This window comes from Tetrao urogallus, assembly GCF_951394365.1.
Source record: "Tetrao urogallus genome assembly, chromosome: 1".
Classification (NCBI taxonomy): Eukaryota; Metazoa; Chordata; class Aves; order Galliformes; family Phasianidae; genus Tetrao; species Tetrao urogallus.
Window position 1 is genome coordinate 20196209 of NC_136813.1, and position 121896 is coordinate 20318104.

The 121896-nt window shown below is 40.1% G+C and overlaps 3 protein-coding genes across 3 annotated transcripts in view; 1 reads left to right on the forward strand and 2 right to left on the reverse strand.

Annotated features, from left to right (window-relative positions):
- CDX2 (caudal type homeobox 2) overlaps positions 1–598 on the reverse strand; it is a gene marked incomplete at both ends in the record, with an annotated part of 2788 nt that extends 2190 nt beyond the window's left edge. Inside the window, one exon of the mRNA XM_079537398.1 lies at positions 64–598. Coding sequence (XP_079393524.1) covers positions 64–598 — 535 coding nt within the window. The remainder of the gene's footprint in view (positions 1–63) is intronic.
- A 6796-nt stretch (positions 599–7394) lies between these two features.
- Positions 7395–39437, reverse strand: FLT3 (fms related receptor tyrosine kinase 3; the record flags this gene model as incomplete). The annotated part of the gene is made up of 24 exons (XM_079549285.1): positions 7395–7526; positions 7929–8034; positions 8616–8715; positions 8840–8951; positions 9256–9378; positions 9747–9871; positions 10233–10363; positions 10702–10855; positions 11661–11771; positions 12627–12731; positions 12818–12950; positions 13044–13156; positions 14386–14564; positions 15893–16004; positions 17960–18066; positions 21485–21650; positions 25923–26076; positions 26156–26295; positions 27093–27244; positions 28157–28274; positions 30205–30320; positions 30818–31020; positions 32335–32459; positions 39410–39437. The coding sequence occupies 24 exons, from the start codon at positions 39435–39437 to the stop codon at positions 7395–7397; spliced, it is 3045 nt and encodes a 1014-aa protein (XP_079405411.1).
- Positions 39438–46683: 7246 nt separating this feature from the next.
- On the forward strand, positions 46684–121490 carry PAN3 (poly(A) specific ribonuclease subunit PAN3; the record flags this gene model as incomplete). The annotated part of the gene is made up of 19 exons (XM_079548858.1): positions 46684–47137; positions 59226–59347; positions 69372–69438; positions 71134–71204; positions 82633–82794; positions 90965–91115; positions 96468–96715; positions 97293–97397; positions 97919–97976; positions 99110–99271; positions 99581–99697; positions 99798–99899; positions 106729–106894; positions 107333–107420; positions 113078–113217; positions 114123–114252; positions 117179–117243; positions 117974–118112; positions 121350–121490. The coding sequence occupies 19 exons, from the start codon at positions 46684–46686 to the stop codon at positions 121488–121490; spliced, it is 2688 nt and encodes an 895-aa protein (XP_079404984.1).
- Between the last annotated feature and the right edge of the window lie 406 nt (positions 121491–121896).

Genomic DNA, 121896 nt, shown 5'->3' on the forward strand with positions numbered 1-121896 from the left:
CCCCCGAGCGGGTCGGTTTCGGACCGCCGCCCCCGCCGCCCCCGTCCCGTACCCCCCGCTTACCTTGGCTACCGAGCGTTGCCTGCGCCGGTTTTCTCACCCATTCGCACAGGCCGCGGCGCTGCCCGCCGGGGGACAGCGGCTCGGGGGCGGCGGAGGCGGCGGCGACGGCGGCGGCGGCGGGGGCGGCGCCGAGCGGCTGCATCCCCCCGGCAGAGCAGTGCGGCGCGGGGCCGGCGTGATGGTGGGCGTGCGGGTGGTGGTGGTGGTGGTGGTGATGGAAGTCGGCGGGGCTGTAGGCCATCGCCGCGGCCGGGGAGCCGCCGTTGAGGCCGTGCACGGCGGCGGCGGCGGCGGCGGCGGGCGGCGGGGCTCCCTGCCCGTAGGCCCCCCAGTCGTCGCGGAGCGGAGCGGCGTAGGGCGCGGGCCAGGCCGGCCCGGGGGACTGCGCGCCGTCGAGGTTCACATGGTAGCCGCCGTAGTCCGCGTATTGCGCGGCGCCCACGAAGTTCTGCGCCGCCAGGTTGAGCCCCCCCGAGTGGCGAACGGGGCCGGGGTACATGGGCCCGTCCTTGTCCAGGAGGTAGCTCACGTACATGCTGGCGGGGCCCCGGCGGCCGCTCTCGGCATGCTGCTGGGGCCGTCGGAGAGCCGCTGCCGGGGCCGTCGGAGCGCCGCCGCCCGGGGCCGGGCTCCCGCGGCGGGGAGGGGGCAGGCGGAGGGGCCGCGGCCCCGCGCAGTTCGCCGCCGCCGAGCGCTCCCGGTCCGAAGGCGATGGCCGGCAGCGCTTACATGATTAACGATTGTTTACAAGGCTCTATTAGTAATGGCCCAGACACACCAAAGGCAGGTGACGTGGAGAGGCGCTGGGTATATAGCTACTACCCCTAAAAGACGATTTGCATTTAAAAAGATAAGGAGAGGGCAGCGACCTGATCACAGCTAAATATTCAAGCCTTTATTGTTTAAGAGCTTCCTCCTTCCATTGCAACCTGGTGCACTTTAACCTCCAATCACAGGTTCAAAGGATGAAATCGAGAGACTTGCAAAAGACAGAGAAGGAGATCTAAGGGCGAGGGTGGGAAGATGGGAACCGCGGATCGGGCAGCGCCTTCGTCGCCCCTTCTCCTTGTTGGCGTTGGGGGCGAGGAGGGAGGTTTTGATTAAAAATCCCCAAAGCCGTTTTGTCGTCGTCGTTGTTTTAAGCCGCAAACCTCACGCTTGTCTTTCTTGCGCGCTTCCCACCCGCTCCCACTCCATGAACGAGAGGTAAGAGGAGAAACCCCTCCGAGGGCACGGCGCTGTACGCCCGTCCGAGCCTCGACGGCCTCGACGTGAGCCTTCACCGGCAGCACCCGCAGCCCTTGCCCAGAAAGGACACTGCGGGGATGAGTGCGGGCCGCGGGACCCACGCGAGTCCCACGTCGTCCTCGCTCCTCTCCCAACAGCCTCTGTCCATCCGGGGGCCGAGTCCTGCCCTCCCGGCACCCCCGGATTTTCCCACCCCGACGCCTCGGGAACCCGCCCCGGGGAGCATGCGGGCGGCAGCCAGCTCCCCCCGGCCGGGAGCCCCTTTGAAGAGTCGTCCCCCCCACCTCAGCTCCCCTCGCCGCTTTTATGCTTTAACTTTTCACCCTGAGCGGGGACAATGCCAGAAAACGTTTGCATATTTGCATCTTTTCCCATGGCACAGCGAGGAAACCTTTCACCCGCCGAGAGAGGTGGATGCGGACGGCAGCGTTTCTCAGTTTTCCCAGCTCAGCCTCGGCCCACTTCGATGACTCTCCCGGGCGCTACGGTGCCGTCAGACGGAAGCGGTCCTACCAGAGGTGGCCCACGGACCCTACACGCACGTCCGTGGCCTCCGTGTATCTCTCTTTCCTCTGAGTACGTGACCGTTTCGCAGCTTTCCTCCCGTTTCGACGGGCGGTTCTCATCTCCAAATCCTTAAGTCCCTCAAAATTATCTTCTTATCCCTCTTCCGACGGCAGCTCCTGTGTCGAAAGCGGGGCTGCCCCAGAGCTACGGGAATAACTCCGCGACGCCTCCCGAAGTGTCCCCCGACGTCCCCTGTCCCTGCCCGCGGGAATCGGGGCTCTCGGGGAAGGACGGAACCCTGCTCCCGGCCCATCTCCGTTGGGACGCTTTCGCTGCGTGCGTCGTTCAGTGCCAGCACAGCAAACCCCATTGCCCACGCGATCTCATGGCCGCGGTTGCGACCGTGCAATAACAACAGCACACCGGGACGAGGGGTGCCGGGCGGCCGCCTCCTCCCTATGGGATTTCTCTATCCCCTCGTGCGGTGCTGCCCCGGAGAAGCAGTGCCGCGTCCCCCCGCGGTGTCACGGCCGGGCTGCGCCGACAGAGTTTGATGGTGCCATAAACGAGGAAGGGGCCATTAAAACGACACAACTCGGAACACAGAGCATCAAAACGCACCGAAGTCCGCACGGACCCTCAGCCCGGCGGGACGCGGCGCTCTCCGGCCGGGTCGGATTGAAGGTGCCCCTCCCGATCCCGGGCCCTATGCGGGATCTCCGCCCGATCCGGTTCAGGGTGCCTTCCCCTGTCCCACTGCGTTCTGATCCAGGAAGGAGCTTTGTGTCCCCCCTACAAACCGATTGAGGCCTCTTTGTTTCCCACGCGGTTTTCCCGTCTTCTCTCTCCTCGAGGTTCTGGGGAGGGTGCGTGGGGCACGGCCAAGGCAGCAGCTTTGGGTGGCGGGTGGGGGGGTTCCTTCCTTTCGTTTCTTTCATTATAAAAGTATGATTATTATTTTGTTTATCTTTTTATTTCCCTAGATCCTGAACGAGGAAAAGCGACTTTAAGGTGACAAGTGCCAAACCACGGCTGTTGGGAGCGAAATATCACCTGGGGATTTGGGGTTTTGTTTATATTTTATTTTATATTTTATATGTTATTTTATTTTATTTTATTTTGTTTTGTTTTGTTTTGTTTTATTTATGTTGACCCCGTGTTTCCCTGCAGGGCCGTTTGCTTCTCCCCTCTTTCTCTACATGCAGATCCCCTCTTTCCCCGCTCGGTTCCACCGGCGGCTCTGCCTCAGCCGCACCCGTGGCTGCGGTCCCTTCGGGCTGCGGCGCTTTGCAGCGCCCGCTCCTTTCTACCAGCCCTGGCGCTGCTTGGAGCAGAACATCACCAGTTCCGAGGGAATCCGCCTGAGCACTGTCAGACAGAAACGCCGCCGGCGGTGACTCCCCACGTCTCTCCCGCTGCCTTCTGGAACGGGGTCTCCTTCGGGGCGCGGCCCTGGAGCCGGATCCCGGGACAGCGCGGCACGGGGACCCCGTCCGAACCGCCCGTAGGAGCCCCGGGAAAGGCCGAGCGCAGCCACCGCCGTCGAGGGACAGCGGGCGCCTTCTTGTTGGGCTCCGACTGCATTCAGGTTTTCACGGAGCGATTTTTCTGTCTCCCAAGAGAAGATCAGGGTGAAGTGGGTGGGTCTTCCCATCTCCCCCACCGTAACGGCGCGGCACCGGGAGCTTTGTTTGCGAGGGAGAAGAAAAAAAAACCTTCTTGAAAGCTCTTTGGTGGCCGAGGAGAGGGAAGGAGGAACCGAGGGTTGGTGCGTCCGAGCTGTGGAATTTATGGCTCCCCCTAAGCACAGACATGATAAGGACTTAGAAAACATCTTGGATCTTTTCAAGCCGGCAGCCCCCGAGGCTTTGATGTAGATTACGTTGCAGAATAACCCAATACTTTTATCGTGGGGTTGATACCCGGCTTGTTTAAGCACATGCCTGCAGGAGCGGGCTGGATGCAGAACGCTGCTCCGAGCTGCTGGAAAGGAGTGGGGCCGGGGGAGGGGGCACGGAACAGCACGATTCAGCTCCGCACGGCTCTGCCCCTCGGACAGGTGCCATCGAGCCTGAGCTTGGATGGCTGCTGTCATCCCCAGACAAGAAAACACTGCTCATAGAGTGGCCACCACTGCCCACATTCATATTGAGCCCCGAGGAAGGTGCCCAATAGTGGCTGCAGTATGATCAGCACGTCTGCCAGCAGTGAGCCCTGTGGCTATCCCTGGTCCTCGGACCAATGGCCCCTTCATCCTCATAACCATCTAATTCCCTACATCTTGCTTTGAGATGTGCTCTTTGCGAGGCAGCCCAAGGTCGTGTCTCCCACTGTGTGCTGCCCACCTCTCCCCCCCAGGGCCCCATCTCCTCACCCCACAGCAGCCATGTGCTGCAGGGCTGTACACTCAGCACAGGCATTGTGGGGACACTTCGTTGTTTGCAAGGTCAAAGGTTTCAGAGGCGTTGACTGCACACCTCCTTGCAGGGCCCTGGAGCTCTGGGGGTGATGTTTCATGCAGGTGGCAAAGGCTGCTCTGAGGGGGTGGATGGGGCTCCCGCAAGCATTGCACAGCTCAGGGGGGTTCCCCCAACCACTGCCTCAAAAGCCTTCCCCAGGACTAGAGGTTCCCATTCCCCCACCCCACTGCTCGCTCTGAGAACTGGGGCTGTAAAGAAGGGAGGAGACAGCGCTTCTGCCAGGGACAAACCCATTCCCTCCAAAGCAAACAAAGCCCAGGCCTCTGGCTCTGAGGAGGAGCTGAGTCTGACTGTTCCCCACACCGCCCATTCACTCCCAGATCTTTCCCCTGGAGAAGAGTGGGGCCTCGCCCCACGTTTCAGATCACAAAGGTCCCAGGAGCAGGGCCTTACCCTGGGCCACACCACCCTCTGACGACTCCCACCTGGCTGAGCCCTGGGGCAGTGGGACACTTCGGGCACTGAGGGTTGGTCCTGGTGTCACACAGGGTTTGGTTCTCTTCCAGATCTCCCATCCCTCTCTTTCAAACACAGTAGTTTGGCTTAGAGAAGTACATCCAGAACCAGGAGAAAGGTCTCCTAGGCAAGCTCAAGAGACCTGTGTGAGGTTCAGCAAATCCAAGTGCAAGATCTTGCACCTGGCTCACAGCCACCCTCATTATCAATACAAGCTGGGGAGCAAAGGAAAGAGCACAGCCCTGCTGAAAAAGACATCGGGGTAGTGCTGGAGGGCAGTTGGATGTGAGCAGCAGTGTGCCCTCATAGCCCAGAAAGCGACTCTATCCTGAGCTGCGTCCAAAGCAGCGTGGCCAGCAGGCCAAGGGAGTGATCCTGCCTCTCTGCTCTGTGCTGGCAAGGCCTCACCTGGAGTACTGCATGCAGATGTGGAGTCCTCAGTACAGGGGAGACATGGAGCTGTTGGAGTGCATCCAGAGGAGGGGCACAAAAAAGATCCAAGGGATAGAACACCTGCCTATGAGGACAGAGGAGAGAGCTGGGGCTGTTCAGCCTGGAGAAGAGAAGGCTGTGGGGAGACCTGAGAGTGGCCTTGTGATATATGAGGGGGCTGCAAGAAAGAAAGGGATGGACTCTTTAGGGGAAACGGTTTCAAACTGAAAAAAGAGAGATTTAGACTGGGAGGAAAACTCTCTAACTAGAACATAAGGAAAGAAGTTTTTTGTAATAAAAGCAGTGAGGCACTGGCACAGTGAGGTGGTGGATGCCCCATCCCTGGGATCACTCACTCAAGATCAGGCTGGACGGGGCTCTGAGTACCTGATGGAGCTGTAGGTGTCCCTGTTCATCACAGGCAGTTGGACTAGGTGGCCCTTAAAGGTCACTTGCAGCTCAAATGATTCTACGATTCTTTATTTTGGTGAGTGCTATTGGCGACACAGGGTGACCGATTTGGCGGAGAACTCACTGCGGGAGGAGCTGCCCTCTCGGCATCTCACCAACTCGCTGCGCCCGCAGCTCCCCGCACCCCGCGGTGCCGTCGCAGCGATCCCCGAGCTCCCCCTAGTGCCGCCGCCCGTCGCCGGGGACGAGAGAAGAAACTCCGGGCCGCTTCCCAGCGTCAGCCTCCTCATTTCTTTTTACAACAAAGGTAGTGAAGCGCCGGTAGGGGTTGCTCGGAGAGGTGGTGGATGCTCCGTCCACGGAGACTTTCAAGGCAGGCTGGATTGGGACCAGGGAGACCCGATCAAGCTGTGGTGTCCCTGCTCATTGCAGGGGAGTTGGGCTAGATGGCCTTTAAATGTCCCTCCCAACTCTAAGGACTCTATGATTCCATAAATATACAACTCACAAGTGCTGCATTAAAACATGAATTATTTTCAGGCAGTGTTAGTAAATAGCAGCTTGGTTTACACGATAGCATGTTCTATCCAAACACTCATTAATTTGTAACACTGGAAATACTATTTGCAGTTGAGACTTTGTAAGATATTAATGAGAACAAAATTATTAACCAGTATATTCTGACCTCAGCTCCCTGAGGTACAGACAAATGCATCCAATTAGACGTTGTGAAAGGCATGTTTACAAATCCCCAAACCCCACCATGACAATAATGTTTATTTTTAGCTGTATTAAAAAAATACTGAGGCTCTGATTATTGTCCTGGGAATCTGAAAGCAAGTTAGAGATGTGCTCTCATCTTGTGGCAGCCAAGTTTATGCAGTCAGGCTGACCACTGGGAGCTGGGTGTGGTACCACACTCCTAACTTGCTACAGTGGACAAATTCTATAAAACTGTTATTTTTTTACTTGATATTAAAACACACCAAGCTTGAAGAGCAGGATTAGCTGTAGTTCAGTTTGCGTGAGACTTCCAGTTGGAGGCAGTCATCCAAGTTTTCTAGACTAGGGAGTACGAGGGTCGTGTCCTGCCCTCCTCTGCCTGTTGTAGGTGCTTATTTAGGTGAGAGAATCACTTGCTGTGAGTGCACGACTCTCACCAGCAAGTGCAGAGCTGGGTGGCTGGAGCCCACCTAAGTACCTAAAGCTCAATGACATGAACTCACCTGAACTGGGCATCTATTGGGAAATCACAGCAATTGAGACAATCAGGACAGGACAGTCAAACACACTCAGCTTTATAGTTCCCTGTAAACTAAGGCTGGTATTCTAAAACTCAGGCTTCTAAAGTTCGCAGTTTTAAGTGGCCTTATTTCCAGCACTCACTGACATCCAGGGATCAAGGTGTTCTGGACCTCACACAATTTCCCTTTAGATGCACAGTCTGAGCTTGTGCTCAGACAAAAAACCCACAGTTTTTTTGTGTTTGTTTGAATTATGTTGAGAGCAGCCTCAGTTCCAATGCATGGATTAGATTCTGTTTACATAAAACCAGCAAAGAGATTTCTGGTCACAGAGGGATGGCTAAAAGACAGCTGCACCTGTCTTGTTACAGACATGCTTGTTGAAGGCAAAGAAATGAATTGCTGTGTCTTCTCCTCAAAGTAACAAGAACATGGATTGTCTCACCAAAAATGTGAACAGTGCAGGAGGTGATAACATCTTCTTAGTGGTGAAGTGAAGCATTTGTACTACATGGAGCTTAGGAAAATACTGAGGTCAAACCCCATTCATTTCTCAACATGAAATGAGCTCTTCGTGTTGGAGCAGAGCTGGGAACAGAAGAAATTCCTCATCCTTACATACACCTGGGTTAGTTTTGTTGTTGGATTTGGGTGGAGAAACAGTTTTCTTCATGTTCTGGTAAATCTAGAGATTGGAAAGAGGAAAGAAAGGATACCTTCTGTTAGAATGTATTGTTCTCAGAGAACTGCTTTTCTCATGCTGAAGCAGGCGCTGGAAGGGTGCAGACCTCCTCCTAGAAGAGATATTCCTGTGCACCATGGGAGAGCCATGCTCAGGTCTGTAACGTCTCACTAAATCATAGAATCATTACTGTTGGAAAAGACCTCTAAGATCATCTAGTCCAACCATCACCACCATGCCCACTAACTATGTCCTTCAGTGCCACATCTACATGTTTCTTGAACACCTCTAGGACTCCACTGCTTCCCTGGGCAGCCTGTTCCACTACAAAAAGAGAAACCAGATCATTGTAATCTATGGGTCCCCTCCAAAAATAAGGTTTTTCTCCTTTCTGTGTTTACTTACTGCTCCCTCTGCCTCCACCAGCTGACAGGCAAGAGAGGAAACCAGCTGGGAAAATGAGGGTCTTCTTCTGGAGTCCAGTGCCCAGCAGGACTGCATCACATAATAGCTATGGGAGCAAGGAGGTGATAGAAAATATGTGAGCTGTTGGAGTCTGGTAAGGGCCTTCATGGAAATGCAGATGTTGGATGGGAATGCAGGGCACCAGGATGACTTTCCAAAGAGAGGGCAGATTTGAACATAGTGCATCAGAGGAAAGCACAAAGAAAGGATGAGGAAAAAGGGTAAAATAAGTACATGGCTGTACTGGTGTCCTTAGCAAAATCTTCATCATAGGACTGAGGCCAGGATTTCACACTGGCTGGAATGTACTGGTGTGTTAACCTTGTCTTCCAGCTTCCACACAGAAAAAGGTAGGCAAAATGCATTCAGGACTATCGAGCCCACAAGAACAGATTCAGCTTGAGTCTGACAAGAATTGTCTTTCTAACGGTTTCTGCTTCAGGATAAAACTTACACGATCAAGATGCATTTTTCAGAGTTAGAGAAAGATCCCACCTTCTTCGACTTTTATGAACAAGATACAGTGTAAAATAAATATGAGGTCATACAAGCAGTGACACAGCAAACGTAAATCTTCACTCTGTGCATAATCCAGAAAAAGAAAAAACAACCAAAAAGCCCACTTACACCTGTTTTGTAGCATAATAAGGTCTGTCCATTTTAAATCCACTTTTAATTAATTTGTAGAAGTTCGCATCAACTTGAATGCCAGGGTAAGGATTTACACCTGGGAAAATATGGTAGGAAAACTGCACTCAGGACTATGGACTCCACAAGAGCAGATACAGCTTGAGTCTGATGAACTGCCAAAGGCAAGCAGTGTTCTTTTGCCACGTTACCACCCAACGCACCCAAAGAGAATATTTCCCATAGCAGTATTCCATAAGACCAAACATCACTCTTCATGGTGTACATCCCCTCAAATAAACTTTCAGGAGCCATCCATTTAACGGGTAAACGAACCTGTGCAGGTGGGGAAAAGAAGGCAGGTCATGCCATGATACAGGCTCACTGTGTGCATTGTTGTAGCTCTCACTGCTCAGCTAGAAACAAGTTAAAAGCTTGACCTCTCTCTGAATCACTGCCTTAATTTAGCTAATTATGAACTAAGAATCTGCATTTCTCAAGGGCAGATAAAGTGAGACTTCTGCACTGTTTATACAGTTGTCTACAGCTCTAAAGAGAATTTGAAAATGTAAGGCTTCCCTTTTCTTGGTTCCTTATAATTCTTAAAATATCATGAAAAACAGAGCACTCATAAACTCACATTGCCCTGGATGATGTAGTTGGAGTCATTCATGACATCTCTGGCAAGGCCAAAGTCACATATTTTCATGACTTTCCCACGGGTCACCAGTATATTGCGGGCAGCGAGGTCTCTGTGAATGCACTAAGAGGGACAGGATGGGTTAACACTCTGCAGCATTTGGTATCAGAGGGAAAAAATTACCTGGTTTGTGGCTTCGCACAGGGCTCTGTGAATCACTGCCCCTTTCCTCTGAAACTCTGCAAGTTGGGCAGTCCCTGGTTCCTCCTGGCTGAGCACAGTGCCAGAGTAGGCAGAAGCGTGTGGTGTAGCCACTGCTTCTTACTCAGGGCTGTGCTTACAAGTGCAAGCCAGTCTTTGCTACAGAGCTGGGGAAGGAGGTTTAATTCAAGTCTGCCACTGTGTGGCTCTCTTCCTCTGTCTGCATTTTAACAGGCTGATGCGTTTTTGCTGTCTTTTCTGTCTTAACATTATGCTACCCTTCATCTTACCGATTTGGACTCAAGAAACTCCATTCCTTTGGCAACTTGATAAGAGAAGCATAAAAGGTCTTCAAAAGTGAGCACATTCAAATCCTCGTCTTCATCCATCTGTCTGCTTGCACACTTTATTTCATCTGTAAAAAATAACCAGAACAATATTTTCCATACCCTCCCTTAGTCCCTGATTAATTCTATCGGCTGTTATAGGATTTTCACTTCTCCTACCAAGAACAACAATAAGAAGAGCATTCACCTTTTGCATTCTTTGCTCAGACAAAATATTTTTGTACTCAAATACCATGTATAGTATGACCAGAAACATAACCCTGAGGTATTAATTGTTAAATCCTTCCCCAGCAAAATACATTTCTGACAGGAAGGAAGAGAGACAACAGAATGGGACCTCCTGTGTTGTTGAGTAGCCAAGCTAGATCAATAATATAATAAATACAATAATAACAGAATTGCTAGAGATAGGAGCAATTAATCTATTACCTTCCTCAGAGCAGAGTGCAATCTCATTTGGTCCAGAGGTCATATTTATGTTTTGGCTTGTTTGTGTAACTGTAAGTTCATCCTCTCTGTACAGATCCATGTTCACATCATATTTCAGGTGAGCTCCCTTCCTGGTAAGAGTGACAGATTTTCCAAGGTTATACAATGGCAAAAATAATCTACTAAATGTAAACTGTTTTACAGGGAAATAGCATGATCCATTATAACTAACAAAAACCTGAGCATAGACATGGTTTGCTCAAAACTTACAAGAGAAACAAGAGATTCCTGGTTCTTTGATAAGTGATAGGAACATTTTAAGAAGAATCAAATCTCAGTTCTTTTCAAAGCCTTGCTTCTTAAAGCGTGCAGACTCTCAAGAACTCAGTAGTTACACCTGTTCACAGTACAGCTAAGAATGCAGCTGAAAAGCTCTTTGCAAAGTGTTAAACTTTGCTGAATTTCTTACCTGGAATTTTGATCCAAACAGATATTGTGATAGAAACTGAAGTTGTGCTGTTTAAAAATATCAGTCAGAGTCCAGTGAAATTTTTCTCTCTTGCTCCTTAAGTAGTTCAGAAGGTCACCATAGCAACAGTACTCAAAAATCAAGTAGATTGGTCCTGAAATATTTGAAAAGGAAACATCTTCTGCTATCTATAGCAGCGTCTCCATTCAAGTCTTAAGGATGGCCCAGCTTCCTCCAGGATTGATTTGTATTAAATATCCCAATCATCTCTCCTACTGAACTGCAGATACACCAGTGGAAATCCCTTTGGAAAGTGTATGCAACTGAACTTCCCTTGTGGTCCATCTCTCAAGGTGGACTTCAACTCCCGATGAAGGCATGAAGACCTTTTCCTATGCCAACAGCACTGGGCAGGAGGCACAAGCTATAAAGGTACAACGGTTCTCAACAACAAAAGGTGACCCCTGCTAATTGTCTTGTTAGTAAGAATGATTATCATGACTTATGGCCTTTCATTTATATACAAAGGAAGGAAAAATATTTCCAATCCCCAGAGGAAGGCCCTTACAAGACTACAGGAGCAGAATGAACAGCCCAGGGATGCTTGGAGTGGCCTCACTTCACCCCTGAAGTCTAACACTTGCTCAGAAAGAATGACTAAGAATTTATGGACATCCAGACTGGTAAAATCCTGCTCTTTCTCCTGAAGTGACCTGTCTTCAGCCCCAGTCCATCTGCTCCTATCCACTGCTGGGTTGGCCACAGCTGAACTTCCTGGCAATATCCTCAATGATATCACTAGCCACTCATTAATTAATTAGTGATAATATAGCTGATTAAATAAGTCTTGGATTTCTTAACACTGCTGCCAGTTATCGAATTTTAATATTTCTTTTCTGTTCAGGAGTCTTCTTTAGTCTAAGGGTTTTAATTGATACCTTTCCCCAAGAGCAAGTTACCTGACACAGTGCAGGCTCCCAGCAGGTTCACAATATTTTCATGGCTTCCAATGTGAGTCATCATTTTCAGTTCAGACATCAGAGCATCTTTTTCTGAAGTGTCAGACTTTTCTGAGAGAATAATTACACAGACTTGTAAACCTCCAGCCAAGAATTATAAATGCAAATGGTTGTGATGCTTTGTCACATTCAAATCTTCATTTTAAATGAATTGTATTCACAGTTAATTTGGGGACATCCTAAAAAAGTGTGCCCTGATGACCTAAGCAGGCCATAGTGTATTTCAACAATACCTTCAGGTTTGTTTTTCAGCAAGTATTCAGTCCTTGTGGGCTCAGTGAATTGGAGACATGAGCTGGAATAATCAAGACAGATTCCAATAAAGACATCAATCAAGCAGTAGATGGAGGAAGCAAAGCAGGTACAAGGATGTGAGCAATCCTTGTACTTGGGCTGGAAGGCTGTACTGGCTGTGCAGGCCAACAGGTGAATTCTGCTGGCTGGCAGGGATGCTCACTTCTGGACATTGCTTTTATAGGAGGGGAGGATAGCCAGAGCAAAGCAGCAAGGAGAACCTGAAGTTTAAGATACTTGTCTTACAAAGAAGGACGGAAATAAGTGGTTTTGTGCCCTCAAGAATGGGTTATAGGAAGATTTGCTGGAGGCTCTGCAAACAAGCTTGCTCAGATACAGGAGGCAAAGCATATGCAACAGATCCATTCTTTCCCACACACTACAGATCTTCTCTGCTTAGAACTAAATGCAACATGCTGCAGGAAGAAAGCTTTGCAGCAACACCTTCTGAATCTGAAACATGCTTTTAAAAGCATTATAAAAAGGTTTAGGAACCAAGCATTTGTGAGGCCTAGCTGCTGAAAGTGTATTTAAAGAGATTCCTCACTGCTTCTGCTCTGGAGTCAATAGAGTGTATTACTGCTTGCAAAAGTCTCCCACAATTTAGAGTACCTTTTAGCATTTTGACTGCAACCTGCACTGAGTCTCCTGCCTTGCTAATTCCATAAGCTGTAGCATTCACCACTTTCCCAAAAGCCCCAGAACCAAGAACCTGTCCTGCAAGACACAATAAACCAGTGTTATGAGTCGATACAGCACGGGCTGCCACTCCAATGCTGTGGTTTGCCTTGAGGACTGCTCACCAAATTCCAGATTTTCCCTGGGAAATTCCCATTTGAGATCATATTCATATTCACGGAAGTCAATGTAGATGTACTCATTATCCAATGGTCCAATCACCTGAATCATTTGCAGCTGGCTTTCATATCTAAATTGCTTGGGAAGGAAAAAATGCAGAGAAAGTCTTAGAGAAGGAACAGCCTGTTAGGAACAAAAGATGAAGGGACAGGTATTGATGCTTGTTTTTACCTTTTTGTATTTATGACAAATGAGAACACACAAAAAAATGATCAACAGGAAGATAAATCCAGCAAAAACGCAGAGTGCAGCATTGTCTGGCAGGGAAGAAACAGTTCCTGCAACTTTAAAAGAGAAATGTTACTACCCACTGACCAGAGACTGTGACTAGGGCACAAGGAGAGCTGGTAGCAGCTTAGCTGCTTTTACTTTTGCAGCCACTTCACATCTGAGCTTCCTCTGTGCTGGGAGTGCAACGGAGACACAAGCAGAGCAAAGAGCTGGGCAGGGAACACTCAGCTGTGGGTAGTTCTGACATTTGCTTTCATTTAAAGAAACATGCTACATGAATCAATGCATCTCAGGGGCTGGATTTTGTGAGCATAAGCAGAAGTAAAAAATTCCTCTTCTCGTCCTCCCTTTTCTCTCTTTGCATCTTCCCCCAGGCAATGAAGTCAGATACCAAAGCACCGGCATCAGTGGATAGACTGCACAAAACCTGCTTTGCAAACTGTTCTGCTGCTCAGAAAGGAAATCTCTTACCTAGCCAAGGTCATACAAAAAGGCACTGTTTGGTGAGGAAATGCTACATGAGGTCTGCCTTCATATTCTGGTAATTTCTAAGAGCGTAAGGATTTGGCTTACTTTCTATTGCCATTTCAACATAAATGCTCAAATTCTATCAGTGGTCACAGCTTATGTCAACTGTGATCAAAAGCAGCAAACAGCTTGGTTGTCCATGACAAGGGAAAGCTCTGTGCTTTCAAATGCTTCAAAGCATTTCTCAAGTGCCAGAGCGTGCTTCGTGGAACTGAAGTATTTTGCCCTATGGGATGTACGTAGAGTAACAAATGTCAAGCGGATGGGCAAATAATCATGTTGATTTTCTTGGACAACAAGCAAGCAACCTCGGATAGGCTTTACAAGAAGAGAGATGGCACAGCAAATCCCAAACCAGGGATCTGTTCCCCATGTGCCTCCTCCAGGGTAGGAGCAAGAGCCAGCACTTGCCACCAGCTACCAGCATGGCTTCAGCTCTTCCCAAAACTGATGCCTCCCGTTTCCAGGTGGAGATTACTAAGAGGAAACAAAAAAAGCAGATTCCAGCATTGTCATGATTCCATCCTGCACTTCTGACTCTTGTGGGATTTCTGCTCATTGTAATGAAGGGGTTCTATGCTTTGGGATTAGACAAGATCTCACTTTCACCCAACACTCCCCACACCGCGTGCACACAGTGCTTGTGTTTTCCCCTTAGGGCCAGCTATTTCGCCAGATAAAAATATTGCAGGTTCTACCATGACATCTTTAATGAAGTTGTGAAAATCTGCACTAAAACACTGAGTTCTGGTACCTGACATGTTAATGAAGCTCTTCCTGCAGTTGGAGCCGACCAAATTGCTTGCACAGCATTCAACAGAGAACGTTGTTGCTGTCTCCTTTACATCTAAAATACTGTTTGAAATCCATGACCCCAGAGATCTCCTTTCTGGCAAGAAGTTCTGGATCCCTTCCTTGATTTCTTCAGTACAGCTGGAAAACAAAGGAGTCCAGTTCTGATTTTTGGCTTGCACTCACTTTTCCCAGAGAAGGTAGGATGTTTCAAAACAAGTCTTACATCTGCATTGGATGGGAGGAAGATAAGGACAGATGAACTGTTTTGTTCTGTCACTGCTAGAGAGAGGTTTCAGAGTAGTTTCTAGTGCCACGTATTTGTGATAGATGTGGCAGGGTAAGCAGGGGATTAAATGGGCTTTCTACTGCCACACTGGGTTCACACTCTCCTTCCATTCCTACTGCTTTTACCTTTACCTTGCCACTTGAGCTGCTACTAAAGCAGCCAATATAGCATGAACTCAGAGCAAAAGTTCTGACTCCTTCCATAAAAGAGACGCAATTTCAGCCACAAGTTTCTCTCACTCAAGGCCTAAAATGAAAAGCATCTATCCTACACAAATGGCTTATTTAAGATGTGATATGTAGATATACAGAAACTTATACCTGAGTGAAAGGACAGTTTCCACTTTTTACTTTTCTATCACTCAGTAACTTACTGCTTAACTTCCTGTCCACATAAAAAAAAAAAGTGAGTTAATAAATAAAGCTCTGCATATAGGATTATTTTCTACTTGTGGAAGTTCTCAAGAAAATAAAAAACTGCAGCATTTTCTTTTTCCAGAAAGCTGTTTTAAGGAAAATTTGAAACCTTCTAGCTGGATGTTTTCTTTCTTCTTCAGTTTCTACACAAACAGATTGATGTTTGGAAGCCTTTGCAATTATACGGATGAGAAAGTTGTCTACGTAATTCTTTCATATCTAGTTGAAATGCTTGGAGTTTTATACATAATCTTCCAAAAGATGATTTGACCTGTTGCTCTTCTACAACGGTGGGATTATTAGTTTTTGGCACATCTGAAATAAAAGCTACAGAATTCATAAAACAGCTCAATGCTGTCTCAGCTTCTCGTGAAATTTTAGGGCCTGACTCATTGCCCTGAATAAATAAAGGAAATGGAAACACTCTCACTGACTTTAGCAACTGCAGGTCATTGCAACAGCTGTATTAACCAAAGCTTAACCAATTAATCAAACCCATACTAACTAGCACATTCCCTGAATGCCCCTCAGCTTTGATTGTAGATATATGTCTGAGGAGGTGATAGGATATATTTCAGTATGAAGAGCCTGGGATACACATCCTTACAGATTTTACTCAGTGCCAAAAAAAGTACTGAAAAATCTCCCTAATTTTGGTGATAGTAATTCCCCTGGAGTGGGCCACAGTATTTCATTTTCTTCATTTAATTAAGGATCACTCAGATACGCTCCTTACAACAAATTGAACAGAGAAGACTATTTACTTGGATGAGTTCAGGTCAGGACAGTTCCTCCAAACCCAGGACGAGGCTGGATAGCTGTCAGCAATGCAAGAGATCTGCTTGAACAATAACTGCATTGTTACTTCAGGTTTTCCTGCAACCAGATGACACAAGACAACTTCTGTCAGTTCTCTGCTAACCACAACCTTTGTGTTTATGTGATAACACTACATCTGCCAGGGCCCCAGTCTGCTTCTGTGGTTGCAAAATAACCCACCTGGATGCCATCATGGGAGCTCGCTGCAGCCCTCAGCTCTCCCCCTTGCTCTAGCCCCTGTGCCTTGTGCCTTGTGCTGTGGGCAAGGGCAGTAGCCACTTCTCTACATGCACACAGACAAACCAAAACAGCAGCAGAGCCAAAACTGGAAATCTTAACTTCTGCTTTTCTGACTGAGAGCAAGCATTCAGCCTCAGCATTGCCCTGACAGCCCACTTCTGGTAGTCTGGCTCACATAAAATGTGCATGGAGGTGGCTGCTCTGCAGCTTTCCAGCATGGAACAATGTTTGAAGCTACAGCCATGGTTCACAGTGGAGACAACCAAGCACACCAACCAAGACTGTGCACGCCTTTCAGCTGCAGGTGGGCATGTCTGAGGTGGTGCAGCTTTCATGGAGCCTCTACAAGACAAGTGGTCCCCAGACTGACTGCTCTAACTCACAAATGTCTTCAGTAAACAACAAAAAAAAAGACATAAACTGATCACAAAGTGCTACCACCTAATGGGTGTGCTTCCTTTCACTATATGTCTCTCCAGCAGTCACGTATGTTCTGTCTCTGTAGGGTTAAAATACAGCCACTGTATTTCAAAGGGCTCCTAGGCTTTGTGGTTTTCTTTAGAAATGTTATTTTTTTTTTTAGTATATGACTAATTTCTCTTATTTTGTCCCCTCTGTTGACAGTAAACTAAGGGGAGGAGAAAAAAAGAAAATGACTTCCCCCTCTGATTTGATAAGTGGACTCTTCCTTGGTATTTACCATTTCATTTCCACAGCTTTATTGCTAAAAATGGAAGAACACAAAGTAAAACCATGATTCTCTTCACACAACGCTGCACTAATGAAATCCAGGCACTGAGTATGGAGAATGGTGCTGAGTGCTTATGGGTCACATTGCTTGTGTTGGTCAGAGAAAGGACATGTCTCCTCTGCGAGCTTGGATGACCCCAGCAGGGTGCTCATGGCTAAGAGGGCATGTAATGGAGAATTTGTCCACCCCTGATATGGAGGTATTTAACAGCACAAAGTATGATCTCTTGGACTAAGGCTGGGACAAAGCTATCCCCATGCTGGATGTTCTTTCACCAGCCCTGCATAACAACTGAACCTTGACCTTTCCTGTTGGTAGTCACCTCATGCTATGTTGATAGTAGGGACATTCCCAGTGGTTTACTTCTACCCATTAAATTAGGGCACAGGTTATCTTGCATTCTGCCATGAAGTAAATGAGGTCAAAAACTCTCCCAGATAGAACCTGGCTATCCAGATCCTTCTGTAAGACCTTTCTACCCCCAGGCAGATTGTCAGATCCTGCCAACCTGGTGTCATCTGTAAATGTACTGGGAGTGCATTCAATGCCCTCATCAGGTCATCAGTAAAGAGATTGAACAGAACAGGCCCCAGTACCGACCCCTTGAGGACACCACTCATGACTGGTCACCAGCTGGATTTAACTCCATTCACTCTTTCGGCCTGGCCCTCCAGCCAGTTGTTTACACAGCAAAGAGTGTACCTATCCAAGCTGTGGGCTGCCAGCTCTCCAGAAGAATACTGTGGGAGTCAGTGTCAACAGTCTTTCCCTCATTCACCAGGCAGGTCATTAGATCATAGAATTCAGTCTCTACTCAGAGATCACTCTGAGATTTAAGCCACCTAAGCTCAAAATGGATGGAGGTAATGAACATTTAATTGTCTCTCTTCTATTGTATGACACAGCAGCAGGGTAAAGCAACATCTAACCTCCATTTACATCAGTGATAAAACCTAATTGAGAGATCAAATTTCCCTCCCAGATTTGGCCATGTCTTTACAGGGATTTTTTTCTCACTTACTTCTCACATACAGAGTGAATTTTTTCGTCATGACAGTATCATCATTTTCAGCATAAAATACATATATCCCAGAACGGTGTTGATGATTGCAGAACTTTGATGAAATGCTGTGGAGCAAAGAAAAGAACAAAAGATTGTCTTGAAAAAAGATTCTAGATGCAGTCAATATTCATATACATATTTGAAACAATTCAATGCCTTCTAATGATGAATCCAGACTAAATTATTAACAATAATCCAGAAAGAATGTAAATATCTTGGAGGATTTCTTTCTCCCTGCAGTACAAATTTCCCTTGCAATTTTTTTCATATTTCTTTGAGTGCATCTGGGATGTAGGGTTGTGAATTTGTGACCAGTCCTTTGGAAGACAAGGTGTATAACACATTCTGGTGCAGATGCTAAGATCAGCAAAGATTCAAGTTCTCTACTCTCTGGAGGATTTCTATGTGAGTTTCTAGCTGATAATAAGAACTATTACAAAATAGCAGTGAGATAGTTAGGATCATGCAAGATAAACCTCTCCAGATCAGAAGGTCTAATGTAAACTCAAAAATGAGTTCATCATCTGAAGGTCAGTTTCAGTGAGAGAAAATATCGAGATATTTCTGCAAGAGGCAGACTTCTGCTAACCACTATGGCCCATGGTCCAATGGATGGTAAGAAACCAAGACTGAAACCTGAAGGAAGATGCTTGTGACAGTGGAAACAGTGAGGGAGAGCTCTAAGAAGTCCCTGAGCAGAAACTATTATCAGAGGACTACAATGAAATAAAGATTGAGCATGACTGACCTACTGAGTGAGGAAGAGGTGGGGAGAGAGAACTATATCACCTTACAGTGTTGGCATCCCATTTTTGTCCTTTTGGTTAGGTTATTTTTGTCAGAATAATTGTCAGATTTAAATGGCAGCTTTTGCAGTTCATCAACTTCTGGACAGGGCCCTCAGAGATAGGGTTTGGATTTAGGGTGGTGCTGTGTGCAGTCAGGGGTTCGTCTCAGTGATCCTTGTGGGTTTCTTCCAACTCAGGATACTCTATGATTCTATGACTCTATTTTCATGGAGAATTAGAAGTAGATATTTAAAGACCATACTGGCAATAGAAAAAGTAAGAGAAAGCAAGATCTTGCTCATTAAGCATGATACCAAGCAAGAACTAAGACACCAAGTATTACCACACAATTCTAATGAAGAAAACTTGCACATAAACAACTGGGAATTTTGCCTTCTGATGAATGCAACACGTCCATATTGAGTTACTGGCTTTTGAATGTGTTAATCTGAAAAGGCCTCAAAGATGTCCCTGAAACTCAAGGGATTGTTCTGAGGTCCGATCCCTTTTAAGATGTCTCAAAGACAGGGCAAACCACAAACCGTTCGCTGCTTTTGAAATCCTAGGTCTGAAGGATTAAATCCTAATGAAGTAATGAGAAAATCATTAGAAAAGAATGTCTTAGTTATCTGAGCATCTTTGGGGATGTGAGATAGACAATATAAATCCAACAGAAGTCATTATGTATATGAAAACTCATTTGCTCTTAGGAGGGAAGTGAAAATCATCAGTGTGATAGAACACAGAGGCAACAAAAGCAGATAAAAAATGGGAATTTTGAAACAATCAGTGAAAACATAAGGGCATTGATAGAGAAATGAATCACTGAGACTCGAAATCAAAAGCTAAAGAAGGGGTCAGAGTTAATTAATAAAATTCAATGTGGTCTGTAATCAGAAAGAATAGCTTGATAAGGAAATGACAGAAATCAGAAAAGGGAAAAACAGGAAATGAAAAAGGATATGAAAGGAGTAAAGTAGAAGTGTTAAAAGATGGAATTACACAGAAGACAACTAAAATGAGCAAAGTTAGACTCAGAGTATGTTAAGGTATGCGTTGATATTTTTCATGCTGTTTTGAGAAGTCTTCTGCTTTAAAATTATGTCCAGACCTACAGTGCTACAACTTATAGGCAGAATTCCCTCCATTTGTTCCTCTTGCTGCTTCTAGAGACACCAAGGTGAACAAAACCACCATCTCTCACTGGGCAAGCTCCAGTGGTGTGGGGCCACAGGTGGGAGCAGTCCCCCAGCCTCATTGAGCCACAGAAGTTGTCTGAGGTGACGCAAGCATGGAGGCCACCAGAAGCTGCACTTTTCTGATTAATGGATTACCTAAGCTATGTCATATCTTTCCAAGTTGTTATTGTTGGCTCATGCTATAGCACCTTCTTATCTGGATTGAATTACATTAGCTGCCAAGAGTCTAAGAAAAAATGACTCCTACTCTTAACAAGTCCATGAGAGCCACTAAGCAAGTAAATTTGGTATTATCAGGCAAGGATGAGCAAATTCTCATGGCTGCCCCACAAGACCTCACTTCCAAAATCAGTCCTGACCACAAAGAACAGACCTGCCTAGCCCACATCAGGCATACAGATTAGTCACCGACATTATCCAAGTTTGATGACAGCCCTCACTTTATCAGCAGGGACAGAGTTCCTGTGGTCACTGCCAGGAGATGACAGTTTACTGATCTCCACTGAACTGTCTCTGAAACATGCAGAGGTCTGACTCCAATACCCTTCTGATGCAACAAATAGGCAAGTCTGTTGTGAAGACAACTTGAGAAGCTAGTAGATATGATCGGATGTATCAAAAATATTTTGGAAATAAAGCAAAAAAAGTGAAATCAAGGCTGTGACACAGTTTAAAGGAGATGTTAAGAATATGTAAAGAAATTAGTGTGGGTAGATTAACATCTGCCTACATCTTGCTTTTTTTAAAGCTAAAACTTCACAAGAGCAGCGTGGCTTTATTTTCACTAAGGTGAATAAGAGCTGCTACCTTGAAAGTGTGGGACTACTCTGAAAGAAACTCTGAAGGAAATTAGATAATCTTATCAAGAGATTAGAAAGCCTGGGGAATTGAGAAAACATTAGCCTTAAACAGGACTTGTGCCAGAACTTTGTTTTAGGAAATAACAGAAAAGGTAGATAAATAACAGGTTTATTCACAACATGTTTTTCAACAATGGAAGAATACCATGACCTAGGTAATTAGCAGAACGGTATGTTTCTGTGGCACAGGCAGAGCTGCACAGATCTAAAGGCAGCTTGGGAAACTACAGGGCCCTGGGCTTGATTTGAGCAACAGCAAAGATACCGGGAACATCATCAAGAACAGGATGACAAAAGGGGAACATACAGAACTTGAGGTCCAGTGTGATCTCAAAAGAGATCGCAAAAGAGCTGTAACTGAAAAATCATATCAGAGAGGAGGATGGCAAAATATATATAATCTGAAAAGTTGCATAATTTACCAATGGGTTTATTATCTCATGGAGAATAAAGAGATTCTATAGATCATTTAACAAATTGCTGTTGAAAGCCAAACTACCATTGGACTACCATTAGTTAACATGGCTTTATCACCTGACCCATCCACGTATAAAAAATACAAAGAGGGTGTGAAATATGGATGATAATAAGACATAAAATGAAAACATTTGAAATTATATCAAAATATTCCAGTACCTGTGTCCATCCTCACTGTAACTTTGCTTACATGGAAATGTTTTCTGGGAAAACAGCCACATGCATTCAACTGGTGGATACGCTGTAAAGTTAACTTCAAAGCAAAACTCTTCATCACCAATTTCAAAATCTTCTCTAGAGTCAGTTATATTTATAAATCCCTTTTCTGAAAAAGAGATAATATTGATACTGCGTTAAAAAGGCTGACCTGCTTAACGAATGGGTTCTGACATCTGTCTGTTTTTTGTTTTAGTTGTCACAAGTGAAAAAAGGCGCCGTTACATCACAAAAGGCATCCTGTTAATCAAAAGAAGATAATCCTTCAAAAGTGGCATTGCAGTGATGTCACTGTGCTCTGGCCTGAGTCTGTGTGATATCTGCTGGAGCTGTAGATATGATCAGACGAGAGCCCTTCCAAAATGCTCCAACATTTCTGCTCTACCCACCCTACAGAACCTCAGGTCCAGTAACTCCATTATTTTTCTTTGTTTGCTTTAGTTGTGTGTTCCAGGTGTTAGCAGCTGCATCTAACGGAACAAAACCACGCGGCACCACCAGCATGACCAGATGTTAATAGTCTCTGTTTCTGTGAAATGAGCTAAAGATTTTGTAAATAAGTCCTATAACTGTTCACTTATTTCTTCATCTAAATTAAAATTATTTTATGAAAGGCAAAAAGAACATGAGAAAGCATTTTGAAGGTGTGCATTGAATATGTACAGCTGGTTTTTCCTTGCTTGGGTGGGATTGGTTTCACCAAATAGAGCTGTCTGAAGTTCAGTGACTCACCTAAGCTGTTTTGTTTGGACCTCTCATACATTCAGTGGAAGGGGGTGGGCATGTCTGGATATATCCCATCCTTGAACAGAAGATAACAAAGATATAATGAAATGTTCTCTGGAAATACTCATGCCGCTGACTGCTGGAGGAACCAGGTCACTGCTGCAGCTAGATGTCTCATAAGCTGCAATGAATCCAACCCAAAGAGAGTGAACAGCAGGCATATGTGGGAGGCAACAGTCCTAATTGCATCAGCAGATCTAGGATCAGCTCTGTGAAGATCACAGAATCATATATGCTAGTGAGCTCTGGAGATGCTCAGAGGAGGTCCAACTAGACAAGGCTGCCTAGACCTCTGTCCAGTTCAGTTCGGACTTAGGGGAAACTTGTGTCAGTGTTAAATCAGCCACATGGTGAAAAAACTGCACTGTAGAAGTATTAACAGAGTGGGATTTCTCTTTAGTGTGCTTTTCTTTCAGTTGTAACCCTATATTGATTTTGGCATGTTTTGTCTGTCTAACTGACTGGTTTAAAAAATACTATCTGGAAACTCCCATACAAACCACAAAAATTTCAGTATTTTAAAACAAGAAGCAATCCTATTCATGACCATTATCCTCCTTTTTATGCTAAAGTTTTATTGGTTTAATAAATTAGACCTTCACCTTTTGATTACTCCCTTGGAACTCATCTTTCCAGGTCCAAGGTTGTCTGTTTACAAGTGTTAACAATACAGCTTGTCAAGAGTGAAGGCTTTCTCCAGAGTGCACACAGGGACTTTGGAGTAGGAGGAAAACACTCAGAAAGAGTAGTTCCTTTCTTGAAGCAGAAAGAAAATAGCACTTTCATTTTTTCCTTGGCTTACTTTTTTTTTTTTTTTTTTTTTTTCTTGGCACATTTGAAAGTATTCGTGCCAGAGAAATAGTGAGCATGATTTTTAATGATAAAGAAGTGAGCTGAAATTTTTGAAGCTGGAATCAAAGTTTTTGTGCCACTGCCTTTATTGCGTTTGTTTAATGCGACTTGAAACTTAATATATGTTACAAAGTATCTTGCATATTCCCAAATTCAGATTGCATGCTGCTAAAAATTCTTTATTCAGCACTGGTTGAAACTGAAGATAAGACCTGCAGGAACACAGAGCCTTGCAGCTGCAGTTGTTGGCACGATCTCTGTTTAGCTTTCAGTGTCTAAGCACCCTGCCTGATTTGACCAACTAAGGAGGATGAGATAAGCTGCTGAAGTATCGAGTAGCAAAGAGCAGGCAAGATGTGTCTGGCTAGGAGGTGTTAGAGATCATCTATCAGTGTAGCTGTATTATGCAAACTCCCTAGGCAATGCAGAGTGCCCCAACTTCTTGGTAAAGTTACATCACCACCAATTCCAGTGTAGCTATAGATGCAGATTCATGAACAGTGACGGTCTGAAAGGAGGACGCCAAACATTTCAGAGGTTGCTACCCTGTAACACAGACATCTGAATGAAATTTCTGTACATATCACTGTTGAAATTGACGTGGTGTGCTAGCACAGATTCACTCTGGCAATGGCTGTAATTAATAAATCAGGCTAAAAGCTGTGACACATAGAAGTGTTGCACATGATGTCCCTGTATAACCTTGGAAAGGGAAGTGTGAGGTAAGTAACATCTCTTCTCATTAATCCACCATGTAAGCAAACGGATCTTTTCAAAGCAAAGCCAAGGAGTCCACAGAGGTTTCACAAGCATGAAGTGGTATTAAGGAAGGTACAACTCCCATAGTTTGGAATAATGAGGTCAAAAACGTAATGAAAACAAAATTTACATTACAAACGTACAACCTTCCGTGGAGAGTGACTCACATGTCTCCTGTCAATGTGATGCTTAGACATGAGAGTTCAGGGATCCAAGAAGCTGGTATTTCTGAAACAAGCACTGGTACTAGAGAAAGAAGAGGATTTTGCCCCAACCAGGTATCACACTCAGTTATTGTAAATCATTGCAGAACTTCCTGCTCAGAAGTAGACAGAAGCTGAAAAGGGGATGTTGCACTGGAAAAGTCATTTCTGAAGACACCAAGGGAAGTATTCTCACTTCCTATCACCCCTAGCTTAGGCATTGCAAACTCTGACAGTAGCTACATCTAAGATCAGATGGGTGCTTCACAGAGCCTGGTTCTTGGGGAGAATAGCCCAACTCCACACATTGCTGTCACAAAATGGCTCCCAACATTGACTTCAGCAGCACCACCCAGGCTACAGCTTTCCTTTTTACGCCTTATTTCCAGATCTCTGCCTAGTTAGCATATTATCTGCACCTGAGAAATCAGGTTTGCTTCTGAGGCTGTAATGGGATAATTTCAAGACTGTTGGCTTTTAGATTAACATGTTGCCTAAGTAGAATGAAGTTTCTTTTGGTATGTTTGAATTTGCAGGCCTTGTGTAGCTCAGTGCTAGGAGAATGGTTCGTTTCAGTGCCTGAGAAGCAGAAGACAAATAGACCAGCCAGTAACACAGCAGCAGTTGTCTCTGGAGCTTCAGGTTTCCCTTCCTACCATCACAGCTGCAGCATCTCTCTTGTTAGGCAGTTTGCCAGCTCTGTGGTTATGGGCTGTTCATGATCTCTTTGTGCACTGTTCACACTTCATGCAAAAGTTTTCATTCTGCTACTAGTTCCACAGGTAACTGAACTAGAATTCTTTCACAGATTTTCTTTTCCCTAAATAGTTTGGCAAACTCAAATGGCCGTCTGTCAGTCATTCCCTTGCCATAAGAGGAAATAGACCTTTCTCTTTTTTTCTGTGTCTTGGGTGAGAAACCCACCTCCAAGAGACTTGCAATTGCTTGATTGCTTCCTGGTAGACCCAAATCAGGCCCGATGCAAACTTTCTATCTGCTTTTTTGCTGTGTTGCAGCAATGAGTCCCTGAAGGGACCATGCTTGCAGGTGGAGTGGAGATTCCCTACCAGGCAGATGGAGGACGTGGTGAGGAGACTGAGATCATGGCTACAACTTTCCAAAACTCAGGGTGGAGTCATAGCAGAACAATTCTGTATCACGGTAGTTGAGACCAGCTGGTGGTCTCCAGACTGTGGCCAAACTAATATATGGAGCACTAATAGCTGAATACAAGGACAAGTCATGCTCATCATACTCTTGGCCAGCTCCAGAAATGGTGTGTTCTGAAAGGACTTTCTCCTAGATATTTGTATGCTCTGCAGCTGCCAAAATCTGACTTGGTAGCATAGAGGTTCCTCTCCCCAGAAGCCCCAGGGCAAAGCTGCCAGTAGCTTAGTGTCCCCACAAAAAGCTGCCGTGGCTTTCTGTCACACAGGTTGGGAGTATTCTACAACAACATGACCTGACTCCCAGCCTGTGCTTCAAGAAATAACCATGAAGCCTCCCAGCACTGCCTGTTCATTTCACCTCTAAAAGCACTGTCTGTTAATGAGAATTATTTGGAAAGCAGTTTGGAAAGGAAAAGTTTGTTATCGTCAGGAACCTGAATGACTCAGTTCAGATTAATCTCTTGGCTTTCCTAGTCTGTCACTATGTGCAAACAGGACTTTTTCTTAGAAACTGCCAGGAACACGTGTTGCACACCTGCAAGCAACTACTATACTGAAAACAAAGCAAAGCAACCAGTCCAGGGACAAAATTAACACTGGGGTTGGAATTACCTAAAACAGTAACTAGAGCAGTTTGATTTGGATGAGCTGTAGAAGAGCAGGTATAATGTCCGCTGTCACCTTTTCTTGCTGCTGAAGTAAACACGTACTGGACCCGAGTGGCTGAGTGGTCTGTTTGGTACTCCAACCCATCGAATTGGCGATTCTAGACGTCAACAGAAATTTCCTTTTAATCAGCTGATGGTGCCTAGTGTTGCTCGTTTTAAAACATACTGCTTTCTTACCTGCGGCACTTCTTTGTTTTCAAAAGATAAATTAATTCTGAATTTGTAATTACGATAAACAGCTCTGCATCTGATCAGCAATGGTTCTCCGACTTTGAGAAGTAACTCAGCTGAAGGTGTCGCTCGTCTTTCACTTAAATCTACAAAATGAAACATAGTCACAAAACAACAGCTATGATTCTGTCTAGAGAAATACTCATTTAAATCAATGTTTGTTCTTCTAATTCTGTACAGATATCCATTATTACCTTGTAATGATAATTAGAATTTGAGAAAATTACTCATTAACCATGAAATGAGGAAATATGGTGGATTTAGGGGAAAGTTCTTTATTATGAGATTGGTGAGTTGCTGGAACAGGCTGCCCAGAGAGGTTGTTGATGCCCCATCCCTAGAGGTGTTCAGAGCCAGATCGGATGGGCCCTTGGGCAGCCTGGTCTAGTATTAAATGTGGAGGTTGGTGGCCCTGCGTGTGGCAGGGGAGTTGGAGATTCATGATCTTGAGATCCCTTCCAACCTGGACCATTCTGCAATTCTGTGATTCTGTGATTTAGATGCCTCAAACCAAATGCTTGTCATAACTTACAATGTTTAGCTCCAGTCAAGCTTACTTAAAAAAAAAAAGGAAAAAAAAAATACAAACAAAAACTTTACATTTTAAGGATATTCTGAAGCACATTCGCTGCAACGGAGCTCTAAAAGCATGCAGAAATGGATGACAGCTCTTTAGAAAAGGCAAGATGCTATTTACAGAGACCACAAATAGCTATAACAATTTAGGATATAAAATACAAGACAGAGCAATTGCATTCACTGTGAGATTTGTTCCAGTGGTTACAAACAACTTAATCCATAAAGGGTATTCAGGCAAGCAGTGCAACAAACTCCAGCAGCAGGATCCAGCTCACACATATAAAAACCCTAAATGGGAAGTTACCTATAGTAAAGAGGTTGGTGCATTCTCTGCCCAGGTCATTAGCTGCACAGCACCATATATAAGTTTCAAACAATTCACTCTGGTATACTTCATATTGTACCTTCTGTAAGCCATCTATTTCTCCATTTTCTTCATGCATTTTATTAAGGCAGCTGTAATTGCAAGCACAATTATTCATTGACTCATTTGGGTAACCTCCAGTGAATAAATCTGATAAATCTCCAAGCCATGAGAATATGCAAACAATAGTGGGAAAATTGGATCTTACACTGCAGAATAAAGAGGAACTCGGAAAGGCAAAGATAAGAAAATAAAAATGTCACAGCCTAGCCATAAGAATGATCTGAAATGACCTGAATATACTCAAAATGATGCATGAATGGGTAATTCTATAACTAAACAGAGAAATCATATAGGTTGGCCTTTCACATCATGTCCCTGAATTCATGATGATGGGAGTTGCTCCAAATCCAGCAGAAATGAAATCCCAGATCCCAAACTGCCACACAGCGGAGAAAGGCATTCCCTATGGCCAGGGTACGAAACACACTGCAGTCTGTTTTCTTTGAGCTGATGTGCTGCTAACTTGAGCACATTCACACAGTTGAAGAATCAATCAAATATGATAATAGAATGATAAAAAATCATTTAGATAGGAAAAATATGATCCCTTGTGACATCTCCCCAGCTTTAATGCAAGCGTATTTCTTTTTAAAGTGAAAAACTAGAGAAAAAGGAAACACTTTTGATTTGTTCTGGTGACATTACAATGCCAAAATCTGGAACAACACTTCCAAGCCAAGAGCTGGAGGTTTCCAAAAGAGTGCAACAGCCAACATTTCTAAGAAAACTGTGCTCCCACGTTCCAACAGTGAGTCATGCATACACATGTGTGTGCAGCCCAGCAGAGCCCACTGCGTCCTGCAAACATGCTGACCCAAAGCTCTTTATTATACAGCCAACTCACCAGGCAGACCCAACACTACAAAGCCTCTCCTTTCCTCATCAGAAAATGGTAAACTTTCAGTCTAGAAGTTCACAATGCATAAAAACCTGTGCCGTACCTCTTTTCATGTGTTTTGCAAAACGTCCACTTCACAGAGGGCTGGGGGTAGCTCTGTGATATGCACTTTATTATATCCAGTTTCTCAGGTATCATGAAATAGGGTTTGCCCGGTTTACCTGTTAAAAATCATGCAACTGTTTAAAAATGCTGAAATAATAATTATTGAGCTAACAGTGCCTTGCTTATTTCACAGTACATGAAGTCACAGAGATGGAACTTACTTTCATGAGTTTTCACTGCTGGGGTCAATGAAATAATTCAGCCCTGAGCATACTGAGGGTTGGTCTCAGCAGCTTTTCTGTCTTGATTTGCTAAATGAATACATTTCCCACTATCAGTGACCTGCACCAGATAATGATCCTGGGGCTAACACCTTGCTGTTATGCTGGTGTTAATGTGCTGGTGTTAACCAGATGTGGCTGCCAGTCACATGGGAAGGAGCACAGACACCTTTGGAAACCACATCCCAAGCCCCTGGCCTTTGGTGGAGCATCCCCAGATAAGATTGTCACGTCCAAGTCAGACACAATGGAGGAACAGCGGGGAACAACGGCTTCTGATCAGCAGCAGGCTTCTCCATGTAGGTCATCTTACATTAGGACTTCCACTCGAGAGGCTGACATTTTCTTTAGAGCCATGCTTTCATTTCCAGTAAAGTGACACATTAAGGTGAAACTAATACTTGTGGCTTTTTAATTTCTTGTTCATTCCCCTCTTATAAGCTTGGCCCAGAGGGCTTTTTTTACCTACAGAGATTCACATCTCAGTTGAAGGGTTCACATCTAGCCTGAAGGATTTTATGAGATGTAATTATGGCATTAGATTCACAGGAGCAGATAATGCAACCCAAGCAATTGATATGAAAAAGATCTTTACTGAGACTATCTTGAACTGCTCTCACTTGTGCATGTAATAACATTTTTTACCTCTAAAGCCTAATTGATGTGGTAGTGAAAGTAAATTTTAATCAAAGTTTAATACCCTGTCCTTTCAATGAAGCTCTTAAAATTGTAATTAGTACACCCAAGAAGTCTTCAGATAAAAAAGGAGAAACTGGAGGTGACAAATAAGGCATCTGAGAGTGAAAAAATGTCCATTAGAAGAAATATTTTAATAGCAAATAAAGAAGGCATAAAAATGTTGATTAAATGTTGATTAGACACAGTATATTAGAAACAAGGCAAGTAATAATGCTTGTTATTAAATCTATCTCTAAAGGGGCTTAGTCCTAGCAACTCTGTCAGAATTTTAGCTCTTTGGATTGATTTTTTGCTTTCTTTTCCTTAACACATTTAAAATTTCCGAATTTTATATTTAAATTTGGGCCTTTACAGACAAAACAATATGTTATTTCCTGTCTGTTAAAAAAAAAAAATCATTTCAAGTCTTGAAAAAAATGTTCTTGGACAACTCTAGTAGGAAATGGGAAACTGAATTTTGTTACAGCAGTTGCCTTTGCATGGGGGATGTCCCTGTGTGGACCTTGAGGAAATTCAACCAAATCTGCAAAGCTGCAGCTCTGCCATGTCTTGCTGGGCTCAGCAGTTTCAGTGCCAGCTCCTCGTGCATCTCTGTGCTGAGCAGCTGTAGGGCTCACCCAGAGACCACTGAGAATAAATGAATTCAGGTGCAAGAAAAAGGCAGCCCACAAACTTTGAGAGCATACAACAGCCATCCTTTATCTGCCTATTCTGGCACAGAGGGAAATCTCTAAGAGGAAAGAAGAGGGCTGTTGCACATTTACATCTTCATTTGCTCATTTGCTTGTTATCATCTAGTGAAAGCTGACTTGCATGCAGTAAGGCAGTCTGTGGTTTTGACTTGAGCCACTGAAGGCAGCCACAAGTCCTATGCAGGCATAGGAAGGTGCTTGAAACACATAACATGAAAGAAGTGGCACCCAGGACGGGCTAAGCAGATGAGAAGAGGCATTTGGGAAGAGAGATGCCACATGAAAAAGGTGGAAGCCTGACTGCTTTGGTGAACTCACGGCTCTTCTCTTGGACCTGCTGGTGGAGCGAATCCTGCTGTCTGAGACATACTTACTTCGGATGAGAACAGGAACAATGATGGTGTAATTGCTGTTTTTACTGATGACTGAGAGAGTGTATTTTCCAGCTTGTGTTTCTCTTATTTGAGAAAAAGACAAAGAAGTAACATACCTATAAAACAGGAGATAAAGTCATCTTTGTTATCTGGAAGGTAATATGCTGCAGACACAATAATAGTATATATTCCATTAGCTCTTGATAGCATGATAGCATTAGTGCTTGACAGCATGAAAAACTATTCAGAGATAACAGTACTCATTATTTACATTACACCCTTTACCATTAAGTGTTTTAATCTATCTTGCTATACATGCAGCACCATAGGACCTTACAACCACAAGGACCCAAGTGTGTGCCTAATGCTGAGCTCTGGGAAGGATGGACTTAGAACAGCTGGAGTGATTCACAGGGAAGTTCTCTACCTACAATCCCATCCCAGGAGCCCTGCAGTTGGAGGCAATAACCTTCCATTGATGACAAGACAAGACTTAAAAAGTTAATGTATAACATGGAATTATACACAAGCAAAGTCACGCAGAACATATGTTTGTATCCTAAGAGAAATGATCCCTACCATGTTCTTTGATCCAGTACATCACTCAACTTACTGGTTATCTGAATCCAGTGAAGGTTCACAAGCTTGGATTTCTTTAAAAAACCAATGGCATGAAATGATCTCTGAAATGTTCATTATCACTCTTAATTCAATATCTTCAAACACATTAGCTTCCACTTTTTTAATCGGTTCATAGATGTTCTCTGCTCCCTGAGAATTCAAATGGCACTCGAGATCTTCCAAAATGTTAGAGATCTGCAATGCACGAGAACAAATTGTTGTGTATTCAGTAGCAATTAGCTTTGTTTGCTATTTCATATTCAAATATTTTTAAAGGATGCTCTTCTGGAAAAGTCTTCATAAATTAACAATGCCTCCTAATCCCCAAATATAAATAGAAACTGCACTAAAATAACACCTTCATCATACTGATTTTTTTCCTACTGTCAAACATTCATAAATATATTGAATTCTACTACACAAGGAAGCTCACTAGGATTCATGTTGCATTAGTTAATTCTGTTCTCTATAAAAGGCCATCACAAAGCAATGTCAGCCAGAAACATTACCATTTCCCATAGTGGCTATTCTTTGCTCTCATTTTTGCTTCCCTTCTTGCAGGACCACAGGAGGAGAGAGAAGAACTATAATGAAAACTTTCTGTTTGAGACTTCAGTGCAAAGGCAGGGCCAGAATGTTTTTTACTATCCTACCACTTGCCATCACGGCATCCAGAGAGACCTCAGCTCCTTGTGGGCTTCACTGGGCAGAGAATGTTTGGCTTGGGTGACTGCACATCTTTCATTTCCTCACCAGTGCATACTGCTAACGGTGAATTGCAAATGGAAAGTTCTGCAGCACTCACAGCTGATGGTAGACTAATGAGTCTTTAAGTTTAGCTACAGGAAGAGGTGTCAAGTAAGCAGATCCCTGAAGAACAGCCCTAGATGTCTCCCTTACTGTGCTGGGTGACATTTATCCAGTGTAAGCTTATGAAAGGATGGGGTTTACTGCCTCCTTTGCCCCACACAGTGCTTGACCAGGTACCCTGGTATGATTCTGCTGCTTCTCATTCCTTGCTCCTTCTTTTTCCCTTCGTTTGATCTGAAAGGTACCTAGAGATAACAGACATATTCCGCTTCATCAGACACAGGGACAGAACAGCTTTGGCTGGTGTACTGAAATGACCCCTTAGGAGACTGGTCATTGGGAAATTGATTGTGACACCGCCATGGTTTAAAGGGTCAAGGTGCTGTAAGCTTTTGGGAAAGTATCTGGGAGGTAATGGCCTTGTTCAACACCAGGTTGAATATTAGGAAAAATTTCCTCTTCAAAAGAATGGTAAGGTACTGGAAAAGGGAGGTGGGGGAGTCACCATCCCTGGAGGTGTTAAGCAATGTGTAGATATGGCACTACAGGACGTGGCTTAGTGGGCATGCTGGGGATGGGTTGGGGGTTGGACTAGATATCTTGGAAGTCTTTTCTAATTGTAACAATTCTATGGTTCTATGATTCTATTTCTGGAGTGAACAGGAAACTTCATAAGCAACTTGCTTTCTGTCAGATCACCTTGGAAGATACCGATGTCTCTTCTGTCCTTGAAGCTCCATCTCTTTGTCTGATAAACACACATGTAATCTCAGACGTGCTTTGATTCATTGCAGAAGTGAAAGCCATGGCTGTCATAACTAGAACTATAAAACAGAAGTAGAAAACAAATGTGATTGTGTTTATCTCTCTGCTCAGGGGTAAGCATTTTAATAAAAATGAAGCACAACAAAACTGCAGACAGATTGTGAGGTTTTTTTTTGTTGTTGTTGCTGGCAGGTAGTAGAAATACTTAACTATGCATGTACATTTGCAGTATCTGCTTTTGTGTATTAAGACTAATAGACTGATCTGGGGAACCTTTCAACACCACAGACACACCACAGTTCAAGAGTACGTCCCACAACATAGCAGAATGTAGTAGGAGAAATCTGGTTCACTGCAGTCAGATAGACCTCTTGTTGCCATAAACTGAGTTAGGATTTCACAGGGACGTTGAGGTACGCACACAGGGAACCGTCCGCCCTGCTCGGCGATAAGAGCTCCGCTCGGTGCCCGCGGACTCGTTCGGGTGCAGGGGCGATATATGGCCACGAGGGGGCGCTCCCGCCGCGCCCGGCCTCGCGCTACCGGGGAAGCTGCACAGCTGCGCTGAGAGCACGGCCGGCACTGGAGCAGCGACTTCAGCCAGCTCTGGCTCCTGCCGGAGAGATTTTTCTTCTTTTCTTCTTTACTTCTGTCTTTCGTTTTTCCCTTTCTTTCCTTTTCCTTTTCCTTTTCCTTTTCCTTTTCCTTTTCCTTTTCCTTTTCCTTTTCCTTTTCCTTTTCCTTTTCCTTTTCCTTTTCCTTTTCCTTTTCCTTTTCCTTTTCCTTCTCCTTCTCCTTCTCCTTCTCCTTCTCCTTCTCCTTCTCCTTCTCCTTCTCCTTTTCCTTTTCCTTCTCCTTCTCCTTCTCCTTCTCCTTCTCCTTCTCCTTCTCCTTCTCCTTCTCCTTCTCCTTCTCCTTCTCCTTCTCCTTCTCCTTCTCCTTCTCCTTCTCCTTCTCCTTCTCCTTCTCCTTCTTTTCCTTTCCCTTTCCTCTTTCCTCTTCTTTCCACAAGAACTACTGCATATACAGTAGAAATTTCTGCAAAAGTGTTTCTTTTTGGAGGGATATCACACCAGAACCTGTTAACCATTTCTAATTGATTCAGTGTAAATGCCAGCAGAGGTTTTGCTGGTTGGTAACTTGTTGGCTTAATGCTTCCCTGGTCTTTCCAAATCTAAAAAACCTCCTCACAACATCCGAGGAAGGAAAAATTGTGTTGCTCAATCTGCCTCAGGACACTGCTGCCAAGGCAGCCTGTTCCAGCACAGTTTATCACATGCAGCAGAGAAGACTTTGTCCACAAATTAATTTTCCACCTTTTTAGTTTTTCTCTGCCCTGCCTTTTCAGGCCCCAAATGAAAACAGCTGCAAGGAAGCCATTCCACTTTCTTACACATTCTTTTATGCCCTGTGACTCCCCAGCCACCATTTCCAAGAACTTCTCCTCTGTCTTGTTATGTAGTAACAAATTTTTTGATATCATTTATTATGCCTATTATGCAATTATGCCTTTTTTAATGGTAATGTATTTCTTCTTAGAGGAGGATAGTTAACTCTGTCTATGCCTCATTTCAGCCAGCTTATAAATTGTGCAGAAATTTTAACAAACCATAATTGAGATGGATGAAGATTTCACATCAGCGCTGGGGATGTATTTTATACCTCTCTGTCAGAGTACAAGGCAGAACCTTTTCCAACAGAACACATAGCTGGGAGTCAGGAGAGCTACTCCTGCTTTTTTCCTGATTACCTATAGATATGTTTGCTTTTGTGCCTTACAAAGTAAGCTAATGATGACATGAAGTGCAGGCATACATCTCACAACACTGTTACACATCCAGCTTTACTGTCTGCTTCTGCCATTAAGTTTCTTGAAGACTGTTATCCAAACCATACTCTGTGATTGGTGTTTTGGTTTCTTTTAAGCCAGAATGAATCACAATCCAGTTTGATTTATATATTTTTATCGGATTCCAGATTTTCTAATTCTATACTTGTCTTCCTGCAAATGTGAGACTTGCTGTATCTCTGGGAATCAGTTGCTTTTAGTGCAGGATTATGCCTGTTTATGAATAACCCAAACTCCTATTGCTGTTTTAGACTTCTTTTATAGTTACTGACTCGCCCAAACATCATATTACTCCTTAATTTATAATCTGCTTTATAATCAATACTTCTTTGAGTCCTCAGTTTGTGTCAGTAACTCAAGGCTTTAATCTGAAAATAGTTGCCACCTTAGCACGAAGCAAATACTGAAGACTGAAGTTGTCCTGCCTCTTCTGGTTTGTGGTTACCTAGGCTCGGGCGAGGAAGAACTGCAGGGCTGTATTCAAATTCTTATTTGCCTTTCATTTCATTAAGAAAACTTTCTATCTACCCACCATCTGGGTTGCAGATAAAAGTTCAGCTCTAACAGCTGATCTGTTCTTTCACTTGTTACTGTTCATTTTGTCTGCTTTGCATGGAACTAGCTGGGTCAGTGACAGCCCTTCCACCCTGCAGAATAGCTTCAGATCTCCTGGATCTTGGTCCCACATTGAATTATCTGCAGTCACTCAGCAAGCTCATGCTTGCAGGGAGCCCCCTGAAACCCACAGCTTATGCCACTCCAGCCATTCACAATCAGTTCACAAAGAGTAACTGGGACTGCTGAGGATACTCCCTTTTTTTTTTTTTAAATTGGCTGAAAAGTCACTATAAATGTCTGAAGGGAGGGCACCAAGAGGTCAGAGCCAGGCCCTGCTCAGAGGTGCACAGTTCCGGGACCAGAGGCCATGGGCACAAACTGGCACACAGGCCCTTTGAACACCAGAAGCACTGCTGTGCTGTGCAGGTGACGGAGCGCTGGCACAGGCTCCCCAGAGGCAGTGGAGTTTCCTCCCTGGAGATCTTCCAAAACCACCTGGACATGGCTCTGGGCACCTTGCTCTGGGTGTCCCTGCTGGAGCAGGGCTGGGCCAGGTGGCCTCCAGAGCTCCCTTCTCATTTCAGCCATCCTGTGATTCTGTGAACAAAGGGATAATTCTTTGGGTAAAGAAGCACAGGAGCAACGCTGCCACAGAAGTTCTCCACTAATCACCAAGTGGTGCTGAGCTGTCCTTCTTCTTGAATATCCTCTACAGGATGTTTGCTCACGGGGATGGCACATATTTATGCCATTAACAAGCTGGATACACAACACTGAAGTAAAGCAAACAGACGTGTCTCAGCTAATGACATAAGTAAGTTTGCTTTAACTCTTTTTTTTTAAAGTACTCTGTGTTTAAGTACTCCAGGCTCATTACCTGACACACTCCAGCACTTCTACCAACATTAGTGGAATTACTGCTTTCCTGCAAGCAAGAGCTACTTTATTTAAGTACTGAATGTTAAAGCTGTGACATTTCCAGTGCCTCATCAACAGTGAGAAAAGGATCTGCCCAAAAGAGAAATGAAAACAGAACACTGCAGAAAGTGAAATGATATCACTTGTCATCCCACTGTTGTAAAACTTCTCTTTTAAATGAAAACAAGTTTCCATAGCAGGCTACAGTACACTGTCTTTCTCTTTCTGGACAGCACGTGAGGGAGTGAACAGGGACAGCCTGAAGGGCGGGTGGGGGAAGGACAGACAGAAGGAGAGAGAGCTATAGAGAATGGCTTTGCTACAAAACATGAAAAGGAAAAAATGTCTCTGAACTGATTTTTGGTTCCTATGTTCCTTTTGAAACTGTGAGATCATTGGGATAAAACAATACTTGTCTGCTGCTATACAAAACTGGAATTGCTTTCTGCCTCTATTGGTTACCCATTCCCACTCTTCCATATTTCTGTATTTTTGCCCTGTAAATATTTTACTTTCCAATTTCAATTCCATCAATGTCTGCTGTATGTTTTCATCCCTTCCTTTTGCAATGAACACTTCTATGAAAATTTTCAGAAAAACTAGCTCAACATAATGACCCAAAGTAGTTTTTCATTTAAGAGTACATAATCTTGCATATTACTAAGCTTATGCCATGAACTTCAGTATCTTTCAATAGCTGCATTTTGAGAAATGCAGGAACAACAGAAGAGAAAGCTTGGATTCAGCTCTGTGTGCTATACTATTCCGGGGTCCTAACAGGAAGAGATGTAGAAGGGGATGCTGTGGAAAGATGAGATGCCTGCAGCTCTGCTTCACTGAGCAGCATGCACCGATGCACTGCTGGGCATACTGGCTTCTCAATAGCTGGAAATTTGGGGAATGTGAGAAATATTTTTTGAGAAGATAGGAAAAAGTAAATGGGGCCAAACCTCAAAATAAACAAAACACCAAAAGCTTTAAATTACATTCACTTGTATCAGCATATAATCCTTTCTCACCTTCAGGAATCATCACTTCAGAAATTATGCCTTATCCTCTGATTCATGAAATACACAGTGATAGATGACCATGAAAATATGTTTTGCTGGGCACAACTATGTTTCCCTGAGTAAGCAGACCACTTACCAGCCTTTTCCAGCATTTACAGCTGGAGAAATCTTGCACCAACATTTTTGCATGCTTCAGAAAAGAGATTATAGTTAGAATCAAACTGGATTCCCCCTGCAGTGCTGACTGATTTAATTTCTCTGTTTGCAGTGGGGCTCAGCACCTGAGCATGCTCTGAATTGCTCACCAGATGGATGCCAGAGAGCAGAAGGTTGACTGCTGGGATATGAACAAATCCTGCTGGCTGCTGGGTCCTTCTGCTGGGACTCAAATGCATCCTGCTGGGTCTCGCCCATTTTGAAGGTTCCCCTTAAAAAGGGAGAATGTGCTGTCCTATCTCATGGTTTTTGGGTTCTCTGCCACGCAGAAGGAATAGATGCTTTTCTGTTCTGCAAAGGTTTTTTTGACGTTATTGTTTCAGGAGTTTTGTGCAATCAGATACAGCATAATCTAATCCAGAGCCTGTTAACGCCTGAGTTTGCAGCCTTTGCTCATACAAAATTTCCTCTCACTTGTCAGCCATGCTGAGATCTTAACAGCTCAGAGCTTTGTTTCTCTCAGGTGCCCTGAAATTGCATAAAACTCCATGAGCAGCTCTCACTAGCAGCGGGTGCAACACGAATAAAGGGGGCAGGAGCAGTTGCTAAAGGAAAGATTCCTCTGGTGAGAAAGGTCACTGAAAGTCCCTGTGTGTCACAGAAGTTCTCTTGTGAAACATGAAGCTATATTACTGCCTCAGTTCCCATCCATCCTCCCACCTCATCCACTAATGCTGTACGTTAGATAATATTATCATTAACTACAAGCTCTTGTTTAGGATAACCAGAAAACATTAAGAAGATGAGGAACTGGAGTAGTGCTTTTAATATACATATATCTGTATTTACATATATATTGTACTGAATTTGTTATTTTCTAAAGTTCTTGGGATTACATTCCTTGCTGCTGGGTATTACTTATTTCAGCAAAAAAAAAAAAAAAAAAAAAACACAAACAAAACAAACAGACAAGATGCTTTTTTTGTCCTGAATTTTTTGCAGTTCTGAGTGTATAATTCACAGGGAGACCCGATGCGTTCATTCTGTACATACTGGGCAGATTCTCCTCCAGAAGTTACTGCAGTTTGGCTTTCCTTTTGCTGGGTAATTGTTGCAATTTCTGATGGTTATGGTTCATCATGCAGACACAGGCTATGCGTTCACCCAAATTAGGGCTCAGCTCTAGACAATACACGGATTTTTACAGGTAATACACCCATCTTTAACAAATTACACATAATTCATTAAATGCTTAACAGCTTTCCATCAGAATCTCTTTTAAAGAGAAGAGATTCATAGAGCCAGCAATTCTCAGGACATCTGCTGTGAGTTCCATCTGTCTTTTCAAACCCTATCCAGCTTGCATGTCCCAAAGTAATTGGTTTCTTCCCTGTATCTGCTGGCCTTAAGAGAAGTACTGCTTCCTCCCTATATCCCTGTCTTGACTAAGTAATATCTCAACACAGTGCAAAAGTCCTCCCCAGTCCTTCTTCAGCTCTTCTCACTCCTGAGAGCTGTCTCAGCCATGCTTTGGTCTGTCCTCCACCGAGGCCTTCAGGAACTACCATATCCCAAAAGCTAATTGTTTTTGTTTATTCTTTTACACTGTCAGCAAGAGTAGCACAGCTCAGTCAAGAAGAAAACACAGAAATCCATCTTTGAGTGCTACTACTTCATAATAGTATCAGTAATCATGCAAAGCAGGAGATCATAAAATACTTATTTTCATTTTACTCCACCTTCCTTGCAATACCTCATGTAGACTGTGAGACATGAATGAATAACATCTAAGACTTGCTCTTTGAAGTAAATACTACTCCTGTATATGGAGATGAAAATGGACCTTAAATAACTTTCCCAGGAATGCATCAGAACAGAGAAAACCAGAAAACAAAACAAAACAAAACACTTTTTTTCTTGGCCCTGGATTTTGAATCAGCAAGATCATGTTTGATAGGAGCAAGCCATTTATTTTAAAGACAGAGAAAAATAGTTGGAGGCATCTGAGATAAAAGACACTGTTATTTTCTTTTCTCTTCACAGTTGAGGTGTTGGCAGAATTTCTCTCCAAAAAAGAAGAGATACTTTCTAGATATTAATACCACATCTTCTATTTAGGTTGTTCAACAACAAAGCCTGCTGAGATACAGATGCAAATTTCAACACATCTCACTTAAAGATTGTTTACCTAGAAAACTGTAGGTATATTGTTTAGAGTGATCATGTCAAGCTGGTATTAATACTTCTGTATCAGGAATACAAAAAAAAATGCACTACATTTAGATACTTTTTGCTCTGAGCATGAAATGCATCAGGACGAGAGCCAGGCTGGGAGATCAGAGAGATGGAACAGAGAAGAGGACACACAGAAGAAAAGCAGGATGGAAAATAAAAGATGCAGGAGAAAAGGAATGTATAGGAAGCCAGGGGAGAAAGAAAGGCAAGATATGATGGGATGCGGCGAGAGGTTGGGACACGGGGAGGAAAGGATTGGGGGAGCGGGTTGGGGAAACCTTACCTGGTAGGCACAGCAGACACACTGCCATACTGCTGATGCCCTGCTGTCCCCAGCCCCAGTGTGTGGGACCAGCCATGCAGGTGGTGTCTTCAGGGCACACGTCACTGCCCGCAGCGAAACCACTTCTTCAAAAGCCAGAACCGCAGTCTTGAGCCTGAAGGAAACGGCTGTGTGCCAGAGAGCTGAGGGGCCTCTTCTGGGCTGAGGGATATTTCCAGTGGCGGTAAGAGCTCTGCCCCTGTGGCAGCTGGCCTTCTGCCAGACAGGGGAAGCGGCTGCCCGACCTGGGGACTCGTGTCAAGAGAGGGTGTGTGGTGGTGGCCTGGATCTGTGCTTACCTCACAGGGAACAGAGAACTAGCGCTGCCTGCAGGAAGGCTCAAAGCGAGCTCTGGATGCTCAGAGGACATGGCCAGGGGATAAAAAATAAAGGCCTCTGGGGTCACACACAGACACAGGCCTCCAGGGATACAGCCATGACTGGCTGCTGGTTCCTACTCTGCCTCCCCCAGTGCACAGCTCTTCAGCATCTGCCTTCTTGTTGCTTATTGTTTGTTGGCATGCAGAGGGTCCAACCAGTCCACTTCAGCTGGAGTTACTCGTCACTGGTTTGTTACTGGATCTGTCCCTTCAGAGGGGCAGTCAGGCTCTTTGCTGACTGTCACATCCATACATTGTGTCCCCCTGGATCCACTTCTATAGGCTGAGCTGTTGCATTGCCTCCAGCTTGCTACTCCCTCAGTGGCAGTATTTTTACTTGCTAGGGACTAAAAAATCATTCTGCATTTGTATGGGAACTGGAAATAAACAATCCTTGCCCAGAAAGCTTGCAAGTAAGAAAATAAACTCAATGCCAATAAAGTGTTCTTAGAAACCTGCCAGAGATTACATCTTGAATGGATTTGGTTGGTATTGATACTTGGAAAGGAAATAGCTTCTTTGGCATAAGAGAAGATTAAATAAAAATGTAGATGGACCAGAGCTAGACAGGTATATTGCACATAAAAAAGATCATAGAAAAAATCCCACAGATAATTGCAGAAGTGGAGGAAAAGTCATTGAGGCTAGCACTGTTAATGGAGTTGAGCACATAGCCTCTCATAAAACTGCCTAAGAAATACAGATTGAGGCAATAAATTTATGCCTGGTGCTGAAGACAAGTTTGTATTTGATGCAGTGCTTTGCATCAAAGGAGTTGAAGTGCTGTGAAAACTAGGGAGGGATACATTAGCAAAGGTGTAAAAACTGAGAAAGAAAGAATAGGACTCCATAGGTCTCAGAGAAATGATTTTAAAAAGAGAAAATACCATGCTGTGAACAAGTTCTTAATATGTTTTTGCTTTCCTGAATGGCAGATGACCTTTGCTTTGTGCAGACACAGCATAGATGAGGTTGGAAGACACCTCTAAGAGATTATCTAGTTCCACCCCTTCCCAAAGAACAGCCAGCTAGAACCGGTTGCCTTGGGCCAAGTGCAGTTTGGAAAAACTTTTTCCAAGGATGGAGACTCCACAACTTCTCCAAGCAACCTATTCCAACGTTCAACCACCTGCACAGCACAGAAGTGCTTCCTGGTGCTTAGGAGGACCTCCTGTGTTTCATCTTGTGCCTGTTGTTTCTTGTCCTGGAACCGGGCATAACAGAAAAGAGCCTGACTCAATCTTCTTGCTCTCCCCCATCAGATATTTGTACACACTGATAAGATCCCCACTGAGCTCTCTATTTTTCAAGCCAAGCAATTCCAGCCTTTTCACTTCTATCTCATCAGTCAAATATCCTAAACTCGTGCATCGTCCCCCATGTGATGCGAATCATCTTTAAGACCCTTCACTGAACATGCTCCAGTAGGTTCATGTCTCTTCTGTTTTTTACGCCCCTTTCAATACATCTACATACAGCTTTTGCCTTCAGAAATTGGTTTGCAGTTTGTTCTTCTGAAACTACCTGAAATCTGCCCCAGTCATTTACTGCTAGTGCCCAGTGGGTGGCAAGATGATGACCTGACTGAACACCTCTATGTGTGCCAAGGGAGTGGGTGCCTGTCCATTATTACAAAATTTGCAAGTGGGTAAAGAGCTTTATTTTCTCTTCCACCTGATGCATTCACTGGAAGCTACTGAGATTTCATTAAATATATTTTGCCTTTCTGTGGTTGAGATGCAAACTGGCATTAACTTTCCTAATCAGAAAGCATCACAATCTTCAAAGAAAAGCAACAAAGTGGGTGAAGGATCTGGAACACAAGTCTTATGGGATATAGGTAAGGGAACTGGGATTGTTTAGTCTGGAGAAAATGAGGCTCAGAGACCTTATCGCTCCCTACAACTGCATGAAAGAAGGACTTAGCAAAGTGGGGGTCGGCATATTCTCCCAGTGACAGCAAGAGGACAAGAGGAAATGGCCTCAAATTGTGCCATTGGAGGCTCAGGTTGGATATTAGAAAAAATTTCTTCTCATAGTGGCGAGGTACTGGAAGAGGCTGCCCAGAGAGGTGGTGGAGTCACCATCTCTGGAGGTTTTTAAGAGATGTGTGGATATGGCACAGAGGGATTAAAGGGCCTGGTGGGGATGGGTTGATGGTTGGAGTAGATGATCTTAGTGATCTTCTCCAACCTTAATGAATCTGTGATTCTATGATTAAGTATCAGAATCTGTTGCTGGTGATGTAGTTGACCTGATATCAGAAGTCAAAACACGTGCGTTGTTTTCAGTTTAAAAGCTTTTGTGGAAGATGCCAGCAACTAGGACAGCAACTAGGTTCATATCTGTTGGATGTACCCAAAATAAATGCATAAAATCCAGTGTATTTATTTAATTTTAAACACTTCAGACCGCAAGCAGGGGAAGTTAAAAAAATGCCATATGCATGTAAATGACCATTGGGCATTCCTTTGAGTCAGCAGGTTTCTTCTTTGTCCCCGTGTGGTTGTTACCAAGGATTTTATCCATGTTATGTCACACTACGGCTGGCCTTCACTGCAACAGTCAGATAAAGCCAGCTCCTGTGGGAGTTGCCAGAAGGTAGGAAACTCCCTAGCTAAACCATAAGGCTGAATTACCAGCACTAAGCTAATGTTTTATTACTTGTATTAATATGAACTCTAGCCTAAGGCTAGACCTCCCCCCATACGTAATTGACATTAATGTTAGCATACATTATTACTGTGGGTGTAAGAAGGAACACTTCAAGGTCAGCTCCTGACTTGCTACTTGATTTGAATTCAAAACTTCACTGAGTTGGAATGAATTTTTTTTTGCATGTGAATGGGAATCTGGTCAGGAGCAACATTAGGTTTCTTCCATGTACTGATGGTAAAGCCAACTACCCCATCAGGGACCCATTGGAACCGCTACCGCAGCCTGGTTCATTCAGCCCAACATCCTGTCTATTAGTCAGCTGCAAACGCTTCAAAGGAAGATTAAAAAAAAAAAAAAAATAAAATTTGTGGATTAATCCTCTCAAGAGTGGCAATTTCCCTAAGAATTCAGACACCAGTTGGTTTATATCCTGAGTTATTGGGCTTTATTACTTAAAAAACAAAACAAACCAAAAAAAACAATAAACCATCACCATCACCAACAACAAATGAAAAACAAATGCTAAATTCCTTTCAGTATCACTGTGGGCTCTGATTATACTTACATTTTCATAAATTTTGCTAACTTTTTTTTTTTTTTTTTTTTTTTTTTTTGCCTAATGATATACTATGAGACTTGAAAGGTTAAAGTTACATTATGCAAAACCATTTAAAAAAACACTTCCTTTGATGTATTTCAGAAACATTAAGGAAGGGCAGTTTTTTAAGCAGAGATAGTATCTCCTAATAGACTTACTTGTAGTGTTAAAAAAAACACAACACAATAGTGCTCAGGCATTATTTTCCCTACTACTTGGTAGGTTTAACAAGATGCCTGCCAACAAAACCTGTCTTGCCCATGCCTCAGAAAACTAAATGAATAAATAAATATCACAGCTAGTATAACTCTATCACTCAAAAAGTACCGTCATTCATTTCTATTATCTAATGCAAGCCTGAACTTCAGGATCTGTTTCCACATGATTTACTAAACATGTTAATTTTGGGTCAACACAAAGAGAAATTGTCACTCTCAATAGTGGGCAGTGCTTTCTCAACACAGTTTCTGATGCTAAGAAAGAGCTATTTGGCACATGCAACTTGATTTGGCTGGGGAAAAGAACTCTTGGCAGGGCTTTCCTTCCCAAGGATTTCCTTTTTTATACCCCTGCCCCCCCATCTATTTTTAATCTCATAATGTTTTGTTCTCTCTCTCATAAAAGCTCTGTCACTTGGCTGCGCCTGTATATATGCATACAGGAGTATTTTCCCATTTCTGGGTCAAAAAGCACGCTGCAGTTACAACTTGACTACAAACTGGGACAAGGCCCAGGGGCATTTATCTGTTTTTCCTTTGTCTTTCTCCCTGGATATTGTGCAAAATAAATCTGGGTTTGTGACAGAGACAGAAGCTGCAGTGTTCTCCATAGAGGTACCAGCTTCAATACAGGGGACTTAGCTTTGTGAAAAGAATGGCAGCATCATCAATTGCTACACAGCAGGAACGCCCAGTGGGCTGCACAAAGCAGTGCAGTTCAAGTTCAAAGATACTGAATGGCCCATGGGACACCTTGCAGTCCTGGCTGGCCACTGGGAACAGGCAGTGGAAATAAAACTGGATGGGAACACATGATTATGATTAATAAGAAGGTGTCAGGGTCCCAATGGCCACAGGTCAGTCTTCAGTTCCAGTCCTTAACAGAAATGAGAGATGGGAAACGTGAGTTTGCCAGAGCCACAAAAAGAGGCTCATGCCATCCTCCACCTCCTTCCACTATTGGCTTTGTTGGCAAAAAAAAACAAACAACCAAACAACAAAGGTTGCTTCCAAACTGACCTGTTATTCACTGGGAGTTTGGTGATCACTAACACCAACAAGGGTGGAGGAGAATCCAAAGCCCCATGGCATCATACAGTGTGCCTCATTGCTATCTGTGCACTCCCAGCTGGCAGGGTCATGTGCCACAGCCCACTTCAATATCTCAGCTCTTTCTGCATCCAGGGTGGATGTTTCCAACCTGAACTACAGCACGGAGGCAGAAATAATGTATGTTGTGTGTTCACAAGCCCATTAACCTCAGCGTGTACGCAGCTGTACACAAATGCATGGATCAGCAAAAGAGCTGTGGGAAAAGCAGATTCACAAGACTGAAAACACAGGTTAGAATACACTTCAGCGATGGGAGTGGCTACACAATTGAAGCCTTTGCTTGGAAGAACTCATTTCATGCTCAACCAGTTCACCCAGAAAAGGTATTTCCCTACATGTATCAAGAAATCTCTTCTAGGATAACTTGATACCATTAGATCCACAGCAGTAAAGCTCTGGATAAAAGATTCACAGTGCTTGGGAAACCTCTGAGTGAAAACTGAGATTTTTGTTCTCCCTTTATTAACATTTTTCTGCCACACTCCCAGCCTTCTCAGATACATGCATAACTAGTCTACTCAGTCTGATCTTTTTGAAGGGAACAGGATTTTTTTCCCAGAGGACATCATCCCTGGAAAAAGGGCCAATACACAGACTGCTGATAACAGGACTTCTGCAGGTGCAGTTGGGCTCCTCTCGTTCCCCACACCTGGCATTCCCTGAGCACTGGTTCTTCTAACACCCATTCTCCTCCATGAACCCATATGATCCAAAGGCCTCTCCCATATGAAAGCTGTCCCCTACTCTTTCTTCCCAAGGCACGGATGAGTAGGATAAAAGAAAGAAAACAACGCAATTCCAGACCCTCTCTTTCCTCACTGCAGGAGCTGAAGGAAGTGTCATCCATAGCCCCAACAGCTTCCCAGCAACCAAGCCTGGGACTTTGCTCCTCAGAGGCATAACTCTAATGACGCGGTTTGAGTGACACGCAACTAAGGACTGCTGCAAGCACCACAGCAGGAGCTGCTAGGAATGCCTCTGATTTGTGTGCTAAAGCCAACTGCTTTTTATTACCTAAAGAGGTGCAAGTTCTGACCATTGCATTCCCCATGTTTGAGGAGCTCATGAGGGCTCCCCTCACGTGCATCTACTGTGGTTGGTACCTGGGCTCCTCCTGAGAGACATTAAAAGAGAAGCCAATAGGGTATTTCCACTGTTTTGCCTATTTTCCTATATTTGCAGGAGCATAGCATGCATGGAACCTCTGTCCCATAGTTGGGAGGCAAGAAGGCTGAAATCGGGTGAACGGCAGAGAGCTGACAGACTTCATATTGTTCTCTTTGGATGTTGGGCTGGCATCAGAGCTCTGACTCCAGCCACAGTCTCAATTTTCTGCCTAATTTTCACTTTTGGCACAACAACTGCTGTACTTCACAGCTGGTTTGTAAGCTGGAGGAGTCCTTCTGACTGCGAGAACTGACTGAGATTCCAGCTTAACACACGGCTCCTTCCCGAAGCCCTTAAAGACTTCCTCTGAGGGAGAAAGGTTCAGATAGGTTTCAGCACAACACTGAAAAGCTCACTCCGTATATTTTTGCTAATTTCTCTCCATCGAATCTGTCAGAGCACCCCGGAGACAGACCCTGGGTAATTTTTTCCCTCAGAGAAGACACAAGGCGCTCCCGATCCCACACTCGGTGCTTTCCATACCCAACTGCTGCCAAGCGCGCTTCAGAACGCGACGCTTTCCCTCCCCAAACCCCGCTTGGCTGAACGCACCAGCAACGCGACTGAAGAAAACCTGCGAGCATCCCGAGAGGCTGTGCAGGCGACACAGCGGAGCCTCGCAGAGCACGAGCGCTGCTCGGGGGAAGAGCACTTCTCAAAAGCAGCACAGCCGGAGGGACTCCCTTCAGGCAGAGGGGAGCTCCGGTGCGCCGTGAGGGGCGGGAAGCAGCGCGCCGGGGCCGGCTGACGGCCGTGCGGCACCCACCGCCCCGAGGCGGCCACCGCTGCCCCCGCGCCCCGACCGGCGGCGGCAGTTCCCAGAATGCCCCGCGTCGGCGCAGGCGCGCCCGGGCAGCCGCTCAGGAAGAGGAAAATGGCATAAACAACCCCGGGCGCCGGGACCTCCGAGCAGTGCCGCCGCCCCCCGCCGCGGGGCCGCCCCAGCGGAGCGGAGTCGCCTCCCCTCTTTTCTTCCCTCCCCCTCCCGCAGCCCGGAGCCCCGGGGTGACGGCGGTCCCCGCGCCCCTTCCTCCTCCTCCCCGCCCCGTCCCTCCCTCCCTCCTTCCCCATGGTGCCGACCCCGGCAGCGGGGCGGCTGCCATGAACCCCAGCGGCCTGCCCTGCTCCTCGCCGTCGCCGGTGTTGGGGCCGCCGGCGGCGGGGGTCGGCGCGGCGGGGCCGGCGGGCGGCGGCGGCGGGGCGGGGGCCGGAGGAGGCGGAGGCGGCGGGGCCGTGAAGCTGAAGTTCTGCCGCTACTACGCCAAGGACAAGACCTGCTTCTACGGCGAGGAGTGCCAGTTCCTGCATGAGGAGCCCGGTGCCGCCCCCGCCGGCCCAGGGCCCGCCGCTCCCCTCGGCGCGCTGCCCCTCGGCCTCCCCCCGGCCGCCGCCGCCGCCGCCGCCGGGCCCGGATACCCGGTGCCTCACGGGGCCAGCCCGGGCCCGGCGGCGGCGGTGGTGGGGCCGAAGAAAGCCGAGCTGGGGGCGGGAGGCGGCGGAGGAGGAGGCGGCGGCGGCGGCGGCGGCGCGGGGCTGGATGGCCCGCGGCTGGCGAGTGAGTACGGGGAGGACGCGCCGTTCGTGGGGAGGCGGTTACCGAGCGTGCCGTGGTGCTACCGGAAACAAATAACAACAGCCATGCTGGCTGGGCCGCTTCCCGGGCCGCCCCCGTACGCTGCTCCATCCGAACCCTGCGGGGAGGACGGCTCAGAGGGGGTCTGTGTGGCTGCGGCACCCCGCCGGTCCGGCTCCGTGGGCGGAGGGGAGGCGGTGCTCGGACGGCCGTTCTTTGGGGCGGCCCGGGTCGTGCCTCGTGCGGACAACTTCGGCTGAGTCTGAAGTTGGAAGTTTGGAGCGTCCCCGTTGAAATATTATTCCGCTCAGTAAAATGCCTGCGGTTTTGTAAATGACGATTCTGTAACGATATGTGTGCTCGCCGGCTGCGGGAACGGCTCGGTTTGCTCAGCGCAGCCCAGCTGCCTGGGAAGTGTCATGCCTCTTTGCGTGAATGCATTAAGCCTGGTTGCATTATTGATCTGTCATAAAGCTGGTATTTGTTTACATTAAGTGACTCAGTGTTCATATCCAGGTGCTTTTTGTGTGTGTCTGTGTGAAAGGCAGATGTAACGATGTTGAACTTCCTTCCTGTGTAAAGTTCTTAGCGCTTGATACATGTGTCAGGAGCCCAGGTGGTGAGCTCGTGCCATTGAGCAACGTCTGTGCGCTGGAGAGCTGGGCAGTGGGTTGCCTTAATGCGGCATTGCTGTGTCCACTCTTCCAGGAGAACCCTGAAACATAGGATTGCTCAATGGTTTCTGTTAAAAGATGCCATCTTTAGTTGTTGTTTAGTTGTTTTATCAGACTTCAGTTGTTTTAACTGAAGTCTGTTGCTTTTCTTTCCTAGCATACAAACAGATGGGAAAGATTCACCGGTGATTCCATCTCTGTTTCTCTTTTGGATGGAGTTAGGTGTGAAATGCACTTTTAAAAAATGATTTCCTTTTATATAGAGTTAAATCTTGTTAGCTACTGATTTCAGGCTTGGGGAAAGGATGCAGAGCTGACATAGGGATAAAAGCTTTCATATGAAGGATATTCTTTATTTGTTCTCATATAGAAGAATTCTAAAATTTAAGTCCTAAAGATAAGAAAAAAGAAACTAGAACTTGTGTGCTCAGTGATTGATGTTGCTGAGTAGTTAAATTATTTGGAAATCATGCTTTGAGTATGTTTCAGCTCATCAGAGGTTTAAGGCTCTGTAGAACTCTCTGCAGTTGCTGCTGATGTGAGTGCAGCAAGAATGGACGAACCCCTCCAACGTGTTATTGGTAATTCCCTGATGGGGAAGCCTCCTCACATGAAGTTGCAGAAGGCAAAAGCTTGAGCTGGTAAATGAGTCTCTTGTATGAAGGGGTCTGGCTAGGGTAAGAGCAAGGGAAGAAAGGAGGGAGAGAATGATGAAAGGTGAAGAACCATGGAGTGGGCCCAGTCTTGCCTCTGGGCTGCTTTGCTTCGTTTCCTTAAGATATTTGCTCAAAATCTGGAGTTGATCTGTATAGGTCCTGAAAGCTAATATTTAAAATTCTTACCTTGCTGATGTCCTGCTGTATGATTTTCAAGTGGATGGAATGGAAACTTTTTTTTTAATGGGCATAGAAAACAATACACAAGGTTTCATTTAACCCTAAATTCTGAAGTGAAGAATATGGAATGAGAAAGTGCCCAAAGGAAGCCTGCCTGTACTGTCCCACTGCCCATCTTCCCTAATGCAGAAGCACTGTGGCAGTTTTTAGGTACACATGTATGTGTGCTGACTTCTTTCCTTCTTGCTAGACCCCAGCCTCATTTGGTGCATGGAGCAGGTAATGCTCATTGTGTAATTAACTGTGTAGTCCTATTTATTATTAAAAGTGGGTCAGTGCCTCATTCTACCATGCGTGTTACTCTAATCCTGCTTTGAGTACAGGATTATTAATTTACTTATAGGTTTTTCTGTGGTAATCATGAAGGTTCCCCAAATACTGACTTAATTTTACAACATAGGTGATGGGGACACTGAGTGGTAAGGAGGGGAGCAGTGAAAAGACAAGAAGTATTTCAGGGCAGAAGTATTTCAGTACCAGGCTATCAAGTGAAACAAGCAGGTGACGTGTTCAGAGCTAACCAACAGATATTTCTTCACACAATGTGTGGTTAAACTGTTCTATGCCATAGATGTTTTAGATACGAACATCTGACAGGAGGTCAGAAAGTCATCAGATACCATTGGAAGAAAGCTCTGTTTGAGGTTACTAAATTCAACAAAAACACAAAATTCATTTTTGAGTCAAACTCATCTTCTACCCCCCTGTGGTTTAGAGCCTTCTGGGAAACCGTGCCTTATCCTTGCCTCAAGCTCGTGCTTTCATCTGCACAAGTAACTGTTGTCTAGCCTCAGAGCTGAGGTGGTGAGCTCAGCGTGCCTTTAACCTGACTACTTTGGCTTTTTCTGTTCTTGGGGAGCTAGACTACCAGTGCTGATGAATCCCATCCACTTTCAGAATGTAGCACCCTCAGCCCCACAGCATTTGGAGCACAGATGTTCAAAGCACTGTTCCTGCTCCTTCTGTTGGAGGAGCGACTGCTCGGTCTTCCACATGAGGTGTGCAGTTGGTCAGCTGCAAAATAAGAAACACAGCTTGTGATTACCTGCTTGGAGGTTTTTTTTTTCTTTTTTTTTTTTCTTTTTCTTTCTATCCTCTATCACAGAGATAAAGGAAAGAAAGAAGAAGCATTGGAAAAAGGTTTCTTCAAGGTTTCTTCCAATGGGCACAAGTACCAGGTGTCAGTCCAGTTGGTAGGTGCCAACCAGGAGCAGCAGTGGTGCCTTGCTTGGGAAGACTGCAGAAAGAGCAGAGATGTCAGAATTGCTGTTCCTGGGCATTTAGGGTGAAAGATATGACTGATATGGTTCAAAGGTGCAGCTCAGGAAAGGGCAGGTGAGAGGCATGATGGCATGAGAAACATCTCATGTCTGCTGTCTCTCTGTTTGAACCTTTACAAGCTCTGTAAAGAGCAGTTCAGTGCCTGCATTGCTGCTTGCTGATGCTCGTGGGAGGGTCTAAGGAAAAGTGTCATTATTTTGAAATCCAGTTGTAAATTTTGCCATAAAACATAGGATATGTGGTGGCTGCTGCCAATGCTCCGTTTACCTGGTGCTGATGTGCTCTGAGCTCTGTGACAGCGAGCCAGTGCTGCTGGGCTGGGGACTTGAGGAGCTGACCATGGGCACAGTGCTGCTGCTGGCTATTTCTTGGGCTTTCAAGCCTTCTTCTGTATAAAAATCCTTCATCTAGGAAACTTGCTTTTAAAACAGATCAGTATTTCCATAATGTGCCTGCGATAATTCCATCAACAGTGCTGCTCTGCCTTTCTCCACAGAGAAAGCCTGTCAGTGCAGGCTTTGTTGCCTGCCTGTGAGAAGAGGGGAGAAAACTATGGAGGCTCGGGTTGTGTTGGGTTGACCTAATGAAAGCGTTATTACTGTTTTCTCACCCTGTAAGTTGTATGTTCTGAGGCTGATTGTAGCCGTAGTGGGTATTGACTGCTACTGTAACAACTGTATGCAATTACTTGGCAGTTAGCATGGTGAGAACTATGTTTTAGGTTTGGTTAAATCCGTAAGTAGGCTAGATTTGGGGTGGAAAGACTTATAGACTTGTGTATGTTCTGCTTTTTTTTTTTTTTTATTCAAAGTGTGTAGGTCTTTACTAGTCCATTCTTCTTTAAACAGAATGAAATAGTGGATGTAGAAAAAATGGGAAGATAAGCCATTCAGGAAAATAGATATTAAAGGTAATCTGTTGGATTACGCTTCTTAATGCAACAAAACAATGGTGAGGATTATTCTAAATGTGGATTTTTATCATCATCTCTAGTGTTTGAGTATTTGCAGCTTGTAGTATTAAGAAACCGTCAGTTAGCTCAGACTTTAAAGGTAAATATGGCATGGTATGCAATATACCAGCCTCTTTTCCCCTGTTTGCATACAGAAAGCAGCTATTGCAGTTAAAGCGCAGAGCTGAGAATTTCTTTTCCAGAGCTGTTTGTACTCCTTGTAAGTGATGCTATATTGGTTGCCATATTACCCCGAACTTTCTTATTAGAGAGATGCTTCATCTTCTAATTTTCCTGGTGACTTTTCCTGGATCTGGTAGAGAGTACAGTTTTGATAATGTTTTACTCTCAGTGTTTTTAAGGCATTGGAGATGATTCTGAGAATTGATTTTTGGGGTGATTGGCGACTGTTAAACACCTGAGAACTGAAGACTAAAACCAGCAAGTTAAGAGATGCATGGGAGTAACTGAAAATTACTGAATTAATTTCATGTCGTCTTGTCTCGTGTGTCAGCTCAAGAAATTCAGAAATTAATAGAGATGGATTTTTTTTCTCCAGCTTTTAAATACTTAGTGTGGAAATTGGGAAGAAAATGGAGAATTACTAAAGGGGTTAAAGAAAAACAGAAGGAAAGACTTCTGAATCTACAAATCATATGGGGTTTTGAGGAGCAGTGTTAACATGTGAAACTTTTGAGGGGAGGGGGGGAGGGAAAGCATGCTTTTGAAACTGATTTTTCTCTATTTATATACTTGGAAGGTTTTCTTTATTGTGTGAGAAATAATTCGAGTCAAAATATTCCCCAGGAATTACGGATACTCTGGAGTATTTGTGATTATTTGTTTCTGGTAGTACCCACTGTGCGTTGGTATCTGAGTGCTTAACAGTTGTTACAGTTTCAATTGTTTTCTTATTTCAAAGACAAAAATAAAAAGGAATGTTTGTTGGGGGGGACAGTCACAGACCTTGTGTGAGTGAACTCAAAGCTCATATGTATGATAACAGTTTGAAGTTTTGATAATGTTTTTTAAGGTACTGAGCATCCCTGCTTAGTTTCTGTCCGGCAGTTATTAGATAACTGATTTTTTGTAGGTATCACTGTAGGAGTGGGCCTGCAGGAAGGATTTGAATGCACAGAAAATAGTGACCTTGGGGACCAGCTCAGAAAGAGTTCCCTGTGTAAGGAATCACCTAGAAGCAAATTTAGACTGCTGCGGGAAAAGTGGACAAATGGTAAGTGAGGGTGGGGTGAGAAACACAGGGAGGAGCAGCTCTGCAGGACCTCAGGGGCCAAGCAATCTCTTGGTCTTGAGGCAGCTGTTGGAAAGGGGGTCAGTGGAGGGATTTAGCTAGTAAGCTGATGTGGCTGACGTTCTCCTTATCTATTGCTTTCTGGTAATGATGTAATACGTTATGCTGCCAGAAAAATGGTATGGTGAATCCCTGTGTATTGAAGCTGAGTTGGTGTAGATCGTGCTGTGTGCTTGTGTGTGTTCCATCAGTCCCTTGGAAATTAAGTTCTGATGATGTGATTGTTTTGTCTGATCTTCAAAGATAATGGTGTGTTTAGATCTGATTTGTATTGTTTTATTTGCTTCCTTATGGCCTCTTACTCTTCCCTTTTCTTTGAGAATTGAGATATAGAAATAATTCAAACACAGAAGTCGTAGTAAATACATGCACTGTAGAAGTTGTAGTCACACTGGTTACATGATATGAAATTCTTGTCATCCATGGGTAGGCTCTCTCTGTCTTTCAGTTGTTCTAGTGCTAATGAAATGGGCAGGAAGATCCTTCCTTTCTTTTTTGTCATCTCTTTCCCACTCCTATTGAAAATAACCAAGGCAGGACTTCAGAACATCTGCATCCATTTCATACATCTGTTTTTATATTAGGAAGTTCAATTTTAGGTACCAGAAGAAAGGTGTTAAAGTTAAATTTATATTTAAAAAAAAAAAAAAAAATTGTGATATATTGAACAACTTCATGCAATACATCAAGAATAGTGAAAGCTATTAGAGAATGTTTTTTCTGAAAGCTTTGATATGAAATAGTTACATTAGCTTCAATTGCTTCTCCTGATAACAGAATGCTTCTGATGGCTCTTTTTCAAAAGTATCGTTTTAGGTTTATATTATCACTGTGCTTTTGGACTTAATCCATGAAGGAGAGTCCTGCTGTTCTTAGATGCAATACAAAGACTTTCATGGTGCAAAAGGATGGTACCTTCTTTCAGGCTTTTTCAGATGCTTCTATGATAAGAGAGATCTTTCTTTCTTTCTTTATTTTTAAAGACAACCCAGTCATTTAATTTTATGGTGAAGATTACTGTTTTCCTTTGCTTACCCAAGAGTATCTCGTCACTTAGTGGGAGTGTTTGTAAATATGGCAGCATTTCCCAAACTGTTTTGTTTCCTGTCTGTCTTTTGGCCAGGTTGGTTCATTTGTGCTGTCTGCCCTCTGACCACACTTTCATTTACAGCAGCATAACCCAGTGGTGTACTTTTACTTCTTGCTCCTCATGCCTGGGGGTTAGTGCACATGTCTTTGTCTACTCTCCCTATTTCAGGGCTTATTAGTTGGATCTGGAAAGCGGTTGTGTTTGATGAGAGGTGTAAAATAAGACCAGAAGAAGCTACTTGCTTCTTGCAAGCAGTAACAATAATATTGCTGCTTTCTCTGCAGTTCCACTAAGCTGCATTTACTGATACGTACAGTGCTCAGCAGCTGCTCAAGAGGTACATAAGCAGGGCAAGCACATCTAGCACCTGGCTATTTCCCCATGCAAACATGCCAGTGCAGAGTAAGAGAAACAAACGTTCCTCTGACTCCACATTGCTTTGAGGACACTAAACCAATCTTCTGAGTCTTAAATGACTTGCCATAGGTAGGCTTTGTATACAAAGTTTTATTGTTCTAGACTCAGTATTAGGATAGCTAACTCTAAAAATTCCACTGGAGGTATGGCACTGTAGTTTTTGCTGCTTTATATCTAGCTGAGATAACAGCTTGGTCTCTGAACGCACGTGTGCAGAGAACATGCGAATAAGCTTACCCAGCCTCTGTTGAGGTGGAGAGTGCCTGCAATCGTGGCTGCTCGGTGAGTTCCAATCAAGACTGCCACTGTAAATAAATACTTTTGTAGCATAAAGTAATTATGGTAAGGTTGTTAGGCAGTGTAGCAATATGATTTATTTCATCTGTTTTATTACCTTGCCAGACGTCTTCATGTAGTTGTTTTGAAAAATATGTCAACAAAAATCTTTTGGGGTCTTACTTCAGTCTGTTCATTTTTGGTCCTGTTTATCCCATTATTGTAAAGAACATTAAGAACAGTTCACTGGATTATCAGTGCTGATGCCAAGGTTGTAAAAGCAGTACAGGATAGTGGAGTATTTGTTTACTATTCAGAATGAAAATAATGGAAATGTCACATTTTCAGATAGCGTTAGTATTCAGATAATGCTAATAAGACAAAACAGTGTTGAACCCACTGATTCTGCTAAAGCACTCCTGTTGAGTTTATCACAGTACTACTCAAGTACCTGGGCTGTGATGAAATCCTTTGTGCCTGAAAAAAAAACCTTTGAAATAGGTAACACAGAAATAACCATCTGTTTTACTCCCCCCGCTCTTTGGTGCCTGCATCTGAAGGGAAGCCTACTTTGTGCTAAAATCCTGTGGGTGAAGAATTATGTAAGATGATATTTATTTTTAATTGCAGCTGTCACATTAAGCTGCAGTGTTACTCACCAAGCAAAATGTTATTGGATGAGTACGTAAAATATAGAAAGTACCTTTTGAATTTCTCAATATTTTTCTTTTCCCCCTGGAATTACTAGAATGTAATCTCTAGCTTTAATATCAGTGGAATTTAGACACTTCTTGTTTTCATTTGTGTCTATCCAACATGTTTGCATTTATTTTACCACTGGACTCTTAGTTTGCATAATTATTTCTGTATTTTGATGTTTCCTGAAAAAGGAGACTAAACTCTTGCTGTTCCCCCCTCCTTCCTCAAATCCATCTCTTCTCAGGTGCACTTTATCAACCTTTCTTCCTTAATAAGGAAGCTGTAGTTCCTCTCCAAGGAATGGTCTACTGAAAATTTATGTAACTTCAACATGATACAAAACAGAATCACAGAATGGCCAGGGTTGGAAGGGACCTCAAGGATCATGAATCTCCAACCCCCCTGCTACAGGCAAGGCTGCCAACCTCCCCATTTAATACTAGACCAGGCTGCCCAGGGCCCCATCCAATCTGGCCTTGAACATCTCTTGGAATGGGGCATCCACAACCTCACTGGGCAGCCTGTTCCAGCACCTCACCACTCTCTCTGTAAAGAACTCCCCCTCCCTCAACTTCAGACCATTTCCCCTCGTCCTGCTGTTATCTATCCTTTCAAAGGGTTGACTCCCTCCCTCAAAACACGCTCCTCTGAGAAGAATGGCCAAGCCCAGATTTTCTTTAAATTGTTGTCCAAACTTACCTACAGTTATAATTGATGATTTTAAAAAAGAAGAAAACGCAAACTTGACAAACTTGTATTTGTCATTCTAATAGCACAGTTTCAAAGCATGTGCTTATGCCAGGAGAGATCCAGGGAGACAAATCAAATGCGAGGTCCATTCGAATAGAACAACTTCTGGACTTCTGTTTTCCATTTTGTTTTTAGTACCGTACTGCTTTTGTGGTGAAGTCTACAGGCTTCTGGTTGAAGATCTCCTGTGTAGGTTACGTATGATAAATGACTTTTTTTTCCTTTAATGCTCTTAACTGCCTCTGTCTTTGAAGAGCAAGGGAGAATTTATGATTTGCCAGCTATTTGGCAGAAGGAAGATAAGCACCTTCTACTTCTTACGGAGAAGGCCAAGTGCCAAAACCAGTACAACTGCCTCTGCTGTTTAGGTATTTGTTTAGTTTTAATTGCTGAAACAGCTGTTTCCGTCCTTTGTGCAGCAGAGGAGTAGTGGGGAATGCACTTGTTTGGTTTTATAGCCAGTGCAGGGATTTCTTACCTATGTCAGCTGCATATTTTCTGTTAATCTTAATTTTCTTTCTGCCTACAACTGGGAAGTTGTACTTTAAGGAAGCGAGTGCTTCTTCTGAAGCCAGTAGTTACACTTACTGCTTCTCAAGAACTCTGTTGAAAATAGGGCAGCTTTCTTAGCAATAGCTCCTCTGCTCAAATGAGCCTCACTTCTCAATGCTTTTTCTGTGGAATGCATTCTTGTGGTCTTTGTCCCTCTTCTAGAAGTGTTTTGCTGGACTGTTTGGATTAGTTGTGTAGGAAGGCAAATAGCTGAAATGCATCTTGGAGTAAGTGCAGCAGGTGGAGCATCAGCAGAATTCAGTGGTGGGTCAGCACTCAATTGCAGCAGTCTGAGGGATCCCTGCAAGGGGGCTGGCAGCATAACCATGCCATTGGCCTTGAGAACCTTTGCACAGCTAGATGGTGGCACATGTTCTGGAGTAGCTTTTTCTATCTAGAGTATCCCGCATGTCAATAGGAAGCCTAGACTGTAGTATGAAACATCTTTGTGTGATATGGATTGGCTTGTATAGCAAATGCTGCTGGTATTTGAGCAGCGTTAAGAGATCAACATTGTGCTGTACAGCAGTGGCCTCCACACTGCTCAGTTTGGGATTGCTGCAGGAAACTTGCTGCTGTTTGCAGCTTGAGCTGCCTGGCACTGTGGGTACTGCATCTGGGTGAGGAGAAGAGCAGCTGGTCCTGCCTGCTTGCTTCTGCCCTGTGTTGGCTCCAGTGATTTATTTGGATAATGGATGACTGTAGCTATAGCAGCTTGCTGGATTACTGCAGTTGAGCTGTGGGGTTTATTTCATGCAAATGGGGCCTTTCTCTTGCCTTGCTGAATATGGTAAAATCTTCACTTGAAGGTTTTCTACTTTCCTTTTTCCAGTTCTAATGATTTTGTGTACTAACTGTATCCGTCCAAGGGAGAAATTAAGCTAAATGGGTTCTTGTGTTCACTCTGATGTAGTGAGGAGCAGTTGGGGAAGTTGAGCCAATTGGATGTTCAAGTGTTCAGTAGACTGGGACATCTCATAACTGGTGCTGTTATCTAGAGGAATCACATGCTTTTTAAAAATTGGATATAATCTGAACTTCGATGGAAATGCAAGATGAAGTGGAAGACAATGCATATAGTATACCTTGAAATGATGCTTGTTCCTCAAAGTTGAAGGTCTTTGTGGTCTTTTACAGTCAAGATGTAGTTCCTGGTAATGGCTGAAATGCAGACAGTTTTAAAATAGGTAGACAGTATTGTGGACCCTAAATAACTTGTGGGCAGGCTAGCCTGAAACAACTCATTGCTACAGGTGGATTTGCTATCTTATAGCTTTCCTGTGAGAAACATATTAGGACTTTGGCGGAAAACAGTTGTGTTAAAATGCTATCCTCCACAGGATGAGTTAGGTACTGAAAGAACAGGTAAGAGAAAAATAACTGGTGTTCTGCACACATTAATTTCCATGGCACAGTAGTTCAATGGTGATAATTTTTCTATTCTCTACCCTCATTTAGAAAATTTACATTCAAAAAGATATGTTTTTACCTGAACAGCAACTTTGTCTTTTTTAGGGCTGGAGAAGGAGGAGTTGTGAAGTTTGTTTGGCTGCTCTTCAGAATTATGAAGGAGGAACTAGGGCATGGGTGGTGGAGACAGCTTTGTTTTACTATTCCCAGCTGCCTTAAAACATTTTTTTTTTTTTTTTAAAATATTTTCATGTTATACTTCTAATTAGCATCTTTAGAGCCCCTTAGGTGTATTCCTCAACTTTTTCAGAGTATACAAATAGTGTTTTAACTTTGGCAGTGATACTTCACAAACTTGTTTTGACTGCAAAGCTCCTGTGTATTGCAGCGGAAGTGTTGTGCTTTTTTGATCTCTCCCCATTCAGCTCTTCATTGGTGCTGCTGTTGGTGTTAAGCCCAGCTGGCTAGTTCATACAGCTGCAGGCTTTGAGTGTATCTGCCTGGAGTGTGGGTGCTGCTCATGGTTTTCTGGTCTTCCAGTCCTCCCTGTGATTTCTTCTGACTGTAGTACTTCTTTTGCTCTTCACTGTACCTGTAGTGTGGAAACGGTTTTGTGGTTTATATAGTCTCTTTTGGAGTGGAAATTCCCATTCTGGTGAGACTGCAGGGGATATAAGCAGCATGTCATTAGCTCTGCTATAAAATTCCAGCTGATTTCCCTTGAGAATTCAGGGCAGGAAGCTGTTTCAGTGTCACTGGTTTGGCTGAAAGTCCACGCAGAAGTTTAAGTTGGGTACTTTGGTACAGGATGTTCTTCTGAGTTGGATATGTGCCTTCCTACCTTAGAGCTACCAATTACTCATGTCTGTTGGCTTGTGCTGGCCAGGCCGTGCAGATTAGTGTCGTTATAATTTGCTGTGGGTGTTTTTGCAGAAGCTTAATTTGAATTGCAACTTGTATACAACTGTACAATCTTTTGTTATCTAAGTAATGACCGCGTGAGTGTTTTGTGTTAATTATGACTGCTCTTGTTGTTCTCCTTAGTCTCACAGTGGCGAATTCATTTATTTGCAGTTGAAGTGCAGTGCTTGCATGTATGTCAGGGCCATTACTTCCAGACACGCAATTTAGCGAGATTAATTTCTTCAGTTATATCCTTAATGTTTAATTTCAGTCCAAAATAATCTTTGGCCACTTCTAATATGACAGTTGCCACTTGGTGAAGTACAAGATAATGAAAATGGCAGTATGCAAAGGAAGCTTTTGAAGTGCTTGTGTGCTGTGTGAGAGGACTTGAGATGTTTTAAAATATATCTTTTGTGCTGCATTTTAAAAGAACAAGCCCATTCCCTTAAAAACTCTTGTTGACACACGCCTTTCAAAGATGTGTATACAAGAACATAGATTTTTCTTTACATAATCACGTTTTTCAGTTTATTTTTTCCTGTTATTGTTAACTACCTTGTTACTGTTTATAAGGTTCCTTGTTTCTTTTAAAATCTGTCACATTTCTGCCTCTCTGCATTCATGTTGTAACTCTGTACTACGTATGTGTCATTTAGTATCAACTTTCATAATTTTTTTATGCACTTAGATTTCTCGTTTGTTTTGCTGAGAAGATAGGCTTGAAGCATTGTGTTACCAACCTCCTATTGCTTTACTCCCCCCACCTCAAATGTTTTAAAAAGATGTGATCACATAAATCGATGATAAACTACATTTGTCTGAAACTTTTTTCCCTTTGTTTTTTTTTTCTTGTAGTTCCCGGAATAGATGGCGGTGGGTTAGCTGATGCTAGTCTCACAGATTCTTACTTTAGCACCAGCTTCATTGGCGTTAATGGATTTGGAAGTCCTGCTGAATCCAAGTATCCCATGATGCAGGTAATAGCAGAGAGTTGCATGGTGTTTCATTGGTTTGGACTGGCATTACACCAAGAAGGGTAACTGTCAAGGAGTCAGGAAAAGTGCACTGCTCTGGCATGTCACTTTGCAGAGTGTGCTATGTATACTTGCTTTAATCTTCTAAGTAGAAATGAAACAATAGTGTTGTTTTAAAATTGGCTTGTTTTTATTGGTGCTCATTTCAGCTGCTTGATTGGCCATTGCTACATACGTTAACTCTGTGCTTCTCGATCTTTTTTACTTACATCTAATTTTGATAGTCTTTTACAAGATTTTGAGACACTGCAAAAAGCAAAAGTCACTTAAGCAAAGTGTGAACTGAAATCAGTAAGTTGCCAAGCAGAAAAAAAAATAGTGTTTATAACTCAGTCTTTATTGGCATTCAGTGTTGATTTAAATATTCAAGACATCTGAAATTCTGTTTTTCTATTTTTACTGCTTCTGTAGATGTTGACATAGGAGTTTCCATGAAGTGGAAGTGGTATAGGTAGCAGCATGTCATATTTAAAACCTAAATGAACAACGATTGAATTAACACATGCAGTACTGTGATTCCCTCAAACTTGCTCTTAAAAGCTGAGAAAGATAGTCTCTCCCTGTAGTCAAAGGTTCAAGGGTTTAGAAACTAGCTTTAGTTTCTGGTAAATGAAAGAGAGTGCGAGTCAAATAGTTCCCACTGAGTCCTGACAGCAACTCTCTTCTTTTGTATCAAGGAAACTCTCCTTATGAGCTTACTTTGATCTCAGTTGTGGCTGTGTATTATGGATTGAAAAATAACTCAGCAAAAGGTGGGAAATAGGTGTGTTCCCTTTTTGTTTCTTACTGCATGTTTTCAAGAAAACTGGATTTTCTCATTCAACAGAATTGCAAAATTATTGAAACGTATATTACTGATGCATGATTTTAAAAGAGCATACTTAACCTCTGATCCCAGAGTGTACTGATGAATCTGGGCATTAGGTATTTTTTTAAATTGTATGTACAACTACAAATTTGGGTATTACTGAAGCTGTATCTTATCCCTTTTGTGGGAAGTCATTGTTTTGTGTTGTTAAAGTGAAGTCTACAGCAACACTGACAACTTTCTAAACACAAAGTTTTAATTTATAATTTTCCCTAGAAATATGATGAGCATGAATCTAATGTGAATGCTCACAGAACTTTTAAATACTAATGCCTGTGACATTACAGTCAAGGCATTGTGTTTCTTTTTGAGAAAACAGAAGGAATCGCTGTGTCTCTTACCTATTGGAGGCTAAAGAAAAGTACTTCTGAATGTGAATTGCATTATTGTTGAAAAAAGTGATAGGCATTAAGCTACAGTTTAAACAGGAGCATTTTTATGTTGATTTGGTCTTTCTTTAAATAATGTAGTTTAAGTTCTTATTTTCATAGGTAAAGCTGTCAATGCTGTTTTGGTTGTCTGTCAGCTTCTATGTTGAGACCAACTGCCAAATTAACTCACTTGTGGTGTGATTTCTCATGTCATTCAGCCCTCTGGAGAAGAAGGCAAGGGAAAAATCTGATTTTTATTTCTATGAAACAAGTGCTTTACAGTTTGGAATAGAGGATTTAAGCCTGATAGATCTGTGGTTGCATCAAGGGTGTATCTTTTGCTGCCCTGATGCAAATTTGCCCAGATTTCATTACTTGATAAGACTTTCCAAACTGGTTTATTTAGCACAACTGGATGCCTTACTAGGAGCTAGATAATTTAACATACAGCCTGCACTGGCGTGTTACAACATGAGTTCGTTCCTGTTGCTACGGTGTTGGCCTGGTCTAGGCCTTGGTTGAATGCAGGGCAGGAATGCTGATCTTCCTTTACCTTTTCCTTTTCATCAGCTTCATATTGAAGCTGCACGGAGGAGAGTCTTTATTTGGTGAAAAAAGAACTGTATCTGGGTTAATTGGAATGGAGAGATGTAGAAAGGCAAAGAGACATGCAGTGGGCTTACAGAAACTGATTTGAAGATGCAAATAAGATGCTGGGAGGACAGAACTGTAAAGGGGAAGAAGAGCAGAGAGACTTACAGAATGAAGAGTGGACTTGTGTGAGGGCAGTGCGTAAGTTCCGGACAAAGAAACAAGGTGGCATGTAGCCAACTTGAGTTGCAGTAGCCTACGAGCAGGACAAATCCTTGCACATATTCTTTTCTGGGTTCTTAAATCAAACTAAAATACTGCAAATTCAGCATTCTCCCTGTCAGTGAAACATCTGAAATCTGCTGCAGAATGTCTAATTGCCTGTAACTAGCGGTGTTCCTCAGGGGTCTGTGCTGGGTCCGGTCTTGTTCAACATCTTCATCAATGACCTTGATGAGGGGATAATGGCCACCCTCAGCAAGTTTGCTGATGATACGAAGTTGGGAGGATTGGCTGACACGCCTGAAGGCTGTGTTGCCATTCAGCAAGACCTGGATAGGCTGGAGAGCTGGGCAGAAAAAAACCCGATGAGGTTTAACAAAAGCAAGTGTAGGGTCTTGCATCTGGGGAGGAATAATTGCATGCACCGCTACAGGTTGGGGGATGACCTGCTGGAGGGGAGCTCTGCGGAAAGGGACCTGGGTGTCCTGGTGGATGACAGGTTGGCCATGAGCCAGCAGTGTGCCCTTGTAGCCAAAAAGGCCAATGGCTTACTGGGGTGCATTAAAAAGGGCGTGTCCAGCAGGTCGAGGGAGGTGATCCTCCCCCTCTACTCTGCCCTGGTGAGGCCTCATCTGGAGCACTGCGTCCAGTTCTGGGCTCCCCAGTACAAAAAAGACAAGGATCTCTTGGAAAGAGTCCAGCGGAGGGCCACGAAGATGGTGAAGGGCCTGGAGCATCTCTCCTATGAGGAAAGGCTGAGTGAACTGGGTCTGTTCAGCCTTGGGAAGAGAAGACTGAGAGGGGACCTGATCCAGGTCTATAAATATCTAAGGTGTGGGGGGCAGAATGGCGAGGCCAGACTGTTTTCAGTGGTGAGTGGAGACAGGACAAGGGGAAACGGCTGGAAACTGCAGCATAGGAAGTTCCGTACAAACATGCGCAAGAACTTCTTTACAGTGAGGTGACGGAGCACTGGAACAGGCTGCCCAGGGAGGTGGTGGAGTCTCCTTCTCTGGAGATGTTCAAGACCTGCCTGGATGCCTACCTGTGCGACCTGGTGTAGGGAACCTGCTTTGGCAGGGGGGTTGGACTCAATGATCTCTGGAGGTCCCTTCCAACCCCTACAATTCTGTGATTCTGTGATTCTGTAATTAGCCTCTGCTTTGCTTGTGCAGATGAAAGTGTCTGTTCCATCCCTGAATTACTGAGTCATCTGTGGTGGACCTGTGCAGTTCAGAAATAGATACATCGGTGATGCACTACGAGGAAACTTTTCAACTTACTTATTTTTTTTACTGGTGAAATAGCACAAACAGGCAAATAATTATGCAGCTATAAGAAATGCAAGTAAGGTACAGTTAGATGTTAAGAAATGGTAAGTCTAGTTTGCCAGTGGAACCTTGAGTTTATGTATTGAGATGTATTCCCCATAACATTGTGTAGTTTTTCAGTAGGAGAATTGTAAGGTGGACTTGTTCAGAACACAGCCTGCATGGTGTGTACCTGATGAGCATCCTTTTTACAGTCAGTCAAGTGTGTGCATCTTATAGTCCTGTGCCTCACTTTTGCATGCTGTTCAAATCATTTTCTTGAAAACTCCTAGTTGGCATTCCACTTCCATGTGCAGGTTGCTTTTGTTGTATCTAATGTTTACATTTCCTTTCTAAAGTAAAGGAATGCTTTCCTTATTAAAGAAGAAAGCTGTCTGCATTTTACAGAGGTATGGAAGGAAAAAGATGACCAAAAAAACAATAGCAGTGCTACCTCTACTGGAGACACCGGAATTATTGAATTTAAACTGTATGACTGGAAGATGAGGAATGGAGTTAGTGACCCTATGTAGAAGACTTGGTTGAAATGGCTTTACTGGTCTCAATCTAGTGAGGATAATAATAATTGATCTGTTATGGGTAATGCTCATTTTCTTTCACTATGGGGTATCCTACATTCCATGCTTTATTCACTAAATGCCTTCCAACATTATTACCAGGGGGTCAATAGATAAATCTAAAATTTGATAAGACTATTTCTAATTCATCTTAAGAATGCATTTGTTATATACAGCCAACAGAACAAGTTTGATGGAAACAGCTGTGGTTGTGTGCAGTGAGGTTATCATAACTCAAGTGTAATAGAGCCAAACTGCCTCAAGCTAAGTTAATATCCAAATTGTGCAGTAATGTTCTTGCATGCAATACAACGTTAAGTAAGCAGCATTAGGAAGGAAAATAAATTGTATCATGATGTATTGAGGAAATGCAGTCTTTGCATAAATACTACAGGTAGCTAGTGATCAACATTTCTTCAGAACAGATCTTTCTGACTCCAAGATCTCATTTGGATGCATGAAGAATATTTCAAGAGATCTGGAAGCATATCATTGAGATTAGACCAGTGGTAAAGGTGCAGCTAATGATGATACCCAGTTTGCAGTGGAAAAAAGATGAGGGTAAAAATCCTGAGAAGTATTAAGGAGAGGCAGGGCTTTTAAAATGGCCATTGTTCTAATTCTTTGTAGTTCCTTTCTAAAAATGGACACTGCCTCATTCTTCTATTCTTCGGGCTGCATCAAAATTGTGTGCTGTTAGCCAACCTTTCATTACCTCCTGTTGGTCCCTTCTATTGTTTCTAACAAGTTTTCTATTGATCAATAGTCTCCAGTCATCATCAGTTTGCATTTTCCTGTTTTACAGTTCTGTTTCACATGTCTTGTCTTCCCTGAATCTGCATGTGCTCTTACATACTGTATTTGCAGTATTGGCTTCCAGCTTATCAAAGCATGTATTTTCTGTTTTCTTCATCTCTGACTAATAACAGAGCAGGCCTGCGCTACACATGGCTCATAGGCTGCATGCTGTCCCCAAAGCTGTTCTTTTTCCTTTTGGCTTACAAGCAGCCAAGAGGCACTCTGAGATGTGGCTCAAGAAGCAGCTCATTCCCTTTGGCTCTCCCAGTAGCAAGGAGGCAGGAGCTGGCTGGATGCCTGTAGTGCTTGGCTGCTTGGTCAGTCATTCTGCGTTCACCTTCGTGCTTCTCTGAACCAACACCACGTTAGTGCTACCTCTTTACTAGCTGTAGATTGATTCACGTGGTGTGGGAAGGAGTCTCAATAGTGTTATGCTGGAATCATGAAAGGTTATGCAAATAATCTGTGAGAATATAGGCAGACTAGTACCTTGTTGTCAAAATTTCTTCTACCATATTGATTGAATAACTTGCTTGTAAGAGCTTAAAACAGCAGAAGATGTCTTCACATATGCTGCTTCACAGAAATGTTTTTCTATGTTTTGGTATGATGAGCTTAATAACTACATGCCTTTCATTTGTCTGCACGTTAAACATAAAGTAAAAGCACATTTTATCAAGTAGTAGCTGTAAACAAGATAAGAAAGGGAGTGTAATAGTCCTTAGCACTAAAGCAGGCAAGGCCATGTAATGCAGAGGAATCAATCTTGCTTTTGCCATGCTAATATTGGTGTACTAAGAGTTCTTGAAAAGCCTGAGAAGTAGAAATCTCCCTCACTTCAAAGCCTTGCAGCTGAGTAAACACAAAGGCCTTTGTTCCCATTGTTGCATCTGCCAAGAACTGAGTAATAAAACTCTCCTTATAGCACAGAGGCTTGTAACTGTCTTCAATTTTTAACTATTGAGGACTGAGTGGAAATACAGAAATACTATTTTAAATATGAAATTATGCTATTGTTTACATAATGCCTTTTGAAGAAATCTAGTTGCTTTAGTTCAAACAGTTCAGTGGGATGTGCTGTAGGTGGTGTCAAATATGCTAACCACCCAAGACAAGTTTGGAATGGCTTAGAAACGAAAGCAAAAGGTGTCACCATTTGTAGGTCACAGAATTTGACAGCTAAACAATGGCTTGCTTGGTTGTGACAATCTTATTCTTTTTGCAAGATGACTTCTATTATAGTTCAATTAACATTATTTTGAAAATGACAAAAAAATACTCTAAAATACAGTTCCAGTAGAAGAGTATTAAGGTGAAGAGAATAACTTGTGACATGCTACAAAATGTTTTTTGAGATAATATACATAGCAAACGAATGATTCTGAGGGAGGTACTTCCTTTTCTCAGGATTAAGATGAAGGATATGGAGACAAAGGGAACAAATGCCATCTCTAAATACTGTTGTGAGAGGAGAGCAAAAACTAAGATATATCTTGTAACATAAATTGTAAAACTAGATCTAATTGTATGCTGCAAAGCTTTATTCATTCTCGATGAAAATTCTGTAACTATATATTTTTGGGTAGAGTGAAATAAAAGCAAAACAAAGTTGGTCTTAGTGCAGGGTAGAGGCAAGATGATGTGCAGTTAGAAAACCCTGTCATTTTTCTTAAATTTTATTCTTTTCCTAGCCTACTGCACCAAGGAGATATTGGAAAAATATCTAATCCTCAAACATATTATCAAAATAGCAATTTAATGTAGAATTTATACAGTGATGCTGTTGTCATCTTAGTCTGTCAAAATAATACTTGTTTCTTTTAAAGGCATGTTATCCTGCAGCAGTTCTGAACAGAAAACTTTAATAACCATCAGACTATCTTATGTTTAGATGAGGTAATGATTCACTTTGACATCAGTGTCGTTTTTGAAACAGTACGTTTTCACACAGTTTTTTCTAGGGGGTGTGGAGGGAGGAAACTTATGAGCATATTCCCTCTCCTGTATTGCTTGAATATTCAGGCATTGACACAGTCTGAAACTTTTTCTTTTTTTTTTTCCCCACGAAATAAGGAACTGTATTTTGTCACTGATAGAAGCCCCAACAGTGCAAGCTGAAGCTTCAAGTGAAATCCTTGGATGGGGCTGAATGTGACAGTTTTGTTCTGTAGCAGCTCTCTTTTGAGATGTGAACAGAAACAACTTTTTAGTTCCTTTAAAGGGAGAGGGGCAGAATGTATGCCAGTCAGCCTAGTTGAATTTTAACTACGGCTTAAGGAACCTCAATAAATCATAGCACCAGGCAGGCAAAGAGGAGGAATTTTTATGGACCTGAGTAACATTGGAGTGGTGCGCAGTTATGCCAAAGTTCTTTCCATATTAACTTTGATGTGTTGAAAGTCATGATGTATTTATACAGGTTAGAAACTGATATGTGTGTGCTTGCTTTGCCTGGCAGGCTATATAGGAATGAATAGTTTGCCTGTGGTCATTGCTCTTACCTTTCTGGACCTTTCTTTTCGGCTTACGTTTCTTGTGCTTGGATTATTCTTGAAATTGAATTTGTATGAAAAATAGTTGAATGCTACTAAGAGATAAAGGAGTGTTATTTGGAAATAAAAACCATGTTATCCAGAAAACGTAAATAACAAATAATGCTTGCTGTAGTTTTTAATTTATTTGTTGTTTAAGGTATTCTCATGTGGACTTGGTAAAAATGAGGTACAGAAACAAGCTTAATTAAGACTAAATGCTTTTGGGTGTGGTGGAAATCTTTGATATTAAAACATCTTTAAAGTCCTTTATGTGACTATGTGTAGGACTTCCATGAATAATGCTAAGAAGCTTGTGCATGTGTAATAAATGGTGAGAAAGATGAAAAATTAAAGGAAGCGGCTGTTGACGTGGAGTTTTTTACCTCATTCAAGATGGAGCTCACAAGTAATTATTAGAGCAAGAGTTGTCCAAGATCAGAAAGCTGTTTTTTGGAACCATGGTTCATATGCAATGTTTACACCTTGAACAAGCCTTTTGACATCCATAGGTTCAGTAAGTTCTTTGCACAGCGCTATTAGGATACTGAACAAAGTGTTTGTTGCAGTGTCTCCAGTGTGCATGCTATGTTTTTATTGATCATATCAGTGCTGATTTTCATCACTGCAGTCACATTCACATTGCAAGCCTGGTGATTGAATGTTTAATTCCTCTACTTGAAGACGAAAAATATTGATCACAGAGAAGAGCTTGGTTCCCAATTTAAGCCACATCTCAACAATTTTTGGTACCAGCCTAGATGTCAATATCTTATGTATCACCATTATGACAGACCATTACAATTTGCTTTAAAATTGTTGTAAAAATCTGAGTGTCAGAAATAGACATTAACATTATTTTAATCAACACCTGGACAATTTGCACATCTGAAAGGTTTCCATTAGATTCCTAAATCACTCCTTAAAAGGACCAGTGTGGATGTATCAAATGCTAAGAGCAAATACACTGTAGGGATACTTCACAAGTATAATTTTGGAGTAGAGTGAATACAATCTGAACGGGTGTGAGATGGGTGGCATCAGAATAAGGAAAGCACATCAAGCAAATACTGTTTCTCATTTCAAATTTCTCATCTGCTTCATATCATGCTGTGTACTCATATTGAATGAAGAGTTGTTGGGAAAACCAGTGGTGGTATTGGGCTTACTGTAGATAGGAGCACAAATCATAGAATCACCAAGGTTGGAGAAGACCTATGAGATCATCTAGTCCACCCGTCCTCCTATCATCAATAGTTCTCATTAGAGTATATCCTTCAACACAACATCTAAACGTTTCTTGAACACCTCCAGAGTCAGTGATTCCACCATTTCCCTGGGCAGCCCGTTCCACTGCTTGATCACTCTTTCAGAAAAGTAGTAGTAGTTCCTAATGTAGAAGAGAGGGCAATAGAAGAGACTGGCATGTCAGTTGACAGTAGTATATTGATTGAATATGCTATTGAGAGGATAACAATAGGATACTTGTTTAGGATACCTAAGTTTTGTAAAAACTTTCTTAAAATTCCTTTTCTAGTAGTGCATGCTGGTTTTCTGTTTTTTTTTCCCCTCTGGTCAAGAATTGGGTGAAATGGCATTGATGTGATATGCAGTAGGCTTTTTGCCATCTGCCACCAGCATTTGGATTGGCAGTGGAAAAATGGGAGCATGAAGAACAACTCCAGTGACCAGTTTTGAGTCTTAGTCTGTGTCTAGACTACTGAATGAGACATGCCTGGAAACTTTCCTTGGTACCAGAGGCCAGCTGGCATGGAATGATCTGTTTGTGCTGGTGTATACTCACCCACGAAAGCAGCTGTTGTGTGCAGACTGTCTACTTGACGGGATCTCAAAATTTCTCACTGCTGAATACTGGCCTGAAATTTGGCTGGGAGACTCCTAGCTGGTGTAGGCCAAAAGTATTGCAAGGAGTATGTTAACAAATACAGGTGCTATCACTTGGAGATGGAAGGGCACTACTTGACATTGCTCTGCTTTTCTTTGTGCATTTTTTTCTTCCAGCTGGGAGACTAGGCAGAGAAGACAATAAGCAGGAGTAAGTGTATGCTGCTTAACTTCCGTGTCAAAGCAGTTGGAGCTCTTAGAGCAGCACTGTTTCACTTAGTCCAGGCGGCTGCTAGGTGGCACCTCCAGAGCAGTGCAGGAGAAGCATGTAGGGCCTATGTGGAATATGGAGCAGGTTTCGTGCATCCTGATGGCTTACAAGAATCATGTGATTTTGTTGAAAGGACCTGTTCTTTTGTTTTAAAAAAACAGAAGACCACAAACCAAAAGCAACAGCCTCCTCCCCATCTAATGTGATACTAATTTGAGTATTTTGGTTAGAAAAGTATCATAAGGTGATGATGGTGTATAATAAGGGAAGGAGTTGATTCACACGTTCACAGTGAATGAATGTTTAAGGGAAATTATAACGGAATAACTGAATTTTCTTCCTGCACAACAGTGTTGGATAACTGTAGGTTTTGTAAAGCCTCCCTAGCTAGAGAATAGTGTTTTGGTTTAGTGCATAGTCATTTTTGGTTTGCGTTGCTCTCATGTGAAATACTGTATTTTACTAAACACTTTTCTCAACAACAGATGACTCTTTCTAAAATTTTCTAAATACCACTCTTAGCACTCTCATTTAATTTCTGTAGCTTTATTTTATGTACAATTTAATTTTTTATTTTTTCAGAGGATGACAAATAGCAGCAGCTCTCCTAGCCTTCTCAATGACAGTGCCAAGCAATATGCAGGCCATGGTAAGTATCTTTAAAGTAACAACATACAAAAGTATGTTTAGGAGCTTAAGTGATTTTGCTTTAGTAAAAGTGAGCCATAAGGTAGGTTTTCTCCTCTGATCCGATTTAAGGTGCAGGAGAACTTTTTGTCCTATGGTATAGTATTCAAGTATTTCCTGTAGTCTGAAGTTCAAGTGCTACAGAACTCATACATTTTCAGCCTTCTTTTTCTGCAGTGGGGAAAACCTAAGTAACAAAACAAGAAAATTTCAAAAACAAACAAACAAACAAAAAAAACCACTGCAAACATTATCTATCGGGTTTTCTCTCATCAAATTAGAAGCTAGTTTAGATAACCCCTATAAAGCACTGATAGCTTAAATAAGTGTTTATGTTAGCCCACAGTAGTATTCCTTTTTATTGTACTTTTCATGGCAATTATTTTGTAGAATAAATATACAGGTTTTTAAGGAGTTTTAAAGGAGTACATTTTTTTGTGAAACTTATCATATAAGTGACAAATCTTAACAGATTCTCAGTTTTGTCCTGTAAGCAGTAATTTACCTCTAATGTTTTTCTTGTTATTGGGAATGTGTTTCAACCAAACAGTGCATCTCTACAGTGCAGGCCTATGAGTTCACTAAACTACTATGAAAAGTGTATTGAACTTCCATAATATGCTTTTAAGAATTCCTTTCCAAATTATAACAGGTACTGCAGATGATTTCAGCTGTTGCTGTCAAACCAACTTCTTTCAATAAGAGAGTACTGTTAAAATTTTCTGTGCTGAAAATTGCTGTATAATGTTGATGTTGTAGAATTCCATTTGTGTGTCCAATGCTGTTTATATTATGCTTACAGCTTTTTTTTTTTTTTTTTTTTTTTAAAGCATGGTAGTATCTATGCCTAAGAAAATTAATTTGAAAGTCAAAATTTGTTTTTGTTTTCCTTCCTCCTGTTCCATGTTTCATTTCCAGTAGGTCTTGTGCTTTGTGCCGCTAAACAATTAGCTATTCAAGGCAGTGGAGTTCTACTGCCTGTGTGACGGGGGCAGATAGTGATGTTGATGCATGTGAAGGAGAGAAACCAGACTGAGTTCTGAAAGGAACGTTAAATTCTGTTATGTCTGTAGTCCTTTGTTCTCCTTCATCTGTAGAATTAACCTTTAAAGGAGTATGTATTTATACTGAAGAGTGTTTCATTAAAATGTTACTGTTTTAGCAGGTGACGTTAATGTCTTAATTTGGTAGATATATTTAGTTTGGACTTTTGTGTTCAAGTTGCATCTGTGATTGTTGTGGTGTGTGTGTATTTGGTGCTTCAATTTTGCATAGGGGCAAAGAAAAAGCATTAAAAAAGCTGCCAGTAGAATGTGGACTCTTGCTATCTGTAGTTGTGGTTGAAATTTGTACGTGACAAAGAACATCCATATTATTTGGTATGCCAAAGTTAATTTCAGGTAGCTAGAGATAAAGGCTTTGAAATGTTGGATGGACATTAAGTAGTGTCAAGCAATTGACTGTAATAAATTCTGTTAATAAGCACCATTTCATTTGTGCTGTTGCATGAAATCTAACAGATACTGCCATTTTTGTGCGTGGTTGCTAAACATAATTTTGTCTAAAGTATTTCTTCCATTCAAACATATTAAAAATTGTAAGTTTTCTTTTTAATATTGGGAATATATAACATGTTGTCTTGCATTCTTTCTTACAGATCCACTAACTTCACCAAATTCATCCTTGTTTAATGACTTTGCTGCCCTCAGTGTGTCTCAAAGGAGAAAGGTAAGCAGTAACTAAATCTTAAGCAGAATGTTTGTGTATGAGTTGAGAGGGAATAAGATTGGGAATAAATTGAACTAGTAGGTGAAATAAGAATGAATCTTCTAATACTACTAGATTAATTTTAATATTTCACTGCTGATATGAGATCTTTTTTAACTTTTACTGTGCAAGATCAGACTGCTGCTGTTATTGAAAAATATTCCAAGCATTTATGAATTTTATAAGAATGCTTTAAGTGTGAAACTTAAGGCATAGTCCTTTAAATTTAAAAACAAATAATTTTTATTATTCTAAGGCTTGCAGGTGATTTATCTTGTGCCTTCATGGTAACGAGTTCTGAATACAAGAATAATTCCCACCATTTATTTGTCCACGATGTTAAAGTAATTCTTAGCTTGAAATGCATTCAGTTTGCAAGTCATTTTATGATGATAACATTGGGAATTCCCCTGAATTGGTACTTTCCAATTTGTATGGAAAAATCTTTTTGAACACTAGACTGTTTTCAAACATCTGTGCCAGCTCCGGCTGTGCTGTTTACCAATTTTGTGCGTACAGACACAGTGACTGGAGTAAGAGACATAAGATTATCTTTTTTTTTTTTTTAAACACTAGAACTAATTTTTTTTTTCCAAATTGTCTCATTAAAAAATAAAGTGTTTCTTTTCCTAACTGATTATCAGTTTTACTTTCACTGATGACTTTCATCTTTTGCTTCTTATCTGCCATGTGACCCTGAACTTTCCTGTAGCCAAGAATTCCTTTTTTCTTGAATGTGCACTATATCAGCATGCTTTATGCTTATGCTTTTCATATAACCTTTATTTAGGTTATTAATTAATTTATTTACGTGTTGGCAAATAAGCTTTTTATTATTCCTCCAGGTGAAGCTTAAAGATAATGGCCACAGTTGGCCCATCAAACACTTTTTTTTTTTTTTTTTTTTTTTTTTTTTTTCTTGAAGTAAAATACAGTTGTAGAATGATAATTTCCTAATATGCATCAAAACTACATGGAATTGCTGAACTGTGCCTTTCTTTAATGCCAGCTAGAGACACTGGAAGTTTTATTTAAATAACTTGACGTGTGTCTACCTACTTACTGAGGAGAGTAAGAATGAAAATCATATATTTCCTCATTAAACTTCGTCTGAAGCACTGTGTATGTGTGGGTGTGTATTTGTCTGTATGTATGTAAAGCATATATACAAACGAAAATGAACTGTCATACGAAAGTATGCTAAAAGGACCACTGCTTCTAACGCTAAAGAATTTTGAAATTATTTAGTACAAAATGAAAGCAAAGAGAAAGCTCGAATAACATAAAGCTCAAATACTAATGAAGAATCTTTTCTGACATTCTCTTTTCCCCAAGAAAGAATCAGCAATTAAACCACTTGCTACAACAGATTATGAAAATGGACTGACTTGTTTTTTTCCCAGTTAATATTTCAGACATAACTGGCATTAATTGAAAGAGACTTTGCTTTGCTTTGAATATTAATCATTTACTGTTGATTACGACTTCTATCTTTGTAATTCTTTGTAATGTATATCTGTGCAAATGTTGATAAGTAATGCTGGCAATGGGGAGGTTTTTGTCTAATATGACCTGAACTGTCTTAAAATCTAGGCATCCAGGCTCCCTCTATAGTCAGCAGAGAGAGATGAGCAGCCTGAAGGAGCGCTTGACTCATACTGAGAAAAGCATGCTCCATAAGACCTATGTCAGTGGCTGATTTAAGTGGTTAATATTTGATTTGTAGAGTCCCAAGAAATTAATCTAAATTCTGTTGTGGCTGTCTGACTTTGACCACCAAAAGATACTTTGCAAACGATCTTGGACGTTGTTTCTCGATATATTTAGTACGTTTTGAGCATCATGTTCAAATGTGTTAAGTAATTTCCTGGAATCAAATGCTTGAGTGCTGGATATTTGAAAACTTATGTGATTTGCCCCTCCACCTCAGTAACTTCATTTTATTTAGAGCTTGAGCAATATGCCTTAACAGGCCAGTATTTGCTACCTGCTGTAACACAAGCTAGATGGCCACTTAGGAGTGTTTGTTTCTGTTCATTGACTCTAAAGGGAGCCTTGGTGACTGGCCGAAGTGTAGGTGTTTATAACATCTACTGCTTAAAAAAACAAAACAAAGAAAACTTTCCATTTTCTTGCTAAGAGCCCAGGGCTAAGGTTTTGTTTGTTCTGAACTAGCTGGCAAAACCAGCATTTCCTTCGTTTATCACTGACTTGGAGGACAGATATAATACAGTCCTGGTAAGTGAATAAAGAGTAATTGTTTTGCTTTACAAATTAGAATTGTGATATTTTAAATATATAAATTATTTTTATAAATATATAAAGAATTGTTTGCAATTATGTAAAACCTAAATGTCTGTGTTGTGTAAAACCATATTACATATTTTTTATAGAAACTATTTATGTAGATGTCTTTTAATGAAATTAAATTTATTACTTTTTTATTACTGATTTATTACTGGCAACCCTCTAATAGTGGGCAAGCCATGTGAATTTACATTTGATAATAAAGTACTAAAAAAATGACTTGATTATTATTTTGAATATTCTTGCTTTTTAATTAGTGAGGTTTTTTGAAACTAGTCAGTGAGGTTGAGCTATTGTAATTGCTTATGATTATTCTTATGCTTAAAAAAGTTGGTTACAGCTTTTAGAAACAATCTTTTTTTTTTGTTGTTTAAAAAGTTAAAATAGTTCTTTAACTTCGAGAATGTTCGTATACATTGTTTTCTCTGTCTAGAAATTATTAAATTGCATTTCAATTTTAGATTCCAGGAAAGATAAGATTACTATTTAAAGACATTTTATAGGATACTTAAAATGAAATCAAAGGAGCTAAGTATTTCTATAGATGGAGCCTTGATGGAGGTTCTGTCAACTGTAAACCCTGCTGGATTTACTGTCCGGTTGTTATAACTCTACATGCAGTAAGACAAGCAACCTTAAAGTGAATTTCCTATAAGAGATTTTCAGGTAAGTATTAACTTACAATGCACAAATAGGATTTGTGAAGCATGGAACAACAGCTAGAGTTAGTGACAGACTAACCCTCTTTCCTGAGAATAACAATGTCACACTTCTTATTTTGTTTTTTATTCAAATACGTGTTGTGTTTGGGGAAAAAAAAAAAAAAAAAAATAGCATTTTGAATGTGAAGTTCTTGGTTTTTTTTTTTCCAAAATTGAATTTTGATTTTTATCTAGAAAAATGTTCTCCTATAAACCTGGAAATAATCTTGGAATGAGTTGGAAAACTTGTTTGCATTCATTTTGGTTCTGGTAAAAATAAAAATACACGCAACATACCTGATGAGAATCTGGTGCTAAGGGAATGACCATTTGATACACGAAAAGATCAAAAATATGCAATGAAATTTTTTTGCTTAAATTTGTTCTGAGACTGTTACTACCAATCTGGACTAAAGAGTTGTACTGCTAGTCACTGGTCGGCCTTATAGGATAATAAAAAAAATTGTTTACGTACATTTTATTTTCTTACATACCTTCAATCCTCATGGAAACTGAACTCTTCAGAAAAGTTGCTGACGCTGGTTTATTTCCATTTTGTGTAATGATTCTGAACACCTAGAGGAGGAGAGCCCTTAATGTGGGGATTGCTGTTAGTTCCCAAGCTGCAAGGAGAGAGCTGGTTTGCTGCAGTGAATTGTACTTCAGTGCAATTGTAATGTTAATTGTATGTGTTTTTGCAGAATTTTTTTAGAACTCCTTCCACTTGTTTTAGCTGACTACAAGCCAAGACTAACAGATTCCAAACTAGATTAGAATGGAAAGTGTAGGAGAGATGATTTGGACTGAAGTTCTTTCAGAACAGACTGCTATTTGGTGTTCCTTCTAGGGATCCATGGCAGGTGGGGGCTGTGCAGTGGGCTTCTTTATTTGTATACTTTGATCAGAAGTAACAAATACTCAGAGAGCAAAGTTTTGAAGCAAAAAAGACTTCCTGTAAGGCTGGTCTACATAAATGCAAACTCTTCTTAAGGAGTGTTAGGAGAGTTTTTCTCTTCAGAGGAAAAAAAAATTAAATAACTCCAGGTCCCCTAGAATACAAATTGATAAGATCTAAACTGTATCTTAGAGTGTTCTTCCCTCCCTCTAGTTTTGTTACCATTTGGGAAGCTGTATTTTTTTCTCCAACGCCCCATCTCCAACTCTATCTTGATACTTCTTTTTACTACGTTTGTATATTATTCGGTGGTGCTCATTGAAGAGATAAGCATGCTGTGTTTGGTTTTGCTTTATTTACTTTTAATGAAGATTGTTCCATGTTTCATGGTCTCTTGAATACCACTTCAAAGACATGAAGCATATTCTGAGTAGCTGAGAGGTCATTGCCAAATGCTACCTTATGTCACTGTGTTGTGAACTGCAGAATTTTGGCTGCACACCTCATAGTGCACCTAGGCTGAACTTAGCGTTGGAGGAGTATAGAAGAGCAGGTTGTGATGTAAAGAAAACTAATAAATATTTGCAGGTAGTTCTCTATCGAAGATGTTTTCAGGGTGTGATGTCTGACCTGCTTTGCTGTTTCCTTTGGAACTATTGCTTACTAAGATTGTTCTGCATAATGTTGTTGTCTTAGTATTTACTACATATGTCACACTCAAAAATGTGATACTGAGTGGATTGTTCGCTTACTTTGGGTTCTGTGTATGGATTAGTGATTATCATGTGAGAACCCTTGTTATTGAGGCACTTCATTTTAGGAATGCTTAATGCTTCTTATATTGATGAGTTCTTACGCTTTTGTTTCCTCACCCTATTGCTGAGCCACCTTGAAGGAAAAGAGCAGAGTAAGATGAAGATGATTTAATAGTGTAACCTTAAAGAACTACATTAACAACAGCTTTGCTGGTTTGGGTTTTATGTCTAAGTGGGTCAGATGTACTGTGTGGACTCACAGACACTACTCTCACTCTCTGTTTTTAAGCATATTTTTTCTGTTAGCCATCTAGACTTTGTCAGATGCTCCTCACAAATTACAAATTTAACTTAAACAAGCAGTGTGCTTTTGTTTACTTTTACACACTTTTGATTCTTTCTATGTTAAGATTCATGTAGACTACCAAGAATGATTTGCAGTAAATTAACTGAAAATTTCTTAAATTTATTGAAGATAGTGTAGAAACACTTAAAGCAGCAAGAAAAATATACAAAACATATGGTTAGTAAATAAAGCTGCATCAAAGTCTTTAGTCCTTTTCCCTGTCCTTGTAGTTGTGAACTGTATTTTGAGATGGTGGTACTCTGGCAAGTCTTTTTCACGTAGAAGTATTTTCTGTCGCAAAGGAAAGCCAGCTCATTTCAGTTAATCAGATGGTTTTAATTTCTTAGCAGGGAACTTTGTCGTGTGTGCTAGCTTTCAGCTGTTTTTGTTTCACACCTTACTCAGCCTAATTAGTCTGCAAAATTTGAGTCATGACTAAAATTTGTCAATTTTCCATAGTTCCTGCTGAACTTCTCATGATTTTCATGTCATGTCAGCTTACATACTCCTGAAATACACTGCGTTTAGTAGGCACTCCTCAAAAGTTTTCCTTTGCTGTGGATTAAAATACTTGGTGTAGCACCCAGTCTGTTGGAGCTTTTACCTTTAAATTTGGTTGAAACAGGATTTACACATTGCAATGATTAAATATATTGCTGTGGAGTAAGAGTTGTTTCCATGCCACGCTGCACATTTTGATTTTCTGTGGGCAGAATAATATTTATTTTATTTGGTTACTATCTTTTCATGACACTTTTCAACTAGTTTGAAGTTCTGTCCCCTGCAAAGGTCAAGGTTTTATGAACAATTAAAAAAAAAAAAAAAAAAAGCGAGGAGGAGAAAATGCAAACATTTTCAGTGTTAAATACTTCCAAATTTTTTAAACATACAAGAAAAATTCACCAACCAGACACCGAGTTTCAACTTTTAGATCAAAAATCTTTTTTTTGTTTTTTCTGTGGCTTTCATAGTAAAAAAAAAAAAGTTTCAGCCTTCAGATGTTGAGATAAGGAAAACAAGTGTAGGCTGTCTTGCGTGCCAATGGAGAAATTGTAATGAAATAGGAAGTGGAGAGAGTGTCTTGCTTAGCAAAATTCTAAACCACATAAAAGACTTGTAGCAATACTAGCCGCAAGGCTTACGAAGTAATGGTAAGGCAGCTTCTCTTATTCTTATTACCAGCTTGCACATCTTCTAGGTGTGGTTGCTAAAAGTAGCCTAATGTTCAGATGTAATACTTTGTAGGACTTACTTCTCATGTTATGGTTGTTGGGTGAAAATACCCCTGATGAGAGCTTCTGGAAGGAAGGACAAAGCTAGCTCCTGAGCTAGCTGTTCAGGAGTCACAGAATCACAGATTGGAGTCCTTTGCAAACTCTACAGAGGAGTTGGTTTATGGTTAGCTTTCATGCTCTTATTTTTTAAGAAAGAATATATAAATGCTTGTTCAGTTTCAGTAGTCTAGCACAAAAGCTGAATGTTTAATCTTTGTAATGGTCTACTTTCCAGTAACATTTTCTTAAAAAGAAACAAAAAAGCTCTTACAAAGTAAGTCAACATTTGAAATGAAAATCTCATATTTCTTATTGTCTTTATGTTATTGCAAAATTGAGATATAGTACACTCAGACTTTCCTGTTGGATAGTGCGTGTTTGTACACAGGACACAAATCAACTCTCTGTACAACAGATGAATCCTGGTTAATGCTACTGCAATAACTTTTATAATGTGTTAATTTAAAGTAGTGCTACTTGATTCATCTTGAGATAGAGAAGAATGAGTGTTAGCTTTAGTATATGCATGTAGACTTACCAGAGCTTGGATTATTCACAGTTTTAAAACACTGTGGCCTGCTCACATGTTTGTGTGCTAAACTGTGTATTTTTTAATGCAGAAATTGTCTTGTAAATCGAATGTTTAAAGTCCATCATAGATAAGTGCATTTTTTAAGCAAAAAAACCCCCACATTGTTTGGAACATGAGTGATCCTGAGTAATTTAACTACATATCTTCAATAGTTCATAACTTTGAAATTGTTTAGTTTGATATGCTGTTATCCAGACTTAAATATTACATAAAAATTGTTAGACGGGAGGAGTCTTTATAGTTTGAATCTTACTAAGCCTTTTCTTTAGTTTTCTTGTTCTGTAGGATAGCTTCATAACACTGGTGTATCCAACTCGTGAACTGGAAGGAGGAAGTGTGACATTACCTACCACACATTACTTGCCTTCTCTTTGTGAAACGGGAGAAACTAGGGGTGAGGCTTAGCTTTGTTGCAGCAGATTGTAGGAAGAAATTAGACCTGCTAAACACGTTTCCAGGCTTCATTTTGAATGAATGGGAGGCGAGTAATTAAGCTGACTTGAGGAAAATTTTCTAGCGTGGGTTAATTAAGTTACTCATCTGTAGTAGTGCTCTGATGCGAAGAATGCTATTGTCCTTATTGGTTTTAGAGTAGTAATGTTTCTAAGTGTAATGTTTCTAAGACTTTGGGGGTTTATCTTTCCCAGTAGATCTTTCCCTTCCCTCTAATCATGAGAACCAATAGCTTTCTGTCATTAATTGCTGGCAACAGCTTGGTATTACAGGGCAAGGATTATAATTATTAGCTGTGGTTAAAAATGCTTACCCTTCTCACCCTGGGGACCCAAGGTGTTGCTAGCAATTAGATGTACTTAGCCGTTCCCTTCCTCAAGTAAACACTTGCAACCAGAAATTACTACTACTACTTGCTTCTGTGCCCAGGAGGAACTGAACTCTTTGAGTATTGCCTTGTAATAATTTGATTCTGTTGTTTTTTCCTCTTAAACTACAACATGAAATGTTACCTTATTTTTTATTTTTAAGCAAGGGTGATGTTTTATTGACCTTTTGCAACTCTTTTGGAATATGTAACCATCTTGAGAACTGCAAACTAGTTTGAGAAATAGATGCTTAGAGATTAGGTATTCAAATGCTATAGCCACCTTCCTAAAAGAAAAAAAAAAGTGCTGAAATATCTCTTCGTTTGTATGGTTGAACGGATTTGTTTGTATTTTACATTACGGAAGAAGTTTATGAAAGACAAAAGTGCAGTTTCTTTTCTAACTTTCCAAAAGAGTTGTTCCCATGCCAATGAATTGAGAATGTTTGTATAGATGGTTATGCCTCTGTTTTTCAGATAGATGTATCAGTTCAGAAATGATTGGTGCATGTGGATTTCTAAGGTGCAGTGCTGTTTCTGCTTTATTAATTGTCCTGTGTAGGAGGCAGGGATATAGAAAACTTGATGCTCTTTTCCAAACTGCTTGGTCTCTTGTTCTTTCATTTCTATAGAATCTCTCCTTTTGGCAGACAGTTTGTTTTCTACTCTTACGTAAGCTCAGATTGAGTTTCTGATTCAGATGCAATTGTTCTTACTAAAAATCATTATAATTTAGAATGATTTCAGTGCAAACAGTTTTTTTTCCAAATGTTAATGCTGTACTGTCCATCATTTAATGTCTTTCTGTTTTAACAATGAAATCCTGGCCTTGTAATCTTCTGATAATGTTTTGTAATGGATAATGAAAGCAATCTTCAATTTCATCTCATCCAGTCACCTTTTTTTTTTTTTTTTTTTTTTTTTTTTTTCCTTCCCAGTAAGGCTGTGAACTGGCAGTGTGAGAGCTCACATTTGCTTAATATTGCTCTATGGCATAGAATTAACTGTTGTTTCTCTCTTGGTCTGCTAACGTGTTCCTTCAAAGCCAGTTTCATTCTGTTGCCAGGAATCTGAATTCCATTGAAAAGGAAATAATCTTCTTCCCCATTGGCTCGGTTCCTCTTTTGTTTTGGTTCTCCTTTTCCAAACATTTATATATCACTTTTTATTGCTAAGAAGTCAAAAACCGTTTGTGAATAGGAATGCGATGGAGCACTGGATTGTAGTCCTAAAGTCTGGATCAGACAGTGCCTTGCACTTGAGAGAACATGGAGGGAGATGGGGAAGCTGTGGTGTAAACGTCAGGAGATTTCCTTCATGATGCTATTATTTCCAAAAGCCACACTAAGAAAATAACATACTACACTCTAACCTCCCTCTAAAGTTCATTATTATTTGTATATCTAGTTTCTCAGACGTTAGAACTTCTACCATTCAAGACATTACTAGTCTTCTTTTAATTACTAAGATGGTAAGTTGTTCAACAGTGGAGTGATCCTCCCCATAAACAACCTATGTTTAGCTCTACTGTGATCAGTTTACATTTGAATTACGAGAGGAGGTTGTACCTACCCATCACAATTTACCAAATTTCTTATTGTAACTGAAATTAAATTGTCTTAATCGTTATGGAAGTTGATTAACTTGATCTTTATTCAGTTTATTGCCTTTGTAGCTCGTGGTCAGTGTTAGGCTTCTTGTTCTTTTATGGGCAAATGAGCTACTAGTGACTTGTCACAGCATTAATTCTTTCCAAAGCTTTCAGCCCAAAAAACTGCAGAGAATTAAATTGAATTGATTTTGGGTTTTCAGCCATTTCATGCTAGTCATGTCCTGTATTATATATAGGTTGCTCTGAAAGTAATGCATCCTATTTGTTTCCATGAAAATTACAACAGATACGAAGAGCATGATAACACCATCTGATAGAGCAAATTCTTAGCTACAAAACACTGTCTTTCAGCATAGTCACTATCATTAGATACATATTTTTCTCAGTCACGAATCAAGAGCATGGTGTGCTTTTTAAAAAAATTTTAAATAATTAAAAAAATAATAAAAAAGATTTGCATGGCCATCTGGAATGGGGCACGTCTTTTGTGTCATCATCGCTTCTAAAATGCACCACTCATCATTTCACTGCGCTCACGTCTCCTGTTTGGTCTCCATAAGTATTGAACAAGCATCAGAGAATGTCAGTGGGTGCCATTTTTTCCACATGGAGGAATTCAGTGACACACGTTTGCTTCGTATGCTCTTCAATGTTCTATGCTGTTTTGTCAGACTGCTCCTCTGCTGCCATCTGTTGCACGGTAACAAAATGTAATGGAATATTAATGGGAAGGTTTTACTGCCAAGCCAACATCATCAGCCTCTGATATTGTGGACCAGTGTAATAATGTAAGAGGCATTACTTCCAGGGCAGCCCGTGTTCAATTTGTATGTGAGTGAGGAATCTTTTCCAATTAAAATTTCATCTTGTTTCCTGAAAAACTGTTTCTGAAATGCATTACCAAGGTACTTCTTCCTAAGATTTCTAAGTTGCTAGATGAAGTAGGTACCTGAATAAAGGTAAGTTAAGCTTTCGTTAATGAAAAGATGTATCTAGATGGTGATAGTTGCACTTTTATGTCAAAAAGCAGAAGAAAAACAAACCAGCCCCTACAATTCAGTCTAATTTTTGCTCTAATACATATATTTAGACCAAGATTTTGTTTGTGTATGTGTTCTGAAATATTTCTTCTGATTGTATTTACTATTGAAGAAGGTACACATTGGTTTGAAAGCCTAGAGAAACTTGGAGGACTTATCTACTTCACCTGCTTGAAAGTCTTTAACACATTTTTTTTTTTTCCCCAGTGTGTTTTGAATATAATGTTCATCTCGTGCATTTTAGGTAGTTTCATGTGTAGAGATCATTATAAATCTGATACAAGTTTAACTCCTATTAAGGCTTAACTATCTCCTGCAACTTCATAAGTTATGTTTTGTTTTCTCAAGTTTAAGTCAGTTTCCTGTGCATTTGTTGTGGTAGTTTTCATTTGTCAAGCAGAGGTAGTAGCTGAAGTTAGTTCTTTGAATGTGAACTTGAGCATGAACATTTTTATCGTTGAGTTCTTGTCAGTAGTTGTACCTGTTTTTGTTGGTGGTGTGTTTTTGTTTTTTTTGTTTTTTGTTTTTGTTCTTGAAATCCTCAGGAGACAAGTCACGGCAAATTTAAACTTAAAAAGAAGCATGTAGAAGTCAGTGATAATTTGTTTTTTGTCAAAAAAAAACCTCAAAGGAAGAATTAGAGTTCTGTATTATGATGTGGTTGAAGGTATCTGTTGGAAATACAGATTTTCTTTTTTTTAAACAACTTACTTTACTGAATTTCCGTGTGTATATGTATGTGTGTATATATATATATGTATATAGATATACACTCATATTTCAGTGGCTGACGCTTGGTGGAAAGACTTGCATATGAATATTTAATCCCTGAAGTTGTGTGGCTTATTCTCATTTTTTAAAATGTTTATTACGACCAAATAGGAAGGATTGAAAGGAAACAGTCTCAGAAAAAATTACAAATTTTACTTGCAAATTGTTTCCTATTCCACCAATCCAGAAATGATATCACAGTGTAACACCTAAAGTAGTGTAGCTTTAGATGAGGGTTGTTAGGAGTGGCCTGGTTTCTCTCCTTCTTTTTCGTAGCCCAGGAAGTATCGACTGGGGATGCTGGATGAGAGGATAGTTCCGGTGGGATCAAAAGCAAGAAAATCAAAGAACCCTATTGGCTGTCTGACTGACAGGTGTAAAACAGGAGTACCCATCAATATGGTTTGGTGGAACAGAGTCACAGAAAACAATTTACAGGTAATTTTTTTTTTTTACTAGTCACTTTTTCTGTATTTTGGATGCTTTATTTTAAATTCTAGAAAATGTTAGAAACAGTTACTCTAAATAACGGTTGGAATAGAATGAAATGTTTTCCAAACAGGCATAGTGACCCCTTTAGGGAGAGTGACTCAGATTCTGTTTTATTCTCTTCACCTGCCCCTGTTTTATGTTCTCTGCTTGATTGTTATAATCCATGGAGGAGAAGCAAAAATAACAATTAAATGTATTTTAAAAACAGACAAATGCAACCACTTACTTCCTGTTTCAGGAAGTTTCACTGTGAAAATTAGTGACTTTTGTTAAAATGATTGACAGGATGAAACAAAAATCCTTTAGTGCAGAATGTAACCATCATGATCAGAAAGTGTAAATATCTGTGGTTGAAATAGTTTCTCAACTTTTGTGTTGAAAACTCTAGATTGCATTCTTGAGTCTCCTCAAGAGCTGGACTTGAGGGTATCTTATTTGGAAGCAGCAGGTTATCCTTGAGGTGATAATGAAGAATAATTCTTTTCTGGGAAGGATCTGCTCAGTGTCCCTTGAGACAGGGTTTAGATGAAAGTTGTTATAGTTGTTGTAACTATAACACTCCTGCTGCTACTACTATTTTGCACTGAAGTGGTGCTTTTGATTTTTTCAGAGATGATTACTCAAGTCTTTGTTTAAGTTTGTTTTCTATTTTTTGTGTTTCTGAGTGATTGAAATAGGTAAATCAGCAACAGACTTGCTGATAACTAGAGTGTGTGGCCTCTGAAACTTCTTTCAGTTTGCTAAATCTTTGTCATATTATGGTTGATGTGACGCTCACACTGGAGCCCTGTAATGCCAGTACCAGTTTTGCATTACTTAATGGTTGGATACTTTTTTTTACTACTGAGATTGGGAATGATTAGCAGTTTGTTGCATGCAAGCTGACACTACTTTGTATGATCACTTGGCCATAAGTCTTGTCTTGTCCCTTTTGCTGCCAGAGAAGCAGCAGAGCCACAGGCAGAAAATGATGAAGCATTGGTAGAAGAGCCAAGTAAGGCTGCAGAGGAATGGTTGAAGCCACTGAAGCACTTATTTTCTTGAGTGAAAGAAGACTGACAGATTGATTTACCTGTGTTTATCTAAAGAGCTGCCAATCTTAATTAGGAGAGATGCTGAAACAGGTTGACTTGAGAGATTGTAGATGCTCCATCCCTAAAGGTATTCAAGGCCAGATTGGATGGGGCCCTGGGCAGCCTGAGCTAGTGGGTGGCAATTCTGCCCATAGCAAGGGGTTGGATGTAGATGATCTTCAAGATCCCTCCAATTTAAGCCAGTCTTTGATTCTGTATGTGTGATTTGCCCTGAGAAAACAGAAAGAAAATTGGTTTTCAAACTCCAAGTAGGTGTTTAAAGTTACATAAATAACTGTAATACAAAATCTTATGTTATAGGTTTACGGAGCAATTACATAGTTTACTGTGGAGATTTGGCACTTTATATAGTATGTTTGTGCACATCCGTTGGAAATAAAAAGAAAGGGATGCTTCAGCTCAAGGATATAGGGAAGAGATTGCATAGTAACAATGGCGTTTGGCAAGAGTGAATGGAAAAAGGTGTGGAACACAGGCTATAGATGAGATTATGAGGATATGTAAAGCTTTATGTGGATAAATAAATAAATTTTACTTTGACATTATTGTTCTGATCATTAAGTCTTTGTATTCACATGAACGTTTTCTGAGTCACTACAAAATCAAAGCTCAATAATGTTAAAAATTTTAAATGTTACTTGTAAAATAGCAAAAAAAAAAAAAAAAAAAAAAAAAAAAAAAAAAGAAGAAAAAAAAAAAGGCTGTGGTTATTGGAAAAATTTGGTTTGTGAAACTACCTTAGGAAAAAATAGGCACCGCAAAAAAAAAAAAAAAAAGAAAACAACCCCAAAAAGTAAACTACAATAGTTTCATACTGAGATTTCAGATTGTCCTGAAGTAGAAAAACAGTCATGCAGAATCCACGTCTTGCATTGGTCTCTCCAGTATTTTGAAAAAACAAGCTGTTCAGAGGATTTTGCAGGTGTGAATATAGATTATACCAACTAAATCTAGGCTGATGGTGAGTGCTAAGCAATCATAAGTAGAAAAGTTAAAATGTAGTGAATGCAACTATTTGAGGGCGTTTTTTTTTTCTTCATTAAAGATGAGAAAGCAAATTTACATCTCAAAATTGAACGTCTGCTCTTCTAAATGTGTGATTTAAGATGTGGGAAGGCACTATTTCATGGTGCAATGTTGTTTTTAAAGGTGTGGAGATGCTTGTCTGAAAATGAGTAGTTTACCAAACAAGGTAGTTCTCAAGGTGTACTATAAAACAGTTTCTCAGGCATGGCTATGAATTTTTAATCCAGATCTGTTTAGTTTTTTTTTTTTTGTTTTTTTTTTTTTTTTTTAACTTCAATCACATAAGCATAACACAGTATTTAAAAGTGGAGTTCAGAATGAATGGTGTTCCTGGTTCTGCATTTAAAAATAAATAAATAAGACAAAAGGCAAAACCATTCCTTAGTGGTGTATTTTGCCCTGTGTTAGGATACTAAAGCAATGCCACAAGATGGATATTGTATTATCAAAGTAGGTATAAAATAGCACGAGTGGATTCAACTTTTGTTATACAAATCATTTGTTAAGCACCATGATTTTTTTTTTTTTTTTTTGCTTCTTGAGTTGAATAAAATTTTATGAACAGTTTTAAAAGTATTTTGCATCACAAGCATAGACTTCTAGAAGTTTATAGTTTTAAAAATACTCCTTAAAAATATTCTATAGTATTTTACTAAAGAAATAACACATTGCGTGTAACAAACACGTTTTGTCTATGCTAAACTCATCAAAATTAGTTGGGCTTTAGTGAAACTGTCTCTAACTTTTGAAGAGCGGAATTGGAATCTAGGTAGCAATGTTGGTGAAATGAATTTTTTAGATTTAACTGTGTGGATAATGTGATGGTGTGTTACAGTATCTGAAACAAGGAAGCATATTGCACAAATTCAGTAGTGAGAGGGAAGGAGATTTGTGTTCAAGTCCTTAGTAACCTCCAACATCTGATGGGCTGCTCTGACATTCCAGAATGTGTCCTTTTCTGATGTCACGGGCATCAAGGAATCCTTCTGGAGAGAGGATTGCTGCAATGCTCTCTGCGTAGACTGAAGCTACTTCTATTGCACATCTACCCATTAAAAAAAAAAAAAAAAAAATTAAAAAAAAAACACTTTTGCATGTTTTAGAATTAAGAAAACATTCTGAGATCTATGCCGCATAGTAGGCTGGCAGAGAACTGCCCTGCTCATAGCTTGGGTACAGTTCAGTGGTGGTTTTCTGTAACCATTACAGGATTATGCAATTCTGGATGTCAGAACAGATCAACATGAATTGGGAGGTGAAGGACAACATAAAAAGAGGACAGAAAGGCTTGTTTCCAGTTTCTAGCATGGTAAGTACATTAGCACATTCTTCTGAAATGAAATTTGCCTACATTTTGCTTCAGGTAGCTGGCTTTTATAGTGCAACTAGAAATAACTGAGTCATGTTACAGCCAAAGAAATGGGCTGTAGCTCAACTGGTGGGAACTGAACTGGAAATGAGAGAAAAGGGTAGTCCACTACTTCTGTGGGCTCCCTGCACAGCCTTTAAAATGTCTTGGTCTCAGATCCCTCCTGTTCTTCAGGGTGTCTCTTTCCTTTATGGCACTTTGAGGATTAGTTTATGAATGAATGGACTGGAGCCTTTGGAGCTCATCATAGAGGAGCGCAGAGAAAAATTATGTGTATTGGAATTGATAGTCAGTGAAACAGAAATTGTTATCTTCGTAGACTACAGAAATCTGTTGATCTGTAAAACTCTAAAACATATCCTGAAGTTACAATGCTGCTGTGCTGTTCTGTCAGCATTGGTGAGAATATTCATTCTCGACCCTTTTCTTTCAGTGTATGCTTTGCTTTCATCTTCAGCCTCCTTTAAGGATTCTTGAATTATTTTCCTTTAGTACCCACAGAAGATCGTTGTTTCCATCCCCCCACTAGTAGATTTTTTTTTTAGTGCTTCAAACATGAATGAAACAAAATGATTGAAATGAAAATGAATCATTTTTGTGTGTGCCTCTCTGTAGGACATGTGCACCTGAAGCTGGAAGGTGCAGTCTTCCACTTTTTGCATAATGCACAGTGCTGGCTGCTGCTTGTTTTTGTTTTTCTCTTGATTTTTACATCATCTTAATTCATTGCATGTCCTCTGTGTCCTCTGATAATATTGAATTATATTGAATTACAATATTTAAGTCTTCAGTACCAATTTTGTTTTTCACAAGTCCTGGTTTTCTCAGAATTAAAATTTTAAGCCTAGTCTAACATGAAGAAATTTGTTATTATTTCTTCATCTTAACGTAACTAAGTGAAATCTGTCGTAAAACTGAGCATGTAGGGAATTTAAGCATAATGCTGAATGATGAAAATTAATTAGGTATAGATTATTTTTGTTCTTATGAAAGTGTAAGGATTTTTACTTGCTCTCCTCTTGAAGCTCGGTAGTAAGATTCTATCAGGAAAACTGTAAAAATGTTCGGTATAATTTAAAGCTTGTTCATCCTTTAGACTGATGTTTTCAAGTCTACAGCTGATGGAAATGTAAAACTAACACTAGGATTTAAATTTACTGTCAGAGTGCGATATCCTTCAGGACCAGGAATGTCACTTTGTTGGCCATTAAGAATGCTACTTCCTGGCTTTTGCATGTTTGTGTGTTCATTGGTACAAAATGTTGTCTGCTGTGTTTGAGAAGTATTGAAAAGATTGAACAGTTAACTTGGTTATATTCCATCCTCTAAATGCTATAGATGTATTTGGGATATGTTTTATTCTGTTGGAAGCAAGGCACAGCAAAATGTGTTTTAGTTCACGTGAAAACTTGTACGCTTTTAGAAGTGTTCTTTAAGAGCTGCAACACAAATAAATACGACATGCATCAAAACATGGCCTAGGACATAAGCTTCAAATTTTGATAAAGCATTACTACTTTTGATCACAAATTATTAAAATTTTATTGTACTGCTTGGATTATTTTGTTTTGGATGGTGGCTCTGAAACTCGAGAGATTTTTTCTGTACTTAGAAAACAGTTCGTATGTGGGAAATTTTTACATTTTTTACAGTAAATATTTAAACAATTTATTGAATAATGGAAAAAGTTTTGGGTTACAACTTCATGTTTGTAACTTAGCAGGAAAGCGAATAGGCTTTTGTACTGAAGAGTCTAGCTGTACAGATCAAAGCTATTTTCAGTGAGAACGTTTATGTAAGTAGTTTTGTAGAAATAAATCAATCTCATCTGGCAGTGTTTCTGATGCTGACCTGTGACACTAAATAATGCAACGCAAACTGAATTTCCATCAGATTTCTGAACCACAGCTGCAGAAATTCTACAGCATAACGCAGCCTGCACTGGTAGATGCCTAAATTTCATTCTTCAATATGAATACGCAAAGACATTCCAACAGGGTTAACAAGGCAGCTGTTCCTATCAACTCTGCCCTCGTGAGTCCAGCCTGCAGTAGTGTGTCTAGGCCTGGGTTCCCTAGCATAGGAAGGATGCAGAGCTGTTGGAGTGTGCCCTGAGGAGGACTATGAAGATGAACACCTCTCTTATGAACAAAGGCTTAAGGAACTGGGCTTGTTCAGCTTGGAGAAGGCTCTGGGGAGATCTCATTACAACCTTTCAGTACTTAAAGGGAGCTTGTGAAAAAGATAGACTTTTTACATGGCCTGATAATGACTGGACAAGGGGGAATTGCTTTAAACTAAAAGATGGAAGATTAGGTTAGTTGTTAGGAGAAAATTTTTCCCTCAGAGAGTGATGAGGCACTGGCACAGGCTGTCCAGAGAAGCTGTGGATGTCCCATTCGTGGAAGTGTTCAAGGCTGGGTTGAATGGGACCCTAGGCAGCCTGAGCTGGTGGGTGGCAGCCAGCCCACAGCAGGGGGTTGGGGCTGGGTGGTTTTAAGGTCCCTTCTAAGCCAAATCTTTCTATGACCTGCCACTTAAAGTATGGTTCTCAGGTCCTTCCACTGTAAAATGATGAAGAATATGTAGGTGACTGTTCTACAGAACAAAACTGCAAGTGTGTATGAGCACTTACTGAATGCATTTAGAATTAAGAAGTTCTGTTCTATAGGCATCGATTGAATTGATTTAGTGAAAGTAGTGAGAGTTTAGCCAGAGTTGGTATGCTTGGGATCTTGGAAACTCTCTCAGTTGCTCTATTAAAGGCTGAGAGTGTCTTCAGAGGGTTGTCTCCTTTCTCCACTTGCGTTTTCTGAATTGTTTACCATCTTCTTCTTCTGTTTTCTAGTTTAACAGCAAAAATCTTAGGTTTCACATAACTGTTTGAATTATCATGTTTTTGATAAGATACTGCAAATTCTGTCCTTTGCTGTTGCAGTTGCTTTGTTTGAGTTTTCAGTATATCGCTATGTGGACAAATTATGCTCAACTCTCTGCCACTTCTGTCATTTTTCTCCAGTTTCAGTGTGGAACTGGCTGAATTGTTGCACAGCAGATTTTATTTTTTCCCGAGGAATGCAATTCTCTTAATTATCTGAACTTTAAGTACAGGAATAAGTCCAGAATATTAGCTTTTGATTTTAAACGTATTAGTTGCTTGGTTACAGTTCTAGGCTGTACAAATCAATGTGCCTTCTTTTTCTGTGGCTTCATTTGTTTGTACCCTTGCAAGCTTGTCTGTGTAAGTCCTGAGTGTTTTAATTCGCTAGTCTGCATAATTGGTTATGGCTATTCTTTAGTATTCAGACAAACGCGCAATGGTCATACACAATGACCATTGTGTAACATAATGTGGTGGGCCAAAGGTTGTGCGGCCCAAGGCGAAACATTCTTACCTGGGCATCCTCTTCAGTTCTACAGCTTTTAGAATTCTCTTACTTTTCTAGTTATTTGAAATACATTGGTATTACATTTGACTGTCCTTTTGAAATGAAGATGTTAAAAAAAAAAAAAAACAAACACAAAAAAGTATTTTCAAATATTTTCCTGCACTATCTAAATTAGTGTTTCATAATCCCTCTTTTCTAATTTGGCACTAACTTAAGTTCTGACTTAAGTTGGTGAAAATAGAATTTAACCTTTGAGTTTTTTTAGTTATTTTAAATCTGCGTAAAACCATGATGATCCAGTACCATTTGCTTTAGAAAACCACTATGGATTATTTTAGCAACATCCTTTGTCTACCTAAAATGGTTTCTGTCTTCTACTTTACCTTGTTTTGTTATGGCAGTTTTGAGAGGAATGCTTAAAGTGATCTTGTAAACTGAACTTTGACGTTTAATACTTAATTACAAAGTAATTTTCATGTAATATTTTATTTCTTGTCATCTCTTTTCTTCCACTAAAGTCTAGTGTAACTTGCTGTTCAATACTAAGCTTTTTGCCTTTTGAGCCGTAGTTTGGATTTTTTTCCCCTGAAGTCCTCTTGCCTCCTCTCCCAAACCTCCCCCCCCCCAAAAAAAAGACAAAAATCATGCACGGATTTTAAGAGATATTCAAAGTTGGTTCTATTTTTTTTATGTACTAGTAAATAATGAATGTTTGACAGTTACTTTTTTGCTATTTGTTTCTGCTGTACCAAATTTAAACTCATTATTAAAGGCGTTAAGTAAGTGAAATATGTCATTAAAACAGAGGTTTTCATAGGATAGGAACATGGTGGGTTCTTCTATTGCTTTAAGTTGGAATTGCTACTTATTTTTCAATGGATTTTCTAAAGTCACTTAAGGACGGTCTGCAGTACTGGTGAGGTCTTCTCACTGTCCAATCAATTCTCCAACTGTATTGTATAATGCTATTGGAAAGCCTTTTTGCAAAGTGTTTGTGTTAAATCAGCTCTTCATATGGAAATCTTGCTAATTCTACTTCACATGTAATATAGAAAAACGTTTATAACCATTCATGCAGACCAGCTTCCTGTGTCTGCAGTTTTTGTCAGCAAGTTGTACATAGTCTGAATATCCTCTGCATTCAGTAGGCCTGCCTAGAAAGTGTTTTCTACCAAGTAGGCATTGTCTATCTCTTCATGTTTAAAATAAACATTTAATTCACATTTGTTTTCATACAGACACCAAACCCCACTGCAAATGAATTTATTCCTAAAGGAGGATCAACCTCCAGGCTGAGTAGTGTATCCCAGTCAAGTATGTCTGCCTTCTCTCAAGCCTTGTTCTCTCATCCCTCCATGGGAAGTCCTGCTACTGCTGGGCTAGCACCAGGTAAGTTGAGAGTAATGATTTACACTACAGTTGCTTCTTTTAAGTATGCTGAAAATAATTTTGTCAAACTTATAATCAGATTTATAGTGAATAAGTCTGGCTACCTTCTACTTTTGCTCTTCATTTTGAGAAAGTCTTCGGGCACATAAAAGTGAAAGGAACTTGAGATTAATCTAGTAGAATGAAACTGAAGAAGCTGACAGGACACGGGGAAATATTTCAAACTAAAGGAGGGGAGATACAGACTGGATATAAGGAAGAAGTTTTCTACGATGAGGGTGGTGAGGCACTGGCACAGGTCGCCCGGAATGCCCTGTCTCTAGAGACGTTCAGTGAGGCTGAACAGTGAACAGAGTTCTGAGCAACCTGGTGGAGCTGTAGGCATCCCTGTTCATTGCAGGGGAGTTGGAGTAGATGACCTTTAAGGGTCCTGACTCAAATGATTCTATGATTCTGTGAAAATCAAACTGCAGACTCTGAAATTCATTCAGGCACAGCAGCACTGAGATTACCTCAGACTAATTTACTCTTCTTTTTTTGGGGAAAAGAGGTGCTGAATTATAACACAGTCTACTCTATGCTGTCCATGATAGAGCAATATCTGGCATAGCTTTAAACTACCTCTGGTCTAGAGACATGCTGCAGAGAATATGCACACTGATTACCGTGCATTGGTCTGCCCTACTGATTTATTTCTAGAGGATGTAAACTAAACAATTATTTTCAGTATTACTGATATACATGTGGGCTTAAGTTTTGCGCAATAACAAAAGTAGAATATTAGCTTATACCAAAATCATTTGCCTTGCAAAGTATCCATTAACTCTTACTTGTGTCTACCATATTATGTCATTTCGCTTTCAATATCAACTTCTAAATGTTCTGTGCATAGAATTTTGACAATTTTTTTAAGTTCAAATTGTTCATGGATCCGTTAACTGCTTAAGATCAGAAATTCCTAATATTTACTCTATAGAAAAATGAAATAGTCACAAGATGCGAAGATGAGCAGAGCTGGATGTTACGTATCTCAGATTCTCTAACAAATTTCTTTATGTTCTTAAACCTGTGGCAAAGAGCAAGAAGCATTAGGTAACTACCAAAATTAAAAGGGCACATACTGTAACTATTTCTTTTTTTAAAAACTAGTACTGACAATTGCCCTCCATTCAATGGGCCTTCAGGCTTTCCCGATAATAGGGAATAAAAATCAGTGTCAGTATCACATAAGTCAGCATTTAAATAGTGCAGTGGTACAACAATTGAAACAGACTAGGAAGGTGATTGATGCTTCTGCTGAACAAATGAAATATGATGCAGTACTGTGTCTGATTTCATCCTGTATTGTGCTGTGCAGTCTTATTGGAAAACTGTTGTGTTTATATGCCTCTCAGCCTTATCACCTGGATTGAAAAGTATATAAAGGATTTAATAGAATGCAGTAAAATGGTCCACTTTTGGAAAGTGTCCAGTGGGATCTCAGAGGGATCCTTCACAGTCCAATTTCTTTACTATCTGTAAGTAGTACTTGAAAGGATAAGTAATGCTGTTGATGAAAGAAGTTCTTACAACAGTTTGAGGTCCTTGAAATGCACATGCCAAAGCGGAAAATGATCTAGGCTCGAATACTAATGTTTGTTCAGGAGAAGAGGGATGGGGGAATCCTTGTAAAAGCTAACTTCAGGCAAGATTGGCTTGTTTTCTTGTTATTTCTGTATAGTTGCCAAGAATATGAGCTTAAAGCAGGGGTCTGACTCGGGTGCTTTGAATTTTTGTAGAAGCTTCTTTCTCTGTGCTGAGTGCAGAATGTTCTGAACTTAAGTATGCAGTGTAAATAATACCCACAGATATTTGTTTTTATTTAAGATGTTTAGCTCTCAATTTATACCTCCAGAAAAACAAAAACAAAAAACACAAAACCCCAAATTTTTGCTACTTTAAGGTGACTTAGGAGGTGATCTTTCTAAAGGACTAAGTCCTTAAATAAGAAAATGGTATTTATGCATGGGGAAATGTCACCATCTATGTCGTAGTAGATAACAAAAGAAAGAATTAAAGATGTTTGAAAATTACGATTAAAGTGCGTGTTACTGGTTTAGTTTGATTTTGCTTACCAGTGTAAAGACTTTGCAAGAGTTCTTCTTTGAATAAAGAGAAGTCTCCTTCCAGTTAAATGGTGTCTATTCTCTCGTGGAATATAACTTTCATGAAACATGCAAGACTCCAGCTTTTGCATGAATTTCTGCCTGTATTTTGTAAGGAATTAATATTTTTTCTTAAAAAAGGAAATGTAATAGGAATAACTTTTTTAGAAGAGCCATTGTTTAATTCATCTATTACAAAGTGGAGAACAATTATTTGATTTCCCTCTTGAGGATGGAAAAATTCTAAATTATCTCTTCTATCTGATCTCTGATACCTCCCTGCAGGTAGGTGTAAAACAAAAACATTTTTGGCACCTAGTATTTTATAGGTAACTCTTCACAAAACTTGTTGTTCCTGGAAAATATTTTTTTCTACCTGTCTTGTTAAGTGGAAAAAATGCAGAAATACTGTAGGAAGTGACAACCAGAAGCTAACCTATTACATCCACACTGACACATCCATTAGGACTCAGCACATAAGAAGGCTACCCATACCCCTACTTCTACATGTGTATCTTCATATTTCTTAGATAAGTGCTTTCAAGTATAATCTCAGCAATCAGTCTTCATCTCAGTCTCCAGCTTTTAATAGAATACTAAAACATGGCGAAATAAAGTGTCCCTGAGATAACTGTCTTCCACGCCTTTTCCAAAGTTCCCTCTTTCTTCAGTCTCAATGATAATTCAAAAACGTTGCAAGAAGAGAAAATGCGACAATAGAGAAGGCTAGCTTAATTCTTCTGTGCAAGTAATCTTTCTCTATGTCAACAGTCAAACAGCAGGGTTACAGGTACATGTAGGTAACCTGTGCTATCACAGTCAATCTGGCAAAAAGTTGGAAAGTCTGCAACCATTTCCATGTTGGTGTGATACCATGATGTCAATTTTTAAAGTTTGAAGCAAGAGGAGCTCTTTTTCCTAGCAGCTTGCTTTTCAAGGTACTATTTACTCTCTTTTTAAGATTCGCTAACAGAAGGAATTGAGGGCCATCTAGTAGTATATTAGACTTGGGAAGAGCAATTTGACATGCCTCTTTTAATCTTTGACCTAGTAATCCTATTGGCATTTGAATTTTGATGTAGGGAACTTTAAAGTCATACGGAAAGCTTAAGAATGTTACTTTTTTGGTCAGGGTCTTGGTGCAGTTATAGAAAATACAATTTTAATTAGAAATGTAATTGTAATTAGATTAAATCCTCTTTTTTTTTTTTTTTTCTTACATACTCATGTGATTATATACTTACATAAAAATGGTCTATTGAAGACAGCTGATCTAATTCCATTGAGGTGTTCTCCACATTGACCACAATTTTACCACTGTACTGTCAGTACTGTCTTTATCCTTCAGCGTGAGTCAGTAGGAATACATGCTTACCTTTTAATGCAGCCATTTCCATTTTCTTTCCTGCAGTAATTTCCACCTGCTGCCTTCCCTGGGTGTTCAGACTGTACTCTGCTATCTCATCCTGTTTTGTTTTGGTTAAATATTAATATAAGTAAGGTTTTAACTGGTTGAAATCCTCGTGAAGCTGATGAGATCTGCTTGAGTTTGTTCACCTTAATTATTATTTCCATAAATATTTAGCTGTGCATCAGCTCCACTATAAGATTTTTTTGTGTGTGTGTGACTTAAAAGGGTTTTAACTGTTAATACTTATGTACTCAGCAGAATTTTATGCAGATCTCTCAAAGGTATCTATCATCTTGGGTATTTGCTGCCTATGCCTGCTGAAACCGACCACAGTAGTAAATAGCAGCAAATTTCTTGTAACTCATGCAGTGGTGTTCTAGTAGCATGAAAATGAAATTTAATCAAATTTGTTTCATATCTTGAGCTGATTATATGTGTTGGCAAATGAATAGCCCGTATGTTCTGTCTGCCAGATGACTTTCGTTAAACTTTCAAGTTCCTTCTGAAAAGACACTTAGATGAGATCAGAAGAGCATTTAAAAGAATTCGTATAACTGATCTTTCACTCCTTTCACTCCATTAACGCTCAAAGACATAAAGGGTTTATATTTGTAACTATGCTTCAGCAGGAATGCATTTTAGGAAACTAAGTTTGAGTTGAAAAAATGTTTGAAATTGTATCTATAAGAAGTGCGTATAATAGTTGCTCAAGAAAAAAATCAGCAGAAGTTTGAAAGGTGTGACTAATACACTTACGGCTCAAAGCAGCAAATGTACCGTCCAGTCTGAACGGAGCAACAGAAAATTTCAGAAGTGCTCCCCTTTGTATTAGTTGAAACACTATGATAACGGGTATGTTGTGCTAGTAATGTTACAAGTTTTCTAAAGGCTGGTCTCTTCAGCAGATCATAAGCTATTATAAATAGGTTACCTGAGAATTTTTTTATAGTATAACTCTTGAAAGAAACAACCAAACAAATTTTTGTTGACTAAAGAGTACGTACATAGTGCAGGTTGCCCTTTTTTTCCCCTCACTGACACACTGTGTTTAGAGTCTAAACTGAAGCTTCAGTTTAGTTGCCTGCCTTTCACTAAATTTACTGTAAACAGCAATCAAGAGAATAATTTTGAAAAAATTTTCAAATGCCTGTATGAATACCTTGCAGACCTCATTCTGGAAAGTTACCTATCCCTACATATCAAACAGTTCTTGAAAAGACTGGATTTTTATTTGATTATGATAGGAAAATAGGTTTCTCTGAAACGATTAGTAGTAGTTTATTTCTTATTGCTTATTTGTGTTCTGTAATCATCGGAGAGCTCTCATAATAGTCTTTCCTGATTCTACTTCAAGTAGCAGGAACACGTAATTGGGTTAAATGAGTTATAGCTTGGCAAGCTTCACTGACTGTTCCTCTGACTTATGTAAACATTCACTTACCCCAAAGTTAATAATATTTTTCCATGTAGTTTAGTAAACTTTCTTCTTCTAGACAAAGCATGAATTCAGTTCATCTCTCCTCTTTCTACCTATATTTTTCCAGCTCTTAATATGACGGTTGTAAGTTCTCAAGCCTTTTCTCTCTGACCTGAAAGACTTCTCAAGGAAATGTCTATTCCGGTCTTGGTGTTAATGTTTTACCTTTAACTCTTCATAAAGATGTACTTAAGCCTCTCATCTGCTTGGAATATTATTCACTTCTGAAGTGTGTGTAGTAAAGGATTTTTTCAAATTAAAGAAAAAAAGTAAGCAACAACAGAGATTTGATTGAGAATATGTTCTTCTTTTCCTCTAAGGAATGTCACTGTCAGCGGGATCTTCTCCTCTTCATTCTCCCAAAATAACTCCTCATACATCTCCTGCTCCTCGACGAAGAAGTCATACTCCTAACCCAGCAAACTATATGGTGCCTACTAGTGCCTCTGCTTCTGTTGCTAACGCTGTCTCTCAGCCTCCGTCTACTGGCCAGGTGATCCAGAAGGAAACAGTGGGTGGAACAACATACTTCTATACTGATACAACTCCAGCACCTCTCACAGGAATGGTATGTTTGGTTTTAGCGCAAAAGTACATGGAATTTACAAAGACAGAATTGATTAATGCTATACTAGATATTTGTAATATTCTGAAACACTTCTTCTGTGTGCAGATTTGGCCTTTTCAGTGTTGGGATAGATTTCAGTGAGTGGTCTTATAAAAACAAAAGACTAAAGATTTTTTTGTTTTCCATTTGCCTATTTACCTACTTTTTATTGGTATTTTTTTTAATACAAAATTAGAGAACATTTTATGGATGTCTCAGTAAATACATACATAGAAAACATCCATGATTATTTCAAATTACTTTTATGTTTGATAGGTTAAAGAAATTTTGCATTAATAGTGAAGGGGAAAACACAGTAATAGAAATGTAAAGTATGTACTTACCAATGATTTCAAAGGCACATGAGTATTGAGTATCATGTAAGAAAATTGTAATGCACCTGACAGTGTATTGTAACATGTTCTATGCCCGAAGACTTTAAAGTTCAGTAGCTTAAACTAATAAGATGACAAAACTCTATTTTCCTTATGCTTAAGGATTTTAATATATACTGCTTACTATTTTTTTTTACTTTAAGGTATTTCCAAACTACCACATTTACCATCCAGCTGCACCTCATGTTGCTTATATGCAGCCAAAAGCAAATGCACCTTCCTTCTTCATGGCAGATGAGCTCAGACAGGTAAGATCAAAGAGAATTTAAAGTGAAATCACATGTCTTGGAGAAATGTAGCAAATTGGCAGTAGCAGAAAACAAATCATGACTAAAGAGCTGTGCAATCAGTTTTTCCTATGGAGAATTTTAGATACTTAGTCCTGTGGTGGATAGAGTACAAAAGAGGGTTGTGGTGTGGGTTTCAGCATATGTTATTGCAGTCTAATCTACGTGCCATGATTGCCTGTTTGAGTACATATTCTTACTTGAGTATTACGTATTGGTATGCATGAGTTCATATGTAGTGTTCTTCTAAGCTGTAATCCTATCCAGTTTTAAAGCCTTTAACTGAAAGGATGTTAGTTAATGAGCCCTTCTTTTAGGGCTTGGCTTGTGACTACTATTCACTTCAGCCTTAATGTAGTCGATACCTCTGTCAATGCTAGTTGTGGCTAATGTCTTTTGCAGCTCCTGCATTGAAGAGTTTAACTTATAAGTCATTAACTTTTCAAGCTAGTGTTCAAAACTTGACCTAATTTGTTCTTCAGGAACTGATCAATAGACATCTAATAACGATGGCCCAGGTTGATCAGGCTGATATTCCTGGTAAGTATTTTTTGTAATTTAAATTGTGATCGTGCTGTTCTGTAGTCTTGCGTATAGAACAATGGTTACCAGGGGCTTGAAACAAACCAGCAACAAAAAAAACCCATAACCCTCTTGTTTTTAATTTTTTTTTTTTTATGAAATCTGTGTTGTGGATAACCAAAACCAAAGTATTTTGGATATAATAAATTTATTTCTTGTTTCTATTCACTTTTCTATTAATTCTATTCTGTTTTCAAACACTGTCAAGATTGGGAATACTTGAAATAGTGAGAGAGGAAAGATCATTAAGACAGTAGAGCCTTGTGCAAAATAGTATTGCATCATTTTCTATGTGAATCCTCTTAAAGGAATACCTTATAAGTGTTTTCAAATGCTATATTAACAAACTTCATTGTTTCAATATGAGTTGGCTGGTATATTAGAGAGGTTTTCTACTTGTTGGCAGGTGAGAGAAATGTACTATTCATTGTAATTTGATTTTTGAAGAATTTACAACCAGCTCTGTTTTTAAACAGATTACTGTGTTCAGTTGCAGCCTTCTTAGTTGTGTGTTTAATGTGAATATGATACAGTCTAAAATGTATTTAAGTTTACTAACCCAGCTGACATACAAGTGTATCTCTTCTTGGGACTGTAATCTCTTAACCTGATTTGTAAACCTGCAATCCCTCTGTTTTCTAAACCAGTATGTTACAACACGAGATTCAGGTTTGTTTCATGTGATGAAATAGGGTTCTTAAAGTGAAATGAAGTCTGTATGGAAATGGGTGCTTATCTGTGAGTCTGTGCAGGAAAAAATACCACAGACACAACAGAGGAATGTTCTTCAGAAGGATGAATTTTTAAGATGAGAAAATAGCAGATAAAATCAACAGGAGAGATGCAATATTCTACTTGGTGTAACTATTTTTATGAGGATGTTTATTTTTAGCTTCCTAGAATCCCTTCCAGGATCCTATGTATCAGTATTAAAGCAGAAGTAGTGAATTTTTATTTAATATGCATACAAAGAAAATGATACATGGAATTTACATGTTAGTGATTTAGCAGATTTCATTTTCTCTGCTCTTGTAATAATTCCTTCAAAGTATACTTATATCTAATATGTTTCTGTGCATGTACTGATTTAGCAGTTCCAGCAGAAGTGGACAGCTACCACAGTCTCTTTCCTTTAGAACCATTGCCACCACCCAATCGCATACAGAAAACGAGCAACTTTGGGTACATTACGTCGTGCTATAAAGCTGTAAATAGTAAAGATGACCTGCCATATTGCCTTCGGAGGATACATGGTGAGAAAAACTGAGTAGTCTTTTTTTTTTTTTATGCCAGAGATATTTTTTGTTTAAATAAATATTTTTCTATTCTACATGTAGAGCTTGAAACAGCTTTGATAGAATTATTCTGTGGGTGTAAAGAGAGCAAGAGGTTCCCGCAGACCTGGCACTCCTAAGCATGCCTGGTCTTATTTTAGTGCTTGATTACTTTTCAGTATTTTTAGAAGACATAATAGTAGAAAAAAAAAAATCCAAAAACAATAACAAAACCAACAAAAATAACATTCCCAAAAAATATTAAAGTATGTTTTTGATCTTTTCCAGGTTTTCGTCTTGTTAACACGAAGTGCATGGTATTGGTTGACATGTGGAAAAAAATTCAGCACTCAAATATAGTAACCTTACGTGAAGTGTTTACCACTAAAGCATTTGGAGAACATTGTGAGTTTATATCTTTTATTTTTTTCCTCCCAATTAATGTGTTGTGACTTCTTAAAAATATGCTGGAGTTAGTAATTGTCACATGTCTCTATTTTTTAAGCTCTTGTTTTTGCATATGATTTTCATGCTGGAGGAGAGACTATGATGAGCAGACACTTCAATGACCCCAGTGCTGATGCCTATTTCACAAAAAGAAAATGGGGTAAGGAGAACACGCTTTCATAATATACTTCTGTAAACTATTTCCAATACTTGATCAATTAAAAAGTTAATCAGAAGAATTTGTTCATCTTAATTTTTTTAGCTAATCAATTTCATCATCCCATAAACTGGTTGGAACAGAACTTTCTTCCTTTTCTGAATGAAATTACTGAATATGGGGTTGGGGTTTTTTTGCTTTGATTTTTGAAATAACTTCTTACTTGAGTTAAATCTTTTGGTTTGTGAGTGGATTAAAATTCTTTTGCCTACAGGAATCTTACATGGGGGGATTCAGAGCCAAGAGCTGTGGGGTTCTAATTGTAGAGCTGTCACAGGTGACATCTGATGCTTATTGGAGATATTTCATACAAGGCATCTGCTTTGTCAATGTGATGCTTGTTGTTCAGATTCTCTGCACTTACAGAATGGTGTGTTGTGTGGTTTTTTGTTTGTTTTGTTTTCTCTGGAAATTATTATGAGGACTGATTAGGCAGTACTTTGTATATATTTTTTTTGAAACGTGAAGTACTAGTTGAAGACAAGAAATGTATAAGAAAAAAATTCTAATGTACTATTTTTAACAAATTCTGTATCATAGGTCTGATTTTTTTATTTTTTTATTTTTTCAGATTTATGCTCTGAGAATTAAGGGTCCATCATTAGTAAAATCTATCACAGCATATTAAGCTGTCCGGTAGAACTCGTATCTGTATGGTTAAACTCTTTCCCTCCAAAACAGTGTACTGTCTCTTCATGCCTTTTAGAACCAGTTCTTGGCCCATATGGTCCTGAAGACCACATTCAGGAGCAGTGCAGGCCAAAACTGAGCATGAACCAATATATTTTATATCACACTGAGAAAGAAGCACACTAGCAATTGAATGGTATCACAGAAGGACTTCAGGTAGGAAAGTACCCTAGGAGCTCACCTGTCCCAGCTTCCCACTCAATACAGGACCAACCTTGAAAGTGAACAGAGGACAGTAATAAAGCCTGTGACCTGGGCTGATTTATTTAATTGATGTAGGTACTGCCTAAATGCCTTTAGGTGACCAGTGGTTAAAGATAAACACAAATGGAAGTTACTTCTTTCTTGTGCCTTTTGAAATTAGAGCCTTTACTTGTGAATTCAGTCTCTTAAAGGCTGACAGTGACTACCTGGTAGATCAGAATGTAATGGATTGTTACTGCGTGAATAAGTTCAGAGCCTTGTAGGTTCCTTTAACACTGAATAGTTAATTCTACTCAGCTCTACTGAACTGACTGGTATAAATAAGGTTGGAACTTGAGTTCCACCACTGGTTTTGGTGATAATACCTCACAATAGAAGAACCCCTAGACTGACTTGTCGTATCTTATGGGAAGTTGAAGATGATAATAACAAATTCAGTGAACTTGGTGTGAAACTCACTTCGTATGGCAAACGTGGAAGATCTGCTGCTAGGTTAATTGTGATTTTTGTGCAGGACTAGCCTTCTGAGTATCTCCCACCTGTGGTTTTTGAATTTCCATGTAAATCAATCTTTGTGTGTTTTTACACCTCTCTATTACGTATGGAAGATTGATGTCTGTTCTAGATAAATTAATAGAAGACATAATAAATATTTTTGGGACATGCCCATTTGTCACACTGGGAAAGAATAAGTTTTGTTCCTTTCTTTTGAAGCAATCATGCCTCGTTAATTTATTGAAACTCTTTGAAGGGAAGATCCAGTAAATATAATTTTCAGTGACATCCATAAGACTCTTTAAAGCAAACAACAACAACGAAACAGCCCTAAGTGTTGGTCAGATCAGTCAAGTTCTCAGTAAGGTTAATAACTGATTGAAAGATAAGAAACAGTAAAGAGTGTACAGTCAATATTCACAATGAAGGGAGATCACTCATGGAGTCTCACAGGGATGTGCTGGCAATTATATGTCTTAACACATTCACTTATCTGTACTGAAGTTAAACAATGCTCTGTCAAAGTTTGCTGATAATACTCAGGGATAAGCCTGTGTATGAGGAGCAGTAAAGTAAAATAGCGCTTTTTATGCTTTTAAAGATGGAGGGAAATGTGGTGGTTTTAATAATAAGTGAAATATGGTAGGTATCTGTAAATCATCAGTGAAAATAAATAAGTGGTAATTGTTTCTTTCAGTGTGAAAAACTAGGGACAAGCAAAAGAAGCTAGCCAGACAGCAAATTCAAAACCAGCTAAAGATAATTAAGTTGTGGAAATTTGTCACAAGATCTTGTGGATACTTGCCTGGGTTAAAAGGAAAGGTGTGCTTACTCACAAAAGAGAGATGCTTGGAAGTCTGTTAGCCGCAAAGACAACGAATAGCTCAGGAGGTCTCCCAGCACCGAATCACTGGAGGACAGCAGAATATTCTGTTGTTTGTGATCTTAGGTATTTATTGAGATACTTTTCTGATTTTAGTGTAAATGTTATTGAAACAGGCTAGAGGGCTACCTAGATCTTTTATTTGACCCAATACAGCCTTTCTACTTTGGCAGGGATGGGTTTTGGAGCTGAAAGAAAGACATTAGCTTCTGTTTAGCCACAACAAATTATTTAATTAAAGTGAATGATTGTATCAGATCTTAGTGCTATTTAAGCAGGGAAGTTCTCTCCTGATTGTGACTCTTCTGGTCTTTTATAGATTATATTGATCAGAAGGAAAAAATAAGTAACCTGCTGTTGACCAGTTTTACCAAACCTTTCTGCAAATCTTTGCTCTGACCTTTCTTTTTTGGTAACCGGTGCTTTCAAATCTCTGTTGAAGGAGCAATTTAGAAGAAGAGGAAAAAAAAAAAAAAAGATTGCAAACCTATAACTTGATTTCTTGAAAATTCCTGCCCTCGTGGATCCTTTCTCCACCCCCTCAGGAGTTTGTTGGCTGTCTGCCTGCCTAGAGGAGGCTTCCAAGAGAAGCAGGGGAATGGGTGGAAGTTGGGTACTCTGCAACATGAGGCCCAGATTAGTGCAATTGCTTTTAAAGTTTTAGGAGGCACGGCACTGTCAACCTGATCAGTGAACTCAGTTTGATTTCAGATATGCAGCCTTATTTATATTGAATGCTCAAGTTGGCAGCACTAGATTTTGACAGTTAAAAGCTGAGGATTATGGTTTATGTAGCTGTCGCTTCTGATGTCTATGTGGTCAGCTGCAGTGAAATTTATTTTTTTCTTTTGCCATGCTATTTGCAGACATTATGACTTTGTAGATATGGTAGCGGGGGGAAAAATCAGCAGTTTACAATTATTTATATTCTAAGCACTTGCAAAGCATATGTCTTTGTTGCTTCTGAATTCTACAGAAGTTATTCCTTGTATTGTTCTTTATGCAGTGAAATATTCTTTCTTGAAGTGGTACAATGTGATAATCTGTCTGATGTTGTTCTGTCAGTTAAATATTCACAAGTTCTAAAATTAAAATCTGCCTTTCACTTACCTTGGAATATATTTATTGAAATTATCACTATTTGTTGGATTCTCATTCCTTGTACTTCCTCAATACTTCCATTTTGATGAAGAGTCTGTACTTAACATTCTATTAAAATAGTTTATTAATGTTTGTATGTTTTTTTCACTGTTCTGATACTATTCAGTTTCAGATTATGGTATATGTTAGGGTATTTATCTCTGCAGACATGATTTTTTAAATTAGTGAATTAGCCCAAAAGTACTGAAAACCTTTCCTCTTAACTTCCCAATGCTTTACTTAAATGGTAAACCACATTCTCAATGTACATGTTTCCAAACTGCCTGCTAGAAAATCCTGGCAAATAACAGTAAATCCATGCTGCTATCAGTTATTTTCTTTTTTCTTGTCCTGATGAATTTTTGGGAGGGTTAATGTCATAGATGAGCATGCCTCTTGTATTTCCTTTGATCTGTATATTGAAAATACTCTCAGGAATTAAACATGATGTACAAGCACTTAATGGTAGCTCTCAGCCCCACAGATTCTGTTTCATAGTAAATTAATATTTCTAGTAAATGTAGACAAGCTTCCTGGACATTGATTTCCTTTGGACACATTGGTAATAGTAGTATTTAATCCAGAAAAGTGGACATTGTTGTTGACTTCGTAGTTTTTGCATTCCTCAGTCACTGAGTGTGTTTTTCAGAAGAAATCTTTTCAATTTTTAAATGAATGAAGTTATGCACCCGGACTGTGATGAGCAGGAGAAATTTATAAATATTTAAAGTCAGCACAATGATTCTTTGTCTATGAATGTTATAAAGTCAAAGATGATTAAATATTTTAATTTTCTATTAAGAGCTTGAAGCAACTCTGAAATCTAGAAGCAATACCAGATCATAAATACTGCAGCTTTTCATTCCCTTCTCAGGAGTAACTCTGGCTTCGTCCTTGTATGGGAGAACTGAACTTAGTTGGAGGCTATTGGGGAAGAAAAAGAGAAGGGAAGAAAAAAGACACAGCAGTGCAAAGAGTGCAGTTCTTTCTCATCTGAGAACATCATAGCACAGAACTAAAAAGTAAAAAAGGCAACAAGAAAATCCCTATTGAGTTCATTTTAATGTAGCAAGAAAAATAATGGACTACTCATGTTTCTGGAGTGGAAGCTCTTACATTTTTAATCTTCTGCATTATTATTTATATACTGTGTCTCAGATGAAAGCACTAATAGGAGCGAGTCCATCCTGCACCAGACGAAGAGCATATTATGAAACTCTGCGTGGACACCTGTGCTGGGAATTTATTTCAAGTCAAATGTGAACTTCTAAAATAGTGCTTCTTAGACTAATGTAACTTTGATCATTAACTTTTTCAAAAAATTCTTTTTGATTTTCAACATGCTAAGCACTCTTTGGAAAGCGTTCAGCTGTGTGTTTCACCTGCATAGTGAGCTTTTGAGTCTTCTTTCCTTGGATCGTTGCTCATGGGCCATCTGCAGCAGGACTGGTAGGCCTTCAGGGAATGTGTTTCATAACCAGCATCGCAGCACACTGAACTGCTTTTAACTTCAGATGTTTTGGACAAATAGATATGTGAGAGGGCACTTCACGTATGATTCTTCCAGTGTTCAAGCTTATACCCATAGTGCATGGGTATAAGAGTAACAAGAGATACAGCCTTAAAGCAGTGGCCTGGATTTGGCTGTAGCCTCAAGCAAATCTTTCCAGTAGCAAACAATATTGCTGCTTGATTTAAATATTATGATAGAGAAGGAGAAGCTGTGATCTCTCAACCATTTTTTTTTTTAATGTCCTCTTGCTATGATGCCTTTAATTTGGAAATGAAAGGGTGAGCGTCACAAGCAGAAAAATATCCCCCAAGTTCTGGCTCTTTTTATCTTTGGAATGTTATAGAGCACTTCTCTTCTGGACATTTATTTTGTACATGTGTAACTGTTGTATGTATGTAACCATCTTACGTAATCCATATGCACTGCTGTTAAATGCATCCCATACTGCTACCTAACAAAAACGTACTGTATAACAAGTAATGGCTAAGAGAAGAACCTTGATTAATACAGGAACTTGCATCTCCCCAGTCATTTGATACCATCATCATTTTTCTCATGCTGAAGAACTGAGAAGCATGGTGGTGGGGGTAGAGCTTGTTACATGAGATTCCTGGTATGCTGGCTTGTGGGAAGTGATTTGCATAACAATTCATTAGGAGGCCGGGGAAAAAAACAAGGAATACCTTAGATTCAACCTTCAGTTGATGTGCCAGGCTTGATGCTATTTAAGGGAGACAGTGTCTTGGCCTTTATAATCTAAACCAAAGCAACTTAAACTTGCAAAATTAACTAGATTTTTTTTTTTTTTTTTTTTTTTTTTTTTGTCATCAATTTTTGTCAGGCTGGGAATGTCCTCAACCTATCAGGCTCACTCCAAATCAGTGTATTTTGAAGTAAAGCTTTCAGTGTTTCATTTTTCAGTGCTTGTGTGTGTATACATGCAGAGGTACGCAAATGCTTACTTTGAGCAAGTGCATGGATATGAATGCACTGGATGCTGTGGAAAAAATACAAGAAATGAATGTTTCTCTGGATTTAGTTTCTTCTCCTGTGTGTTGTGCCATGCAAAGAGTAGCTACTGTGTGTTAAAGACATCTTACAGAAAGTAACATTTATCCATGTCTTACTGTTTCCTTCGATGGCTCAGTCTTAGTGGGAAACAGTCTGCAGTATTGAATTTGAGTGTTCGCAGATAAGTACTTTTACTTTTGAAAGGACTACAAATTAATTCTGAAATGAAGGGATGTGTTGCTTTTGTGTGGCCTGTGAAACAGGGGTCATAGAGTGATGACTTGTCAGTGAGTTGGGTAACGACAGAACACACATGAAGCTGTGTTTATGCTGTTTAGCTGCAAGATCTTCCACTTCAATTTGCTTACATAGTTTGAACAGAGTTGGTCCATTTTCCTCAGTTGTACCAAATAGACCATGTTTGACTTGCATGCCTCCCTACAGTAACGGAGATGAAACAGGATCTGTTGCAGCTATTCTGATATGTATTGTGTTTTTTTTTTAATACCATTATTTTTACTTCTCAAATACCTACTTATAGGAATTTTAAATGGTGCTCTTTTTGCAGTGAATATTCATTCTAACCTTAAAAATCAGCATAGTTTTCCTGAATGTGAGTGGATATAATAATACCTGGGGGATTGGAAGCTTTTTAAAGTTTATTGTAGTTACAAAAATAAAATTAAACAAAAATCATTAAAACAAAGTATCTGTCAGTCTTTTGATAGCCATTGATTAAGAAATCAATGAAAGGAGTAACTTTGTATTTCAAAATGTTTTAACTTAAATTTTTTGTAGTAGCCATCTGTTGGTACTAAGAATATTTTCCTTACTAGGTCAGCATGATGGACCTCTACCACGACAGCATGCGGGTTTGCTTCCAGAGTCATTGATATGGGCATATATTGTGCAGCTCAGCTCTGCCTTACGGACCATTCATACAGCAGGACTAGCATGCAGAGTTATGGATCCAACAAAGATTCTAGTCACTGGCAAGACAAGGTAATGAAAGCATTAATTCTCATTGTATACCATGGTCTATGTTCATGGTGGCTGCTGACTTTTGTTAGGCAAGTAACAACTCTAATTAGAAAGAGCTATTACCTTTAACTGATACGAGAAAGTGTGCTTAATTTGTTAAATTTTTTTTCTGCAAGTTCAGTGCATCTTTCAAGAAAGCTTATGCACTGTCCCCACATTACTGCTCAAGCCCTCTACTGCAAGTTTAGTAACTTAATGCTTTATAAATTAAAGGCTGTCTGTCTGAATTATAAAACATTAAAATCAGTGTTTCCTGCTTTATAGTACTAAGATGCCTTTTTTTGTCATGTTAAAACATTCAGTTTAAGGCATTCAATGGTATGAATATTGGGGAAAAAAAGTAAATCAACAATGCGTAATGACACTTGTTCTTTTTTTGTTGTTGTTGTTGTTCCAAAGGTTACGAGTAAATTGTGTTGGAATCTTTGATGTTCTAACATTTGACAACAGTCAAAATAATCCACTGGCGTTAATGGCTCAGTTTCAGGTAAGACAACAGTGCTGTAGTGAGGTTGGTGACTTGGCCCAGAGAGTACAGAAAACCAATGTGATTCCTTCTGGAAGATTAATATTTTAATTGAATTGTAGTTGATATATCTATCTCTAAATAACTGTGTCTTTCATTCCTGATTTGATCTTAGCTTAAATTTGTTCGTAATTTAGAAAACTGAAAGTTCATTTTACTGTCTTCTGCTTCTGAAATTTCAGCAAACCTGCAGAACAGGTCAAGCTACTAGTATTTAACAAAATAATTCAGAAATTGCTGGAATCACAGATTTTTGATGAGAGAAAGGAAAATCTTGCTTTTAGTGATAGAGATCAGAAAATGTCTCAGTAGCATTTTTTGCTCTTTCTCGTATGTTTTAACAAAAATAATTGTGACAAATGCCTGTTCACAGAGGAGTAAGAGATCTTTTTAAGTAATTGCATTTAGGCCTTCTCCTCACTCCTAAAAGGTTCGAGTGTATCTTTATTTTAGGCTCCTAGTTTTTCCGTGTTCTCCTGACGTTCTGAAGTGTGGACTCTGCATAATTCCTGAATTAAGAAGAATCCCTTTAGACTTAACAAAAACTGTTCCACAGTCATCTGGAGCATCACTGTGTACAGAAGTGCCTCTTTCCCTAACTTCCCCTCAGGGTAAAGTACATTACTTCAGCAGTCATCACGTACCCTGTTCATACTGGGAGTGAAAGACTACAGTAGGGAGTTGGATTTAATTTATTTTCATTAATCGAGATTATTCACTGTGAGAAAATTGCTCATTCAGAGTCTTCCAGTAATAAATGAAATGTTTGAACTTTGGCCAGGCAGAAACTAGCTCATTGGAGACCTTGTCCTAGAACATAGCAACTTTTTTTTTTTCTTGGAATAATATAGTAAAGCAATTTTCAGTGTGCTTTGAGTAGTACTTCAAGGGACCCCCCTATACCCCCAACAACTATATGTCAATGGGCATGTGGTTGTCACAGAATGGAAAACTGTGTCAAGCCAAGAGAATGTAGGGATACATGTAAGTGAGAGGTTTCAATCCTACAACTATAATGAGATTATGATTAAATACTTACTAAAGTTTAGTTAAGTAGTAGCAGGAAAAACAGATTGTACTCGAATATCATCTTTGAAATTTTAAAGCAGAATATTTAATGTACTTGGAGGTACAAATCTAAGAATACTTGCAGGTGTGCCAATCTGTCAAAAGCTTTTAGAACTGTAGGAGTCCAACATTTGGCAACTAACTTGCTTGGTGTAATGCCTAGTTTTGTTCAGATATGGGTTTTGTTTACTTGTATTATAAATTCTTAGTATTTAAATTGTTCAAGTATTGCTGCTAAAACTGCAGCATTCTTTAAGTGTGGAAGGTGTACGCTGGAGTTAGGAAACATTGTTTACTTCCTTCTTGTTGCTTCCTCTGGAAAGGCTAGGCTCTCACAATTGATTTTGTTCCTTCAGAGATTCTGGATGGAATTAATTCCTTGAAATTCAGGGGTCATTTATCATGTCCTACCTTTTGTTTGACCTAGCCAGATAGCACTACAAAATAACAGCTGCAGCTTGTCCTTCTTCCTCTTGATCCATGACCCAGTTCCTGAATTCCTCTGGGACTCTTGTGACTGTTAAAAATGTAGGTTATCTGTTGGTTTACTGCCCAGCTTATATGCATTTCCTTGTTGTTGTCTTCAATGCAGGAAGGTATTTTTGTTAGCATTTTTCACTTTCTGGCTATTTCCCATTGTTAACATAAATAGGAAAGAATTTGACCAGAACAGAGAGGAGCTATGCAAAAGGAATGCAATTGTTCTTCATGGTCTGTTTTTCAGATTCTGTGTTAAATGCATTAGCTTATGTGATCATTTAAGAGTTAAATGAAGTTAACAATATGGGAAGCTAAAAATATATGAATAGCGACTTAGGTTAAAAACAAGATGCTTAAATCTTGTATGCATCATCTTCCCCCTTCTCACCTCCAGTCTTATAAGTCACTTGTCAGTCAGTTACTAAATTCATGTAGTAATACTGTAAATGGCAATGCAGGGAACAGTGGGAAGTTTTAATACGTATTTCTGCATTTGGAATAAAATGAAAGTTAGTCCACTCCACCTGAAATGAAGAGAAAGCATACGTGTTACTGATTTAGCAAAGGCTGTAAGGTAACATTTGCTCAAAGTAAATATTTTTAATGTAGTAAACCAAAATAACTTTGACATGCACCTCCCTAAATTTCAAGAAACTAACTGAAGAGGCATCTTAACTATTAACATTGACTTTAAAAATAAAATTAAAAAAAAAAAAAAAGTAATCTAGGAACTTGGAGGGACTTCTAACTACAATTCCAGAGCTTAAAAGGATGAATAAATCCACAGAATTGTAGAGTGGATCATAGAACTTGAGCTGTTACTGATCCAAGCACAGCAGCGAAATTGGATAAACGAAGAGTAACATCAATTTCAAAGAACTTAGAAAAATGGATCTTGTTGAAAGTCAGATTTATTTGACTAGATTATGTGTTTAGCTAAGAGAGCCAACTGTATAAAATGCTCAGGTATCTTGAGGGCTTTGTGCACAGTAGCCCATAATTGTTTTTAACACTAAAATTGTGGAGGGGTACCTATTCAATTAATTTTTAATCTACTCATGACATATTTAAAATTCATTTGATAGCAGGGAAACATTAGTGGTGAAGGCTCTTTCAGAAGGTATTTCCTAGAGGCTGGTTTTTAGCTGACTGCTACTTTATATTTCCATCAGTGACCAAGATGATCATGATAAAATCTTCACTAGCAAAGTCTTTCAGGAGATAAAGTCTGTTGCAGGCTAGTTGTTACTAATTGAATTGCTATTCAAATGCCTATTTGCTGCACAAAAGATAGATTTCTGGAAAAAATATACCCTGTACTTAAAAGGTATAAAAGTTTTCTTTTGAAGTTGTGAATCAACTTAGTATGACTTAATAGTTAGTGTTGATAATTAACATAGCGAATATCTGGTAAGATGGTGTGATCCTTAAATATGTGAAAAGCATAATATGATGTGTAAGCAGATGAATGATTGTACCTGATGACCTGTCTGAACTGGCACAGCTACTGCAGGAATACTGTTTACTTCTGGTGTCCTTGCTCCAAGAAGATCTATTAGTTACTGTGTGCCTCCTTTAAACTTCCTCTGCCTTGAAGCCGAAGGGGCTGAATGAATGGATGAATTTTTCAGTGAGGAAGGTTAAGGTTTATGTAGCAAGAATGTGTAGATTTTTCTCCTTTTAGAAAGATGGTGTACTTCACTTCCTAGGAAGTTTTTACCTTGTTTGGAAAAACAGAGTTGGTCAGAAGGTGGTAGTTTGTTCCCTTCTGAAATAGGAATCTGATTTCTGTAAGTCCTCCTGTTTGTTCCCCTATCTAGCCAGACACAAGAGGAAAAGAACATATCAGTTCCTAAAATTAGCTGGATGAATCCAAGCCAATTTTGCAATCAAAACAAAGTCAAGCATTGGCTGTAACTTGAATTATGTATCTTTGAGGCTGCATTGGTGTGTTGTCATCTCTGCCAAGTTTTGTATTAGGTGTACTTCATGAAACAAATGCTAATTTGTTGCAAGTCAAATGGTTTAAAAAAAGAAAGAAAAAAAAAAAGTGCCTGAATTCAGAATTTCCTGGCTGAAGTTAACGTAGGCTTTTTTCTGAACTGCTTTTAAAACCAAACGCAATCTGCATTATGGAAGTGTCTAAGCAAAGAAAGATGGTATTTACATAGGATTAAGTTTTATGTTTTGGGTATGTCAATCAAGGTTGGGTGATAATGAAGAATTTATGTATGATACTGCCTCATTAATTATTAAATGTTGAAAGGTTTTAAATAGGAGACTTGAGAAAGAACAAAGACCATTTTAAGATTAATACAAATATTTATTTCCCCTAAGTCTTTCGGAAATAAACCTAAAAAAAAAAAAAGGCAAAAAAAAAAAGCCATTGTGCTGAGTGATGATGTCTCAGTGCAGATACCTCTTCAATCTGTTTACTACTATAGCAGTGTCTTCTGCTGCTCAACTTGACTGTACTTGATAGCGAATGTAAACAGGATCCCACCAAGATGGGATTTGTTGGTCTCATTCATTTCTCTTTGCCAAAGTACAAAGCAATGCTGATGCACAGGAATTCTTGGTTCCTTACAAAATTAAGTCTAGCAAATGCCAGTCCCATCTCCTTCATGTACTGTCCTTGTTTCTGTTCTATTTGCCACATCTGGTTTCTGTCTTCATTAGTGACTGCCCTGTACCATGCTTTTTAACTTCTGTCACATTGCTTATCCATTTAAATTGTGCTGCTTAATCATACTTTAGCAGTTGATACAGAAACAGCAGGGATGTTCATAGACCTGGAAACGTGTTCTTTACTTGGTGCCTCAACATCTGGAAGATGTGGCCAAAGGGAAAGCTCCCTTCAGCTGCTGCAGCCAAAGGAAGAGCAGAGACTGTTACCCCTCTGGGTGGAACAGCTGTGAGGGGTTGTGACACATCCACCATCTCAGCAGTTTCTCGAAGTTGTAGCTCCAAAATTCTAAACAGAACTTCTTAATGTTATCCCACTACCAAATTTTTGGCCTTTCTAACGGAAATGACAGAAGCTGTATTCCTTGCATGATGGTATGCTCTGCTAAACATCATATCCTTCCTCCAGAATATGGAACTGACATTCACAATGAATAATAGCAATCACCTCCTTACTTTTCACAGAAGTATCTTTTCTAAGAAAAAGTTAGCAATCTCTGTAGCTGATTATTAAATTCAATCTGAAGAACTCGTCCAGTGCAGTTTCAAGTTTGGCCAAGTGTATGCACTTGAAAGACTTTGTATGGGAAGAATTGGGCAGCTTCTGCAAGAAATATTTCTGTTCCCTACTGAATTGGGGTCCTGTTTTTAGAGAGAACTTCAAAATCTAATGTTGCTTTCTACAGTAACTTGTAGTAGCTGTTGTTTAAAGTAGTAAAATTGGCAGAAGTTTCTGTTGTAGAGAAGTCTGTATAGCATATTCATTTTTTAAGAAGTGTTCTACTCTTAAGCAAAATGGTTAGTAATGCTAAGGTTTTCTTCATAAATGGTATTCTGTTCCATTTGTTGGCTGCACAGGTCTGTTCCTGTTCAGCTACTTCAGGCAGTTTTTATCTCTTCAAACAGGCCAGAAGAGATGTAAATCTTTGAGTTGTTTTATTAAAACAGAAATATTGACCTGCTGGATTCCAGCTGCTCTTGTTTTTGTTTTAACAAATAATCCTTGATAGGTATTTTTGCATCTTGTATCAAGATGTGCAATTTACTATCAACTACTTGATTCCTCAGGAGTGAGTGCGTGAGTGGTTAGGAGAACCTCTTCTGGTGAGCAGAAGCTCTACAAAGATTACACTCTGGTATTATCCTTAAGATAAAAATGGGTAAATTTGAAGCTTTCATAGATGAATACATTACCCTGAAATTGTTAGGTACTAAAATTTTCCTGTGGATGTTTTAACTACTTGGACAGCTGTATTGCACAGCTATAATGTTTAGTTGTTCAAATTCTTCAAAGGTTACTGAAGAACTGTCTTAAATGCCCTCTAGTAATGTATGTAATATTTATCTGTACTACGAATCTTATCTGTGCATGTTTTCCCTGTTAGCAAACAGATCTGATCTCCCTGGGGAAAGTTGTGTTGGCTTTGGCTTGCAATTCTTTATCAGGAATTCAGAGAGAGAATTTGCAGAAAGCAATGGAACTGGTGACAATCAACTACTCCTCTGATCTGAAGAATCTGATCTTGTAAGTTTGCTACCACATTTCTTTGCTGTTGTTTTTGTTTTCCTGTAAAATATTATTGGAAGTGATAACTTTTTTAAACATACGGTTGAAAATGTCAAAATAACACTTTCAGATGCAAATAAGAGTACAGTTTACTCTCAATAACTGATAATGTTTAACAATGTGCTGTCTATGCAAACGTTCAAACTTAATTCATATGTGTATTTTTATGATACATCTAATAAAAATCGATATCCTGTTAAAGCTCCTAATAAAATTGTATTAATGTTTAAGCAACTATACAAAGCAAGTTTCCCTCCCAAAAAAACAACACAACAAAACAAACACAAAACAAAAACAACATAAAAACAAACACCCAACCCTTTTAAGTCTAATCTTCCATACTGGGATTTATTGCTTCTTGTTTAGCATAGCAGTATCCTTGTCTTGTAACATAGTTACGGAAGGAGTTAAGGGATAGGCATGTTGATTTTTTGACCAAAGAACTTCAGTGCTAGCTTTTCTCAGTTGTATATTATTTTGTGGTGTTCTTTAGTATAGTCAGCGTTTCTACTCTTACAGCCTAAGAAGTAAAAGTAGGTTTCTCTGTCCCTTCTTTCACTTGAAAAGCGATTGCGTCATAATCTGAATCTTTGCATCTTCCCTTGTTGTTGGAGCGGGATGAGCTAGGAAGTCCCATGAAAGCCCTCCCCTAGCTAATATAAATAACTGACTGGAAGTAGGCAAGTAAATTAGTACAAATGTTTTCTCTGTTAATATCTTTTTTTTTTTTTTTTTAAATACAAAAGCTGTCAACTCATAAATTAAACAAACATTGGGGTCAAGTAAAATCATAATAGGATGAACTTTTTGGCACTTGCAGTTTGTGTAAGTAATCTTTTTGGGGGGTGGGGATATTTTGGCAGGTATTTGCTGACTGACCAAAACAGGCTTCGCAGTGTAAATGATATCATGCCTATGATTGGTGCGCGATTCTATACTCAATTGGATGCTGCTCAAATGAGAAATGATGTTATTGAGGAAGACCTTGCAAAGGTAAATCATTAAGTAATCTGATCAGGAAGACCTATAGAATGTATTCCTACAGCTGTACCTTTAGAGGGAATGTTTTGTAGTTTCAGGTTTTTGTTTGTTTACTTTGTTTAGCAACCCAAGTAAGCTGTCTACCGATCTTAAGCTCTGTTCAAAGTACTGAAAGTCCAAAAGTTCCAAGAACTACTAGTTTTAGAATGTGCTTGGCTGGGCTTTTAATCAGGTAGCATCCTCATGTCCAACCAGCATTCCTGAGAAAATATTTTCTATATTGAATGATTGAAAAGTACTATTCTGAATAAATAATGCCGTGTGACCTCACACTAGGTCGTGTAGCTTATATTCAAGATCAAACAAATGCTTTCTTTATATTTTTGAGTAGATTTAGATTTCAGTGCCATTTACCTTGTACATTTTTTTTCTTTCTGAATGAGTGCTAGATTAGGGAAATAAAGGTCCTGATAGTCATCTTCAGTTTCCCTAAAACGTTCACATTTTGCTGTGTGAGTCTGGCTGATCTATCAAGTTCAGTCAAGATATCAGGTGCTAGCTACAAAGGAAATATGCACTTTGTCCTGTGCAAGCATGTATTTGCTCAGCAGGAAAGGGTTTGAGCCTCATCTTATCTGCTCTTCAGAAGCCACTGATCACAGAATTTTCAAACAAGACTGAAGTGCATTATAAAGGCTTTTATATGAGCGAGGATTTGAGTAGGGTAGGATATTGAGTTTCTTCTATGTATTAAATCAAGACTTGTGACTCATTTCCCTTGCATGCAATCACTAAGCATGTTTAAATAGGCAACAAATGGTACTCTGGTATTGTTTTTCTACCATTGGTGTGTTGGATAACCAACTGTTTTTCCCTTCTTTATGAAAGATAATGAAATCTTTCATGGCTAAGAGCAGCAGAAGAGCAGGATGGTGCCTACTCTGGATGTAGAGCTCTGCATCATGGGTGTTCACTCTTATTGCAGTCAACTACAACTTCTGCTCTAAATGTTTAAGATTGCTTCTTGTCAAGGTGGCCCAGTGTGCCTACTCAGATTTGGAATGGGTGGACTTTTTCCCATCATAAAAATGGGAGGTTGTCCTATAATCATCATGAAGCGATCTCCATTGTCAGTCAGGTTTTTTTAATAGCAGTTGCTTTTCACTGACAGGTGAGAAGAGCCACTGCAAATACAAACTGTTGCATAGCTGCTCCTTCGTCAGTAGCTGTTTATCTAGCAGTGATAAATAGCAATGTCATCATAGCTACAGTATCACTTAAGTCTAGCCTGATATCCTCTCTTTGTTATTGCTCCAAAGCAGATGCTTAGGGGAGAATGCTAGAACAATAGTAGCATGTATGTTATTTTTCTGCATGTTCTCCAAGCATGCAGTCATCCACAGCTTAGGGGCTTACGATGTAGGAAATGGGTTTGTGTGTAGATAATAATGTCGGTGTTCTCTTGAAGCCATGGATATTGTTGCTCACATTTCACACAGTAGTGACCCTGTTACTCTGTCCTTTTCCTTCCTCACCTTAATACTCCCATTATCTACGTGTCACAACATTCAAGCATGCAAAACTTCTGTTCTCAAGTCCTTTAATCCACTCTAGGAGAATTACGTGCTACCAAGCCTGCAGAGAGGCCACCTGGAGGCTTAGAGCCAGTGTTGTTGCTCAACTCTATGTTGCCACTGACAGGGAATCCACGAGGCTGTAGCACTCACACAGATGTGGTTTTGGCTTTTGTGTTTTTGGCACATGCCAAAAAATTATTTTGAGGTTGTATAGACCTCTGCTAGCTGGAGAAGGTAAGTCTTTACTGTCGATCTCCAAATGCAGCTTTAATTGAAGTACAAGCTGTTCTGCTATGTGTTTTTTAGAGTAATAAAAATCTTGTTACCCCATGGGTTGAGGTCAAGCTGTTATCACCTTGACCTAGTTTATTTACCCAGCTGTGCACAGTAATCTACTCCAGACTGAATTAATTTGAAATCAATATGATCATGCATGGAGTGAGATGCAGCTTAGCATGAATAACATCTGAGAGCTGGGCCACTGGAGAATATGAATAATGTCAGGAGAGAGTATTTTTTTTTTTCGTGTCAGCTTTGAGCAGCTTTGCTTAAACAGAAGATTAATCCATGGTATGAATGCAAGCTAGCTTAAGATATAACACTTTATTGTAACTTAAATGATAATGAAGGATGTATGAAATCAGTTTTTCAATTGATTACATGTATTTTAAGCATCTTAAAATGCTAATGTTCTGTCTTTTGTGTGAGTTTGTTCTGATTGCTTTGCCTCTGTCATTACTCAGAGTACTTAGAGTTTATACCGCATTAAAATCAAAAATTGTATTTCTAGATTTTTTTTGGAAGAACTTGTTTCTAAAGTTTTGGACTAGACTGCAATTTCAATTTCAGTATGATGTTATTGCTATGCACTATTTACTAATGATCTACAAAATGTTTTCCAAGAGCACATGTAGTAATGTTTCTTCTCTATATGCTTGAAATCGTCTATTTATATTATATATTTCTACAGTCTAGCTATGCATGTGTATATGTATACAAACGCACAAGGTGTGTTATTCTTGTTTAACATAACTGTATTTTAATTTATTTTTGCATGTAGGCTGGCAAGGGAGGCTAGAGTGGTAGGTTGCCTGATCCAGTTCTTGATAGGGCAGCAGGTTGTCACTGGTTATTAAATCTCCACACTTAAATGTGAAGTGTGAAGATTAGAATTGGGCTACCAATACACAATATAAGGTATTGGATCTAGATCTCTTTCTGAAAAAATTATACCATCTTCTTAGAATAAATCAATTATTACAGTTCACAGTGCTTCATTAGCATTACTATGGTATATCTTTGGTAAATAAGTATCTTAATTTTATGTTTCAGAAACTTGAATAATCTTTCTTGTTTTCTAGGAGGTGCAAAATGGAAGGTTGTTTAGGCTTCTAGCAAAATTGGGAACAATCAATGAGAGGCCAGAGTAAGAAATTCTTGTTTTTGTGGTGTAGAGCATGCAAAACCCAGTTTCCAATGCAAACTTTCTTCCCTTTTAGATTTAAGCTGAACATTTTCCCCCATATTTGCCTCTGAAGCGATTAGTTGTTAACTTTTGAAACAGTAAGATAAGCAACGTTGACAGAAATATTAAATAAACAAAAAACTATACATAGATATGCCAAAGTTGCTTCCAACTGGATTCTCTTAGTTCCTTGTGAGCAACAATAGCTTTTGAGGAAAAGCGTAGCTCTACTGAACTGCAGCTAATTATGTGGATAGCTGTTTTAAGCCTGTTAATTATCAGCTTGTTTTTTATGAGGTACTGCATAAAAATTAAGTGTTCCTGTTTGGTTTTCCATAGACTATTGTTTTCTGTGCAATTGAATAGACTTGGATGGAAGAGTTGTGTTTGCAAAGCTATTTTCTAACATTTACTTGTAACGTTTGTGTGGTAAACTTGTTAAAGAAGGCCACTCTTCTTTCTGTTGCTTTTCTGTGGGCCTTTCATAGGCATTAACTTCAGATACTTTAGCTGAGAAGCTTTGAATGTGTCATCTTCTGACAGTGTGGCAAGAGATACTAATTTAATTGCAGATCTTAACAGGAAGCTCAGCTGAGCAGCAGGGTGACTCGGTCGGATAGCACAGTCATGTATATGAGTTTTGCTTTGTCTTAACTTTCTGAAGTTAATATGAGCCTTTGTTTTACACCAGGTTTCAGAAAGACCCAACGTGGTCAGAAACTGGAGACAGGTATTTACTAAAGCTCTTTCGAGATCACCTTTTCCATCAGGTGACAGAAGCGGGTACTCCTTGGATTGACCTCAGTCACATTATCTCTTGTCTTAACAAGGTACACTGTATTTGGGTTAGCTTTTAAAAACTGCATGGGTTAAATTTCTTTAGAGTAATATTCCAATTCAAAGCAAGTTGTCATTGGCAGGTTAATTCTGCTGATTTAACTGATGGTTATTTTTTCACCTGTTTTGGTTGAAAACAATGTATTCTCAAAGCTAATACTCAAACATTTGTAGATATTGTAAATAAACTTAGTAGTACATTAATGTTAATACTCAGGATTCAGTAATACAGCATGAGATTCATATTAACCTTTTCATCCTAGAATGCATTGAATACTGTGGATAAGCAATGCTGGTCCCTTTATGCTACTCTGGTCTTTTCAATACAGCATAAAGGATCCGTAAAACCCCTTTTATAGGGAGAGGTTTCTGTTGATATAGTTATCACATAATATGGTCAACAACAGAGTCCATTCCTAAACTGTGCTGACCAGAGTGGAAGAGGGGAGGTTATATCAAGAGGGGAACTGCAATAGAAGTTTAAGCAAAATCCAGCACTGACCTAGACAGTGAGGAAAATTTCTGTAACATACTGTGTTAAGCCCATTTCTGGTAAAACCCATAGTCTTGCAGTCTTCTAAGAGCTGCACCACTAGCAAAACTTTAGCTGAATGCTTTCACGGTTAATAGTGGGAGTTGTAAGATAGACTACAAGATCTTAAGTGATTGTGGAGTTGCTTGTTTTGCTCCATGAAGTACAAACTTTTTTTTTTTTTTGTCAGATCAGCTTTCAACTTATATTACGTTGTTTTATCAAATTTCAGTAACATGCAGGAGAATAAGGTGCTACTTTTCTTTGTAGCCTTCTGGTCATTCCACTCCTTACAGAGAGAGTAGCAATGCGGACACTGACAGTATATGGTTTGTGGCTAGTATTTTCTTTTCTAGGATTAGGTAACCAACTTCCTTTTCCATGAACGTTTGTACATACTCAGATCCATTGGCATGAAACAGCTGACTATTTACAGTGAAAACTCTTTCTAAACTGTCACAGCTTTTTATCTGCTGTTAGACCACTGCTGTGCGTATTTTTTAACCATTTTTATCTCTGGTTGGTGTCTGTAATCACTTTAAAAGGGGCAGTAAAGGGATTGACGAGGCTAAATCAAAAGCATGTTGCTATTCAAATAGTGAAATGTCATCATGATTTAAAAGCAGTAATCAGTATAGCTCTGTAACAAGTGGAGAGCAGTCCTGAATTTGTAAGTAGGAGGCTGTGTCAAAGAATGCCTTATTCTATAAATGCTCATGGCTTATCTTTTTTAAACAGAGGCTCTTCTCTTCTGTGGTTGTGGACTCAACACACACACAAAAAATAAGGCTTTGTAGAACTTTGCTTCAGAAACGCACTCTACAAAGCATTTCTGAAATCATAGTGTTCACTAGTAGAAGTGGTTATTTGGGCTTTCCTGCTATGCCCAAAACCATTCTTTTGGAATGAAGCTCACTCCAGTGTTTAAAAAGATCTTTTTTTTTTTTTTTTTTTTTTTTCCAGTGTTGTGTTTTTGAGATCTTTTTTGCTAAGACACTGATTTATGTATCCAAAGAAAAAGAAAGTTATATAATGGCTTATGAATATTATTATATGATGGCTTATGAATATTATTATATGATGGCTTATGAAGTTGGCTGTGTAGTTTTCTTAATACAAATCTTCCATATGCTGAACTTGTGAAGATATTGCCAATTTTGTGAGAAACAAGGTGAACAGTAGACAGTTTCTCGCACAGCCCAAACATGATAACATTTTGTAATGGGTGTTGGAAGGGAATTGTAGTTTTATCCTACTCTACAAGAATTAGAAGCTAATTGGCTTTGTTTTTGTCCTTCTAAGCTATTCACAAAGCAGGAGCTTTACATCTGGGAGGTTACAGCTCTTAAGGTTATGATCAGAATGTTATTTTTAGAAGATAAATGCAAGCGGTTTCTAATTTGCTGCGTTGCATCAGACAGCAGCCAAAATCTCAGTGCCAAATGTAATTGTCTTTCTGCCAGTCAGTACAGCATCACATTTATTTAATCCTGCTGGGGCTGTATTTCCAAAGATCATCTCAATGATATCGTACCCTACTTGCCTCTGCCTCGCCTTCCGTACGGGAGCTGGAAAGGTTTTAGTATCAGAATTTGTAAATATTGACATATTAAGCCACAAAGCTTTTCATTGCAAGAGTCAGTTCTGCATTGCTGGAGGTGTCTTGCAAAGTGAGATCATAAGAAAGTGTTAGAAGAGATTATCAGCACGTGAACTACCATGTTTCTCTGCTCTGAATTAAGACTTTGTGATATATCTCTAATGTAAGTAGTGTAACACACGTGCATCCCAAATTGCTACTTTTCTGCTTTGTTCCTGAAACTTCGTAGTGAAAGGAATTCAGCAGCCTCCTTAAGGGAGATTGTGCCATTTGTGGAGCTTCATGTTTTCTAAATAGATTTCATTACAAAAGTGTTTCTGCATCTATTACAGGCAATTGTCATCAAATATTGGTGACAGGAGTTGCATGGAGGTTGCTTGGAAGATCATGCAACTCGGTTCTGGTATTACTTTAATATTGTATTTGAGAAGTCAGAACAAAACATGAAAACAAATGTGGAACAAATTTTAATCTTTAAGCCTGAATTATCCTTTCATTTATGGACTGTAAGTAGGTAATATTTTTCTTAGAATAAGGGAAGAAGTGTACTCTACAGAAGGCTTCAACTAGTTTGTGTCCACAATGGAAAAAAGAAAAAAAAAAAAAAGAAAGGTTTTGGTTTCTACCGTTACTAAGAGTACTTGGGGTTGGTCCATCCATTAATTCATTTTTAGAATGGGCTAGAGGTAATTTACCTACCCTGCTAGGAGGCATGTGGACCTTATGTGCAAATATAGTGGATGATGTGCAAATGTTCTGTCAAAAGTTCTGTTCACCAGGAGTTATCTGAAAATTATGCTAGATATTCTGTACAGGGGGAAGTAGAATTGCAGGATTACTTGATTTATGGACAGGAAGAAAACAATGGTAACCTAGTCCACAGGTGTGGGATGTCCATCGTGTTAAGACCAAAATGTCTTGATTTCTTGGCAAGTACGTTGTTTTCGTGGAGCTCAGATGTGTTGACAAAGAAAGGAAGGATCTGAGTTGCACCAAAATAATGTACTTGTGAAGAAATTGATTGCGTTTGTTATTGGAGAAATGTTTTGCCATTTATTTCATGCTTCTTTTATTTTATCTTTTGCATTCTTGTTACAGTTAGATGCTGGTGTGCCAGAAAAAATAAGCCTCATTTCCAGAGATGAGAAGAGTGTACTTGTGGTAACTTACAGCGATTTAAAACGCTGCTTTGAAAATACTTTTCAAGAACTGATTGCAGCCGCAAATGGTCAGTTGTAGTATTTGCTGAAAGCATGCAGGACATTGCTGAGGAACTTAACCAATAGCAAATTGCACTACAGCTGAATTGTTGTTGTCATCTCATTTCACATTTGGGAAACAAACAGGAGATGAGCAAAGCTGCTTGCACTTCAGTCAGGTACACTGTTACTTGAAGGGAAGAATGTTTCACTTATCCTAGAGCTAAGGCTGCCATTGGAGGCTTTATCTGTGAAGAATTTATTTTAGATTAAGGAACACATCAGGTGCATGATGTTCCTGCTTTTATTTTTTCCACTTGTATATGCACTAATTTTAATTTTTTTAAGACTTTTCTGATCTCTGAAGTTTTGCCACATTGTATACTTAAGGGAAACTCTTTGCAAGGACATTTCTGGGATACATTTTTGTCACTGAGGATAAAGTA